The sequence below is a fragment of the Salvelinus alpinus genome, chromosome 5 (genome assembly GCF_045679555.1).
Source record: "Salvelinus alpinus chromosome 5, SLU_Salpinus.1, whole genome shotgun sequence".
NCBI lineage: Eukaryota > Metazoa > Chordata > Actinopteri > Salmoniformes > Salmonidae > Salvelinus > Salvelinus alpinus.
In genome coordinates this window covers 76,453,070-76,597,248 of record NC_092090.1, presented here as the reverse complement: position 1 = coordinate 76,597,248, position 144,179 = coordinate 76,453,070, and the positions used below count along the sequence as shown (strand labels likewise).

The window sequence follows — 144,179 nt, the reverse complement described above, 5'->3', positions numbered from 1 at the left end:
TCAGGGTTCTGCTCGCCTGAGTTAGAATACCTCATGATAAGCTGTAGACCATAGTACCTACCAAGAGTTTTCGTTTGTATTTTTCGTAACTGTCTATTTAACAAAAGATGCTGGCACTAAGACCACACTCAACGAGCTTGCGTATAGTTCCATACGCAAACAAGAAAATGCTCATCCAAGAGGTGACGGTCTTGGAGGCCAGTGATTTTAATGCAGGAAAACTGAAATGTATTTTACCTAATTTCTACCATTATGTCACCTGTGCAACTAGAGGGGGGAAAAAACTCTAGATCACCTTTACTCCACACGAGAGACGCATACAATAGTTCTCCCTTACCCTCCATTTGGCAAATCTGACCATAACTATCCATAACTTAATCCGATGGCATTGAGGAGTACCACATCAGTCACAGGCTTCATTAATAAGTGCATCAACGATGTCATCCCCACAGTGATTGTACGTGCATCTCCCAACCAGAAACCATAGATTACAGGCAACATCCGCACTGAGCTAAAGGCTAGAGCTGCCGCTTTCAAGGAGCGGGACACAAATCTGGAAATTTATAAGAAATCCTGCTTAAAGTGTCAATACAGGACTAAAATCGAATTCTACTACACTGGCTCTGATGCTCATCAGATGTGGCAGGGCTTGCAAACTATCACAGATTACAAAGGGAAACCTGCCCAGACAAGCTAAATGTCCTCTATGCTTGCCTCGAGGCAAGGAACACTGAACCATGCATGAGAGCACCAGCTGTTCCGGGCGACTGTATGATTACGCTGATGAACCGATGCGAGTAAGACCCTTAAACAGGTTAACATTCACAAGACCGCATGGTCAGATGGATTACTAGGACGCATACTCAGATTGTGCTGACCAGCTAGTAATTGTCTTCCCTGGCATTTTCAAGCTCTAACTGACCCAGTCTGCAATACCTACATGTTTCAAGCAGACCACAATACTCCCTGTGCCCAAGAACACCAAGGTAACCTGTCTTAATGACTACTGCCACGTAGCACTCACATCTGTACTCATGAAATGCTTTCATGGCTCACATCAACACCATTAACCCAGAAACCCTGGACCCACTACAATTTGCATCCCATCCCAACAGATCTACAGATGACGCAATCTATATTGCACTCCACACTGACATTTCCCACCTGGACACAAGGAACACCAATATGAGAATGCTGTTCAAATCAAATCAAATCAAATCAAATTTTATTAGTCACATACACATGGTTAGCAGATGTTAATGCGAGTGTAGCGAAATGCTTGTGCTTCTAGTTCCGACAATGCAGTAATAACCAACAAGTAATCTAACCTAACAATTCCACAACTACTACCTTACACACACACAAGTGTAAAGGGATAAAGAATATGTACATAAAGATATATGAATGAGTGGTGGTACAGAACGGCATGGCAGATGCAGTAGATGGTATAGAGTACGGTATATACATATGAGATGAGTACTGTAGGGTATGTAAACATAAAGTGGCATAGTTTAAAGTGGCTAGTGGTACATGTATTACATAAAGATGGCAAGATGCAGTAGATGATATAGAGTACAGTATATACATATGAGATGGGTAATGTAGGGTATGTAAACATTATATTAAGTGGCATTGTTTAAAGTGGCTAGTGGTACATTTTTACATAATTTCCATCAATTCCCATTTTTAAAGTGGCTGGAGTTGAGTCAGTATGTTGGCAGCGGCCGCTAAATGTTAGTGGTGGCTGTTTAACAGTCTGATGGCCTTGAGATAGAAGCTGTTTTTCAGTCTCTCGGTCCCTGCTTTGATGCACCTGTACTGACCTCGCCTTCTGGATGATAGCGGGGTGAACAGGCAGTGGCTTGGGTGGTTGTTGTCCTTGATGATCTTTATGGCCTTCCTGTGACATCGGGTGGTGTAGGTGTCCTGGAGGGCAGGTAGTTTGCCCCTGGTGATGCGTTCTGCAGACCTCACTACCCTCTGGAGAGCCTTACGGTTGTGGGCGGAGCAGTTGCCGTACCAGGCGGTGATACAGCCCGACAGGATGCTCTCGATTGTGCATCTGTAGAAGTTTGTGAGTGCTTTTGGTGACAAGCCGAATTTCTTCAGCCTCCTGAGGTTGAAGAGGCGCTGCTGCGCCTTCTTCACAACGCTGTCTGTGTGGGTGGACCAATTCTGTTTGTCCGTGATGTGTACACCGAGGAACTTAAAACTTTCCACCTTCTCCACTACTGACCCGTCGATGTGGATAGGGGGGTGCTCCCTCTGCTGTTTCCTGAAGTCCACAATCATCTCCTTTGTTTTGTTGACGTTGAGTGTGAGGTTATTTTCCTGACACCACACTCCGAGGGCCCTCACCTCCTCCCTGTAGGCCGTCTCGTCGTTGTTGGTAATCAAGCCTACCACTGTAGTGTCATCCGCAAACTTGATGATTGAGTTGGAGGCGTGCATGGCCACGCAGTCGTGGGTGAACAGGGAGTACAGGAGAGGGCTCAGAACGCACCCTTGTGGGGCCCCAGTGTTGAGGATCAGCGGGGTGGAGATGTTGTTACCTACCCTCACCACCTGGGGGCGGCTCGTCAGGAAGTCCAGGACCCAGTTGCACAGGGCGGGGTCGAGACCCAGGGTCTCGAGCTTGATGACGAGTTTGGAGGGTACTATGGTGTTAAATGCTGAGCTGTAATCGATGAACAGCATTCTCACATGGGTATTCCTCTTGTCCAGATGGGTTAGGGCAGTGTGTAGTGTGGTTGTGATTGCGTCGTCTGTGGACCTATTGGGTCGGTAAGCAAATTGGAGTGGGTCTAGGGTGTCCGGTAGGGTGGAGGTGATATGGTCCTTGACTAGTCTCTCAAAGCACTTCATGATGACGGAAGTGAGTGCTACGGGGCGGTAGTCGTTTAGCTCAGTTACCTTAGCTTTCTTGGGAACAGGAACAATGGTGGCCCTCTTGAAGCATGTGGGAACAGCAGACTGGGATAAGGATTGATTGAATATGTCCGTAAACACACCAGCCAGCTGGTCTGCGCATGCTCTGAGGACGCGGCTGGGAATGCCGTCTGGGCCTGCAGCCTTGCGAGGGTTAACACGTTTAAATGTTTTACTCACCTCGGCTGCAGTGAAGGAGAGCCCGCAGGTTTTGGTAGGGGGCCGTGTCCTCAAAGCGGGCAAAAAAGTTGTTTAGCCTGTCTGGGAGCAAGACATCCTGGTCCGCGACGGGGCTGGTTTTCTTTTTGTAATCCGTGATTGACTGTAGACCCTGCCACATACCTCTTGTGTCTGAGCTGTTGAATTGCGACTCGATTTTGTCTCTGTACTGGGACTTAGCCTGTTTGATTGCCTTGCGGAGAGAATAGCTACACTGTTTGTATTCGGTCATGCTTCCGGTCACCTTGCCCTGGTTAAAAGCAGTGGTTCGCGCTTTCAGTTTCACGCGAATGCTGCCGTCAATCCACGGTTTCTGGTTTGGGAATGTTTTAATCGTTGCTGTGGGTACGACATCGTCAATGCACTTCCTAATGAACTCGCTCACCGAATCAGCATATTCGTCAATATTGTTGTTGGACGCGATGCGGAACATATTCCAATCCGCGTGATCGAAGCAGTCTTAAAGCGTGGATTCAGATTGGTCGGACCAGCGTTGAACAGACCTGAGCGCGGGAGCTTGTTGTTTGAGTTTCTGTTTGTAGGCTGGAATCAACAAAATGGAGTCGTGGTCAGCTTTTCCGAAAGGGGGGCGGGGGAGGGCCTTATATGCGTCGCGGAAATTAGTATAACAATGATCTAGGGTTTTCCCAGCCCTGGTAGCACAATCGATATGCTGATAGAATTTAGGGAGTTTTGTTTTTAGATTAGCCTTGTTAAAATCCCCAGCTACGATGAATGCAGCCTCAGGGTGTGTGGTTTCCAGTTTACAAAGAGTCAGATAAAGTTCGTTCAGGGCCATCGATGTGTCTGCTTGGGGGGGAATATATACGGCTGTGATTATGATTGAAGAGAATTCCCTTGGTAGATAATGCGGTCGACATTTGATTGTGAGGAGTTCTAGATCAGGTGAACAGAATGACTTGAGTTCCTGTGTGTTGTTATGATGATCACACCACTTCTCGTTAATCATAAGGCATACCCCCCCGCCCCTCTTCTTACCGGAAAGATGTTTGTTTCTGTCGGCGCGATGCATGAAGAAACCAGCTGGCTGCACCGACTCCGTTAGCGTCCCTTGAGTTAGCCATGTTTCCGTGAAGCAGAGCACGTTGCAATCCCTGATGTCTCTCTGGAATGCTACCCGTGCTCGGATTTCATCAACCTTATTGTCAAGAGACTGGACATTGGCGAGTAGTATGCTAGGGAGTGGAGCGCGATGTGCCCGTCTCCGAAGCCTGACCACGAGACCGCCTCGTTTGCCCCTTTTTCGGCGTCGCACAGGGTCGCCGGCTGGGATCAGATCCATTGTATTGGGTGGAAGGCAAAACACTGGATCCGTTTCGGGAAAGTCATATTCCTGGTAGGAACGATGATGAGTTGACGTTAATCGTATATTCAGTAGTTCCTCCCGACTGTATGTAATGAAACCTAAGATTACCTGGGGTACCGATGTAAGAAATTGACTACAGCTCAGCATTCACCACCATAGAACCCTTCAAGTGCACCACCTAGCTAAGAAACCTGGGACTGAACACCCCCAGGTGGTGCGGATAGGCAACAATGCATCCGCCACGCTGACCCTCAACACGGGGGTCCCTCAGGAGTTCAGGCTCAATCCCCTCCTGTACTCCCTGTTCAACCAAGACTGCGTGGCCGCGCAAGACTCCAACACCATCATGAAGTTTACAGACGGCACGGTGGTGGTAGGCCTGATTAACAACAACAATGAGACAGCCTATAGGGAGGAGGTCAAAGACCTGGTAGTCTGGTGCCAGGACAACAACCTCTCCCTCAACGTCGGCAAGACAATACGAGCTTATCGTGGACTACAGGAAACAGAGGGCCGAACAGGCTCCCATTAATTAACACCGACAGGGCTGTAGTTGAGTGGGTCATGATCTTCAAGTTCCTCAGTGCCCACATCACTAAGGACCTATCAATAAACACAATTGTGACAAGGGCACGACAACGCCTCTTCCCTTTCTGGAGGCTGAAAAAATTTGGCATGGGCCCTCAGATCCTCAAAACGTTCTACAGCTGCACCATTCAGAGCATCTTGACTGGCTGCATCACCGCTTGGTATGGCAACTGCTCTGCATCCGACCACAAGGCACTACATAGGGTAGTGCGTACGGCCCAGTAGATCACTGGGGTCGAACACCCTGCCATCCAGGACCTCTATACCAGGCGGCGTCAGAGGAAGGCCCAAAGAATTGTCAAAGTTTCCAGCCACGGAAGTCATTGACTGTTCTCTCTGCTACCGCACGGCAAGTGGTAATGGAGTGCCAAGTCTCTGACCAAAAGGCTCCTGAACAGCTTCGACCCCCAAGCCATAAGACTGCTGAACAGTTAATCAAATGGCTACCTGGACTATTTACATTGACCCCCTTTATTTTTTATTTCATTATCATAATTTCTTTTCACTGACTCTCTTGCGATTGCTCTATGCACACTCACTTGACTCTACCCACACACACACATACTACACTAGCTCAAACACACACACACACACACACACACACACACATGCATATTGACACCACTCACACATAGACACACTTTCACACTTCAGATGTTGCTGCTGTTTATTATATATCCTGATTACCTAGTCACTTTTACCCCTACCTACATGTACATACTGTATTACATCAACTACCTCATTCCCCTGCACATTGACTTGGTACTGGTACTGCTTGTATATAGCCTCGTTATTGTTTTTATTGTGTTGCGATTTCCTTTTTTATTTAGCAAATATTTGTCTTACTTTTAACTCTGCATCGTTGGGAAAGGGCTCGTAAGTAAATATTTCACTGTAAAGTCTATACCTGTTGTATTTCGCACATAAGACCAATACATTTAGATTTGATTACAATTATCACAACACAGGTTGTAAATTGCTTTTTTTCCTGGCTTGGTTTCCCATTGATTTTACTCATGCACCGCTTCTGATCCATTCCATATAATATTTATTCCTTTTTGGCTGAATGTAGTAGGCCTGCAATTATGTAAATTAGGCTAAGAAAGCCATGGACAAAAAAATGAATTAATGGAACAAATAAAACAAGGCTTGGTTTCAGTCACACAGCAGCCTGTGTCTTGCGCTACAATGCTGATCCTGCCTCACTATTTCTTTCTCTCCCTCACTTCTCTGCCCCTATGTTTTGGAATATATTTATTCTGTACAGGCTGCCTTGTTTTCACTCTGTCATGTAGTATTGTGGAGTAACTACAATGGCATTGATGCAGCCTCAGTTTTCTCCTATCACAGCCATTAAACTCTGTAACTGTTTTAAAATCACCATTGGCCTCATGGTGAAATCCCTAAGTGGTTTGATTCCTCTCCGAAAACTCCGTTCGGAAAGACGCCTGTATCTTTGTAGTGACTAGGTGTATTCATATTAATAAGTCACATTTATTTGTAAAGCCCTTTTTACATAAACAGATGTCACAAAGTGCTTATACAGACCCCAGCCTAATATCCCAAAGAGCATGCAATGCAGATGTAGAAGCACGGTGGCTAGGAAAACTCCCTAGAAAGGAAAGAACCTAGGAAGAAACCTAGAAAGGAACCAAGCTCTGAGGGGTTGCCAGTCCTCTTCTGGCTGTCCTCGGTGGAGAGTACATGGCCATTAAGGCCAGATATTCTTCAAGATGTTCAAACATTCATAGATGACCAGCAGGGTCAAATAATAATCACAGTGGTTATAGAGAGGGTGCAACAGGTCAGCACCTCAGGAGTAAATGTCAGTTGGTTTTTCATAGCAGAGCATTCAGAGGTCGAGACAGCAGGATCCGTAGAGAGAGAGAGAGATATATAGAGAGAAAGAAACAGTAGGTGAACAGCTCAGGGTTACATAGCCGCAAGCAGAACAGCAGAAACTGGATCGGCAGCACTATCAGGTGGACTGGGGACGGGGACAGCCAAGAGTCATCAGGCCAGGTAGTTCTGAGGCATAGTCCTAGGGCTCAGGTCCTCCGGGAGGGGAAAGAGAGAGAGCAAGAGATATGGGAGAATTAGAGAGAGCATACTTAAGATCACACAGGACACCAGATAAGACAGGATATTTACACCAGATAGGACAGACTGACCCTAGTGCCCTGGCACATAGACTATTGCAGCATGGATACTGGAGACTGAGACAGGGAGGGCCCCGTCCGACAATACCCCCGGACAGGGCCAATCAGGCAGGATATAACCCCACCCACTTTGCCAAAGCATAGCTCCCTCACCACCAACAGATCACATCCACAATGAAATTAATAACTTCACCATGCTCAAAGGGATATTCAATGTCTGCTTTATTTTTACCCATCTACCCATAGGTGCAGTTCTTTACGAAGCATTGGAAAACCTCCCTGGTCTCTGTGGTTGTAGTGGAAATTCACTGCTTGACTGAGGGTCCTTACAGAATATTGTTTGTGTGGGGTACAGAATTGGGGTAGTCATTCAAAAATCATAATAACCACTGTTATTGCACAAAGAGTCCATGCAACTTATTATGTGACTTGTTTTGCAAATACTCGTGAATTTATTTAGGCTTGCCATGACAAAGGGGTTGAATACTTATTGACTCTAGACATTTCAGCGTTTCATTTTTTATTAATTTGTAAAAATGACTAAAACATTGTTCCACTTTGACATTATGAGGTATTGTATGTAGGTCAAAATAAGGCTGTAACACAATAAAATGTGAAAAAGTAACTAACTGGGAAGATGTTCTCTGGCTCTTAAATATGTAGAGCTATTCAAAGTCTTGTTGGGCATACTTGTGATGGATGTGCGAGTGGAGGTGATGGTGTGTGTTTGTGCGTGCGTGTGTGGGATGGAGGGGTGCCCACAGAGACCCTCAGCCAGTAAGTTATTACTCTGAGCTGACAGACATCTAGATTGTCAGAGTGCTCTCTAGAGCTGACAACCAGGCTAGGACCTGTACAGACAGAAAATAAAGAAATCCTCCTATTGCTAGACATTCTGAAAGCCTCTGTATGGAGGCAAGAGATACAATAAATAGTGTCTAATATCAGCATGCCATAGCTGAAAAGTGGAAGGCTTTCCACCAACATGACTTATTTTGCCATATCAACTATCACAGTTCACCACAACCAACACAAGGACAAGCAAACAAAGTCAGGTCAATAACCACCATGTCACGGCCGTCGAATGAAGAGGACCAAAGCACAGCGTGGTCAGCGTACATATTCCTTTTATTAGGATGACGCAATCTAAACAATACAAAAACAACCGTGAAGCTTAAGGCTATGTGTCACAAACAAAGTTAACTTCCCACACTGAAAGGAGGAAAAAGGGCTACCTAAGTATGGTTCCCAATCAGAGACAACGATAGACAGCTGTCCCTGATTTGAGAACCATACCCGGCCAAAACATAGAAATAAAAACATAGAATGCCCACCCCAAATCACACCCTGACCAAATCAAATAGAGACATAAGGCTCTCTAAGGTCAGGGCGTGACACACCAAATACTTATTTTGCAAGGGAACTCATATTAGAACTACTGTTAAAAGGTCAGCCCTTTGTTAGCAGTTTCTGCAACCCTGAAATAAACTCAGCAAAAAAAGAAAAGTCCCTTTTTCAGGACCATGTCTTTCAAAGATAATTCGTAAAAATGCAAATAACTTCACAGATCTTCATTGTAAAGGGTTTAAGAGAGGCGCAGACTCTGTCTCGACCTTTAAGTCTTTACTGAACTCGTCTAATTCAGTAGGTCCTATTATTGACCTTCACCTTCGCCCATGGATATGAAGCTGAACAGCAAGTCACTGGAGAGACGAACCGCCATTGCTGTCTCTACCTGTGCTCTTACTAGTGCTCTTCCATGGGTGCATCACTTGAGTGGGTTGAGTCACTGACATGAACTTCCTGTCTGGTTTTGCGGTCCCTCGGGCTTGTGCAGTGGAGGAGATCTTCGTGGGCTATACTCAGTGTCATGACGTTGGTGAGGTTTATGACCCCCATAAATACCTTTCCTCTCTCTACTCTACAGATGTGACTCTTGGAAAGCCCTTTGTTAACATAGAGAGAGTCTGTTAACTTCAAAAGGGTGGTGAACAGAACCATATTTCGGTAATCCAACCAATTGAAATATGCGTTGGTACTTAAAGAATATGATGTCAGATCAGTTGTCATCTGAGACATTATTACTGATGATAGGATGACATAAACTGTATATTGGAAAGTCTACACTTTCTAGTTATCAGATTCATATGGAATTGTTGTGCAATTTAAATGTTTAAATATGAAACTGTTTGTGAAAAGATTAAATGTAATTTTAGCTTCTAAATGAGAGAATTGTTTCCATAAGGTAAATTCTGGTCACTCTGTGGCGCCGCCCAAGTGAACAGACATTGGTTGTAAACTATGAAACACGCCCTTCTCTCCCCACTACATAAGCCCCTGTTAACGAAATTAACATTGGTGTTCCCGAGGACGTGAGGACGACGGTCCATACGTTAAAAGGGCTAATATCAAACTACAGGACTAAGCCAACTTCAGCGTGAGCTTAAAGTATGCAACTTGGTATGAACTTTGAACTCTTATTCACTAAAGAGTGAAGATCTCTGTTGGGCAAAACGGCCTTCCATCTACGACCAACCTATTGAAGCACCGCTCAGAGTAAATATTTCTTGCATTTTCCTTTTCCAAATGAGCGGTTATTTAGAATGCATAAGATTCTGTATTTACGATAGCATAGCTTTACACGGTCCGATCAGAGACCAAATTCCTTTCTTCCTGCGCTTTCATTCAAAACCCAACCCCCTTTCTTTGTGTAACCAGCCGTCATATCTGTTCCGTCCACTAGGGACGTTTTCTTTTATGACAAAGTTAGTAATCAATGTATGACCCATCCTTTGTATGTGTAATTCTGTGTGATTGTTTAGGTATTTAGTAAATAAATAATTACACCAAAATTTGTTATCACGTTTTGACCTTAGTTCTTTTGTATTCTCTTTGTTTTTAGTATGGTCAGGGCGTGAGTTGGGTGGGTTATCTATGTTTTGTGTTTCTATGTTGGGTTTTTCATTTGGCCTGATATGGTTCTCAATCAGAGGCAGGTGTTAGTCAATGTCTCTGATTGGGAACCATATTTAGGTAGCCTGTTTTCTGTGGTGTTTTGTGGGTGGTTGTCTTCCGTGTCAGTGTTTGTTCACGTTACGGGACTGTTTCGGTTTTCTTATCTATTCACTTTGTTATTTTTGTATTGTTGTCGTGTTCAGTATTATTAAAGAATATGGACACTTACCACGCTGCGCATTAGTCCGACATTTCTTACTCCTCGTCAGATGAGGAGGACGAATTCCGTTACATTTGTATTGCTGATTCAACTTGTTAGCCAGGGTTCGTGAAGATAACCAAGAATTCTACGACTTCAGATGAGACTGAATAAGGTGACGATTAAGAATTGACCGCTATTGATGTAAAAGATTACCAGGTCTTTAAGAGTTTATTCGGAAGATAACAGCTCTATAAACATTCTTTCGTGGTGCCCCGACTTTCTAGTTAATTACATTTACATGATTAGTTCAATCAGGTAATATGAATTACAGAGATTATTTTATAGTATAGCATGTCATATCACTTAATCCGGCATAGCAAAGACACGACATCAGCCTTGTCTCAGGATAGTAAGTTGGTGGTCTATTGATATCCCTCTAGTGGTGTGGAGGCTGTGCTTTGGCAAAGTGGGTGGGGTTATATCCTGCCTGGTTGGCCCTGGGCCAACAGTCCCCAGTCCCCAGTCCCCCCCTCCCCCGTCTAATTCTCCAGTATCTGGAATAGGGTCAGTGTGTTATATCTGGTGTAATTCTCCTGTCTTATCTGGTGTCCTGTGTGAATTTAAGTATGCTCCCTCTAATTCTCTCTCTCCCTCCCCTCCCGGAGGACCTGAGCCCTAGGACCATGCCTCAGGACTACCTGGCCTGTTGACTCCTGGCTGTCCCCAGTCCACCTGGTTGTGCTGCTGCTCCAGTTTCAACTGTTCTGCCTACGGGTACGGAACTCAGACCTGTTCACCGGACGTGCTACATTGTCCTGGACCTGCTGTTTTTGACTCTCTCTCTTTACTGCACCTGCTGTCTAGACCTCTGAATGCTCAGCTATGAAAACTGACATTTACTCCTAAGGTGCTGACATGCTGCACCCTGAAAAACCACTGTGATTATTATTTGACCTTGCTGGTCATCTATGAATGTTTGAACATCTTGAAGAACAATCTGGCCTTAATTTAATGGCCATGTACTCTTATAATCTCCATCCGGCACAGCCACCCCCCAGAGCCTGGTTCCTCTCTCGGGAGTTTTTTCTAGCCACCGTGCTTCTACATCTGCATTGCTTGCTGTTTGGGGTTTTAAGCTGGGTTTCTGTATAGCGCTTTGTGACATCTCCTGATGTAAAAAGGGCTTTATAAAGACATTTGATTGATTTACAGCAGTAGATATATATAGGATAATCCTTGACTAGAACACAGTATATACATATAGCATAAAGTGGGTAAAACAGTATGTAAAGATTATTAAAGTGACCAGTGTTTGATGACTATGCACACAGGGTAGCAGTCTCTAAGGTGCAGGATAGAGTACCAGCTGGTAGCTGGTGTCAAGACTTCCGCCGAAGTCGGTCCCTCTCCTTGTTCGGGCGGCGGTCGACGTCACCGGCCTTCTAGCCATCGCCGATCCACTTTTCATTTTCCATTTGTTTTGTCTTTGTCTTACACACCTGGTTTCAATTCCCTAATTACTTGTTCATTATTTAACCCTCTGTTCCCCCATGTTTGTTTGTGAGTAATTGTTTATATGTAATACGGTCCGTTATGTGGGCTCGCTGTATTGTATTTGTCTATTTTGAGTAAATTACGTTTATTTACTCATATCTGCTGTCCTGCGCCTGACTCCGCTACACACAGACCTCATTACAGCTGGCTAGTAGCAGTGACTAAGTTCAGAACAGGGTACTGGGCGGAGGCCGGCTGGTTGTGACTATTTAACAGTCTGATGGCCTGGAGATTGCTGTTTTTCATTCTCTCGGTCCCAGCTTTGAGGCACGTGTAATACTGTCTCCGCCTTCTAAAACCGTAAACAGTCCGTGGCTCGGGTGGCTGAGGTCCTTGATGATCTTCTTGGCCTTCCTGTGACACCGGGTGCTGTAGATGTCCTGGTGGGCATGCAGTGGGGCATTAATCATATCATATTTTGCACAATGCTCTTAGCAGAGAGGAGAAGAGGGGTTGTAGCCTATAATCTGTGACCAACATTTGCAATCTATTCCATTCTATAATTAAGATTAACAGTATGTCTGCGAGCAGGCAAAATATGATGGATGGAGATCCTTCTAGTGGTTTCCCTCTATTGTGACTCTGATTAGATCACCCATGATAGATTCTGAGCCACAAAAAAAGAAGGGAAAAAATCCTGGATTTCCTCAAGTCATAAATTGCCCTCTGTCAGGGAAATGTAAATCAATGTAGCGAGCTCAGATTGATGGGGCATTTTCTGGCTGAGCACACTTTTATTTCAGGCTCTGGAAAACACATCCAATGCCACAGTTAAATAAGCAAGAGACCCAGAAGTACAGCATTAAAAAATTGATGTGTTAAATATATGTTAAAGATACAACCATATAGATATTATCTTAATGGCTTTCTTTGTGATTCTTGATTTACAGTGAGTGTGCAAATTCATGGGTTCCAAGAATCCACATCCACAGTGATTATGTTCAGTTGATGGAGCCCATGTCCCAAACTACCTGGGGGTGAGATTGTAACATTATCCATTTCCTGCATGAAGTTCATTGTGATGCAAGAGCAGCCCTTGGAAAACAAACTGCGCCTTGGTAGAAAGGCAGAACAGTGATGTGCCTGCTGCAGGGACATGGCAGCTACAGTCTCTCCATCCATAAATCCCCTTGACTCCACAGGGCACAGTCACACCTGTGTATTAGCCTGAAAGAGAGACAGCTGAATGAAATCTGTGCCGTCTTGAAAAGACAGTGGGTGAACTGGGACAGGGTGAAGCACTGTAGACCTTTATCATCAACAGCCTGTTTGTTATGTTTCCTGTCTTTATGAGTGTGAGGGGTGCTGGGGATGGTGGGCTTATACAATATGTGCTATGGTACATGGAGCCCTTCTATCTGCCACTAGTGACTAGAACCATGGTTTAAACATTCTGCAACTATTAGTATCATCTGGGATATTTAAGAGAAAACAATGAAGTTACTGTACTACATTTGACCATTAGAAGCACTTTAGCTTCCAACATTTTTGGGGGGATAGAGTAAAAAAAACAGACCTTTTGTTATTAGTAAAACTATAATTTTTTAACAGTTTACAATGGTATTTAAAATCAAATTGTATTTGCCACATGCTTCGTAAACAACAGGCGTAGACTAGCAGTGAAATCCTTTTCCAACAATGCAGAGTTAAAGATAAAATATTAAAATAAAATAGTGACACAAGGAATAAATAGACAGTGAATAACAATAACGAGTAAAGAATAGCATGGCTATATACAGGGAGTACCAGGGGTAAGATGTAATTGAGGTAGTTATATACACATAGGTAGGGGAAAAGTGACTAGGTAACAGGATATACACTGAGTGTACAAAACATTAGGAACACTTTCCATGACAGACTGGCCAGGTGAATCCAGGTGAAAGCTATGATCCCTTATTGATGTCACTTGTTAAATCCACCTCAATCAGTGTAGATTAAGGGGAGGAGACAGGTTAAAGAAGGATTTTTAAGCCTTGAGACATTTGAGACATGGATAGTGTATGTGTACCATTCAGAGGGTGAATGGGCAAGAGAAAATATTTAAGTGCCTTTGAACAGGGTATGGTAGTAGGTACCAGGCGTACCAGTTTGAGTGTGTCAAGAACTACAACGCTGCTAGGTTTTTAACGCTCATCAGTTTCTTGTGTGTATCAAGAATGGTCCACCACCCAGAGGACATCCAGCCAATTTGACACGACTATGCATTGGAGTCAACATGGGCCAGCATCACTGTGGAATGCTTGAGACACCTTGCTCCAACTAATTGAAGCTGTTCTGAGGTCAAAATGGGGTGCAATTCAATATTAGGAAGGTGTTCCTCATGTTTTGCAAATGTTTTTCAAATTCAGTGTATAATAAACAGTAGCAGCAGCGTATAGCGTGAGTGTGTGTGTGGCTTCACTATGCATGTGTGTGCATGTATGTGTATGTGGACATACGTAGTGTAGTGTGTATGTGGACATACGTAGTGTGTGTGTGTTGGGGTGTCACTGTAAGTATGTGTAAGTGTGTGGGTAGAGTCCTGTGTGTGTGAGCATAGAGTCAGTGCAAGAGTTAGTGCAGTCTTGTTTAGCAGTCTTATGGCTTGGGGGTAGTACGGTAACTGTTCTGGGTCCTGTTGGCTCCAGACTTGGTGCACTGGTACCGCTTGCCGTGCAATAGCAGAGACAACAGTCTATGGCTTGGGTGGCTGGAGTCTTTGACAATTTTTGGGGCCTTCCTCCAATGGTGGAAAAAGTACCCAATTGTCATACCTGAGCAAAAGTAAAGATACCTTAATAGAAAATGACTCAAGTAAAAGTGACTCAAGTCAACCAGTAAAATACTACTTGAGTAAAAGTTTTAAAGTATTTGGTTTTAAATATACTTAAGTATCAAAGGTAAATGTAATTTTTTAAATACACTTAAGTATCAAAATAAAGTATAATTCATTTCACATTCCTTATATTACGCAAACCAGACAGCATGATCTTCTTGTTTTTTAAATTTAAGGATAGCCAAGGGCACACTCCAACACTCCTACATAATTTACAAACAAAGAATTTGTGTTTAGTGAGTCCACCAGATCAGAGGCAGTAGGGATGACCAGGTATGTTCTCTTGATAAGTGTGTGAATTGGACAATGTTCCTGTCCTGCTAAGTATTCGAAATGTAACAAGTACTTTTGGGTGTCAGGGAACATGTATGGAGTAAAAAGTACATTATTTTCTTTAGAAATGTAGTGAAGTAAAAGTTGTCAAATATAAATTGTAAAGTAGAGATACCACAAAAATCTACTTAAGTAAAAATACTTTAAAGCACTACTTAAGTACTTTCCACCACTGACTTCCTCTGACATCGCCTGGTTTAAACAGTACCTGTCAAAAGTTTGGATACACCTACTCATTCAAGGGTTTTTCTTCATTTTTACCATTTTCTACATTGTAGAATAACAGTGAAGACATCAAAATCATGTAGTAACCAAAAAAGTGTTAAACAAATCAAAATGTTTTTTATATTTTAGATTCTTCAAAGTAGCCACCCTTTGCCTTGATGACAGCTTTGCACACTCTTGGCATTCTCTCATCCAGCTTCATGAGGAATGCTTTTCCAACAGTCTTAAAGCAGTTCCCACATACGCCGAGCACTTGTTAAATCATCCCAAACCATCTCAATTGGGTTGAGGTCGGGTGACAGTGGAGGCCAGGTCATCTGATGCAGCACTCCATCACTCTCCTTCTTGGTCAAATAGCCCTTACACAGCCTGGAGGTCTGTTGGGTCATTGTCCGGTTGAAAAACAAATGATAGTCCCACTAAGTGCAAACCAGATGAGATGGCGTATCACTGCGGAATGCTGTGGTAGCCATGCTGGTTAAGTGTTATAGAATTCTAAATAAATCACTGACAGTGTCACCAGCAAAGCACCCCCACACCATCGCACCTCATCCTCTATGCTTCACAGTGGGAACCACACAAATGCGGAGATCATCCATTCACCTACTCTGCGTCTCACAAAGACACAGCCGTTGAAATAAAACATTTCAAATTTGGACTCATCAGACCAAAGGACATATTTCCACCGGTCTAATGTCCATTGCTCATGTTTCTTGGCCCAAGCAAGTCTTCATCTTATTGGTGTCCTTTAGTAGTGGTTTCTTTGCAGCAATTACAACATGAAGGCCTGATTCATGCAGTCTCACCTGAATAGTTGATGTTGATGTGTCTTTTACTTGAACCTTCTGAAGCATTTATTTGGGCTGCAATCTGAGGTGCATATAAATCTAGTTAACTTATCCTCTGCATCAGAGGTGTGTCTTCCTTCCCTGTGGCGGTCCTCATGAGAGCCAGTTTCATCATTGCGCTTAATGGTTTTTCAACTGCCCTTGAAGAAACTTTAAAAGTTCTTGAAATGTTCTGCATTGACTGACCTTCCTGTCTTAATGTAATGATGGACTGTCGGTTCTCTTTGCTTATTTGAGCTGATATTGCCATAATATGGACCTAGGTCTGTTACCAAATTGAGCTATCTTCTGTATAACACAACACAACTGATCAGCTCAAACGCATTAAGAAGGAAAGAAATTGCACAAATTAACTGTTAACAAGGCACACAAAATAGTTTAAAAAAAGAAACTCTTGAATGAGTAGGTATGTTCAAACTTTTGACTGGAAATGTAGGTCCTGGATGGCAGGAAGCTCGGGCCCAGTTATGTTCAGGGCCGTACTCACCACCCTCTGTAGAGCCTTGCGGTCGGGTGCCTTGCAGTTGCCGTACCAAGCGGTAATGTAGCCAATCAAGATGCTCTCAATGGTGCAGCTGTATAACCTTTTGAGGATCTGAGGGCCCATGCCAAACCTCCTGAGGGGAAAAAGGCGCTGTCGTACCCTATTCACAACTGTGTAGGTGTGTGTGGATCATGTTAATTCTATAGTGATGTGGACACCGAGAAACTTGAAGCTCTCAAGCTGCTCCGCTACAGCCCCATTGATATGGATGGGGTTATGCTCACCCCTCCGTTTCCTGTAGTCCACGATCAGCTCCTTTGTCTTTCTGACATTGAGGTAGAGGTTGTTGTCCTGGCAACACACTGCCAGGTGTCTGACCTCCTCCCAATAGGCTGACTCATCTTCACAGTGATCAATCCTACCACCGTCGTGTCGTCAGCAAACTTGATGATGGTGTTTGAGTCGTGCGCAGCCACACAGTCGTAGGTGACAAGGAGTACAGCAGGGGACTAAGCACACACCCCTGAGGGCCACCCATGTTGATGGCGGATGTGGCGGATGTGTTGTTGGCGGATGTGTTGTTGCCTACTTTCACCCCTTGGGGGCGGCCTGTCAGGAAGTCCAGGATCCAGTTGTTCAGTCCCAGAGTCCTGAGCTTGGTGATGAACTTGGATGGGACTATGGTGTTGAATGCTGAGCTGTAGTCAATGAACAGCATTCTTACATAGGTATTAATTTTGTCCAGGTGGGTGAGGGCAGTGTGGAGTACAATACAGATTGCATCATCTGTGGATCAGTTGGCGCAGTATCCAAATTGGAGTGGGTCCAGTGTGTCTGGGATGATGGTGTTGATGTGAGCCATGACCAGCCTTTCACAGAATTTCATGGCTATGGATATGAGTATTTGTGTAAGGGGACTGGTACTACACTAGGCACTCTGGCCTGAAACTATTATGTGTTTTATAATTAATGGACATGTAGGGGGCGATACATTTTACGTAAGGAAAATCAAGTCAGAAATTTCAAAGTGGAAATTAAACTTCAGAAGGCTTTTTAAACCTTAAATACACTTCAATATTTACATTTCCTACATTGTAAGAAAGTTCTCCTGCAACAGGGGGAACAAATTAAAATCTTACGTCTGTTATTGGGATAATGAGATATCATTGCAGACATGTTTATTTTGATAACATCTCTTTATAATCACATTAACAGAACCCATCAGAATATGTACGATTTACATACTGTACCCTGTTATGACCCGTGCTTAATTTGTACATCGGGAGGTGCCGGAACAAAAAGTGAGCTGCAGAGGGGGGTGACCTACTGTAGGGAGCTTCGAGGTACCGGAACGCAGGAGAAAAAAAAACGTAAAAATAAAGCATTACATGCATATCATTGCATTTGCGTAGTGGCATACATGTGGAACATTTGTAGTAGCTTAGGGTGAGGGAAAAATGTGGCCTTTTAAAAACACATTTCATGCAATTCTGCATCATTTTACATGACTAGAGACTTTGGCTGAATATTTTTTAACACCGCACAATTGATCGAAATGACAGTCTACTTTGACACTGACAAACTGAGAATCTGAGATCAATAATAATGACCTTGTCTTGAATCTATCAGTAGCCTAGGACTAGGTGTGTGGAGACACATATTATTATAGGCTACAATATGAGGAGGAAATTATAGTCCTAAAAATGCTTTCCAGTTTCACTCTGACCCAATTATGTGGAGCTCACTTGCTGTGTTAAGAGTCAATGTGCAGCAGGTGGGATGGAGTCAGGCGCAGGACACAGAGAATGATTAATAACGGACTTTACTCAACAAAACAACAAAATATTCCACGCAGGGAAAATATACCAGCTCACAAATATAAGCGACCACTTAACACAGAACAAACACGAACAAAACCATGGGGGAAACCAGAGGGTAAAATAAAGAACATAATTATGGGAATGGAAACCAGGTGTGTACAATGAAGACAAAACAAATGGAAAATCAAAAGTGGATCGGTGGCGGCTAGAAAACCGGTGACGTCGACCACCGAACGCCGCCCGAACAAGGAGAGGGACCAACTTCGGCGGAAGTCGTGACATGCTGGTGATGGCTGATGTGTTGTTCTTGCCAAAAAGCCTATATTTCTCTCTTGTTTACATAGTAAAACAATATTTTTGAAGTTGATCAAATATTTTGGTAGCCTACAGCAGACAGATTAGAGTCCTCCCTTTTAGCAGGAGCCATTTGCTTTCCAACCTGTGTTTTCTCGAGTTTGTATTTGAAACATTGGTTAATGCCTATTTTGTATGCATGCTGTTCACTGACAAATTTTCCTCATGTTCCCGACTGTAGGCTATGCCTTGTTATTAGGCTACACACAATCCAGTTATTTTTTAAAAGAAGCTATTGATCCTATGTGTCTAAATTTTAGGCCTTGTCGGCTATTCTGAATTATTTCATTTCTTTCTGAACAGACAGCACTAATTCTATGACTTTGGCAAATTAATTCAAATTCATCAGGGGTGTTGCAGCTCCTCCAGAACCCTTTGAGCGGCTATGATTCTGTAAGGAAAAAAAATATGAAGTGCAATGCTGGAGAGACGAGAGTTGTAGGCTCATAGAAAGTTAATCTCATTCTGTTTCTGTAAGAGATACAGGCGTGCTTCTCACATGGCCACGACAATTAACGAAGAGGGATCTCTAATGAACTTTGACCGCTTATAGTATAATTTTTACATTGCAAAAAGTGACAATTTTTCATGCCACGAGAAGTACTAGATCTGGCCAAATAGGTTCTGGAGCGAAACAGTCCAAAATGGAGAGGTGCCGGATCTTGTTTTGGCAGGATCCGGCTCAAATTAAGCATTAGTAATGACCAGGTGTTGGTGGGCTACACTGGTATTTTCCTCCTGTAAACTATTGTGTGTTGGGTGTAAAGGGAAGAGGATAATGTGGGTATATGAAACAGCTAATTTGTTTCACCCATTGCTTCTGTTTTCCAGTTCACTCTGGCATCACCGTCCTCTCTGTCTCTCTCTCTCTCTCTTGCTCCATTTCTCTCTCTCTCCATTTCTCTCTCTCTCCATTTCTCTCTCTCTCTCTCTGGCTTTTCTCTTTACATCTTATACAATAATTCACTGTTTTAATATTTTTCTTGGCAATGAATGTGTTGTATTGCCTAGCAACCTCTTTTGCACTACAGATGTCATATCTCTCTATAGCACAACCCAAATGTATCTCGTTTTTAAAATACTAATCCTCTCTTAAATGCATGCATACACCACCATTATAAAATGTAAAATGTTGATAGTAGTATCCAGGCTCACAGACCCGACTGACTAAAACAATAGACCTACTTGTGGACGACAGTGCTGTGAGGTCTGAGAAGAAGCTCATGAAATAATATAAACTATTAATGACAGGTGGATAGGGCCTACTCCTCCAACTCCCTGTTTGATAAACCCATTCAACACCTGCCTCTAACTAGTAGCTAGACAAGTTTCACTGGGAAATCTGCTACCTAGCAGGGTATAAAGCAGAAAATAATCTGTCCAACAAGTGATCCGGCATTATTTAGAGTTTCATTTCCCAGGTTCAGCTCACTGCCAAATTGGATCAAGTTCAATTCTGGTGAATTGGCTTGTGAAAACAAATGGAAGGAATATTTTTCACATTGTAAAACACATACGGAGTCTATTTATCATCATGACAAGGACGCACCTCTGTTCACATGAGTGCCAAGCAAACCACATGCAGGGCTAAGCAACAACACAATACATGCTTAGCAAAAGAGCTGTTTAACATCATTTATTTGTATTTTCAACACTAAACCTGGCATTAATGAAGATGGATTCAGAAAGCATTTAAATAGCAGCATTAAGTTTGCATTAAGCTGCCTCTTCATGTGTCAGCTTTGAGAGTAAAAATAGCAGCAAAGAAGGCTCTGTACACAGCCTGTAATTTTACATCTGATTGTTTACCACGGGATGTTACATTGAGAGCCATGTATTTTGAAAATGATTGCTCTCTTCCCACAATCACTGATAACTTTCATTGAAGCATCATGAGTATTGACTTTAATTGTCTTTCAAGAGCCTAGTATCGATCACAGAGAATATGTGCCTCCTTTTCCAAGGATTCACTTCTTATGGAACTGTCCTCACTCAGCCCATAACATTTGCAGATTCAAGGCAAATCTAAGGTTCTTATTGGATTTAGAGATGAACATTTAATCTCATAAATTCAGACGTCCACAGGGAAATTGTTTATAATTATTCGATTTTTTTTTTAAAGAAAGTATTTTCAATTAGCATTTTTTTGCTTCAAGTCTTTAGAGTGCTTACTGTGGGGATATGTCCATGCCTAAATCCACATTGAGCCCAGACAGTGATTATAATTTCTATTCAGTAGATTTTTGTATATAATGCTGGCAGTTGTGCATCTGCTCTTACTACTTGCAGCGAAATCCCTTTTCATGAGAACTCATAAGGGGTGCTGACTCAAGACGGGTATGTTTTGAAGATGTTTATATACAGCACCAGTCGAACGTTTGGACACACCTACTCATTCAAGGGTTTTTCTTTATTTTTACTATTTTCTACATTGTAGAATAATAGTGAAGACATCAAAACTATTAAATAACACATATGGAGTAACCAAAAATGTGTTAGAAAAATGTGCCTTGATGACAGCTTTGTACACTCTTGGCATTCTCTCAACCAGCTTCATGAGGAATGCTTTTCCAACAGTCTTAAAGGAGTCCCCACATATGCTAAGCACTTGTTGGCTGCTTTTCCTTCACTCTGCGGTCCAACTCATCCCAAAACCATCTCAATTGTGTTGAGGTCGGGTGACTGTGGAGGCCATGTCATCTGATGCAGTACTCCATCACTCTCCTTCTTGGTCAAATATCCCTTACACAGCCTGGAGCTGTGTTTTGGGTCATTGTCCTGTTGAAAAACTAATTATAGTCCCAGTAAGCGCAACCAAGATGGGATGGCGTATCACTGCAGAATGCTGTGGTAGCCATGCTGGTTAAATGTGCCTTGAATTCTAAATAAATCACAAACAGTGTCACCACAAAAGCACCATCACACCTCCTTCTCCATGCTTTACACTGGGAACCACACAAATGCAGAGATCATCCGTTCACCTACTCTGCATCTCACAAAGACACAGCAGTTGAAACCAAAAATCTAAAATATGGACTCATCAGGCCAAAGGACAAATTTCCACCAGTCTAATGTCCATTGCTCGTGTTTATTGGCCTAAGCAAGTCTCTTTTTATTATTGGTGTCCTTTAGTAGTGGTTTCTTTGCAGCAATTAGACCATGTTGGCATGATTCACGCAATCTCCTCTGAACAGTTGATGTTGAGATGCGTCTGTTACGTGAACTCTGTGAAGCATTACGTTTGGGCTGCAATTTCTGAGGCTGGTAACTCTAATAAACTCCTGCTCTGCATCAGAGGTATCTCTGGGTTTTCCTTTCCTGTGGCAGTCCTCATGAGAGCCAGTTTCTTCATAGCGCTTGATTGTTTTTGCGACTGTACTTGAAGAAACTTTCAAAGTTCTTGAAATGTTCCGCATTGACTGACCTCTGTCATCATGAAGTGCTTTGAGACTACAGTAGTCAAGGATCATATCACCTCTACCTTACCTGCCACCCTAGACCCACTCCAATTTTCTTACCGCCCCAATAGATCCACAGACGATGCAATCACTCCGCACACTGCGCTATCCCATCTGGACAAGAGGAATACCTATGTAAGAATGCTGTTTATTGACTATAGCTCAGCATTCAACACCATAGTACCCTCCAAGCTCATCGTGAAGCTTGAGGCCTTTGGTCTGAACCCCGCCCTGTGCAACAGGGTCCTGGACTTCCTGACGTGCCACCCCCAGGTGGTGAAGGTAGGAAACAACACCTCCACTTCGCTGATCTTCAACACTGGGGCACCACAAGGGTGCGTGTTCAGCCCCCTCCTGTACTCCCTGTTCACCCATGAATGCGTGGGCCAGGCACACCTCCAACTCAATCATCAAATTTGCAGATGACACAACAGTTGTAGGCCTGATTACCAACAACGACGAGACAGTCTACATGGAGGTGGTGAGAGCCCTGGGAGTGTGGTTCCAGGAAAATAACCTCTCAACCAACATGAACAAAACAAAGGAGCTGATCGTGGACTTCAGGAAACAGCAGAGGGAGCACCCCCCTATCAAAAATTGACGGGACTGGAGTGGAGAAGTTGGAAAGCTTAGAGTTCCTCAGCGTACACATCACTGATGGTGGTGAAGACAGCGCCTCTTCAAACTCCAGAGGCTGAAGAAATTTGGCTTGGCACCTAAAACCCTCACAAACTTTTACAGATGCACAATTGAGAGCATCCTGTCGAGCTGCATCACCGCTTGGTATGGCAACTGCACCGCCCACAACCGCAGGGCTCTCCAGATGGTGGTGCGGTCTATTAATGGAACACTAGTCACTTTAATAATGTTTAAATAATGTTTATATACTGCTTTACTCATCTCATATATATATATATATATGAAAAGTATTCACCCCCTTCGCGTTTTTCCTATTTTGTTGCATTACAACCTGTAATTTAAATAGATTTTTGTTTGGATTTCCTGTATTGGACATACACAAAATAGTCCAAATTGGTGAAGTGAAATAAAAAAAAAATCTTTTTTTCAAAACAAAAAAAAAAAAAGATGGAAAAGTGGTGCGTGCATATGTATTCACCCCCTTTGCTATGAAGCTCCTAAATAAAATCTGGTGCAGCCAATTACCTTCAGAAGTCACATAATTAGTTAAATAAAGTCCACCTGTGTGCAATCTAAGTGTCACATGATCTGTCACATGATCTCAGTATATATACACCTGTTCTGAAAAGCCCCAAGGTCTGCAACATCACTAAGCAAGGGGCACCACCAAGCAAGCGGCACTATTAAGACCAAGGAGCTCTCCAAATAGGTCAGGGACAAAGTTGTGGAGAAGTACAGATCAGGGTTGGGTTATAAAAAATATCAGAAACTTTGAACATCCCATGGAGCACCATTAAATCCATTATTAAAAAATTGAAAGAACATGGCAACACAACACACCTGCTAAGAGAGGGCCACCCATCAAAACTCACGGGCCAGGCAAGGAGGGTATTAATCAGAGAGGCAACAAAGAGACCAAAGATAACCCTGAAGGAGCTGCAAAGCTCCACAGCAGAGATTGGAGTATCTGTCCATACCACCACCTTAAGCCGTACACTCCACAGAGCTGGGCTTTACGGAAGAGTGTCCAGAAAAGAATAAGCAAACATGTTTGGTGTACACCAAAAAGCATGTGGGAGACTCCCCAAACATATGGAAGAAGGTACTCTGATCAGATGAGACTAAAATTGAGCTTTTTGGCCATCAAGGAAAACAATATGTCTTGCACAAACCCTACACCTCTCATCACCCCGAGAACACCATCCCCACAGTGAAGCATGGTGATGGCAGCATCATGCTGTGAGGATGTTTTTCCATCGGCAGGGACTGGGAAACTGGTCAGAATTGAAGGAATGATGGATGGCACTAAATACAGGGAAATTCTTGAGGGAAACCTGTTTCAGTCTTCCAGAAATTAGAGACTGGGATGGAGGTTCACCTTCCAGCAGGACAATGACCCTAAGCATACTGCTAAAGCAACATTTGAGTGGTTTAAGGGGAAACATTTAAATGTCTTGGAATGGCCTAGTCAAAGCCCAGACCTCAATCCAATTGAGAATCTGTGGTATGACTTAAAGATTGCTGTACACCAGCGGAACCCACCCAACTTGAAGGAGCTGGAGCAGTTTTGCCTTGTAGAATGGGCAAAAATCCCAGTGGCTAGATGTGCCAAACTTATAGAGACATATCCCAAGAGACTTGCAGCTGTAATTGCTGCAAAAGGTGGCTCTACAAAGTATTGACTTTGGGAGGGTGAATAGTTATGCATGCGCAAGTTCTGTTTTTTTGTCTTATTTCTTGTTTGTTTCACAATAAAAAAATATATTGTATCTTCAAAGTGGTAGGCATGTTGTGTAAATCAAATGATACAAACCCCCCAAAAATCAATTTTAATTCCAGGTTGTAAGGCAACAAAATAGGAAAAATGCCAAGGGGGGTGAATACTTCCACAAGCCACTGTATTACCTTCATTTAACTAGGCAATTCAGTTAAGAAAAAATTCTTAATTTACAATGACGGCACACCATGACCAAACCCTACCCTAACCCGAACGACGCTGGGCCAATTGTGAGCCACCCTATTGCACTCCTGATCACCACCGGTTGTGATACAGCCCGGGATCGAACCAGAATCTATGGTGGCGCCTCTAGCACTGAGATGCAGTGCCTTAGACCACTCGGGAGCCCAAAATTAAATACTGTATTTTAGTCAATGCCATAACATTTTTGATCTAATATTTATAAATTCCTTAATTCCGTTCTTTTACTTTTAGATTTGTGTGTATTGTTGTGAATTGTTAGATACTACTGCACTGTTGGAGCAGTGCAGATACTGCTCCAACTGCACTGTTGGAGCTAGGAACACAAGGATTTCGCTACACCCACAATAACATCTGCTAAATATGTGTATGTGACCAATACAATTTGATTTGATTTGTACTCCGTTCATCTTTCCCTCGATCCTGACTAGTCTCCCAGTCCCTGCTGCTGAAAAACATCCCCACAGCATGATGTTGCAACTACCATGCTTCATCATAGGGATGGTGCCAGGTTTCCTCCAGATGTGACGCTTGGCATTCATCAGACCAGAGAATCTTGTTTCTTATGGTCTGAGAGTCCTTTAGGTGCCTTTTGGCAAACTCCAAGCGGGCTGTCATGTGCATTTTACTGAGGAGTGACTTCCGTCTGGCGAATCTACCATTAAGGCCTAATTGGTGGAGTGCTGCAAAGATGGTTGTCCTTCTGGAAGGTCCTCCCATCTCCACAGAGGAACTTTGGAGCTCTGTCAGAGTGACCATCAGGTTCTTGGTCATCTCCCTGACCAAGGCCAATCTCCCCTGATTGCCCAGTTTGGCCAGGCAGCCGAGTCTAGGAAGAGTCTTGGTGGTTCCAAACTTCTTCCATTTAAGAATGATGGAGGCCACTGTGTTCTTGGGGACCATCAATGCTGCAGAAATGTTTTGGTACCCTTCCCCAGATCTGTGCCTCAACACAATCCTGCCTCGGAGCTCTACGGACAATTCCTTCCACCTCATGACTTGGTTATTGCTCTGACATGTACAGTATTGTCAACTGTTGGACCTTATATAGACAGGTGTGTATCTTTCCAAATCATGTCCAATCAATTGAATTTATCACAGATGGACTCCAATCAAGTTGTTGTAGAAACATCTTAATGATGATCAATGGAACCAGGATGACCCTGAGCTCAATTTCAGGTCTCATAGCAAAGGGTCTGAATAGTTATGTAAAAAAGGTGTTTCTGTTTTATCATTTTAATAAATTTGCTAAAATTTCTAAACCTGTTTTTGCTTGTCATTTTGAGGTATTGTGTGTAGATTGACAATATATTTTTTTGTTTTAATCAATGTTTAAAGGCTGTAGTGTAACAAAATATAGAAAAAGGGAAGGGGTCTGCATACTTTATGCACTGTATATGGAAGTGTTCTCTTTTGAGAAAGACTGCAACTCCATGTTTCCTCAGCCTTCAGCAAGGTCAATGAGGCGGGATCTGCGCTAACACATACTTTACATAGGCATTATACGCCACTCCTGACAAATGCATTTCATCAGTCAGCTTTACTAATTTCACATAGATCATGCTACAGTTCATTTACAGTACAAATCTCAAATTATGAAATAGTGTGGCTTTTTGGGGGCAGTTCTATGACCTGACAACATGTCCTGTTTATATTCCCTTATTTTATCGTCCATACTGCCCATGAGTGTGTGGTGAGGCAACTCTGAGGACGTGAGGCTGTAATTCAGAATAAGAGCTCTGTCGTGAGCTTGCCTTGAGCTGCTACTCTTTTAATGGTGCAGGAAAAAAAACTAATTTAGAACCTCCAGTCTTGCTGAGCACACAATCTAACTTAGAGTTGCCTAAGGAGGATGCTTGTCGTCAACAGAGGTACAAAAAAAACTAATTTAGGTACAAAATAACTCATTTAGAACCTCCAGTCTTGCTGAGCACACAATCTAACTTACAATTGCCTAAGGAGGATGCTTGTCGTCAACAGAGGAACAATATCCAATACCTGCTAAAAAAGTGTTTGATTAAACAATCTCTTCCCCCCCCTAAGTTTGAATCCTTCAATTTTATTTTGCATTTCTTTTTTTAACCTTCATTTCACTAGGTGTAGTAACTTGACAAGGAATGCCCACACACATTTCTATATTACTTTCCTTCCTTTTTTTCAACCTAAGAAATAAAAAGTGTACAGCCATGTACAAACAGTACCATTACAGAAAAACGATACAGTCCACTCAACATGTGATAGAGTTGCCTTGTACAGATCCGACTCTGGGTGATGACCTCATCAAAGGGGAAAGGTCACAGTCAATGAGAATGCCAATAATAACCATGCACACATGAATAGCAATCATACTATACTGCAGGTAAGTACAATACATATTCAATGTGTTAGGTTCTTATTTTTCAGAGTAAATAACCCACGGACAGAGGGTTAGAGAAGCTTTAACCAAGTGTATTCTTCCCAAAGGTTCTGTACAGCTGAAAACAGACAGCTAAAGATTTCGGACTTCACAGTTTATATGCATCCTACTTAAGACACTCCCCTTTCTCTCCAATCCTTACATTTTATGGCTCTACAGGAAGCTAATAAAGAGTAACAGGATTCCAAACATTTATTACTTTCTTAAAAGAATCTGTCCTCACCTCATGACCTCAACCCCTCTTTCATCTAATACACAGATGTCCATCTGTCTTCCCTGTATCAACACATCGCTCTCCTCTCCTCCATCAAACACATTCCAAAGCCTTCTTCTTTCTTCTGATAACCATGAACTTCTAACATAACTCAGTCTCTTTCATTTCCTATCATTCATTTAATATCTCAATGTTCAAAGTTTAGCACATTCCAACAAAAGTAATTATTTAAATAGTGTCCACACTATGACACTTCTCCCCCTTCATTTCAATCCCCCCTGTAAGGAAAGAACACAAGGTTGACCAGTCAACCACATCAGTGTTTTCTTTTCTCATCTTCACAACACTTGAGAACTTCTGCTATTGTTACTGTAAATGTAAACAAAAACAAAAAATATGACAATCCTTATTTCTATTCAACTAGGTCTGCTGCTCCAAACAAACACTAACACCACAAGACTCTCAGTCTCAACTACAGAGCTAGTCTTTCAGGAGGCTTGTGACTAGACTGTAATCTGCGCAGTACTCCTCGTGTGCCACAAGACACAGGTAAGGCGTGTCCCAGTGGAGCTGGGTCTGAGGGCACAGGAGCGGGTTGGGTGTTTGTGAGAGAAAGTCCATAACCCTTTGCAGGAACCACTGAATGCCCCTGTTCCTCAGACACTGTTTCCTGTGGGGTTTCAACTTGTATACTAACCACCCGCAGCTGTTCCGTCTGAAAACATGCTATTTTCTTTGTCATAGCGCAGGCGAATGTGGTCCTGGTGTCTGCGCATGACTCGACCATCAGTCAGTTTGACCATCAAGGAGACTGGGCCACTCTGACTCAGAATGATACCTGGCAACCAGTGCTGGCTGCTTGTGAAGTTGCGGATGTAGACGGTGTCATTGGGTTTAACTGCCTCTCCCTCACGTGGTGGTCATGTCTCTCTTATTGTTTCTCCTGCTTCCGTTCCACTCGTGCTTTGATGTCCGGACGCAGTAGATCCATGTGAGCTTTAGGCTTTCTGCCCATCAACATCTCAGCTGGAGCCTGTCCTGTTGTTGTTTGTGGCGTGTTGCGAAACTGGAAAAAGAACCGAGAGAGCTTATTTGTGATGGTTCCCCCAGTCATCCTTTTGAGCCCCTCATTCATTGTCTGCACAGCCCGCTCCGCTAAACCATTTGAGGCCAGATGAAACGGCGCGCTGCGGACATTGCGAATCACGTTTCTCCGCATGAATTCTTGGAACAAGTCACAGGTAAAGGTAGTTGCATTGTCGGACACAAGAGTCAGGCAGACCATGGGTTGCAAACCTGCCGAAGCTTTTTGATGGTTGTGGTCGCTGTGATGTTGCTCATGATGTGAGCCTCCAGCCACTTGGAGTGCACATCCACCATGACAAGGAACATGTGGCCCACGAAAGGGCCAGCAAAGTCTATGTGCAGCCTGACCCATGGGCGGTCAGGCCACTCCCACAGATGTAGTGGTGCGGGTGGGGCCATCTTCTGGTTGATCTGGCACTCAGAACATGATTCCACTTTGTTTTCTACGTCCTGATCCATGTTAGGCCACCATATGTAAGATCTGGCTAAACTGTTCATCTGGGAGGCACCCAGGTGAGCCTCATGGTCCTCATCCATGACTTGTGAACGGCCAGGGGACGGAACAACCACTCTGGACCCCTAGCGTATGCAGCCATCCTGCACACTCAGCTCAGTTTTGCACTTTGCATAAGGTCTCAGTCCATCATCTTCTATGACAGAAGGCCAACCCTGCATGAGGAATCTTTTCACTTGGGCCAGGATAGATCCTGTCCACTGTTTGATCTGTTTGGCATTCACAGGTGAGTTTAACAATCTCTCCATTAGGAAAATTGTCTTGGGAGGCACCTCAGTTGTGGCGGGGATCTCTGGTAGCGGGAGACGGCTGAGCGCGTCTGAATTTGCATTGTCCTTCCTCGCTCTGTACACAATAGTTTACTGGTAAGCTGACGGTGTGAGGGACCAGCGCTGTATCCTTGCTGAAGCCATGGGAGGAATGCATCTTCATTCACTAAAAAGGCTCATCAGTGGTTTGTGGTCAGTGCATATGGTGAAATGACGACCGTAGAAGTACTGATGAAAGCGTTTCACAGCAAAGACTATGGCCAGACCTTCCTTGTCCAACTGTGAATAAGCACTCTCAGCACTCGTCAGCATGCGTGATGCGAATCCAATGGGTTTCTCTGACCCGTCCTCCATCTGATGAGAGAGTACTACCCCGACGCAATAGGGCAAGGCGTCACATGACAGAATGATCTCTTTATATTGGTAAAAATGAAGCAGCAGTTGTGCTGATTGTAGTAGTGCTTTCACTTCCTTGAAAGCTTTCTTTTGTGCTGGCCCCCACTTCCATTTACAGTCTTTGTGGAGCAGCTGATAAAGTGGAGCCATCCCTGTTGACAGCTCAGGGAGGAACTTACCATAGTATTTCACCATGCCCAGGAACGACCTGAGCTCAGACATGTTCTTGGGGTTTGGAGCATCCTTGATTGCCCTGACTTTGTACTCCACAGAACACAGACCCTGCACTGTGATCTTGTGACCTAGGTATGTCACACTCTGTGCTTGGAATGTGCACTTGCTACGCTTCAGGGGCAGCCCTGCCTCAGAGAATCTCTTTAACATCTGGTACACATGGTGGCGGTGCTCCTCCTCCGTCTCCCCTGTAACCAGGATGTCGTAAAAGTACACTGCTACATGAGGCTGGACTGGATGCCACTCCGAAAACCAAGCGGTTGTACCTGAACAATACTTTGTGCGTGTTGACTGGGACATACTCTTTTGAGTCTTCGTCCAAGAGGAGCTGTTGCTAGACGTTCTCAAAGCTTGACATGAGTCACGTCTTGCCTCCTGCTAGCGTCGCGAACAGGTCCTGCGCGTCCAGCTTAGAGGCCCTGTTGATGGTGAGTTTGTAGTCCCCGCATGTACGCACAGTTCTGTCACTTTTCATAATGGGAACGATTGGAGCTGTCCAGCGGGAGATCTGAATGGGAGTAATGATGTTTGTTACTTGCAGCCGCTCCAACTCATCCTCCACTTTCTTTTTCATGGCGTAAGGCACTGTCCTGGGTTTGAAAAAGCGAGGCTCGGCCTGAGGATCCACAAACAGCTTAACTGCAGTGCCCTGCAGTGTGCCCAGTTCATCTTTGAAAATCTCAGGGTACTTTTGAATGGCATCCTCAGTCACTCGTGTGTGATTTATCTCACCCCAGTTCAGTTGTATTTTGGTGAGCCAATCATGCCCTAGTAAACTAGGCCCATTCCTTCTCACCACCAGGAGCCATGTTGTATGCAATGTCCACCTCTAGAGCACCCAGCAATGGTATGCTCTCCCTGGTGTACGTACGCAGTCTGATCCCTGCCGGTGTGAAGGCGGAAGCCTGTTTTGAGCCTCACATTTGTTTGTAGGTCTCCTCACTGATAACAGAGTCAGAATCCCCGTGTCCACCTCCATCCTCAACTGTTTTCCATCTACCTCCACTGTAGCATAGATAGGCTCTGCGCGGGGCTCACTCACATTAAACATGTTGTAGGAACAATGCTCTTCCTCCTACTCTGTGCTCTCTAGGTAATGTGCTGCTGACAGTGGCTTCTTTGCTGTGAATTTTCCCTGTCCAGTCTGCCCACCCTCTGGCTTGCTCCTAGGACCCCTCCATTTTTTAGCTAAGTGTCCCTTTTTGTTGCAATTGTTACAGACCGTATCCGCAGTTGTTTGCGTAATGTTCCCCCACATCTGAAACATTCCACTGCTTTTCCACTGCCGCCTCTTTTGTCACCTGATGCACTGTACCACTTCCACTGTTGTAATTTTGAATATTTTTAGCATTACTAGCGACCATCTCCATCTCTTGAGAATTTTCCAATGCTCTCTTGAAAATCAGTGTGGCTTTCCCCAGCAAACGGCGCTGTATGCCGTCCTCATTAATGCCACAGACTAATCTGTCATGGAGCATGTCCTCTAACATAGCCCAAAACTCACAATGTTTTGAGAGTTCACGTAATTCAGCAACAGACTGACCTGTTTTCCCGAAAATGGCAGTTAAACTTGAACCTCTAGACAATCACTGAAGGCTTTGGATTGTGGCAAGTCTGAACGAGAGCAACTAGATCCACAAAAGGAATTTCTCCCCGTCTCCGTGGTGTAGCCAAATTCCTCATTAGATTTGAGGTTTTAGCTCCACACACACTCAAAAGAATAGAGCCCTGTTTAGCCTCATCTGTAATTCCATTTGCCAAAGAAAAGTGTCCCAACCTTTCCACATATTCTGTCCAGTCCTCGTTCTCTTCCACAAACTCAGCGATTGTCCCAAACATTGCCATTATAACGTCAACTTGTTCTTGGTCCTCATTAGTGATTTTCACTTGCTGCTGATTGTCACTGTCAGCGTTTCCCTTCAGCGGTGGCTGCTCTCAGTTGCTCATTAAGCTAGCTAGCTAACTGACTACCTCCACTGTTTCTTAGCTAGCTAGCGCATCGCCATGTAGATTTATAAGTTTTATAAACTTGACAAGGAATGCCCACAAGCATTTTTATATTACTTTCCTTTATTTTCAACCTAAAAAATAAAAGGTGTACAGCCATGTACAAACGGTACCAATACAGCAAAACGATACAGCCCACGCAACATATGATAGTCGCCTTGTACAGATCCGACTCTGGATGATGACCTCATCACAGGGGAAGGTCACGGTCAATGCCAATAATTACCATGCACACATGAATAGCAATCATACTATACTGCAGGTAAGTACAATACATATTCAATGTAATTATGTATAGTGTTCACACTAACACTAGGCAAGTCAGCTAAGAACAAATTCTTATGTACAATGACGGCCTACCAAAAGGCAAAAGGCCTCCTGTGGGGATGTGGGCTGGGATTTTTTTAAATTAATAAAATATAGGACAAAATGCACATCATGACAAGAGAGACACCACAACACTACATAAAGAGAGGCCGAAGACAACAAAGACATCACCCAAACAGTCAACAAATAGACATGCTCCATCATTAGAAATGAGTCAGTGCCACGGTACACATGATATTTCCACTGTGTGAAAATGGAACAATATGGGGGGAAACAAGGGACAGGCAGTAAAAAATAGAATCAATGATCTTATCTGCTCTTTCATTGTGTTACACATCTTCTCATACTGCTATTTTGCTTTGCTTTGAGATTCCATCATTTACAGTTTTTCATTGAACACTGATTCGGTGTATGATATGAGGAATCACCTCATTCTTAGCCTTTGTAGGGAATAAGATTGAATATATAAAACCATGGGATGATGTAGCTTACCCTTGACCCTGCAAACCAAGGCCAAGGCAGAGGACTGCTTTAGAGAAAAAACACCACCTGCTGAGAGAAGAGAGGAGTTTAAAAATAAACTGGGTGCAGGACAGATGCCATACTGGGTTTGTTCTGTCTGGAATGGCAAAGGTAATCTGAAAGTGTTGGCATAGCTGTCCCAAAACTCCCAAGGGAAATCAGGAGCTTTCACAGCTGCCCTGCCAACCTGCTTGAAGTCTTAACACAACTCCAAGATGACAATACCCAGTACACAGGAACAAAGGGGGCAAAGAAAAACTGAAGACCACTGTACTGAAGCACTACTTCATCTGTTACTGCTACGTCATCTAATCTCTTTATTTCTAAGATGTTAGTTATGTAATTTGCATGATACAAAGGACAAACAAAATAAAGGGGATTAAAAATCACAGATGCCACAACTGTAATTCTAAGAAGCACAAGATAAGTAGGCTACTGCAGAGATATACTGGATGGGAATGTGTGTCTTATAATGTAGGCCATGCAACTAAATGTACCTTCTGTTCTGAGCAAAAAATATTTATTCAAAAATTGTGTAGGATTTTAAGTTGCTTAACAGGAAACATCAACAGAGTGTTGGCCTAGCTTTCAGATTCTATGTAAATTCATGTTGACATGTTCCTAAAATGTTAAACACTTCCACAGGCATTGTACAAATCTGATCATCCGTGCAAGCCTGCACAAAATGTGTCTATGAATGCATCCTTAATATTATGCTTTGAATCACCTGTATTGGAGGTCACTCTTGGTTAGCGCACCATTTAAATGTAAAAACTTTTTGTCCCTTTTTCAAAAGGTTCAAGGCCTATTCTTCACCATCATGAGTGAAGTCAGGCTTCTCAGAGATGCCTCTCACACCACTGGACAATTTTCCTGAAGCAGAAGCAGAAGAAAAGGACGTAAGTCCAAATGATAAAAAGTGCTGTATGGCCTGGCTTACTTTTAATAGCTCTTAGGAGGAAGTAAAAAAAAAAAAAACTTTATCCTTCCAAGAAGATAAAAAAGCAGGGTGAAAAATCTGCCTGGTCTCATAGACTAGACATAGTAAATATAAATCCGGGACACTCAAATTAGTATGATATGTTACATTTGGTATGGTTACATAATACAGAAGGTTACTTAAGGCAAAGAAAAAAATAGGGTGGTTGGTCGGGGTGGATGGTCAGAAGTATAACGCGAACGTCTAGCAACCCAAAGATTGCGACTTCGAATCTCATCATGGACAACTTTAGAAATGTACCTAATTAGCAACTACTTAGCATGTCAGCTAACCCTTCCCCAAGCTCTTTAACCTAGCTCCTAAACTTACCCCTATCCTTAACCCTAACCCGTAGTCTAGCCACCTAGCTAACATTAGGATTTCATAACATATCATACATTTTGCAAATTTGTAACATATTGTATGAATTGCAGTTAGTAAAATATTGTACAAATTGCAATTCATAACATATCATACAAATTGTAATTTGTAACATATCATTCGAAATGGATGATGGACATCCAAAAATGGATACATACCATAAGAAACATAAAATATCATACTAATTGGAGTGTCATGGATTTACGGTTACTAAGTTACGTCTACCCTTGAGTCGAGGTAGGAAAAATAACCAACTTTTCTTGCTATTGCAGCAAACTTTGCACTTCTAAAAATTAGGTCCACAGTCAGAAAATGGAGCAAATTGAAAATGATTAAGTCTCAGAAAGACAAAAACTGTTATTCTTGCATAGTCGAGAACAAAGACAAACCAGGATGTGGCAGCCTTGAAGAAAGTATTTCAGCGGGAATTTAAGACTGAGAGAATCTCATTCTTCTCTCTTGATGATAGCGGTTATGCACTGTCAATGAATATTTCCCTGGGATGGGAATAACTCAGAGGGTGAAGAATAATTGGGAAATAAATGTTCTATGTATGCTACCCTGAGCATGCCACCGGATTGAGCTCAATCAGTGTATTTGATTGCTTTATAAAGTCAATAAATCCTCTTCAATACACTTTGCTTTTCATTATCTGAGTTTGAGTATGATGTGGAAAGGAGTCTCCTTCCTCACCATGCACACGAAAATCTCACAATTTACAAAAGCAAACGATACTGTTTAAAGATGTGACAATTAGGTAAATGGTGTTGCATCAGTTAATAATGACTTTACTTTGTTTAAATTATTCATACATTTTTCAGATCAGTGATGCTTTGATGCAGAACATAAAAATAAAAAAAGTTATCATTCAGCACTGTATTACTTGTGGTCAAGATTATCCCAAAACAGCACACTCTCAGACATGATAAGCAGTATAATTTCATGGTATGAAAATAAAAATGTAATCTCAGAAAATAAATGGTAAAAGTAATTTTAATGTTCACAGTAATTTCTTCTTCAATGAGCATAAAAAACATTTGGTCAGAAAATCTATTGAAATATCATTTTATCGTGTGACGACAGTTCAAGCTGATATTTTATATGGTTTAACAGAAATCAGGATAACATTTTCTTCAAACAGCAAGCCAATATTGCAAGTCCCCGACTTAACAAAATGTCAGTCACATTCTCATACCCAGCCTGCGAACCCAAATCAGGACATGTTCTAGTTCATCTGAACCTCAGATAAGGCTCCTCCTCTTCATGGGCAAATGGCCGTGTTCATGAAGCAGCCGAGACACTTTATTTGATAACTATTCATAGTATTGAACAAGTTCATTGGGTTTTTGTTATTACATGTGTCCTTGAAGTGGAGTATGAGTATGAACCACATCCAAAAGAGGCTCCTTGATGAAAACTGTAACAGTCACAGTAGACATTGGGGAAAAGGGATACAAAGATCTAATGCGTCACAGCTGGGGAGAGCAGACCGGCATCAATATTAGATAGTCTGGGTTAAGCTGTTACAACAGTTATCTCCACTATGAGTGAGTTCACTGCTGATCTCTAGGTGAATGTCATGATCTGAGGTCACATAGTCAATTAATGGTCACATTAAAATGCTTCCCTTTCAGTAACTACACATGGTATGTGAGAGACAATCCTACAATTAGATTGACGATTGGCATGACATAAATATAAAATAAATTGTCATTACATTAATCATGAAAATCCAATGATGATCATGATGAACAAATCCATATCAACACAATAACAAATATGTATTTCTGACAAGATATGTCAGCTGTAGGCTACACTTGACATGAAAACAATTAGTCTATTACTCATCAACGTTTTACTTTTCATCTGGGAAACAAACAAAAAAACAACAAAAAAATGCATTATAGTAAAATGAACATAAATAATACAAATATCCATTAATGTACCTCTGGAAAAGAAATGTAATCTGTACACTTGACATGAAAACGGTGTGCCCATCACTTACCAAGTTTTCCCTTGTTGTTGTGGGTAATTTTATTTGAGTGGCTCACTTCTTGAAATGAAATAGCTACGGGGACTGGAAAATCTGTAAGGCCTCTGACTGGCAGCATTATTAGAAAAAGCAGCATAAAACCTTTCAGCTCTGTTAGTCTTTAATTTGTTCTGCTATTCCATTGCTCACCCTACTGTTTCCCCAGATCTATTATTGCATTTTGTAGATAATTACTTACCTAAAACAGCGAAGGTGCCGAAACTGTGAGCAGTCAATAAGTTCAATAAGAGTAATGAATCATGTAATTTTTTATATTTCTCCCCATGATGCTGGAAACCATTTTAGAAGCAGAAGGAATGTGATAATGTAACTGGACTATATTCAATTACAATGGACATCAAAGGGTCAGCTATCTTGTAATATACTGTAACAGTACACTGCAATTTCCATTAATGAATATTTTCATTTTCATTAGTCAAGGTATATTCTGCGTTAGATAAATGTATTCTCTCCATTAATAACAGATTCTCCAGTCAGAATGTTCTTCCTCAGTGCAGATTTGTATCTGTTTCACTCATTATCTGCTGCGGTATACAGTACTGTAACAACACCATGCTCAGTAGCCTAGATGGAGAGGGGAGCGCTGGTATGGTCTCCCCATCTGCACAGGTCACAAGTCACAGTTGGAGGGAATGGGGATCCGTGCGTATGAGCAAGGTGGTGGGCGCAGAGGGGAGACCAGCTGTATGACCTGTACTGCAGCCCGGTGGCCTCAGACAGCCCTGTGCCTGGGAGGGGGGCTCAAAGCCCATGTTGAGGTGCAGCACCCCTTGGGCCTGGCAGTAATCCACTACGGGCTGCTCATACCTGTTCAACGTCAGGGCACTCAACTGCTGTGGTACCTGAGAAAACAAAGGAAAAGTAGAGGGGGACGGAGAGAGAGTAAGATAAAAAAGAGCGGTTTAAACATTGTTCCTCTCAACTAGAGGATTTCTTTTTACGTTAGGGTGCAAAGTGAAATAGGCTGAAGTTTTACAGATAAATTGCATGCAAAAATCTGGTCTCAATTTATTTGGATAGTCTGGATAGTACATCTGTGGCAAGGGTAAGGGTTAAGGTTAGGGTTAGTAGATAGTTTGTTGATGAAATGTTAGTCTAGAGTTTTGAGGGATGTTAGTCTGTATTTGAGGGACAGGAATGGTTTTGCGCCAACATGTGTGAGAGGAACAGTATGCAGTGTGTGTCAGTTGTATCTCTTAGTGATTGAATTAGGGATGTTGAAATGAAAATCTGGCTTTATAAATCTGATCTTTGCATGCAATAGTTGTGGTATAATGCATGAAATACATTTAGATCACTGAGCTCATTTGTGCAAGGTAATAACTGAATTATCTCAATCTAAACACCAAAATGACATATGTATGTGCCACATTGCACGCAGGACCAAAAACTTGCATCAATAGTAAGAGAGTACCCACTCAGCTTAACTCAATTATACGCAAGATTAAAGCCTTAAGCAAGAGTGCATACATACTTGGTTTTACTCTTTTAAATGGAATCTTGACTCCATTAAGCAGAGGGCTCTTGTTACATTACAAGCGCTTGCTGATTCAAAGGCCTCTCTCTATGTACTACAGTGCTTTGAACTATGTACAATTACACAACGGGTGGGTCTAATCCTGAATGCTGATTGGTTAAAACCGCACTCCAGCCGGTGTCTATTCCACAAACTACCACCGGCTAAATCTATAACGTTAAAATGCCTATTTACTCTGTTCCATCTGACTGCGCAATCCACTGTCTCATCAGCCCAGCCAGGCAATTTATAAACTTGATCCACTATAAAAAGCATCTAGACATTACCTCACATATCTTTTAGACTAACATTTAGTCTGGACAGACAGACAGACAGGCAGGCAGTGTTTCTCAGTCAGTCGAAATCATGAATCAGCTGGTATCATTTTTACAGATACATAAAGAAATGTCAATTGAAAAAAGGTCAAATGAAATAAAGTGCAGCTAGTTTTCAGTCTTTCCAGCTTCAATTTGAATGGATTGTGTTAGCTGTGTTGTTTGCTAGCTCCTCTGAACAACAATGTCCTGACGAAAGAGCACATTTTCTACACCAGGCGAAATCGCGCATCATTAGCTCATTGTTATGGATGTATCCAAATAAATGTCAATAGAAAAAAGTTTAAACAAACAAAATGCAGCTACTGTTGTTATTTTGGCTGCACTGTTTGACGTGACTGTCAGTTAGCCGTAGTTGGCTAGCTAGCAAGCAAGGAATAAGAACGTTGCCAGCCAGTATGGCAATAGAACATTTAGAACGAATGACTGGGTCGCTCACGTCCATAGATACAGAACAAAAAGACTGAACAACTGGGTTGCGTCTCTGGCAACCAAACCGATAGAACGAACGACCAGCCGGCTTGGGTAGCAACCCTAGATGTGTCGGGACTATATCTTGTCGAAGGATGAAATAGTATGAATTAATGAATGAATTAAATAAAAAATGTCATGAAAATATGTCAATCATTATTGGAATATGTTGCTAACCCTTTGTATAAAAGTGATAATGCCCTCGAAGCCAGTGTATGGAGGATATATTGGCACGGTTTGCCGGGCCTCGACTTTGTCTCGTGCCTAACAACACCTGTGCCAATATATTCTCCAAACACTAGCTTCTCGGGCATTATCACTTCATTAAAACAGATCAAATGGTATTAATGTGCCATTAAATATTGAAACTAATATCACAATATTTAACTGATTCTGTTAGTAGTACATACACACACATGCACACGCACGCATGCACACACACATAGACACACACACTCAAATCAAACTTTAGTTGTCACATGCGCCGAACACAAGTGTAGACCTTACCGTGAAATGCTTACTTACAAGCTCTTAACCAACAGTGCAGTTCAAGAAGAGTTAAGAAAATATTTACCAAATAAACTAAAGTAAAAAATAATACAAAGTAACACAATAACATAACAATAATGAGGCTATATACAGGGGGTACTGTTACCGAGTCTGCGGGGGTACAGGTTAGAGGTAATTTGTACATGTAGGTAGGGGTGAAGTGACTATTCACAGATAATAAACAGCAAATAGCTGCAGTGTACAAAAAAAATGGAGGGGGGGGGGGGGGGGGTCAATGTAATAGTCCGGTGGCCATTTGATTACACACTGTAAGCACTAACAGGAACTAAACAAAATATGTTAATCATTCGAAGCAACTATTGTACACTGCTTTTTTTTCTTCATTTTTTTTTTTTTACTTCGGAGGTGGTCAGCCTTCCTTTTTAAAGACGCAATCCAGTAGAACTGAGCAGTCTCACAAGGGCCCCAGAACTGAATGAATCACATTATTATAGCATTGATTATCTCTTCCCCAGCTAAGCTCTCAAAACCATTTCTTTAAAAATCATACACAATTGTAAATCTGGATGTCTGAGTACTGAATATAAATACAATATCATTTTTCATTGGATTACAATGGGATTTTTTCTATGAACTGATGGTGAAGGCTTGAGATATCTGTACTCAGAATTAGGTTATGTTGATTAAGCCGCACCTTCAACTAGAAATAAAAGGCCTAAGATATAAAGATATACAGTTGAAGTCGGAAGTTTACATACACTTAGGTTGGAGTCATTAAAACTCATTTTCAACCACTCCACAAATTTCTTGTTAACAAACTATAGTTTTGGCAAGTCGGTTAGGACATCTACTTTGTGCATGACACAAGTAATTTTTCCAACAATTGTTTACAGACAGATTATTTAATTTATAATTCACTGTAGCACAATTGCAAAAATCGCTGAAGTTGGAGACTTTTAATTCCCTCACCAACTTTAAACATCAGCTATCTGAGCAGCTAACCGATCGCTGCAGCTGTACATAGTCCATCTGTAAACAGCCCACCCAATCTACCTACCTCCTCCCCATACTGTTTTATTTTATTTACTTTTCTGCTCTTTTGCACACCAGTATCTCTACTTGCACATCATCATCTGCTCATTTATCACTCCAGTGTTAATCTGCTAAATTGTAATTATCCGCTCCTATGGCCTATTTATTGCCTACCTCCTCATGCCTTTTGCACACACTGTATATAGACTTTCTTTTTTTTCTACTGTGTCATTGACTTGTTTATTGTGTTATTGGCTTGTTTATTGTTTACTCCATGTGTAACTCTGTGTTGTTGTCTGTGTCATACTGCTTTGCTTTATCTTGGCCAGGTCGCAGTTGTAAGTGAGAACTTGTTCTCAACTAGCCTACCTGGTTAAATAAAGGTGAAATTAAAAATAAAAAAATCCAGTGGGTCAGAGGTTGACATACCCTAAGTTGACTGTGCCTTTGAAGAGCTTGGAAAATTCCAGAAAATGATATCATGGCCTTAGAAGCTTCTGATAGGCTAATTGACATAATTTGAGTCAATTGGAGGTGTACCTGTGGATGTATTTCAAGGCCTACCTTCAAACTGAGGGCCTCTTTGCTTGACATTATGGGAAAATCAAAAGAAATCAGCCAAGACCTCAGAAAAAAAATTGTAGACCTCCACAAGTCTGGTTCATCCTTGGGAGCAATTTCCAAACGCCTGAAGGTACCACGTTCATCTTTACAAACAATAGTACGCAAGTATAAACACCATGGGACCACGCAGCCGTCATAACGCTCAGGAAGGAGATGCATTCTGTCTCCTAGAGATAAACATACTTTGGTGTGAAAAGTGCAAATCAATGCCAGAACAACAGCAAAGGACATTGTGAAGATGCTGGAGGAAACGGGTACAAAAGTATCGATATGCACAGTAAAACGAATCCTGTATTGACATAACCTGAAAGGCCGCTCAGCAAGGAAGAAGCCACTGCTCCAAAATTGCCATAAAAAAGCCAGACTACGGTTTGCAACTGCACATTGGGACAAAGATTGTACTTTTTGGAGAAATGTCCTCATCTGATGAAACAAAAATAGAACTGTTTGGCCATAATGACCATCGTTATGTTTGGAGGAAAAAGGGGGAGGCTTGCAAGCCAAAGAACACCATCCCAACCGTGAAGCATGGGGGTGGCAGGATCATGTTGTGGGGGTGCTTTGCTGCAGGAGGGACTGGTACACTTCATAAAATAGATGGCATCATGTGGAAGAAAAATTATGTGGATATATTGAAGCAACATCTCAAGACATCAGTCAGGAAGTTAAAGCTTGGTCGCAAATGGGTCTTCCAAATGGACAATGACCCCAAGCATACTTCCAAAGTTGTGGAAAAATGGCTTAAGGACAACAAAGTCAAGGTATTGGAGTAACCATCCCAAAGCCCTGACCTCAAACCTATAGAAAATTTGTGGGCAGAACTGATAAAGCGTGTGCGAGCAAGGAGGCCAACAAACCTGACTCAGTTACACCAGCTCTGTCAGCAGGAATGGGCCAAAATTCACCCAACTTATTGTGGGAAGCTTGTGGAAGGATACCCGAAACGTTTGACCCAAGTTAAACAATTTAAAGGCAATGCCACCAAATACTAACTGAGTGTATGTAAACTTCTGACCCACTGGGAATGTGATGAAAGAAATAAAAACTGAAATAAATAATTCTCTCTACTATTATTCTGACATTTCACATTCTTAAAATAAAGTGGTGATCCTAACTGACCTAAGACAGGGAATTTTACTAGGATTAAATGTCAGGAATTTTGAAAAACTGAGTTCAAATGTATTTGGCTATGGTGTATGTAAACTTCCGACTTCAACTGTGTACTTTACAATGTTGCTGTGGGTGTCAGGACATTTATTTATAATTTCATAGCCTCCTAAATAATGTGTTTACTTTGTTTCCAGTTTTCAAGTTCCTGAACCTAGCTTGATCTTTGGGGAACATAATATTCAGAATACCCAGAATGATAATGTGTTCAGTAGGGGTCTGTATCTATGGCTTCACACAAATTGTCAGCAGAATGACTAGTTTTAGGACAAAGTTTCCTAATTAGTGAAATTGGAAGAGGCAAATGTCTATGTGAAAACCTTTAAATTAGCTTATGGACCTATTGTATTGAGCAAATTGCCCCTTTTCTCTGTTAACAACAACACTAAACAAGGTGAGGGCCATAGCTTAAAACAGCTCTTTGATGGTCTCCTGTTATTTTCTAGTTTCTAATACGATTGTATTCTGGCAACTCAGCAACTTGGTTTTCCCAACAGGACTGTGAACTTTTTAAGAGTGTTGAAAGACGTGCATCTGACCAATGTTTGTGCTCCTTTGTGAGAATAGATACATTACTTCATACTGTAACAGTTTGGAGGCAACTACCAGGGAGGTCTAGTGAACATACTTTGCTAACAGTTTGGCGACAAGGGCTTAAACTTGTTGCGATTGACCTAACTGATCAGAAGTCCTACATGTGTTCTGTGTCAAACTCAGTTTACAACCATAATCTGCACTCTAATCTCTATGCAGTAATGGTAAAGAACATTTTTAAACAGCATTTAGCTAAATGGGATTTAAGTTAAACCACATGACTCCTGTCCTCAAACACAACAACATCGGGACCTCTGCTCTAGGATCTATTCGAGCAATAACCAAGACAACACTGACCAGACAGTCTTTTTTTATTTTACTTTGTAATAGAGTGAGTGATATGATGTTGTCTTATGAAAACATCATCCAGTGTACTCCGTTTGAATATCCCCTTCCCTGCACCCCTTTCTGAAATAGCATTAAATCCAGTTCTGAGTGACGAATATTTAACAAATAAAAGGCTTTTTGGCTTCCTGGTTTGATTGTCCATCCAGGTTTAATCAGGAATATTGTGAATAGCTGGCTATTATGGTGGGGGCTTTTAAAGGCATGACTCATAGGGCTAGCGTAGCCTGGGCAACAGCCAACACCGTGCATTAAAGGCTGAATGTTGCAGACAGAGAAGTTTGCTTCAGGCCTCCTTGACATCTTCCCTCAACAGAACGTGGTCTTCTCCTATTCACATTTGCACACGGCAAAAACATAAATACTGCAAAAACATAAATAGGCCTACTCACTCTGGAAAACTCTAAATAGAACACCCTCGAAAATTCTCTCTATCTCTATTAATAGCTTTGAATATCACAGCCTGCCTCTCCTTTTTTATATATCAATTAAAAAATTATTTGAGTGGGGTACCGCACATTTGTCTCCTTACACTGGCCAATAGGCTACTCTAATCCTTTAGTACACTGAATACTATATTCACTGGGCTTATCAAGATCTGTCCTATGTGATCATTACAAACCATATCAAATAACTAAATCCAAGCACTGGGGCGGCAGGTAGCCTAGAGGTTAGAGTGTTGGGCCAGAAAGGTTGCTGGATTAAATCCCTGAGCTGACTAAGGGAAAAATATGTTGTTCTCCCCCTGAACGAGGCAGTTAAACCACTGTTCCCTGGTAAGTCGTCATTGTAAATTAGAATTTGTTCTTAACTGACTTGCCTAGTTAAATAAATAAAAACTACAAGTTGCATATTGTAGGCTATAGCAAGATTTGTTCACCAAAACTCAAACATTTTGCAGATAATCTGGAAGAAGAAAAGTTTGAAGATGTATTAGTTCGTGGCCCATATCCACAAAGTATCTTGGAGTAGGAGTACTGATCTAGGATCAGGTCCTCACCTGTCCATATAATCTTATCCATTATGATCTAAAAGGCTCAACTGATCTTAGATCAGCACTCCTACTCTGGGATCCTTTGAGGATTCGGACCTGGGATTTATTCACAATTCAAAGTAATAACAGTTGATCCTTATATAAGAAGGAAATCATATTTCTGTAGCTCCATCTTATATGGACTTATACAAAAACCTGTCACTCATTCCCCCTTTCCCTAGTTGAAATGACAGATGTTAGAAGACTGAGGATACCTAGAAGTGCTGAGGATACCAAAGAGAACAGGCTATAAACACTTATGTCCCTGCGCACCGCAATTAATTCCATTTTCCAAGCTATTAGGTTTGGATTGCTTATCAAAGCATTCACTCAAGTCATTCCTTCTTTGCGCTGCTCGGAATTGGGGTCAGGCTGCAAAATAATGATTTCCCATTAGGAGACAGACAGCTGCAGCGTGCCAGCGTGGCACAGCCTCAATCTCAGCCAGCCATGGGTAGCATGAGCCCACATTGGCATATTAACAACATCCTCAGGCTGGGCTTCTCCCTATCAGCTGGATAATTCACTCAGTGGTCTATGTGGCCTGAACACTGCAGAGAGCATGGCCAGGCTGCTATTATCATCTCTGGCCATTACATGGGCACTTAATGGCATACTAATGACCCAAGGGCCTTTTCTCTACTGCTTGCTTTCCATAGATAGAGAGTATAATGAAATTAAGGTGGTCTAATTAGAAAGATGATAAAGCTTGACTCGGCGTAGGACAAGAACGACCACAGAGGTTGGAACTTCACTAATTATCCCAGAATATCATGGTTCTGCTAACAATTCAGATTATAGTTGATAAGATGATAATCAGTAGAGCTGCATCCTATGAATCGAACTCAAATGATCTGCACTAATACATGCATTGACAACAATGCATGGTTTATGTTCAAGTCTAACATACACACAACCCATCTCAAGTAAGGATTATCAATTCACTACTTCAAAATTATTAGTAAACATTCTATTATACATAAATATCCATAACTAAACACTATAATTGCTTTTGTCTGCCATCTTTTCAGTAGTTAAACTGCTTTGCAATAAGGAAAATTAGAAGCAGAGACAAATCAGTACAGCAACTTTTACATTGCAATTTTTGGACTTGAAATTCACCATGTAATTACTTTTTTTTTTAAAGCGTTTTACGGTTGTCAAAAAAGCCATAATCCTTCAGATGTAGGGATTTATCTTCCCCTAATGCTGCTCATCCCATTTTCAGCTCATCAATGTTGGCAATGCATGCTCAGATGATCTGGAGCTGACCATAGATGCTATTTACTGGTTCATTATGGGAATTTTTCTGATGTCGGAAGCCAGACATGCCAAGAGAGATAAACATGTTGATTTAATCCATGTATGTTGTATGTCAGAAGCTTGCATAGGTACATAAAAACGCACAAATTATGCACACACCAACCACGACCCCCTGAACATATGCACGCACTCACAAATACACACACACTCTCAATACATATACTGTCGTTTTATCAATTGGTAATTACAATAGCCTTAATCCTCAAAACCCTGATAAAAAATGTATTAAGCAAGTCATGGCAGCTATCATTGATATTGTAAAAGGGTCCCAGTGAAATCATTCCAAATGGGGTTCTGTGGGAATGAACGATCCCTAACGCTGCTCATCCCATTTGCAGCTCATCAATGTTGAAGCTGACGATGGCTGGATGAATGTCTTTTCTACATTATGTATACTTTTCTGATGTCTGTCATCAATATACTGTATAGTAGGGGAGAGCGAGGTATGTTGTCACACTTTTCACGCTGTCTAACATTTACTGGGCACAATACATCACAATGGTATAAATGTCATACCAAATGAAAGAAGGAAGTCTTGGGCACATATTTTGCATTCATTACATCTTCATATCTTATTTCAGTACGGAGTTGTAGACCGTTAAATAGAGAGTGTGTACTTGTGACAATTTTCCCCATCAGCGGGTGTAACGGCTGTCGTCGGTGGAAGAAGGTGAGGACCAAGGTGCAGCGTGGTAAGTGTTCATGATATTTAATAATAATCAAAACAGAACACTGAATAACAAAACAACAAAGAAACAACCGAAACAGTTCTGTCTGGTGCAGACACACAAAGACTGAAAATAACCACCCACAAAACCCAACAGAAAACAGGCTACCTAAATATGGTTCCCAATCAAGGACAACGATTGACAGCTGCCTCTGATTGAGAACCATATCAGGCCAAACACAGAAATAGAAAATCATAGAAAAACTAACATAGACAACCCACCCAACTCACGCCCTGACCATACTAAAACAAAAGACAAAACAAAGGAACTAAGGTCAGACGTGACAGCGGGTAAATTGTCACACTACATCGGGTAAGTTGTCACATAGGATTATCAACAAATAAGAACACAACTAATTAATGGTGAATATTGATTTTAATTTCAAATTCAAAACCAAATTCAACTTCATTAAAGAACTCAAAATAAAAACAATCATGCCTAGAGAATCTGGCAAATCATGCCTTTCTGTCACAGTTCCAAACGTGGTGAGTGAAGGAGTCAGGCGCAGAGAGCAGGGTAGTCAGAAAAGACGTGGATTTAATATTCCAAAAATCTCATTGAGACGGTCATGCCACACAAAACAAGGGCGCGTAAAGTCCCAGTCCAAAACAAACAGGACTAATCCGAAATGGAACAGACACCACAGGAATGAACAAACACCACCAACAGAAAAACAAGCCCGCACAAAAGTCGGCGGGCCAACTGTGTTTAAATAGCCCATAATAAACCTAAACACAAAACAGGTGCAACAAATCAGACAAAACTAAATGAAACAGAAAAGGGGATCGGTGGCAGCTAGTAGGCCGGAGACGACGACCGCCGAGCGCCGCCCGAACGGGAAGAGGCACCATCTTCGGCGGGATTCGTGACACTTTCAATCAAAACAATAATGATGGCAGAGCACACATGAATTAAGTGTCACGACCACTTTACTTTGAACTTTGAAATGGAACGTTCTCTGGCGTGCACATATATCCACGGTAATTGTTGGAATCGGAATGGAATGTAATGCTGCAGATAACTTGCTTAAATGTTTAAAGTCTTAACAAAACAGACGTGGTGTTTAAACACACTAATGCACTAATGCACAGTTTTGTAACAGCCTATACGACGTACATCCATATCTGGACTAATCAGACTCATCTACAGAGTCACAGTTCTGGCACACATAAATTGCCTGGTCTGAGGTGCAAGCATCATGGGCCCATTTGTTGCATCTCAAACACTTCACCCAAGTCTCCTTTGGAAGGCTGTTTGAAAATGGCTCCACACAGACGACGCAGAAGCATTCCTCTTCATCTGATGAATACTCTTATATGATTTTTCTTTTTTTAGCTGCCTTCTTGTTCTTTGCAGATCCAGACTTTGACTCCTCCAGGGCAGGGTTGGTGCTGGGGCCTGGTAGGGTTTGGTTCTGAATGGGGCGATCTGTAACGTAGGATGGCACAAACTCGGTTTCCAGAAATACATCCATGTTGTAAGGTTGTACCCCAGCCACCCTAAAGCCAGCCTGAATGTGCAAGGGGGTTGCAGCCAGAGGATAGGTGATTGCCACAATCCCAGGAATGTCATAAATTGACATTGTCTTCCCAGGATTATTCCTCATCCAGGCCAACACGCGGTGTTGATGTGCCTCTTTAGCAGCCCGTAGACAGACCTGTCTAAGGGTTGAAGCCGATAAGAGCAATGGGGTGGGAATGACAGCATAATTATGCCATTTTCTTGGAGTGACCCTCCTTGTTTGAATCCACGTCTGCCCACCACTTTGTCAGGTTTATGTACAGTGGTCACCCCAGTTTCATCTACATTCCATATGTCTCCTGGTCCAAACTGATATCTCTGTAGCACTTCTGCTACATTGTCGAAGAAAGCATTAACATTTTCTCTGTTGAAGCTACTTGCCCTGGCAAGGCTAGTTGCCTCTGGCTTTCTCAGCGACAGCGTTGGGTGCCGCTTTAAGAAGCCTATAAACCACTCCGAGCTGGCCTTCAGCTGGTGTGCCACAGCAAACTGGTAGGCAAGTCTTCTGACCTCACTTGGTTGACAGACCAAAATAAATGTCAGCTGACCTAGTAATATACTGAACAAGCTTCATCTACAAATCAGGTGAAAAAAACGGCCGTGGCTTTGTATAGCTAACCACTGTTGTTGGCATGGCTGTCTGACTTTCAACTTCTTCTCTGGTAATCTTTTGACAATACTGGGTCAGAGTACGGTAATTTATGTCAAAATCCTTTGCTGTACTCCTGATTGATTTGTTCTGCAACTTCACCTGCCTCACTGCCTTTAACATTATGCCAGGTGGTGTTCTGCCATTCTCTATCTTTCTTTTATAATTTCTAACCATCTTTCTTTCCTTCCTTCCTTTCTTCTTTCCTTCAAAAACACATTTGCTTTTTGCAATTGCATATTCATTACAGGCTTATTACACCCACCTCCCTGTCTACTATCCTTGTTGCCACTGTATGAAGTAGTGTGTGTATATACTGTCTCATACAGTAGGCATGTAGTGTTTTAGTACACACACACACACACACACACACACACACACACACACACACACACACACACACACACACACACACACACACACACACACACACACACACACACACACACACACACACACACACACACACACACACACACACACACACACACACCAAAGCCTGTCTTGTGTAGTCCAGGGATATGTCTACTGCTCTAAACTATACGTATATATATAATAATACATTTACAGTAACATTTAATACTATTATCAGAGCTGATTACACAATATCACAATGTTGTTTGAGCATGTTCTATGTGTCTATGTATATTGGGGCAAGTTGTCACGTGAAGACTTGCCCCAAAGTCATTGAGACAACTTGCCCCAGACTGACATGTGTGCTAATATTGGCTAAATCTCAAGGTTAACTCAACATAGGACTGCAGCTAAAGTATCAAAAGACACGTTATTGTCTCCACTACTCAATGCAAAAATTATAATTTTGAACGTTCATATCTAACAAAGTTTTATTACATAAAATGTAAAGTGCAATTTTTTTACTTTTGAAGGGGAAAAATAAGAAACACCTCAGATTAGAGTGACCTTGACCACATGAACAGGAAGTTGACCATAGAACATGTAGTCACACAAAGTAGCTATTTGATTTTTGAGATCGCACCTCTAGTGTTGGAGGTATGAACAGTTTGACAACTTACCCATGTGACAACATACGTCGTTCTCCCCTACGTATTAAGATTTGAAGCCAAATCCTATATACTGTACAGTATGAATTAAAGAGCAGCTGTAACGGCTTTCATATTCGTCCTCCTCCTCGGACGAGGAGAGGCGAGACGGATCGGACCAATACGCAGAGTGGTTAGTGTTCATAATGATTTAATATAACGAAAACTGAACACTGAATTACAAAACAAATAAACGAAGTGCAGAAAACCTATACAGTACCGTGTGGTGAAAACACAAACACGGAAACAAACACCCACAAAACACACGTGAAACCCAGGCTGCCTAAGTATGATTCTCAATCAGGGACAACGATTGACAGCTGCCTCTGATTGAGAATCATACCAGGCCGAACACAAAAATCCCAACATAGAAAATCAACCATAGACAAACCCACCCAACTCACGCCCTGACCAACTAAAATAAATACAAGACAAAGGAAAACAGGTCAGGAACGTGACAGCAGCTGAACCAAAAAAAGCTATTTCTCTGGTTGAAAATGGCATGTGTTGAATCGATATTAGTAAGAAACATTGATTCTAGTGTCAAAATTGACTACAAAGAGTAAATATCATAATTTTAGTCATTTTTATAATTTTTTTATTTTTATTTCACCTTTATTTAACCAGGTAGGCTAGTTGAGAACAAGTTCACATTTACAACTGCGACCTGGCCAAGATAAAGCAAAGCAGTGCGACACAAACAACAACACAGAGTTACACATGGAATAAACAAACATACAGTCAATAATACAATAGAGAAAGTCTATATACAGTGTGTGCAAATGAGATAGGATAAGGGGGGTGAGGCAAGAAATAGGCCATAGTGGCAAAAATATTACAGTAAGGCAAATTAAACACTGGGGTGATAGATGTGCAGAAGATGAGTGTGCAAGTAGCGGTACTGGGGTGCAAAGGAGCAAAATAAATCAAATAAATAACAATATGGTGATGAGGTAGTTGGATGGGCTATTTACAGATTGGCTATGTACAGGTGCAGTGATCTGTGAGCTGCTCTGACAGCTGGTGCTTAAAGCTAGTGAGGGAGATATGAGTATCCAGCTTCAGTGATTTTTGCAATTCGTTCCAGTCATTGAACTGGAAGCAGAGAACTGGAAGGAAAGGCGGCCGAAGGAGGAATTGGCTTTGGGGGTGACCAGTGAAATATACCTGCTGGAGCGCGTGCTGCGGGTGGGTGCTGCTATGGTGACCAGTGAGCTGAGATAAGGTGGGGCTTTACCTAGCAACGACTTGTAGATGACCTGGAGCCAGTGGGTTTGGCGAAGGATATGGATATGAAGCAAGGGCCAGCCAAGGAGAGCATACAGGTCGCTGTGGTGGGTAGTATATGGGGCTTTGGTGACAAAACGGATGGCACTGTGATAGACTGCATCCAGTTTGCTGAGTAGAGTGTTGGGGGCTATTGTGTAAATGACATCGCCGAAGTCAAGGATCAGTAGGATAGTCAGTTTTATGAGGGTATGTTTGGCAGCATGAGTGAAGGAGGCTTTGTTGCGTAGGCCGATTCTAGATTTAATTTTGGATTGGAGATGTTTAATGTGAATCTGCAAGGAGAGTTTACAATCTAACCAGACACCTAGGTATTTGTAGTTGTCCACATATTCTAAGTCAGAACCGTCCAGAGTAGTAATGCTGGACAGTTGGGTAGGTGTGGGCAGCGATCGGTTGAAGAGCATGCATTTAGTTTTGCTTGCATTTAAGAGCAGTTGGAGGCCACGGAAGGAGAGTTGTATGGCATTGAAGCTCGTTTGGAGGTTTGTTAACACAGTGTCCAAAGAAGGGCCAGAAGTATACAGAATGGTGTCGTCTGCGTAGAGGTGGATCAGAGAATCACCAGCAGCGAGAACGACATTATTGATGTATACAAAGAAAAGAGTCGGCCTGAGAATTGTACCCTCTGCCACCCCCATAGAGACTGCCAGAGGTCCGGAAAACAGGCCCTCCGATTTGACACACTGAACTCTGTCAGAGAAGTAGTTGTTGAACCAGGTGAGGCAGTCATTTGAGAAACCAAGGCTGTTGAGTCTGCCGATAAGAATATGGTGATTGACAGAGTCGAAAGCCTTGGCCAGGTCGATGAATACAGCTGCACAGTATTGTCTCTTATTGATGGTGGTTATGATATCGTTTAGGACCTTGAGCATGGCTGAGGTGCACCCGTGACCAGCTCGGAAACCAGATTGCATAGCGGAAAAGGTACAGTGGGATTCGAAATGGTCGGTGATCTGTTTGTTAACTTGGCTTTCGAAGACCTTAGAAAGGCAGGGTAGGATAGATATAGGTCTGTAGCAGTTTGGGTCTAGAGTGTCTACCCCTTTGAAGAGGGGGATGACCGCGGCAGCTTTCCAATCATTGGGGATCTCAGACGATACGAAAGAGAGGTTGAACAAGCTAGTAATAGGGGTTGCAACAATTTTGGCGGATAATTTTGGGAAGAGAGGGTCCAGATTGTCTAGCCCAGCTGATTTGTAGGGGTCCAGATTTTGCAGCTCTTTCAGAACATCAGCTATCTGGATTTGGGTGAAGGACAAATGGTGGAGGCTTGGGCAAGTTGCAGTGAGGGGTGCAGGGCTGTTGACCGGGGTCGGGGTAGCCAGGTGGAAAGCATGGCCAGCCATAGAAAAATGCTTATTGAAATTCTCAATTATCGCGGATTTATCGGTGGTGACAGTGTTTCCTAGCCTCAGCGCAGTGGGCAGCTGGGAGGAGGTGCTCTTATTCTACATGGACTTTACAGTGTCCCAGAACTTTTTGGAGTTAGTGTTACAGGATGCACATTTCTGTTTGAAAAAGCTAGCCTTTGCTTTCCTAACTGCTTGTGTATATTGGTTCCTAACTTCCTGAAAAGTTGCATAACGCGGGGGCTATTTGATGCTAATGCAGTACGCCACAGGATGTTTTTGTGCTGGTCAAGGGCAGTCAAGTCTGGAGTGAACCAAGTGCTATATCTGTTCCTGGTTCTACATTTTTTGAAACGGGCATGCTTATTTAAGATGGTGCGGTAAGCACTTTTAAAGAACAACCAGGCGTCCTCTACTGACGGAATGAGGTCAATATCCTTCCAGGATACCCGGGCCAGGTCGATTAGAAAGGCCTGCTTGCTGAAATGTTTTAGGGAGCGCTTGACAGTGATGAGGGGTGGTCGCTTGACCGCAGACCCATTACAGACTCAGGCAATGAGGCAGTGATCACTGAGATCTTGGTTGAAGACAGCAGAGTTGTATTTGGAGGGCAGGTTGGTTAGGATGATATCTATGAGGGTGCCCATGTTTACGGATTTGGGGTTGTACCTGGTGGGTTCATTGATAATTTGTGTGAGATTGAGAGCATCAAGCTTAGATTGTAGGATGGCCTGGGTGTTAAGCATGTCCCAGTTTAGGTCACCTAGCAGCACAAGCTCTGAATATAGATGGGGGGCAATCAATTCGCCTATGGTGTCGAGGGCACAGCTGGGGGCAGAAGGTGGTCTATAGCAAGCAGCAATGGTAAGATACTTTTTTCTGGAATTGTTTGGGCACAGACCTGAATAGTAAGACAGAACTCTGAGTAGATTGCAACTCTGCCCCCTTTGGCAGTTCTATCTTGCCGGAAAATGTTATAGTTAGGGATGGAAATTTCAGGGTTTTTGGTGGTCTAAGCCAGGATTCAGACATGGCTAGGACATCCAGGTTGGCAGAGTGTGCTAGGGCAGTGAATAAAACAAACTTAGGGAGGAGGCTTCTAATGTTAACATGAAACCAAGGCTTTTATGGTTACAGAAGTCATTAAATGGGAGCGCCTGGGGAATGGGAGTGGAGCTAGGCACTGCAGGGCCTGGATTAACCTCCACATCTCCAGAGAAACAGAGGAGGATAAGGGTAGTAGGATAAGGGTACGGCTAAAGGCTAAAAGAACTGGATGTCTAGTACGTTCAGAACAGAGAGTAAAAGGAGCAGATTTCTGGGCACGGTGGAATTGATTCAAGGCATAATATACAGACAAGAGTATGGTAGGATGTGAATACAGTGGGGGTAAACCTGTGCATAGAGTGACGATGAAAGAGATATTGTCTCTAGAAATATCATTTAAACCAGGTGATGTCACCGCATGTGTGGGAGGTGGAACTAAAGTACTAAGGCGTATTGAGCAGCGCTAGAGGCTCTACAGTGAAATAAGGCAATAATAAGGCAATAATTACGAACCAAATCAGCAAGGGACAAGGCATATTGACGTTAGGGAGAGGCATGCGTAGCCGAGTGACCATAGGAGTCCAGTAAGTGGCTTCAGGCAGCTAGCGGGCCGGGGCTAGCAATCCAGCAGAAGGGCCTTTGAGGGACGTCGCGACGGAAGAAAGTCTGTTGTGGTCCCCTCGTGCAGTTACGTCAGCAGACGGATCAGCGGGGCTCTGTGTGGTAAACCAAGCCAGTTGGCAAAATAGGTATAGTGGCCAAAGAATTTGTCCGATGGGCTCTTAAGCTAACAGTCCGATGTGCTCTAGACAGCTGGCGGGCCGCGGCTAGCAGGCTAGCGGATGGGCATTCAGGTGACGTCGCGACGGAGGAGCCAGTTGAGAGACCCCCTCGGGCAAATCACATTGGTAGTCCAGTCGTGATGGGTCTGTGGGGGTACAGGCCAGACAAAACAAATGGAAAATGAAAAGTGGAACGGCGATGGCTAGAAGGCAGGTGACGTCGACCGCCAAACGCTGCCCGAACAAGGAGAAGGACCGACTTCGGCGGAAGTCGTGACAGAAGTCGTGACAGGCTCCAGCCGTGCGTCGACCATGACCTCAGGGACGACCCGGGAGACGAGGCGCAGGGCGATCCGGATGGAGACGGTGGAAATCCCGCAGCAACGAAGGGTCCAAAACGTCCTCCAAGGCTGACCGAGATCCCCAGACGTTCCATGAATGCCCTCCAGACCCTTGACGTGAACTGGGGATGTTGATCAGACACTATATCCTCAGGCACCCCATAGTGCCGAAAGACGTGTGTAAACAGGGCCTCCGCAGTCTGTAGGGCCGTAGGGAGACCGGGCAAAGGAAGGAGACGGCAGGACTTAGAGAACCGATCCACAACGACCAGGATCGTGGTGTTGCCCTGTGAGGGTGGAAGATCCGTGAGGAATTCCACCGATAGGTGTGACCACGGCCGTTGTGGAAGGGGTAAGGGCTGTAACTTCCCTCTGGGCAGGTACCTAGGGGCACACCGAGCAGGAGGAAACATAAACCCGCACGTCCTTGGCAAAGGTGGACCACCAGTGCTTCCCATTAAGACACCGCACCGTCCGACCGATGCCAGGATGACCAGAGGAGGGAGGACGTGTGGGCCCAATAGATCAAACGTTCGCGGACAGCAGACAGAATGTATAGACGCCCAGCTGGACACTGGGGGAAGTGCGCTCTGTACGTAACGCCCGCTCGATGTCCGCGTCCAGCTCCAACACCACCGGTGCCACCAGGCAAGAGGCCGGAAGTATGGGAGTGTGATCCATGGACCGCTCCTCTGTGTCATACATCCGGGACAGTGCGTCTGCCTTAGCGTTCTGGGAACCTGGTCTGTAGGACAGGGTGAAAACAAAATGGGTAAAGAACATGGCCCACCTTGCCTGGCGAGGTATCAGTCTCCTCGCCGCCCGGATGTACTCCAGATTGTGGTGGTCAGTCCAGATGAGAAAAGGGTGTTTAGCCCCCTCAAGCCAATGTCTCCACGCCTTCAGAGCCTTGACCACAGCCAACAGCTCCCGGTCCCCCACATCATAGTTTCGCTCCGCCGGGCTGAGCTTCTTCGAAAAGAAAGCACAGGGGCGGAGCTTTGGTGGCGTACCCGATCGCTGAGAGAGCACGGCTCCTATCCCAGCCTCGGACGCGTCCACCTCCACTATGAACGCCAAAGAGGGATCCGGATGAGCCGGCACGGGAGCCGAGGTAAACAGAGCCTTCAGGTGACCAAAAGCCCTGTCCGTCTCAGCCGACCACTGCAGTCGCACCGGTCCTCCTTTCAGCAGTGAGTTAATGGGAGCCGCTACCTGACCAAAACCCAGGATAAACCTCAGGTAGTAGTTGGAAAACCCTAGAAACCGCTGCACTTCCTTTACCGTGGTCGGAGTTGGCCAATTACGCACGGCGGAAATGCGGTCACTCTCCATCTCCACCCCTGAAGTGGAAATGCGGTACCCTAGGAAGGAGACGGACTGTTGGAAGAACAAACATTTCTCAGCCTTGACGTACAGGTCATGCTCCAACAGTCGACCAAGCACCCTGCGCACCAGGGACACGTGCTCGGCGCGTGTAGCGTAGTATATCAGAATGTCATCGATATACACCACTACACCCTGCCCGTGCAGGTCCCGGAAAATCTCGTCAACAAAGGCCTGGAAGACTGATGGAGCATTCATCACCCCGTACGGCATGACGAGGTACTCATAGTGCCCTGAGGTGGTACTGAATGCCGTCTTCCATTCGTACCCCTCCCGTATACGCACCAGGTTGTAAGTGCTCCTGAGAACCAGTTTTGTGAAGAAGCGCGCCCCGTGCATTGACTATCCACTGGCAATGAGAGGCAGCGGGTAGCTGTACCTCACAGTGATTTGGTTAATACCTCGATAGTCAATGCACGGGCGCAGACCTCCATCCTTCTTCTTCACAAAAAAGAAACTCGAGGAGGCAGGTGAAGTGGAGAGCCAAATGTAACCCTGCCCCAGGGATTCGGAGACATATGTCTCCATAGCCGCCGTCTCCTCCTGTGACAGGGGATACACGTGACTCCTGGGAAGTGCTGCGTCTATCAGGAGATTTATCGCACAATCCCCCCCGTCGATGGGGTGGTAATTGAGTCGCCTTCTTCTTAAAGAAGGCAAGAGCCAAATCGGCATATTCAGAGGGGATGCACACGGTGGAGACCTGGTCTGGACTTTCCACTGTAGTAGCACCGATGGAAACCCCTAAGCACCTCCCCGAGCACTTTTGTGACCACCCCTTGAGAGCCCTCTGTTGCCACGAAATAGTGGGTAGGCCCAGCACCTCCTTTGCCAACCAGGGTAGGCCCAGCACCACGGGAAACGCAGGAGAATCAATAAGGAAAATACTAATTCTCTCCTTGTGACCCTCCTGCGTAACCATGCCCAGTGGAGCGGTGGCCTCCCTATTTAGCCCTGACCCTAATGGTCGACTATCTAGGGCATGCACAGGGAAGGGCATTTCCACAGGAACAATGAGGATCCCTAAACTATGGGCAAATGCTCTCTCAATAAAATTCCCAGCTGCGCCTGAATCTACGAGTGCCTTATGCTAGGAATGCGGGGAAAACTCAGGAAGATTTATAAACAAAAACATGTGCGCAACAGGGGGCTCTGAGTGAGCTTGGTGCCGACTCACCTGGGGTGACACGAGAGTGCCCTGCCTGCTGCCTCGACTCCCAGAGGAACCTCCCAGCACCGACCAGCAGTGTGCCCTCTGCGGCCACAGATGGTACAGGGAATGGCCCCTCCTCCGGTCGCCCTAAGCGCAGCACCTCCCAGCTCCATGGGCGTCGGTTCTGGGGGATGGAACTGACAGACCCTGATTTGGACGTCCGCGGGTAGCCAGCAGGTTATCCAGCCGGATGGACAGGTCCACCAGCTGGTCCAACGTGAGAGTGGTGTCCCTGCAGGCCAACTCCTGATGGACGTCCTCGCGCAGACTGCACTGGTAGTGATCGATCAGGGCCCTGTTGTTCCATCCCGCGCTGGCGGCCAGGGTTCGGAAGTCCAAGGCGAACTCCTGTGCATTCCTCGTCCCCTGCCTCAAGTGGAACAGATGTTCACGCGGTGAACTCCGCGTAATGGTCCAACACCGCTTCTCCTTCGCCCCATACGGCGTTGGCCCACTCCAGGGCTTTCCCTGAGAGACAGGAGACGAGGGCGGAAACGCTCTCACGTCCCGAAGGAGCCGGGTGAACGGTCGCCAGGTAGAGTTCCAGCTGGAGTAGGAACCCCTGGCATCCGGCAGCCGTCCCATCATATTCCCTCGGGAGCGCGAGCCGAATTCCACTGGGACCGGGTGAAGGAGGGGTGAACTGTGGTTCCTGTTGTAGTGGTGCCGGTGGAGACGCTGGCAGAACTCCTCCTCTCTCCCATCGGTCCATCGTTTGCAGCACGCGATCCATGGCGGTGCCGAGATGTTGCAACATGGTTGCATGCTGCTGGACGCGCTCCTCGACCGCTAAAGGGGGGCCGTCTGCTCCTGCTGACTCCATTCGTGGTGGTGCGTGTTTCTGTAATAGGTCTGGGTGTAGCTGGTGCAGAGGAGTCAGGCGCAGGACAACAGAGATGAGTAATACACGTAAATTTACTCAAGACTTTCAAATACAAATAGATAATACCGAGCCCACAATACGGACCGTAATTACAACAAACAAACACGCACAAAAACCATGGGAAAAACAGAGGGTTAAATAATGAACATGTAATTGGGGAATTGAAACCAGGTGTGTAAAACAAAGACAAAACAAATGGAAAATGAAAAGTGGATCGGCGATGGCTAGAAGGCCGGTGACGTCGACCGCCGAACGCCGCCCGAACAAGGAGAGGGACCGACTTCGGCGGAAGTCGTGACAGATTCGCTATGAAACACTACAAGATAGACACACACTTCGATAATAGATAGTCAGAAAGTTGTAAAAACAAAACAAAAATGTACAATAGTTTGACAGCTTGCTGATGAAGTTGTAGACATGTTCTCAGAAATCAGTCCCGAGTGCAGCAGGAGCTGACTCGATACTGTCTGCAGTGCACTACTAGTTTTCATGACTAAGACTTCCTCGGCAAAATCGGCAAAATTAGTTACAGATTTGTTGATTTATCTTAGAATAATTCACACTATTTTGAGGGCGAAATGTTGCTACCGTGTCTCAAGAGGGACAATCAACAACTGCCAAGGTACGAGATAGCGATCATAATAAGTCCACATTGAACCACACCCCCAAGACGCAATTCTCGTTTTTCTAATGAACAACAGAAATACACATGCAGAATCAGTGAGTTCAGCCCCTCTTTAAAATTTGAAGCCAGATGCTATAGGCTAAGTGTATTGAATTAATCCAAATATATATATGGCATGTTTTCTCTATATATATATATATCTCTCTCTCGCTCTCTCGCACATGCTACTAGAAGTCCAATGCAAGTTTTTTTTTTTTGCAAAAAATATTAAAATATTTTTATTCCTCAAAACCCTGATAAATATGTTATTAAGCAGGTTGTGTTGGCAATTGTTATGGTGCAACAATAATTCAGAAGGGTGTCAATGAGTATTCTGGGAATTACATTTAGGAAGGATTGCAACTGGAAGGAAGATTGCCACTGATTAATATAGTGGGGAATGGGAACTAAAAACCAATACAAACTAGGGCAATATATCAAGTAGACTAAGCTTTCAACAGGTGCATTTCACACCTTCCTAATCACCTTCAGATGTAGAATCTACATTAGAGACAGTTTGTTATAGCAGGAAAATAATCCCGCAGCAACAGGAAATGTGAATTATTATGTGGATTATAATTAATGGACATTAGGGGGGAAATCAAGCTTGAAATTTCAGAGTGGAAATTAAAAACTTCCGAAGTCTTTTTAACTTCAAATACACAACAAATGTTTAATGTCTCCTGCAACAGGGTGATCAAATTAAGATCCTACATCTGTATGCATTATTAAAACTTACAACAAATATACAATTAAGAAAGCTGGTAGATCCCTGTGGACAACAATTTCAGGTACTATTTAGCCTATACAGTATAGCCTGTATAAAGCTATTTTCCATTAAACAAACATGATGCACAATGTGTTGTAGGATTAAGCTGTGGACAGTGATGATAACAGAATATATATTCAGTAGTACTGTGAAGTGAATGCCCATAGAAGCGTTCTTACAAATTTACAAGCCTTGTTGCAATTCCAACAAGCGTTGACAAAATGAATTAAATTTCCACTCAAAGAATGTTTAATGTCCAAACATAGAACAGAGACCTTGTACAGCACCCTACATGCTATTCCTGCCCTACCCTCTCACTGTCTGAAATTGAGAACTAACAGAGTACAAGAGAAATCACAGTGTGCCATAAAAAAATTATGCAAGGACATGCTGTTAATTTCTTCTTGGCTTATTGCTGTAACAGCATGAGCCAACCTGTCTTTAGTTAAGTGTTTGTTTTCATATTACAAAATGTTGAAACACATAAGCTAAATCCTTTGACATTATTATTCATGTTCTTAATTGTATTCATATGCTGAATAGACAGTGATATTTTAGTACATTATACCAAAGAAACACACAATGACATGATACAAAAGATTTGATATAAGTTCAAAGAGACAGTAATATTACAGCACATGGTTAGAGAACACTTTCGTTTTTCATTCTCCAGAAATTGTACTCCTCCCTCTCTCACTAAGAAATAGAGCAGGTTTCAATACCTAGGAAACAAGGGGTGGAGGTCTGTAGTGTACGTATGGAGAGAGACCCACTGCATACACATGAATGTGCAAGGGACAGACCATTTAATTCCCTAATGTATTCATTTGGTTTATCAGGCTGGCTGTCTCTGGATGGGATATCAAGCTAATGTTGCAAAACAGAGATACTTTAGTAAGTGCAAAATGATAAGAAAATAACCAGTAGAAACATTAACTTCTAAGGAAAATAATAATGCAATCACCCCAGTTCTGACTGAAAGGGCACTGGTTGTGGTTGACTAGTATCTGTACAGTACTTGTTCAAAGAAACAAGGCAATATCTCTCATATGATAAAACCTTCTCCAACACAGTATACAGATATCACCCAGATCTCCAGTTCCTCACTGATAAAAGACGTGCTGTTTAAACAGCACAGTCAAGCATCCTCTGGATAAACCTTAAAGGCTCTATGGTTGGTCAGCAGGCAAGGTTTATGAACTTGTATAAACACATGGGTCAGAATATCTTGGGAAAATCCATGAACATCAATGTGTTCCGAAACAAAGGAAAGGCTGCTGATTGAAAATAGAGAAAGGTGAACAGATAAGATTGACTACAAATATAACAGTTCTTCCCTGCAGGCCAGACAAGCTGAATGTTGAGAGCTAGAAAATTGTGTGTAATGTGTAATTGAATGGTGGTACTGGAGATGTTCTATTTTGTCTCAATCATCACTTTAATTTAATTGGAATACACGGCTGGCCGCAGTTACCACATGTCTAATCAAAATGTATTCAAAAACAGTGGTGTCCACACACGCCTTCTTTGGAAAAGAATTCCTTAAACAGAGTCCCCAGCTCTTAACATATCGCTACACTACCAGTGCTCTCACAGTGTGACACACTCAGACAATTCCTCAGCCTAGTAACAGATATTATTTACAGAGTATAGGGGTACTGTACGCAAACTAAACTTTTATGCTCTGATTAATATAGGATAAGGCATGCACTCCCAAAAAAAAATCTACTACCAACTAATTATCATATTGTAGATACTGCGTGGAACCGATCTTGTTTCCATTTTCTTGCAAAGTGATTCTACATTATTTAATCATTGCAAACTTGTTTAACAGATTAAATAAAACTAACTATTTCAGGGGCTTCCCGAGTGGCGCAGTGGTCTAAGGCACTGCATCGCAGTGCTAGCTGTGCCACTAGAGATCCAGGTTCGAGTCCAGGCTATGTCGCAGCCGGCCGCAATCGGGAGACCCATGGGGTGGCGCACAATTGGCCCAGTGACGTCTGGGTTGTTCTTGTCCCATTACACTCTAGTGACTCCTGTGGTGGGCCGGGTGCAATGCACACTGACACAGTTGCCAGGTGCACAGTTAGTTTCCTGCCCTAGCACTACACAGCTGATTGAAATCCAACTCATAATCAAGCTTTAATTATTTGAGCAAGCTGTGTAGTGCTAGGGCAAAAATCTAAATGTGCACCCAGGGAGGTCCCCAGGACCAATTTTAAGAAACCCTGCTCTAGTCGACTAGAGTCGAGTAGAGTACATTCTCTAGCCAGCGTGTCACTATGTTGAAGGACTAGAGTTCTCGTAGAGTACAACTGTTTGTTCTCTACACAACTGTAGAGAACAAATAATACAATATTTTGGGAGAGTTGGGAGAAAAGTTTGTGATAAAAAAATCTCTCTTTCATCTACATGTGTTTGGTCTAAGCCCCAGCATGTTGTGATGCCATTGTCAGCTCCCCCACACCAGCAGGCCTTTCACTATGCTTCAGTTTCCATGGTGATAACAGTACAGGACTAGTCTAACTCTGAGGCTATAGACAATTATATTGTTGTGTGACAGGGGATGATAGTAAAACGGGTTTCTAACATATTCGTAGATTCTCCTCAGGTTTAAAACTCAGATGAACTGACCTTCACCTAAAAGATTCAGAAAGGATTATGGTTCTTTGGGAAATTGCAATCATTTGCTGTGTAAAACATACTGCTGATTCACATTGTAGGATCTTTTCTGTTATCTCATACATAATAAAATTTGCAGCAGACTACGTAAAAGTGAATCACTCAGTAAGATCAGATTTAGCTGATCCTGAGGCGACTTTTTTGTGCAAGTGTCTTATAGAAGGAGCAGGAGGCTTACCAGCTGTGTAAGTGATATAAGATGGGCCCTGAACTTGAGCACACTCTCTCAATATTGATGTGGTTGGAAATGTGAGCCGACAGGAGATGAGGCAGCCAGATGTTGGCCTTATATGAACTTACCACAGAAGACTGAGAAGAATGGTCTGACACTTTGAAATGAGTTACCAGCCATACTACTGTGGAAACTCAATTGAAACAGTATAAGGACAACACCTAAATAATTGGCTACAAACCCGTAATAAGGTTTTGAAGTTTGCATCTGCTTGAAGAACTGTGGTTTCAGTGTAACTTCAAACACCTGACAAATCAGTATTCTGGCACACAGTGAGGGGTTCAAAACACTTTATTTTTAGAGTGTAGAATAAGCTACGCTAGATGAAAACACAGCCAGAAGGTTGTCAACAGGTAGATCATCACACGGTTCAGTGTTGGTGTACTGCTGAGAACAGAGATCTCATATCATTGAATAAATCCCCATGGGCCTGCCATTATACAAACCTCCTGTGAAGGTGTGGCCTTTCATCTTCATCTCTTTGCATTTTTCTACTCCACTAACAACTCTGAACCACCACTACAGTTTGACATGTAACCAGATGATTAAAATGAATTAACCTTGCCCATGTGACTAGCCCCCGAGTAACGCTGTATGTCAGTGATCGACATGTCATTTCTGTGGAGAATTATCCCTTGTTCTTCAGGCTAGGGTAGAGTTGATAGGATCACCCCAGAGGTTCTACAGGCACTGAGTTGACAAAGCCAACCGCTCCAGAGTGCTTGTCACACTGTAAATAAAGTCTACTAAATGTGCAGAAAGTGTTGATTTGACAAATCATGTTAAGTTAACTTCAACTCAACAAAAGCTGTAAACTTAAAACATCAAGTTCAGTTAGCAAAGAACAATTTGCTCAGTCAACTTTCAAATCAGAACTAATAAGTTAAATAAACTTTACTTCCAAAATTAAGTTAAATCAGATAAGACCTGTGTGTTAATTTAACTTTCAAGTCAGAACCAAGAAGTCAAATCAACAACACCAGACGAAAAATGGCAAGTTATAATAACGACAAGTCATTAACAAGTCTTAACAAGTCTCAATTTTTCAAGTTGAATCAGCTATCAACTATGTGTTCACTCAACTTTCAAATTAGATCCAATAAGTAAAATGAACTAAATGTTTTGACTTTAAATGTCAAGTTAGGATATCTACAAATCTTTAATTTTTTTTGAATTTTTACCCCCTTTTCGTGGTATCCAATTGTTAGTAGTTACTATCTTGTCTCATCGCTACAACTCCCGTACGGGCTCCGGATTAGGGTTAGGGTTAGGGTTAGGGTACTTGTTAGGGTTAGGGTACTTGTTAGGGTTAGGGTTACTTGTTCAAAGAAACAAGGCAATATCTCTCATATGATAAAACCTTCTCCAACACAGTATACAGATATCACCCAGATCTCCAGTTCCTCACTGATAAAAGACGTGCTGTTTAAACAGCACAGTCAAGCATCCTCTGGATAAACCTTAAAGGCTCTATGGTTGGTCAGCAGGCAAGGTTTATGAACTTGTATAAACACATGAGTCAGAATATCTTGGGAAAATCCATGAACATCAATGTGTTCCGAAACAAAGGAAAGGCTGCTGATTGAAAATAGAGAAAGGTGAACAGATAAGATTGACTACAAATATAACAGTTCTTCCCTGCAGGCCAGACAAGCTGAATGTTGAGAGCTAGAAAATTGTGTGTAATGTGTAATTGAATGGTGGTACTGGAGATGTTCTATTTTGTCTCAATCATCACTTTAATTTAATTGGAATACACGGCTGGTCGCAGTTACCACATGTCTAATCAAAATGTATTCAAAAACAGTGGTGTCCACACACGCCTTCTTTGGAAAATAATTCCAAATGAACTAAATGTTTTGACTTTAAATGTCAAGTTAGGATATCTACAAATCTTTTATTTTTTTGAATTTTTACCCCCTTTTCGTGGTATCCAATTGTTAGTAGTTACTATCTTGTCTCATCGCTACAACTCCCGTACGGGCTCCGGAGAGACGAAGGTCAAAAGCCATGCGTCCTCCGAAACACAACCCAACCAAGCCGCACTGCTTCTTTACACAGCGCGCATCCAACCCGGAAGCCAGCCGCACCAATGTGTCGGAGGAAACACTGTGCACCTGGCGACCTGTGCCTAGCGCGCACTGTGCCCAGCCTGCCACAGGAGTCACTAGTGCGCGATGAGACAAGGATATCCCTACCGGCCAAACCCTCCCTAACGACGCTAGGCCAATTATGCGTCGCCCCACGGACCTCCCGGTCACGTCCGGCTGCGACAGAGCCTGTGCGCGAACCCTGTGCGCGAACTCTGGTGGCACAGCTAGCACTGCGATGCAGTGCCCTAGACCACTGCACCACCCGGGAGGTCCCGGATATCTACAAATCTTGACATGAACTTTACTTCCAAAATTAAGTTAAATCAGATAAGACCTGTGTGTTAATTTAACTTTCAAGTCAGAACCAAGAAGTCAAATCAACAACACCAAGTTAACCTTTGTGTTTACTAAACATTTCAAGTTATGATAACTACAATTAATAACACTGTCTTAACTTACAAAATCTATTTGAATTCGCTAAGAACAATTTGTTCATTCAACTTTCAAATCAGAACTAATAAGTCAAATAAACTAAAACAAGATCCCAGTTGTGTTGACAAAAAAATGACATGTTATATTAACTACAAGTCATTACATTGTCTTAACTTGTTGAATCAGCTATGAACTGTCTTCCCTCAACTTTCAAATTAGATCCAATAAGTCAAATGAACTAAATGAAGTCAACAGTTGTCTTGACTTTAAATGTCAAGTCAGGATAACTACAAATCTGTACATTAACTTAACTTACAAAACTAAGTTAAATCGGCTAAGACCTGTGTTCATTTAACTTTCAAGTCAGAACAAAGAAGTCAAATCAGTGGTCTGTGCAACTGCCTTCGGTGCACATGTACTGTTGTGTGGGTTTAAGTCTGGGTTTGAACGTTTTAATTATTGCCCTAATAGTGTACCTATCGTTGCTTAATAGTGGAAACCATTTTTCTTTTTTAAATTTTTGAGTGTTTTTGCCTTTCCACATTGTGATTGATGAAAAATGCATATTCCATGTGTGTTACCTGTGAGGATCTGTGTTTATTGCGCTATAACTGAATACTATATCACATGTGATTGAATATTAGCAACTGTTGGCCTGGGTGCCTGTGTGTGTGCTGGAAGTAACATTTTGCCCCAGATAGTGTGCTGAGAAGCTGTGGTTAACCTTGAGCGGGAACAGTATGCTTTCTATGCAAGTGCAAATAGCTCAAACAATGTTACAGAACTGTCTGACCTCAGTCTCTAGGGTGTGGGAGCGTAATCTACACAGCAACAGCACCGGACATCTGAAGCGCTGTGAGGCTGGGACCAGTCTGGGCGCCAACGCCAATGATAGGCCAGTAAGTCTAAACCAAACTGAGTCTCTACTCTGACAGGCCGGCTCGGAAGCAGGAACTACTTCTGTCAGAGTATTAAAGAAGATACCGTTAGGGTGTTGGCCAGTTCTCTGCTTTACCCTGCGTGGTGATACAGTGAACCCGTATATACGAAAATTGCATTTACCATTTATCACTTATGTTAAATAAAAATACTTAAATTAAATTCGGTGACTTTAAATCCCATTTTATCCTGATACCAGATTCGATTGACGCAACCCTTGACAGGATAACTACAAATCTGTACATTAACTTAACTTACAAAACTAAGTTAAATCGGCTAAGACCTGTGTTCATTTAACTTTCAAGTCAGAACAAAGAAGTCAAATCAGTGGTCTGTGCAACTGCCTTCGGTGCACATGTACTGTTGTGTGGGTTTGAGTCTGGGTTTGAACGTTTTAATTATTGCCCTAATAGTGTACCTATCGTTGTTTAATAGTGGAAACCTGTCACGTTCTGACCCTAGTTATTGTGTTAATTGTTTGTTTTAGTGGGTCAGGACGTGAGTTGTGTGGGCATTCTATGTTATGTGTTTCTATGTTGGGTTCATGTTAACTAGCCTGATATGGTTCTCAATCAGGGACAGGTGTTTTACGTTTCCTCTGATTGAGAACCATATTTAGGTAGGCTGTTCACACTGTTTGTTTGTGGGTGATTGTCGCTGTGTCTGTGTTTATTGCACCACACGGTACTGTCTCGTCTCGTTCGTTCATTCGTTTTTCCTGTTCGTGCGTTCTTCGTTTCTTGTAGTTCTCATGTTCAGGTCTATTTAGTTAGTTTTGTTATTTTGTCATTTCTAAAGTGTGCTTTGTCATCGTTATTCTTTTCTCAATTAAATTTCATTATGTCTACATACCTCGCTGCGTGTTGGTCCGATCCATGCTCCTCCTCGTCTGAGGAGGAGAACGACTTCGACAACCGTTACAGAATCACCCACCAACAAGGGATCAAGCAGCGGGGAAAAGGGCAGCGACAGCAGCAGCAGAAATCCCAGGACTCCTGGACATGGGAGGAGATTTTGAACGGAGAAGGACCCTGGGCACAGGCTGGGGAGTATCGCCGCCCCAAAGCTGAGCTGGAGGAAGCGAAAGCTGAGCGGCGGCAATATGAGGAGGCAGCACGGCAGCGCGACAGGTACGAGAGGCAACCCCAGAATTTTTTTTTTGGGGGGGGGGGGCTAGAGAGGAGTGTGGCTAAGCCAGGTAGCAGACCTGAGCGCACTCCTCGTGCTTATTATAAGCAATGCGTTACTGGTCAGGCACCGTGTTATGCGGTTAAGCGCACGGTGTCGCCAGTGCGTGCCCATAGCCCGGTGCGCTATAGGGCAGCCCCCCGAAAGTGTCATGCGAGTGTGGGCATCCAGCCGGGGCGTATTGTGCCTGCTCAGCGTGTCTGGTCTCCGGTACGCAGTTTCGGTCCAGGGTATCCTGCGCCGGCTCTGCGTGCTGTGTCTCCGGGGCGCTGGGAGGGTGCAGTGCGTCCTATGCCTACACTCCGCTCGTACCGGGCAAATGTGGGAGTGGAGCCTAAGGGAGAGGTGCGCGTAGTAGGCACTAGATCTCCAGTGCTCCCCCACAGCCCGGTCCTTCAGGTGCCTCTTCTTAACATCAAGCCTCCTGTTGGTCTCTCCAGCCTGGTGGGTCCTGTGGCAGCCCCACGCACCAGGCTGTCTCTCCGTCTCCTCCCTACAGGTGTGCCCGTCTGCCCAGAGCCACCTGCACTGTCAGTCTGCCCAGAACTGCCTGCCTGCCCAGCGCTGTCCGTCCAGCCAGAGCCGTCCAGCCAGGACCAGCCAGAGCCGTCCAGCCAGGACCAGCCAGAGCCGTCCAGCCAGGACCAGCCAGAGCCGTCCAGCCAGGACCAGCCAGAGCCGTCAGCCAGCCATGACCAGCCAGAGCCGTCAGCCAGCCATGACCAGCCAGAGCCGTCAGCCAGCCATGACCAGCCAGAGCCGTCAGCCAGCCATGACCAGCCAGAGCCGTCAGCCAGCCATGACCAGCCAGAGCCGTCAGCCAGCCATGACCAGCCAGAGCCGTCAGCCAGCCATGACCAGCCAGAGCCGTCAGCCAGCCATGACCAGCCAGAGCCGTCAGCCAGCCGGGATCCGCCAGAGCCGTCAGCCAGCCGGGATCCGCCAGAGCCGTCAGCCAGCCGGGATCCGCCAGAGCCGTCAGCCAGCCGGGATCCGCCAGAGCCGTCAGCCAGCCGGGATCCGCCAGAGCCGTCAGCCAGCCGGGATCCGCCAGAGCCGTCAGCCAGCCGGGATCCGCCAGAGCCAGCCGGCCAGGATCCGCCAGAGCCAGCCAGCCAGGATCCGCCAGAGCCAGCCAGTCCGGAGCGGTCCCTCAGTCCGGGGCTGCCCCTCAGTCCAGCGGGACCCATGTCTAGGGTCCCCAGTCCAAGGTCGGTGGCGAGGGTCGCCACCTTGAGGAGGCCACAGAAGCGGACAAAGTCAAGGGTGAAGTGGGGTCCACGTCCAGCGCCAGAGCCACCGCCGCGGACAGATGCCCACCCAGACCCTCCGCTATAGGTTTAGGTGGTGCGGTCGCAGTCCGCACCTTGGGGGGGGGGGGGGGGGTACTGTCACGTTCTGACCCTAGTTATTGTGTTAATTGTTTGTTTTAGTGGGTCAGGACGTGAGTTGGGTGGGCATTCTATGTTATGTGTTTCTATGTTGGGTTCATGTTAACTAGCCTGATATGGTTCTCAATCAGGGACAGGTGTTTTCCGTTTCCTCTGATTGAGAACCATATTTAGGTAGGCTGTTCACACTGTTTGTTTGTGGGTGATTGTCGCTGTGTCTGTGTTTATTGCACCACACGGTACTGTCTCGTCTCGTTCGTTCATTCGTTTTTCCTGTTCGTGTGTTCTTCGTTTCTTGTAGTTCTCATGTTCAGGTCTATTTAGTTCGTTTTGTTATTTTGTAATTTCTAAAGTGTGCTTTGTCATCGTTATTCTTTTCTCAATTAAATTTCATTATGTCTACATACCTCGCTGCGTGTTGGTCCGATCCATGCTCCTCCTCGTCTGAGGAGGAGAACGACTTCGACAACCGTTACAAAACCATTTTTCTTTTTTAAATTGTTTTTGCCTTTCCACATTGTGATTGATGAAAAATGCATATTCCATGTGTGTTACCTTATCTTTATACCCCAGTTAAAGGGAGCCATGGAATGCCACAATACAGTTCATTTTTTCATAAGTAAGAATCCCTATGGGGTGTCAACAATTGTCACAATTGTCATTTTGTTGATCGTTTGTTTTAAATGGAATTTGATTGGTGCAACTTTGCTGGAGTGACTTCACCCATATTCCTTGCAGCCAAAAATAATATTTTTTTGTCTCTGAGGGCAAAGGTCACATGCAATATCTATTTTTCTCATTTCTGACACCAATGCAGCACATGTTAAAGAATATGGAGCCACATAGCATGAACTGTGTCAATTGTATGGGCTATGGGTTCATATTGTGTTAGCTGAGGGTTACAGGTTTTTACTGCATGAAAGTCTACACGTGTAACTAAGGCCAAGCTGCTTGCTTAGCAAGTAGGCCTATTGCTTATTCCTGTATGACTAACTGTAAGTCGCTCTGGATAAGAGTGTCTGCTAACTGAGTAAACTTTAAGAGAATGATTTACATGTATTAGTGATCCTAATATTGGGCCGAAGCTTTCATGGCTAGCCATCTAACAATTCGTGTTTGGTGAGGCCAATGTAGTGAAATTAATATGTGTAATGTTACAATTGGTTATAAAACAGATTAACTACAAAAAAAACACTCGGAATGAGATCACCTATCCCATTGTGTGATGTTTGTGTAGAGTTTGCTCCTTGTTTGCGCATCGATAGGGGATATAGATCAAACTTAATTTGGTTTAGCACTTGCTCCATGTAATTCTAGTAATCAATTAATTCTTAAACAAAGTGTATAATGTTTAGAATCTAACACATTTTTTATTCACTTAAGCCTTGTTGTACTAGCACAATTTATTTTAGAACTTGGTGGTAATTTATAGGCGGCGGCGCATTTCAGGAAGTGGTTTGATCAAGACCGTGCTTCAGCAACTCCGCTACTGCATTCAACAGCTTTCCAAGCAGGAGTGAGTAACTTGGCAAAAGGTGAGTAACGTTATCTCCTTTAAAACAATACAACCACTAGCATGTTATTTACCTACATGTTAACCTATACGGTATAAATATTTATTGGGTAAGTTAACAAGTGCCCTTTATAAAAATAATTATAACTTTTCAGCACAAGAATAGCAAGGACATTAGCCACTATGTTACATACTAGCTAGCTGGTTAGCACCGCACACACTCCATGTTAAAATTGTTATTTGGTTAAATTAAGAAAGGAAAACAGATTTGGCTACGTTTGGCAAATAGTCTTTTACTATATCAGTTTAAATCGGATTACTTGTGCAATTCTGCTACGTGTACTGTAGTATAATTGTAGCTAAGCTTGCTGTTATCATGCTGTTAAATAGTACCGCTCTAGCTATCAGCATACATGGCGCCAACTTGCAGACATGCTGACTGACTTGTCATTTGTTTGATAACCTGTATAACAGTAGCTAGCTACAAAAGCCAACTGTTGCTACTGTAGCTATGCTTGTAGTTATAATTACTATTAGATTGGGTGGTAATGAGCTGTTATCAGTTTATTTTACTATTGTGGTTTTATTCAGTGACTTGCTAGCCAAACATCAGATATAGGCATGTGTAGCTAAGTAAATTCTCCATGAAATGTTATGTCATTTATCTAGTATGCTGTTAGTTAGCATCGCACTATCTAGCATGGTGTTAACTAGCATAGTGTTAGTTAGGACCGTGAGGACACGTGGCGGAATTTGCACATGTGCTGGTTAGTTAAAGTGCGTTTAGTTAGCATGGCGCTAGATAGCACATGTTTAGTTGGAATTGCACATGTGCTGATAAAAGCTGCTTGTTGGCTAGCTTGGAAATAGTTTGATAACCTGCATAATAGTACAAAGGAAAGATGTTAGCTAGCAAGGCTTCTAATTAGTATTGGGTTTTAAACCCTTCTTTTTTCCAAAATATATTATTTATAAACATAAGAATATTCTAATGATTAATTGGCCTAATCTTGCAAGTATTAATGTTAGTATATATTTTGTTATTTTAAAATTGTTAGTTTGGGTGTAATGAGATGTTATGTTAAACAAACCATGCTATAGAAATGTATTTTGCAGTTAGTAAACAGGATTACCTAGACAGCACTTATATCTTGAATTCCTAATCAATTTCAGAATAATTTGTTTATAATTAACATATTAACTAAAGTGAATAAAAAACATTTATGCAAACATCCTTTTTTAGATTCTTGGATCTCCAAAGGCATTATTCCTTAAATTGATGAAGTGCAACTGTAAGTACTGCAGATTTGACACATCAAATCAACGCATCCTTATTAGACATTACAAATTGAAGCATGGACATTATGCATGAACATGTCCATTACCATGTATCCATCAAGACTGTCCGTGCACCTTTCAAACAGAAATAGCACTCAAGAAGCATTTGACTCAACACCGAAGAAATGTTCATGAAACAGTTACTGCTTGTATAAAATGTGACCTCTAATTTTTCTGAGCCCTGTAACGTTAAGCAGTACTTTTCTCATTTGAGAACTCGTTTCAATAATAAGGAAAGAGTCCGATGCCATTTTCAAGATTGCAGCTTTAAATCTGTTGTGCACACCTCTTTCAAGTCACACAGAAGTAGGAAACACTGTTTCAGTACGCCAGAACATTGTCGACCTTAAAACAAATCACACTGCACATGTTTGTGCAAGTATTGAGGATACAGATACTAAGGACATATCCGATCTTGACGTTTCCATATCAAACTGCGAGAATGGAGGTGATGAAGATTTAGAGGAGTCACTGAAACACAAACTAGCATCATTGTTTCTTCGAATGCAAACTATTTTGCATGTCTTCAAGGCAGCAACCCAGGAAATAGTTGAGGAACTTCGTAGTATTGTCTCAGCTTCCAGCGAACTTACCAAAAAGGCAATTCAAACCGTATTAGTACAGAATAACTGTACTTTAGAGCACTCTCTCATTACAGCCATAACAGTTCAGACTACAAATCCTTTGGCCACCCTATCAAAGGCTGGTCTTAGTACCAACTACAGGAGAAAATATTTTTACAATACTAATTTTACCGTAATTGAGCCAGTGGAGTATGTTCTTGATGAAGCTCTAAAGAGAACCTATACATAAGTCCCAGTTTTGAAGCTTTTAACAGAGCTCTTGAATCGGAATGATGTCCTAGACAAAATCCTACAGACAGAGGAAGTTGAAACAAGAAGGCAAAATGGTCTGTTTGAAACATACAGAGATGGACAATATTATAAAGATAACCAATTACTATCTTCAGAAGAACTAAGCATTGCTCTTGGATTATACATAGACGATTTTGAAGTGTGCAACCCATTGGGTACGTCTAGGAAAAATCATAAAGTGTGTGCCATATACTGGGTAATCACAAATTTACCTGTAAGATTTAGGTCATCTTTGCAATCTATCTAGGAAAAAGCATAGGGTGTGTGCCATATACTGGGTCATCGCAAATTTACCTGTAAGATTTAGGTCATTTTTGCAATCCATCTATCTTGCTATTTTGTGTAAGAGCAATGATGTGAAAACATATGGTTATGATACAATTTTAAAACCACTACTAAAAGACATTGAAGTTCTTGAACAACAAGGGCTATTCGTGCAAAAATTGGGAGTAAGTGTTAAAGGGACTGTGCTGTATGTGTCGGCAGATAATTTAGGTGCCCACTCCCTCTCTGGCTTTCAGGAAAGCTTTACAATTGACAAGTTCTGTAGGTTTTGCTTAGCAAGTCGGGTAGAGATACAAACTCGGGAAGTGAGAGAGGGACTCTTTCCACATCGAACAGTTGAGTCACATAAGAAAACCGTTTTCGAACCTCAGATAAATGAAGATTTGCACACATTGAATGGAGTGAAGTGTTACTGTGTACTCAACAGACTTGCACATTTTACCACCATTAAAGGAATTCCTCCTGATTTCCTCCACAACCTTTTTGAAGGCATTGTAACAGTTGAAATAAGTTTGTGCCTAAGGAGATTGATATCGAAACATTATTTTAGTTTGGAGGACTTAAAACCAACAAACCAAAGGTAATTATAAAGTATTTTCAGTTAAAGGGGTCAATCGGAGGCAATGGTCATGAGAACTGGACTTGAGATTACTGCTCCTAAAAATTGGTGACAAGATTCCTGAAAATGAGAAATATTGGGAAATATTATTAGACTTGAAGGATATTGCTGATATTCTGGCTTCAACCCACTTTACTACTGAAACCTTGTTACCTCGAGTCAAAAATATCTGACCATAGGAACGTGTTGAAAGAGGAATTCTCAGACTACAAACTTTGTCCCAAACACCATTTTCTTGAGCGGGGCTCCGTGTCGGCAGCAAAGGGTACAGGCCAATTGGAAAAAGTGGTAATTGAAGCCAAGGGATTGCTTGATGGATCCTAGTTCGAGGCTAGCTCCAGGCTAACTGGTGCTTGCTTCGGGACAGAGACGTTAGACAGGAGTAGCCACTCGGATAGCAGCTAGCTAGCTGCGATGATCCGAGTAAAGGTTCAGAGCTTGCGGTAGGAATCCGGAGACGTGGTAGAGAAAAGCAGTCCGATATGCTCTGGGTAGATATCAAACTGTGCAGGCTGGCAGGAGTTGACCGGGCTGAGGCTGGCAGTCCGAGTTAACGGTGATGACCGCTAGCAGTGGCTAACTGAAGACTAGCTAGTAGCTAGTTAGCTGGCTAGCCTCTGAAGGGGGTTCCGGTTCAAAAGTGTAAAAATAGCATATCCATAACACATTGGGTGAGGCAGGTTGCAGGAGAGTATTTTCAGTCCGTAGATGGAAAATGAGATTTAAAAATAATAAAAATATAAACGAAGAAAAACGATATATACAAGGGACGGGACAAGACAGTCAAAACAGACATCCCACTGCTACGCCATCTTGGATTTGTTTTGTTTTTAAGATAGCTTCATACGGTCCACCACTAACTATTGGTTATTACTATTGGCCTTTTTTAACATTTGAATAATCCTCAGCATGCTTTGCAATTGCTAATATTTACAAATACATTTCTATTTAGTTCATTTAGCAGATGCTCTTATCACACCATAGTGCTTCTTCTGATAGCAATACAGGGTGAAAGGGGGCCACAAAATTGTGGACAGATGTCATTTTTTATAGAAAAGTATTTTGTATTTTGAAAATACAAATTATAGCTCTCGAAGGTATCTTGTTACAAAATACATTAGAGTGTAGTTCAGTCCATTGTAATAAAAAATTGCTAAATACTCAGGAGTAATTTAAATACATATTTAAATGTATTTATTTATTTATTCAGAAATAGTGCCCATCTCTGCTCCTGACCAGACATGGTCTGGTTATCAATAATCTATAGGAGTTATAAGGGAAGGATGAGAATAGCTATCTTGTGAACAAGTCATTTCCTATTGTATGTATAATTTAGCTGTGAAATAGGAAGGGATGGAGAGGAATTCACAGCCACCAATAAATCAGATGACAAAGGGGGGGCTTTATGGCTTTATGGCTAGGAGAGATATAGAGAAGAGGAGCACCTGGTAATCATCTTCATAAAGCTCCCTTTGAAAGTGCTGATTCAGGAGCTGTGTATTCTGATGTGGCAGTACTGGTGAGGCTCAGGATGCTGACAGGAGTTTGGGTGAAATACTAGCCTACATCTGTTCTTTCAGCCATGCAGGATTGAGGGCACTAAATGTAATTGATTATAAGGTTTAATGGATCCATTTTGCCACAGTTTGATTATCCAACAGGGCTCTCTTCAGAAATAAATAACACAAGCAGATTAGGGTTTAACCATTAATCTCCTCAGATGGGCCACTCCTCTATCACTCCCACACACACTGAAGTCCCCGTCACAAACGGCATGTGTGGTTTTAACGTCATTATCCTAGCCTATATAGACAAATAAATATCCTCCCATTATACTGTCATTTCAAAAAGGTTAGGAATGCCTCTCCATGACATCCTTATTGGTTGTTACTGTTGTGTCCATGCTGTAGCAATGGCCACAATGGCTCTATTGAAGAGATTGCTACCAATGAATCCATTTCAACATATCATATCTAAGCGAAAAATCCTTCCAAAGCAACCTCCCCCAAGCAGTAGTCAGCCACTTAATTATTTTTTATTGCTCCATGACAACTGACGTCAGACAATCTGAGACATCTCCTACTGTACATATAATACATATTACACCTAATATACCACCCCCTGTGCAGTCCTTTCAATTGATGCATAGAAGGGCTTTGACCGTCTTGAATGGTCCTATCTCTGGTATACTACGGGAGGCATAGCCGTGGGATGTAGTTTGGGGGTGCTACTTCCCACAGCTAATATGGAATGTATGGGATTTGGCTAAATGTTTATGACTATGTTAAAAACACTGTCTAGTAACCCCTCTTTTATTTTATTTTTTTATTTCACCTTTATTTAACCAGGTAGGCTAGTTGAGAACAAGTTCTCATTTACAACTGCGACCTGGCCAAGATAAAGCATAGCAGTGTGAACAGACAACAACACAGAGTTACACATGGAGTAAACAATAAACAAGTCAATAACACAGTAGGGGGAAAAAACAAAATGAGTCTATGTACATTGTGTGCAAAAGGCATGAGGTAGGCAATAAATAGGCCATAGGAGTGAATAATTACAATTTAGCAGATTAACACTGGAGTGATGAATCATCAGATGATCATGAGCAGGTAGAGATACTGGTGTGCAAATCAGCAGAAAAATAAATAAATAAAAACAGTAAGGGGATGAGGTAGGTAAATTGGGTGGGTTGTTTACAGATGGACTATGTACAGCTGCAGTGATCGGTTAGCTGCTCAGATAGCAGATGTTTAAAGTTGGTGAGGGAAATAAAAGTCTCCACCTTCAGCGATTTTTGCAATTCGTTCCAGTCACAGGCAGCAGAGAACTGGAAGGACAGGCGGCCAAATGAGGTGTTGGCTTTTGGGATGATCAGTGAGATATACCTGCTGGAGTGCGTGCTACGGGTGGGTGTTGAAATCGTGACCAGTGAACTGAGATAAGGCGGAGCTTTACCTAGCATGGACTTATAGATGACCTGGAGCCAATGACCTGGAGCCATCTGCGATGGTCTTGATGGGTCACCAATGCTCCTCACAGTTCGCCATCAAATGGGGAACTCGCCAAGGCTGTCCAGCGTCCAGCCTCCTATTTGCCCTATCACTGGAGACTTTAGCTAAAAAAAAGCATGTCAATCCCAAGGTATAGGGCAAATATCAGTTAAGGACACGGGCCACCAAATCTCATTATATGCATATGGCATATTATTGTACCTTGACAATGTACCACAATCCCTCCCTAATGTATTAAGTATATTCAGACAATTCAGCAGTATATCAAGTGTTAAGATCAACTTCACTAAATCATGTCTGCTCCCACTTAACAAAGCAATGTTAAATCTCAATATAGAATTGAAGATGCCAATTGTGACCCAATTTAAATATCTGGGCATTGACATTTTTCCCTCTCTAAATAAAATTGTTTTGGAGAACTACAAAATGTCACAACTGCAATTATAGCAGATCTCGCCAGATGGTTTAAACGAACATTAACTTCATGAGGTCGAATTTTGATAGTCAAAATGAATGTCTTGCCTTGTCTTGCCAATTTCTTTGTTAGCATGCTTCCTTTGTCCTCGCCATTAGAGTACTGGGAAAAGATCCCAAGTTTAGTCTTGAATTTTATATGGAAAGGGAAACGTCACAGAATTAAAATGACTACACTCCAGCAACCCAAAGGTTTTGGGGGTTTAGGTTTACCCAACTTCAAGTTCTATGCTTTGTCTCTAGTGCTCTGCCCACATAACAAATGGTTTGATCAAGATAAATGTCTTCCTTGGTTGGAAACAGGAAAATATAGTGTCACCATTTACATTGAAAGATGTACTATTCTCTGCCTTAACTCCTATATTTTGCCGTACTCAGTTTGGACCAATCGTTGCCCACTCAATACAGACCTGGCAACAAATTTAAAAACTGGGTAATTGGGAAGTGCAATGGCATACCCAAACACCAATATTTAGGAATAACTCCCTACCTTTGGGAGCGAAACATACTTTTTTTTTAAACAATGGTCTGAACAAGAAATTAAACTTTTGGACATAATGAATGATGAAGGTTTATTAACCTTTCATGACCTAAAAAATATGTATAATTTAACTCGTTCGTCATTTCGATTTTTTTTGTTGCAGTTAAGAGCCGCTATGCGCACTTATAGAGTCAACCACTCCCATTCCATCCACTCACTGAGATGTTAGCCAGTCAAAACAGAAGTGGAGGTTTTGTATCCAATCTATATTAAAAAAAACTGCTAGAAGCCCTCCGTAAACCAATAGGAATAGTTATGGTATGGAATCGAGATATTAAAGACTACAAAAAAAAACAGATTGTAAAAGACTCTAAAACAATATCCCAATGTCCTCCCAGAATTTGAATCATCAACTAATACACTACAAATTAATTCACAGATGTTATTTGACTCCGGAAACACTGCCAATTTGCTTCTATTCCAAATTGTCTGTTGTGTTCTCAATTCCCTATCTCCCCAATATATTATTGTTGAAGTATGACTCTTCACTGACTCTCATAGTACCACAGAAACGAGCATGGTTGTCTGGACTGACTGCGGCAAAAATAATGTTAGTGACCAGATGGAAGCCTCCACATAAACTCAGCATAACTCAAGGGGTACAAAACTTCCTTGACATTCTTTCACTAGAGCTCTCCATAGCTCTTTTGAACAGCGCCAAGGAAACAATATTAGATACATTCAGTAGAGGAATCGAAAAGGTCAAAAGCTTATTATTAGTTCATGTAATGTAATCACGTTTGAACGTATCAATTGTATTTTTTATATCTGTAGCGAATATCGATGTATGCAGGCTGATTCTATTCATGTGTGCCTTGGTCCCACAAACAATTATACAAACATAAGATGAGTTGCCCATGACGTTTTGTTTCATGCATAGATATGTCCACAACATGAGCCAGTGGGGGGAGAGAGGGAGGGAGGTGGGAATAGGAATGGGTCACACCTACTGAGAACGGGGGAAGGAGAGAGGAGATGGGACAGACAGGACAAATAATGTATTTTGTTTTTTATCTACTGTTTTTTGTTTCTTTATATATGTACTATTTGAATATTATTGCCTGTCTGATCTGAACCCCTCACAAAAAATACAAAATAAATAAAAGTTGGCCACAAAAAAAAAAAAAGGGATGGAGAGGGCGTCACAGCCATCTACAAATCAGATGACAAAGGGGGGGCTTTATGGCGAGGAGAGTTACAGAGAAGAGGAGCACCTGGTAATCATCTTTATAAAGATCCCTTTGAAAGTGCTGATTCAGGAGCTGTGTATTCTGGTGTGGCAGTACTGGTGAGGCTCAGGACGCTGACAGGAGTTTGGGTGAAATACTAGCCTACATCTGTTCTTTCAGCCATGCAGGATTGAGGGCACTAAATGTAATTGATTACAAGGGGTAATGGATCCATTTTGCCACAGTTTGATTATCCAACAGGGCTCTCTTCAGAAATAAATAACACAAGCAGATTAGGGTTTAACCATTAATCTCCTCAGATGGGCCACTCCTCTATCACTCCCACACACACTGAAGTCCCCGTCACAGACGGCATGTGTGGTTTTAATGTCATTATCCTAGCCTATATAGACAAATAAATATCCTCCCATTATACTGTCATTTCAAAAAGGTTAGGAATGCCTCTCCATGACATCCTTATTGGTTGTTACTGTTGTGTCCATGCTGTAGCAATGGCCACAATGGCTCTATTGAAGAGATTGCTACCAATGAATCCATTTCAACATATAAAGCGAAAAATTCTTCCAGTTAATGCCAAACCTGAGACTTCCCCCTCCTCCTCGTCCAGATTCAGACAGAAATGACATTAGTATTCTGAAGCGGCCTCCCCCTAGCAGTAGCTGGTGCCAGCCACTTAATTTGTCATTTATTGCTCCATGACAACTGAAGTAACTGAACCTCTACCCAATGGAACATCTCTGCCAGCCTGGTGGCCTTTTTCCTCATTGTGGCCGAGGCAGTGTTGAGAGGACCTTGGTGGAAATAAGGGCACAAATACAATTTTGTGGGGAAATGAGTTGGTTAGTAGGACCCCTGGCCACTAAGCCTTCTGAGCTGTTTATTGTATGCACTCCCATGAAGGCTGGCTGAGCTTAGGGGGAGATAGGAGAAGGGGGAGGAAAGAAAGAGGAGAGAAGAGGAGAAGGGGGAGGAAAGAAAGAGGAGAGAAGAGAAGAAAGCGGAGGGAAGAAGAGAGGGTGGTTTTTCCTCACTAAAAACTACATCAGACCCCCGTTGAGGACAGATGTACAAATGCTATACGAGCATTCATGTTGTCAAAATAACCAAGCCAATGCAATACAAGTAAATTCAAGCGAATGAAATTTTCCAAAACAACAAAAAAACACATTGCAGATTTGTATTCAGATGCTGATTCATTGCAGTCTTGTTTGAGAGGCATCAGTGACATGGGGGTCCAAATATCAGTGCAAGTGCTTTTGAAGTGTGTAAAAAAATATGGAAAACAAATGTAGCCTTCTATGTCAGGCTCGCACAAACACAATCCAATGTCAAAAAGCACCGTGTTTTCTCAGATTTCAGCCTGTTTGAACTCCCTCTGCTTGTCTGACACATAATATTTGTGAGCCCCAGTGTAGGACATGAACTCAGCATCTCTCCAGAGCCAGCTACAGGCCCCTGTTTGTAGAGCTGCTCTCTGGGTCCTGTCTGCTGATTCACAAGGCATGACCTTCAGAGGGACTGAGCCACAGCGCAATGTCTGTGTCACCAGCAAATGATTAATGAGAGGCAGAGATAGGAAGGTGAGAGGGAGAGAGCGAGATAGAGAAAGAGCGGGAGGAAGGTGAGAAAGAGAGAGAGAGGGATAGGAGAGAGAGGGGGGGGAAAGTGAGAGAGAGAGAGCTATAACTCAGTTGGTCTAAAACCAGGCAGGTTGTCAGTGCCCTTAAATCTTGACACTACCTCACCAATATTTACCTCCCCATCTTTCCTCCATACTATGTACTGCAAGCTTCAGATTTAGACCCTCAGATTTCTGTAATGGCTGTATAATGGGTGCTAGCTGTATTCAGTGATGCATACACATAATTCTGTAATAAAACAGGCCTACAACTAGTCTGTGAGAAATGGGGTTTTATCAACATATGTTTGAGGTGCTTTAATTCAGCTATAGTCAACCTGACGTCTCCAACTACAGTTTGTTTTGATCAAAAGAGTTGAGAACAAGGTTGCCATGAGCAGTGTGAGTGTGATGAAATCAATTGAACCTTTGAGGGCGGTATACCCAAAAAGTCAAAAGTCCCTCCATCAATCAGCCTCATGGTATCTGACAGCTTTTTGAGCAGCATATTGTTTCTAACTTCTCCCAAAGCAATTGTGTATAAGCTTCAAGGCTACCCCCTGTCTCATGAGCCATTACCCATCTTCATCTCACCTCAGACACTGCTAATTTGGCATGTCTAGACAACCTTGACATCAATCACTGGATAACGACCAATTAACCTTTTAGCCTGGGCTCTCACAGGGCTCCATTACATATCTGGGTTGGCAGCTCTGCCAATTTGCTACAATACACTTCAATCAAATAGTTTCTAAGAATATCAAAACAATGCCCACTCAACATATGTTCAAGGATTGGCCTTCAATTGTGAATTAAACCAGACTCAATGTTAAGATGACACAATAAAGACTTTTCCATATGCAGAGCCTTGATTCAATACACAACCATACATATAATGTGTCAAATTCAGTTAATTCTCTAAGCATGCACACACACACACACCAGTTTGTGTCTTGCTCATCATATTCTTGGTCGTTAGTACACAGATGGTCACATTGTGTTCTATAACGCCTGTTTATTTGGGTACACATGCATTTATTTAAACAACTTAACTTCTTCTGTCACTCATGTAAACACTGGATAGTACCATTCTCTTGCTAAGCATGCCCTCCAGCATACTCTCTGGACGTTGGGCTTCAATCACTACAGAAAGAGATTGACTGAGATCGAGAAGAATTGCCATACACGGGAGGATTCAATAATGTCAAACATGCATGGGGAGGGAGATTGATACACATTCCTGATCTCCAATTGATGAAATGCTTCTGTTCTCCGGTCAAAGGATAATCTCACCCACTGATTTATCTGTGATGAGAATGTTTTACAGAACATTGATCTCTCTCCCTTTCCTCCCAATCCACTTCCATCCGCTCACTCTCTCTGTCACACAAAATGTAATGTAACAACAAAACAAAATGGAGCACATGACAACTACATGGATGCAGCGCAGAACAGCAATAACCTCACATTTAAAATGTCAGCACCACTGAAGATGTCAGCACCACTGATATGGACAAAACCGTATCAAACTAAATCATAATGGATCTGATTATGATTCTTCCATAGAAAAAGAGTTGGAAATATCATGTTTTCCATTGCCAAAAGTTCCATCTATTGATATTCTATAGGCTACAAGAAGCTGAAGCAGAGATGATAAATGAGGTAAGAATGGTATAAAACCATGGGAACCTGTAAACAATTATCAGTCAAATATATTTCCATTCAGAAAATGGAGGGAAAATTTATCAGTATAAAGGACTGGGTCATGGCATCTCCATTCTGATTAAAAGATTAATCTGAATAGTGGTATCATGAACTAGCCATTGAGTGCTGTTGAGGAATATTAGGAGGATGCTGTCCACCTGTTTAACCAAGGAGATTACTCTATGTCTGATTCAGCCATACTCATACTCTAATCTAAATTCTATAAATCAAATCAACCTATACAGAAACTCTTTCCTTGATTTCAAAGAAAGGGAGTGATACTTGAAACATAAACAGACCAGGGGAGCCATAGAGGAAGGAGAGATTCTGTGCTTTACTATATCATTACATCTCCCTCTCTACTGAATGACTCACAGACATACAGCCTGGTCTCATAGACTAGATGTAACATAGTAAATATGGGCCACTCAAATTAGTATGATATGTTACGTTTGATATGGTTACATACACAGAAGGTTACTTAAGCCAAAAATGGAAGGAGGGTGGTTGGTCGGGGTGGATAAGTAGCCGTATAACACAACCCAAAGGTTGTGTGTTTGAACCTCATCACGGACAATTTTAGCTAATTAACAACTTACTACTTTTTAGCTACTTTAATTAGCATGTTAGCTAACCCTTCCCCTCAACCTAACCTTAACTCTTTTAGCTAACCCTTCCTCTAACCCTAACCCTAACCTTAACCCTTTAACCTATCCCTTAGCCCTAACCTTAACCATAAACCCTAGCCTAGCTAATGTTAGCCAGCTATTCAGATTTGAAACATTTTGTACATTTTGCAAATTTGTAACATTGTGTACGTTTTTCAAATTGGTAACATATCATACGAAATGGATCATGGACATCCACAAATGAATATATACCATACGAAACGTAACATATCATACTAAATGGTGTGTCTCGGATTTACAGTACCAGTCAAAAGTTTGGACACACCTACTCATTGAAGGGTTTTTCTTTATTTTTACTATTTTCTACATTCTAGAATAATAGTTAAGACATCAACACAATGAAACAACACATGGAATCATGTAGTAACCAAAAAAGTCAATATTTTATATTTGAGATTCTTCAAAGTAGCCACCCTTTGCCTTGATGACAGCTTTGCACACTCTTGGCATCTATATTTTGATTTGTTTAACACTTTTTAGGTTACTACATGATTCCATATGTGTTACTTCCTATTTGTGATGTCTACACATTGTAGAAAATAGTACAAAATAAACACCCTTGAATGAGTAGATGTGGCTAAACTTTTGACTGGTACTGTACATACAGAATAATACAAAATTCTCTGAGACCAGGTTGTAACATGAGAGCACAGCTTGAAAACACAAACTAACAGCTTTTACATTACAAAGCAAGAGGGAGGACAAAATGAGATTGTAGAGACAAGAAAGTAGGGCTATTGGGGCGTGAAATGTTTCCACCTGAAACTGGAATGTGACCATAAATGTAATTCAAATGTTAATTGTCTCATATTCAGAGGACATGTTTAAGCTTGCTCTGCATTCTGATGTTTGGCATAAAAGAGAACTACAGAAATCCTATTACATTTCCAACTGCTCTGGCTGCCCATTGAGGAGGAGAGGACAAGGGATAATAGAGATGAGGAAAACCTCTGCTCTATTCATCTGCAAGGCTATTAGTTATTCTGCCAACAGAAACCAGATTAAGTATTCCATTTAGTGCTCTCATATACCACATTAGACAAATCCAAGCCAGGACAGCCCGAATTTTTTTGGGGGGGATCTCAGATTGTTCTGGAAATTGTCACATAGATACTTCATTGGGAGGACTGACCAGGTAAAAGCTATGATCCCTTTTTTGTGTCACCTGTTAAATCCACTTCAATCAGTGTAAATGAAGGGGAGGAGACAGGTTAAAGAAGGATTTTTAAGCCTTGAGACATGGATTGTGTATGTGTGCCATTCAGAGTGTGAATGGGAAAGACAAAAAATGGAAGTGCCTTTGAACGGGGTATGTTAGTAGGTGCCAGGCACACCGGTTTGAAAATATTTTTTCCAAGCAACATGTCTAGAAATGAACAAAATCAAAAGGAGTACATTGAGATAATATAATATCTTAAAGCACACTGTAAGGAGTATAATGACACCAAGATGTTGTCTGTATCATGTGCGGTTCACGGATCATAGGATTTTACAGGATGCAAGGGTACTTTTGAAATATTAATATAAATATTTTTGATGTTGAATAAATTAATGTAACATTTTGTGAGCATAAATATACCAAGATGTTGTTTGTATCAGGTACGGTTCACAGACAATAGGGTCTTACAGGAGGCATGTATAGTCTAAAAAGGGCCTAAAATGACAACTTTCATCTTGCTTGGTTACCCAAACTTTTTTTGTATAACACCCCTTGTGCCCATAGTCACCACAAATGACTTCAATGATGGCAGTCTCAGACTAAAGTATGCAGCGAACGATAGAGCAGCAGAAGGATTTTAATCTGAGTCGTCAGGCTAACTTATTTTTTTATTTTATTTAACCATAATTTAACTAGGCAAGCCAGTTAAGAACAGATTCTTAACGTTCATCATGATTTTCTAAAAACAAATTGTGACACAAATGTAAAAAGCATGTCAAACATCCTCCCTCCCTATTATTAAGTTTCTATGTGAGAACTGCCATGACAATTTCAGATACCCAAAATATTTCTGGGCTGTCCTGGTTTGGAATCGCCCCATTCTCATATAAGAGCAAGATAGACAGACTGCCTCAATTCTTCTCATCTCAGCTTTCTCCTGCAGACTGTGGTTGAGAAATGTTCTGCAGAGGACGTCCTCCTGACTAGAAACTGTTCTGCACCTGTGCAATTAATAATGGATGACATTACTGAGAACATGCATCTAAAATACATTTGTGCTTTCGCCTTCGGTATGTTATGTGGGATTTGAGATACTTGAGGAGGAAATGAAGAAAAACATACTGTAACGAGGCAAAGCACTGGTATGTGGTGCTAAAATATTATAGGAAATAGAAACTACCTTCTATAATATTGGTGCAATTCATGAGCAACCTTTCTCCACTCCAATGTGTATGGGCTTTTTGGCTACCAAAGGGAACACTGAGTCAGAGAGAAAGGTGCAGACTTAAGTGGCCCTACTATATCTCCCTAAACAAAGCATGCCCTGTTAATCATTATCTACCATTCTGCCAAAAGCCAACAAGCAGCAATACAGGGAAAGACAGATACATGGCATCAGGGAAAGAGAGGGCACACGCAAAAGTGCCTAATTAAGCATGTGCAAATCAATAAGAATTTTAGTGCGACTTCCTCCCTCAACTCCTTAGCATCTGTCTGTGGTCCTGAGAAATGGTCATGTAAAAATAAGCTATGCAGCATGAATTTCCATCTTCAGTAGTCAAAATATGAATGCCATTGCTTTACTTTTGATAAGTATTATTTCAATGTATGGTATACTGTAATTCTGCAGTTGTAAGGTAAAATGTGCGAAATAGACTGGCTTAATCTGATTAGATGCCTTGTAATTAAGGGGGCCAGAGGGCCATAATATCAGTTCACATTATTATTATGCTGAATTTGTAAAGCTTAAAACAGTATGAGATCTACTGGGGCACCCTATGTCAGAATTTTTTTTATCTGGTTGCGCAATTACGCAACGTCCCCTCTCTTTCCAATAATTATTTTGTCTGGGAAACAAATCAATGAACTGATGACCATAAATCCGCTTAATCTTTATCAAATGAGGCTTTGAGAGACATCAGAGGAAACACAGGTGGTTGGCTAAAATAGTGGTGATATGTTAAAGGGTAAAAGTAGTAAAGGGAAAACCTTCTTTCAACTTTCCTTCTCCTCACTACTCTACCTATCCCTTCTACCTCTACCTCAGTGGTTTCCAACCTTTTTCAAAACTGAATTTTGCTCTGCCCGGAGTACCCCTGAAGAACCCCTCATGTGCATTTTACCAGTAGGCCTATGGTCTCATGAGTCTTCTCAAGTACCCCCTGTAGTACCCCTGGTTGGGAAACACTGCTTTACAGTATACATTCCTTTGTTACTCAGTTCTAAACCACTCAGTGTAGCTCGCTACACAGCCTCTCACTCAGTCTCAGATCTCCAATGCATACTTCCAATTTTCTGTTTATAAAATCAAGGTCTTTCTTACTGTAAGAAAACAGCCTGATTGCAGGCTTACAACATCAAGGGCATCTGCTTACTGTGGTACTACATTGTCAACAAAAACCTGCCTGGTTTTGCACCTCTTTGGCTAGAACCAGAAACATCTAATGAAAGAGGCATAGAGAGAGAGAGAGAGGCCATGTTTGAGATAATACTGTAGATCGAACTTATCTCAATAGAAATAGAGTGTTTTCTACTGAGGATCTCCTGTACTTGATAATTCAATATCTTTACTGAGCTTTAATGTCATGTAATATACCAGCCATTACACCGAGAGGTGATAAAGGTATAGCCTCTGTCAATTTATCACAATCAAGATAGTAAGTAAGAGAGTGAGAGAGTTCAAATAAGACAATAGTGACATTTTACCACATACTGTATAAAGCCATCAGCAAGGTATGCTGTTGTAGCGAATATACACGATAGGCAAAGACTCACTGCACAGTGACTTGATATGGTACGTAAAAATAAATAAAAAAATCTATTTTGCCTACAGTAAGATATATATTCAAACAGGAGTGCAGGAAAGCTCAAGCTTCACTCTCTCTTAATCAATTCATGCTACTTATTTTTTGACTGAAAGAGGCATACTGTACTTTACAACATGACCTGGGTTTACAAATGGATCTGAACTAGCCTGGCATGTTATGACTCAAGTCACGATGCATTGACTCATATTTCCTATCCAACAAACAAACAGCAAAAGGATCATGTAAAATATATTTTTATCCCCAAAATCACTGAGAAATTTACCTCTGGTGCCCCGCAGTGGAAATGGATCATACCTCACATTCTCTGGAGCCTGAGATTGTGTATGTGTAGGGTCCAGTCCCATTAACCAGCACATCCATAGTTGCAGAGTTTGCAGGTTTGTAGTCCACATAATACTCTTGCAGAGGTGAGCTGAGAGTGCTTTCTGTTTCCCGCACATTTTTTCGCCGCTTTTTGACCATGGAGCGCTGCTGGAGCTGCTTAATGCTGTTGGGGTAGCGCTTCCAGGACACATAAATAACCAGGAGAATTATAGCCACCGACAGGAAAAGTGCCACACAGCCAGCAATAATTTTATGGAGAGACACATACTCAAAGTCCTGCTCTGGGGTGGTAGGGGAGACCCCTGAAGGAGACGGAATGGTCGTAGCACTGCGAGTCAACTCCTCCTCAACCCTGAGCAACGTGGGAAGGGGCAGGAGCTCAGGCTGAGATGGGATGTTGAGGGAGGCTGTGGTTGAGACAAAAGGGGTGGTGGGAGTGACCTTACAGATACTAAATGTCTCTACTGCATCGATCACTTTCTCTCCCTGGGCCTCCTTAGGCCCAGCACAAATCATAGTGGTCTCCTTGTTCCCCTTGAAGTTCCTCAACCATGCCACTAAGGGGCAGATGGTAGGGCTACAGTACCACACATTACCAGCGAGGCTGATGGTGGTGAGGGAGATCCAGCTATCCACTGTCTCCTGGGACATGTTGCTAAGCTTATTGGAGTCCAGGTTCAGGGTCTGTAGGTTGGGGAGACATTGGTACGTACTGGCATCCACAACTTGCAGTTCATTTCCAGAAAGATCCAGTTTTTGCAAGGACGTCCACGTCCAGGTTAGACCCTGGTTTATTGACTTAATTCGGTTCCATTGCAAATAGAGTGCCCGCAGGTTGGTGAGGCGGGGAAAGTGAGAAAAGTTGATCTTTGAGAATTGATTGTGTTCCAAATGAAGCTCGATCAACTTGAGCAGTCCAGCAAAAGCATTTCGAGTCAGGCTTCGCAATCGATTGTAACCAAGATCGAGGAACTCCAAATTGCGCAAATCCTGAAAAACACGCATTGGGACCGTTTTCAGGGAGTTGGACCGCAAGTGGAGACTAAGCAACTTCCGCATGCCCTGAAATTGACTGGGCTGGAGGGCCTGCAGCTTGTTGTAAGAAAGGTCAAGATTGCGTAAGTTAGGGACAGTATGGAAAGTGTTGTTTTGTAGCTGTGTGATCTTGTTAGAGCTGAGAATCAACTCCTTGAGCCTCCGTACCCCATGGAAGGCTTGGCTGTCCACTGTATTAATGTAGTTGTGGTCGAGATAAAGCCAAACAAGCTGACTGAGGCCTGAGAACTGACTAGCTCTGAGATTCACTAAACTGTTGTAACGCAGAGAGAGGCCCTGGCATCCCACAGACACATTGTTTGGCACATCCCGGAAGGCATTGGACTCACAGTATACTATTTTCCCATCACATCTACAGCTTTGAGGACAGGCTCGCTCACGAACACTGATTGGAGACGCTAGCAGCCAGCCCTGCACCAACAATGGGATCATGAGCCATCTACGTCGCATCAGGGATCCTGCAGACACGGGGAAAAAAGATAAGGACACTCAAAAGGTGTATATGTTTGTCAGTATCTGTTAAAATGATCATGCTGAGAATAAACATGTTGACACTATGAATGAAGTGGGAGGGAAAATATTATCTACTTTTCTGCACTATTTTCTTAAACAAGCTTTATCAACTTGTTTTAGGGGACCAGCAGGCTATAGTCCTTCCCGCTTCTAGAACCGCTTACATTCAAACTAGCACTTGAGATGAGAATAAATCGGTTTCATCCCAGGGACCAGTGCCTATCCACGGTCAGAGGTTGAGAAACACTGATCTGAATGAAAGCACCGTACCTAGGGGTTGTTTAGGGGAATAGTGGAGAGTGGTTGTGGTACTGTGTGGTAAAACATCTAACTTACACTGAACAAAAATATAAATGCAACATGTACAGTGTTGGTCTCATGTTTCATGAGCTGAAATAAAAGATCCCAGAAATATTCCATACTCACAAAAAGCTTATTTCTCTCAAATCTTCTCAACAAATTTGTTAACATCCCTGTTAGTGAGCGTTTCTCCTTTGGCAAGATAATCCATCCACCTGACAGGTGTGGCATATCAAGAAGCTTTAATTAAACAGCATGATCATTACACAGGTGCACCTTGCGCTGGGGGCAGTTGAAGGCAACTCTAAAAATAATGCCACAGATCTCTCAAGTTTTGAGGGAGTGTTCAATTGGCATGCTGACTGCAGGAATGTCCACCAGAGCTGTTGTCAAAGAATTTAATGTTAACGTCTCTACCATAAGCTGCTTCCAACCTGCTTCAGAGAATTTTGCAGTACGTCCAACCGGCCTCACAACCGCAGACCACGTGTATGGTGTCAAGTGGGTGAGCGGTTTGCTGATGTCAACGTTGTGAACAGAGTGCCCCATGGTGACGGTGGGGTTATGGTATGGGCAGGAATAAACTAGGGACAGAGAACACAATTGCATTTATCGATGGCAATTTGAATGTACAGAGATACCGTGACAAGATCCTGAGGCCCATTGTCGTGCCATTCATCCGCCACATCACCTCATGTTTCAGCATGATGATGCACAACCCCATGTCGTAAGGATCTGTACACAATTCCTGGAAGCTGAAAATGTCCCAATTCTTCCATGGCCTGCATACTTTCCAGACATGTCACCCATTGAGCAAGTTTGGGATGCTCTGGATAGACGGGTACGACAGCATGTTCCAGATCCCGCCAATATCTGACAACTTCACACAGCCATTGAAGAGGAGTGGGACAACATTCCACAGGCCAGAATCAACAGCCTGATCAACTCGATGCGAAGGATGTGTCGCGCTTCATGAGGCAAATGGTCACACCAGATACTGACTGGTTTTCTGATCCACGCCCCTACCTATTTAAAAAGGTATCTGTGACCAACAGATGCATATCTGTGTTTCCAGTCATGTGAAATCCATAAATTAGGGCCTAATGAATTTATTTAAATTGACTGATTTCCTTATATGAACTGTAACTCAGTAAAATCTTTGAAATTGCTGCATGTTGAGTTTTATTTTTGTTCAGTATAAATACAAAAGCTGCATGCTGCAAGTGTTCAGCTGCTGGTGTGCTTTTATAGATTAATTAGCAATCACATCCATCAATGTTGTATTCCTGTGGTTGATATTGAGAGTAATGTGAGGTAATATTGAAGGTTAGTAGTTCAAGAGGTATAGCAGCTATAAAGGAATCATGCGCTTGAATTTTTTTGGAATGAACTACTATTAAAAGAATGGCCAAGCAGTAATATTTGTAAATTAAAAGAGAATTGATGGGGATTTGTAATTTGAGAAAATATATTAGTGACCCATGCATGTGAGCTCAAGCCACAAGAAGTCTATGTGGCATAAAAGCTGTTATAAAAGTGGTTAACTTCCATCTCACATGTCATAATACTTTCATTGCAGTAATTGGACATTTAGTGGAGTACTATATCATGGGGCAAGAGAGGTATCTGGAAAACAATTGGCCAGCCCAGTTGTGGGACTGTGAACAATGTATGCATAAATGCAAATAGAGACTGAGACAGAAAAAGACTAAAGAGTCAGTGGTAGGCTCGGCTATGTTTCTGGTTGGCAATTATACAGAAAAATCCATAAGAATCAGCCCATGATTCCCTTGCCCTGTTCATTTCTCTGTCTCTATGTAACACATTGCCCTGGGAATTTTTTTCCCCCACAACGTTCCCTTAAGAGTCTAATTTGGTCATGAACTAACGTTTTCATAGAAATGTTCCTGTGATGTGCAAGGAATGTTTCCAAGAGACCATTCCCTTAATGTCAAATATAACTTACCCAGAACGTGGTTACCACGTTCTCATAACATAAGATATTCATGTTCTAGACAAGTTTCATGGGAACGTTGCAAAAACATTTTGTGTCCAGTTTTCTGAGGGTTAGGAGACTATTCCATCAATATCCCACTAAACATATACAGAACACGGTTGCCATGTTCTCAGAACATAAGACATGAATGTTCTAGACAAGTTTCATGGGAATGTTGCAAAAATGTGTCCAAAAAAGATCATTATACATCATGTCATGTTACCAAGCTCATCAAGGCCCTGATTGGTGAACCACTCATAGTTCTTTGTCTCTTGGCAAGGTTAGGGATACTCACACACAATGCTTTTAAGATACAGTTTTTTCAATTTACATATTTGACACACATGACAACATTGTGCGTGTTCAATTCATCCGAAATTATTATTCAACATGTCCTCACCTGGAATTTGAACTCACAACCTCTTGGTTCACATTACTTTGATCTTCCTGAATCCTGCTATACCACCATGTCTGTGTAAGGTACTGTATAAATTAATCTGATTATTCTCACTTCGATGAATTTATTTACTTATTTCAGCTATTTAAGAGCTTTCTATATAGTTGTCTGATGTCGGTGGGGCATGTTAACCTGTTTTAATGATACTCATGAATCACTATGATCGATAAAATATTTTCTTGAGTGTAATTTTAACAGAGCTGAGATTGACTCAGCACATTCACCCTATTGCTTACACCTATCAAGTTGTTTCAGATATACACAAGTGCCTATGGGAGGAGGGGTTAGGCCAGCGGTTCCCAAACTAGGGGTCGCGATCCCATGTGGGGTTACCTGATATTAAAATGGGATTGCGGGAGCATTTCCAAAATCCTGGTTAAAAATCTTTACTTTTTAAAAATAATATCGTCTTTGTCTCTCAAAATCATTGTAATGTGGTTAACCATAAAAATTTAAATTATTCAAATCGGGATGCTTTTCCTTCACTCTGCGGTCCAACTCATCCCAAACCATCTCAATTAGGTTGAGGTCGGGTGATTGTGGAGGCCAGGGCGGCAGTTAGCCTAGTGGTTAGAGCGTTGGGCCAGTAACCGAATCCCTGAGCTGACAAGGTAAAAATCTGTCGTTCTGCCCCTGAACAAGGCAGTTAACCCACTGTTCATAGGCTGTCATTGTAAATAACAATTTGTTCTTAACTGACTTGCCTAGTAAGTTAAAACTCAAACAGAGAATGCCCTTAGATTGTGGGAAAAGGCTGCACTTCAATCATTTGGTGAATGACTAAGCTATGAAACCACGCACTATTACAGAGACTTTGATATTATCAGCTGCAATTGATATGATGAAAGCAATGTATGGGGAGGTAGAGGCACAGGAACTCACATCAAAACCTTTGTCAGATAACCCTGTGAAACTAAGAATTGATGCTATAGCTAGTAATCAAAAGGAAAACGACTCAAAAACTCTATCACGGAACGGCTGGCAGTCCTCTGCACTCTAGTTATGTCTCCCTCTGCCATATGGACGCATTGTATGTTACACCCACTTAGCTATAATGGATACACCGAGAGCAACTGGTGGAAAAAGAGCTGAGTGCAAAACTCTGAGATATTCAGAACGTAATTTTGATTGTAAACTACATTGCACACGCCTGTTCGCAAAACTATGTGGAGATATGGGATCAGATGTTCTATTTTCACACCGAGATGAAATATTGGAAATTGGAAATTGTTGGAAATATTTTTTGAATTGAGAGAGGAACTGTTGTCATCTGCAATGGATGTAAAAAACAGCCTTTGTAGACTTTCTGTGTAATAAAAAGAAATGTGTCTCCTTGCCTAGGTAACAGACATATTTGGGAAACTCAACAAACTGAACCAAAGCATGCAGGGGAAATACCAACAAATTCAACAGATGAGTGACCGATTCAGCTAAATCCACCTGACTGTGATCCTGGCTCAGTTGACATGCCGGTAAGTGAAATCGAACAGCTGATCGAGCTGTCATGTGACCGAATGCTGCAGACAACCCATTCACGGGTCACTACGGAAGAGCTTTGGTTCCTGACTCAGAGAATACTGTGCCGTCTCCCTCCAAGCATTAAAACTTATGGTATGCTCATTCAGTGCTCTCGTCTGCATAAAAAAAAAATAAAGATCCAGGTTGAATATCGACCACGCCTCCTGACTTTGAGAAGCTCCGACGCAACATGCATCAAGCACACCCATCTCATTAGTGGTGGTAAGATAAGATAAATATGTCAGACTAATTTGCAATTGACTGTCATAGCCCCACATTAAACGTATATGATGGTGAGTTGAGAATACAATCAGAAATACTGTTTTGCAATTGACTGCGATAGCCCCAATTAAAAAAGTAAACATTGGCTGTTAATAACATGGTTGGGGTCGCGAGAATTTTCAGATATCAAAATATCGTTTGCGAACCTCTGCATTAGGGATTCCTCTGGACAGGGCCTAACTATACTGGCCCAATAAGCACATGCACTAGAGATATCCCTTATTGGGAGAGTGGTTAGGGAGCTCGTCATTGGTGCTGATAGCCTGGGTTTGAGATCCGGTAGGGGAATCATCTTAATGTCACATTCTTAGCAATTTATATTAATGTCATTATTTGGCAACAGTTACAACACACTTATCTGATCTATTTCAAATGAGTGTCTCATTGAAAGATTGGAATCTGTAGGATTACCCATTGAGCATGAATTATGACCACATTTCCACTACCTTTCATGAATTATCAATATTTATTAATTCTATATAGCTGAGCATCTCTCCATTGTCTTCTTGACATCCACACCACATACCATCTATATCATGCATTTACAAGTTCAAGAATGGATGTTCAACTGCAGATTGCCCCCTTTAACATATTGTGATGTCTGTGATTTGTCCCAAGTGATTCTGTTGCAATTTACACATTAAAACCTGGAGCTGGAACTCTGTGTTGTGTATTGTTTTGGTATAACTGGCATCATCATTGCTTAAATGGCAAATGTGAGAAAGTATAAGACATGCTACTGTAAATGTGCACATTTCTGATATTCTGAGAATATGGCAACCATGTTCTGGGCATGTTTCTATCAGAAGCAACACTACCACCTGGGCCATGTTTTGGCAACAAATTAGGAATGTTACAGATAGAAATGCACAGAAGCGGTGCTTGAGAAAACTCACCAGGGAAGCCAGAAAAAAAGGCATATTACAACCTTTGTGTTATGATAATCGCACTGTTTGCTCTATAACCTGTTAGTTCATATTCCTTGACACTGTGGTATACTGTATAGGCCTAAGGCCGAGACAATAAGACACAGTGGCTGTCCGGTGAAGTGCATAAAATATATTGCATTGAACAAACAGTTACATGACCTACAGCATGGTCAAGCAAGGTAATGTTTCCAACATTTTCGGACAACTAAACAACTATTTATTTAAAACCACGGAGAGTTACCGCAAGTTGCAAAGAAAACAGGAGCTGCCTCCTATTCCAGCACCATTTCAACTTCAACATTTCAACATCATCTAATCACCTCTGCTTAGTGTAATACAGCGACAACTAAAAGATACCAAAAACGATTTAGTGTCCAATCAACGTAAGATAAATATGATGTTGGCTGTCCATGGTACTGATTTCTGTTGTGTGTGTGCCTGCATGCGCGTGTGTGTAGAAAAAACATGTTGACTCCCCCTACTTGTAGAGAAACCCTACTTGTAGAGAAACGATGCCATCCTCCTCTTTCATTTTGCCTAAATGGTTTTATATTTTGTATTACTATTATTATTATTTTTCGGGCCTTTCGATGTAAAAAAAAAAAAAGTACCTTGTTTGAACATTCTACACACATTTATATACTGTACATGTTTTTTTTACAGTAGTTACATAGCAAGAATAAAGTAATTTGATTTTTTGATATACATTACATCTGGATAGATGTAATACAATATACATCATGTTTTCAGCCATAACTATTATTGAACATGAGCTTTTAAACCCACACCTCAGCTACTCTCAGTCCATCCCACCTATCTCCATAAACCGCCTGTTTATGATTTCCATGTGCCATATTTTTCAACTGTTCTGTGATGTTTCACATAAATTCTGAACTGGTCTAATTACATAGTATCAACAGATTGTAGGTTAAAGATATATATTTTTACTAAAAGTACTATTTTATTGTTGATTGATTGACTATGGCTCACAACAGTGCTATTTGTAGGGTTCATTTTAGATAAATGTGGTGATTTTTTCAGCCATTCCTGAACCTGTGACCGGAAACAAGCTATAGTACACAATTTAAATTTGTTGTTGTCCTAGGCTATCTGGCTAAAATGCTTGCTTGCTAGCCTAACTTCCTTTCGTGGGCAATGATACGCCAGGCCATCTAATTAACATTAGCATACTACATCTAGCTACATGTCAAACTTCCATCCTCTTAGGCCAGGGGCACAATGTGTGAATTTATGGTTGGATCAGAATCGTCGTTATAATCATTGCTCAGACTAAATCCCTATCTCCATCCATGGCTGATTTAGGAAAGGGACAATTTTACCACCACGAGATGCAACAATTCAAATTTTTGTTCTGTCAATGACGTTTGGCTTTTGATGTGATTGGTCTGAAGCCAAATACAAACTGGCTTTCCTTGACACTTTTTTTGGTGCACCAGGACCATTCATAGCTGAGCTCACCCAGTTTAGCTCAACGCTGATTGGCTATTATTATTTTTATTTTTTATCAAGGGAGGCCAAATGGTCGCTGGCTTCCCTTGCAGTCAATTATACTGGCGGCAATAATGGCATTCTCTTTTTGACCAGACAGCATCAGGTAGATACGCTACACATACTGAGACAGAGGGGCGCCTGTTCATTCACTCAAATGCTTTCTCTGGTCAGATACATTCAGCCACCTGTGAATTGAAGGACATTTATGAAACACAGAGAGACAAAATAATAAATTATTTTGTTCATTTTTTTCTTGGTACATTTTTGGGGGAAGCCTGGCTTCCCTTGGCATCCATGAATACAAGACACTGGAAATGCAATGAGGAGAGCTGATGTGATTCCTAATGAGAGACACATGTTAGTTCTACATAGTATATGTGGTGTGGATTTCAAAAAGAAGATAGCTGAGCATCTCAAAGAGAACTATCTAGAATTCTACCGATTCCCATCTTTCAATGAGAAACTAATTTGAATTAGATCAGATACGTGTGTTGTAACTGTTGCCAAATAATAACATTATTAACATATATTGCTAAGAATGTCAGTGTAGGGTGACTCCCCTAGCAGGTCTTGAACCCAGGCCACCAGCACCAATGACAAGCACCCTAACAACTGTCTCAATAAGGGATATCTCTAGGGTATGTGCTTATTGGGCCAGTATAGTTAGGCCCTAGCCAGAATAAACCATAACCCCTCCTCCCTAAGCACTTGTGTAGATGTGAAACAACTTGATATGTGTAAATAATAGGATTAAGTACATCTCAGCTCTGTTAAAAGTACACTCACGAAAACTTGTATTGATCATAGTGATTGAGGAGTATCATTAAAACAGCTTAATATTCCCCACCAACATTAGATACCAATACAGAAAGTGCTTAAATTGTTGAAATAAGTCAATCAAATCAATGATGAGAGTATAGTCAAATGAACTGATAAATGACATAGACATAGTGGCGTAGCAGGAAGATCTGAATGCTGTAAACCAAGAGATTGTGAGTTCAAATCCCAGGTGACAACATGTCGAATAATATTTGCTCTATAAATGATCATGCACAATGTAATTGTGTGTCAAATATCTAAGTTGAAAACACTATGTTAAAACCACTGTGTGTGAGTATCCCTAACCTTGCCAACAGACAAAAAGAGCTATGAATGGATTAGTGATTCACCAAACATGGCCTTGGCAACAGTAACAATGCATGATATGTATGGGGGGGGGTCATTTATTTTGGACCATTAGGCGACATCCTAACTGATACACATGTTCTTGCAATGTTCCTATGAAACGTGTCAAGAACATTAAAATTGTACATTCTGAGAACATGACAACCATGTTTGGTGGGACATTGATAGACTATTCTCCCAACCCTCAGAAAACTGGACATGAATGTTCTTCCAACTTCCCATGAAATGTGTCTAGAAAATGTATATCTTATATTCTGGGAACATGGCAACCATGTTCTGTGTATGTTTGGTTTGTGAAATGTTCTACATTTAATACCAAAACATGCAACAACAAAAAAATGGCAGGTTATTGCTAACATAGATAGAATGTTTCTCTAACTAACAGGAACACTGGACACTCATACATTAAGGGAACCAACAAAAACAATCTCAGAATGTTTTTGCTAACATAGATAGAATGTTCCCTTAACTAACAGCAAATCTGGACCCTCATACATTAGGGGAACGTTATGGGTAACATTACAAAAACGATATATCTTCCTAGATTTGTTAGCTGGGGCATTATGCTCAGGAGAACAGTGTCAAAACATCATCCAATGAAGGCAGACACTGATAAAACCAAAAACATAGCAAACCTGTTGATCAAAGTGAAAACGATTTATCTAGGCTATTATATATAAAATATGTATTATGTTTAGTGACCATAGTCTGTCCTCGCTCTGGTTACCATCTCGAGACAAGGAATAAAGTTATCAAAGCTGTAACTTAATAGCAAGACATTTGAGATACAAGATCGTTTCTAACCTGCTGTCTGCCTGGTAGGCTAATTTCATAAAGGCTGCTACCCTAGCCTACCCTGAGGCACATTCGCATTGGCATGCGGCAGATTGATAATGGTGTTCCGTTCAATGTGTGAGGGTCTGCATGGCATTATGCCTCTAGGGATTTTCTCTATGTTGTGAAGAAATTATAAGCCTATCAATATATTCCAGTAGCATAGGAAATACATAACATATGGGTTTTGAAACAATCATGTCATCAATGACGTGATTCCTTCGCCTTTGAGCTGTTGTCTTGTCTAACATGAGCACAATGTATATGGGCAAATGGAACACATTCTTTCATGGTGTCTTCAACATACCCATGTCTGCGTGCTGTCGGCTTCTTTCCACAGGTTAGAGCCTTCTGATGCTCGACTCCAAAGCCCGCATGTCACGCGCAGTCCTCATTTGTTTGGACAAATAACCAACACCGCACAACTAGCCAGTGTAACGAAGTCAATGCAGCCAATATGCTCCGCAGCCAAACGCACTGCACTGTGCACACCTGCCGCTGTGCTCAAAAGTCTTGTAAGTATGGAGTAGCCTTATTTAGCGCTCGTATCCTTATATCAGTTGCATACCACGACTCCAATTACACAAGCAAAGCAAAGCGTTGTACTCTAACAGATTATGATGTAAAAGCCCATACACAACATATTCCCCCATGGAAAAATACACTTTGAAAATAAGTTTAGGCCTATGTGTGGGTTGACTCAAGAAACGCCAAATTAATAGCCTATCAAGTAACAAAATACGCTGATATTCCCGAGCAGCAACCGTGTAATCCAGTCAGCAAGCGCCAGTTAAAGCCTATGTTGGTGGGATTTAGCCAAGCAGATCACTGGCAAAGGTTTTCGCTCCATAGTCCAGTCGCAACTGGTCCTGATGAGAGAAATACATACAATTATACAGTTCTGTCGAATGCCAGTGCGCTCAGCCTCGCCAGACAAGGCTATTAAGGATGCCCTCTCCTGGCCATAACCCGTGCCAGCAGTTGCCATCAAATGGATGGATGAATATACACAAAATTAATAGACAATTTTTTTATGTCTGAACAATGAACTGTAGGCTACTACACAATAAAATAACGTTGCTGATTATTTGTTGATTTCAACAAGCATATTAGGTTGCAGGCCTAAACTTAAAGCCAAGGCTAAAAGCATCTAGCCAATATATCAAGAAATAAAGGCATCAGGTGTAGGCTACACTAGTAATTTCAGTATCATTTTTCTTCATATGCAATATGTAATGCAGTTTATTCCGTGCCATTTATCATTTAAACCATGCAGGAAATAAAAGGCTTAGAGGCACAGTAAAGATACACTACATGACCAAAATTATGCGGACACCTTCTTGTTGAACATCTCATTCCAAAATCAATGGCATTAATATGGAGTTGGTCCTCCCTTTGCTGCGATAACAGCCTCCACTCTTCTGGGAAGGCTTTCCACTAGATGCTGGAACATTGCTGTGGGGCCTTGCTTCCATTCAGCCACAAGAGCATTAGTGAGGTCGGGCACTGATGTTGGGCGATTAGGCCTGGCTCGCAGTCGGTGTTCCAATTCATCCCAAAGGTGTTCGATGGGGTTGAGGTCAGGGCTCTGTGCAGGCCAGTCAAGTTCTTCCACACCGATCTCGACAAACCATTTCTGTATGGGTCTCGCGTTGTGCAAGGGGCATTGTCATGATGAAACAGAAAAGGGCCTTCCCTAAGCTGTGGCCACAAAGTTGGAAGCACAGAATCATCTAGAATGTCATTGTATGCTGTAGCGTTAAGATTTCCCTTCACTGGAACTAAGGGGCCTAGCCCGAACCATGAAAAACAGCTCCAGACCATTACTCCTCCTCCACCAAGCTTTACAGTTGGCACTATGCATTTGTGCAGGTAGCTTTCTCCTGGCAGCCGCCAAACCCAGATTCGTCTGTCAGACTGCCAGATGGTGAAGCGTGATTGATCACTCCAGAGACCACGTTTCCACTGCTCCAGAGACCAACGTCGGAGAGAGCGTTACACTACTCCAGCCGACGCTTGTCATTGCGCATGGTGATCTTAGGCTTGTGTGCGGCTGCTCGGCCATGGAAACCCATTTCATGAAGCTCCCAACGAACAGTTGTTGTGCTGACATTGCTTTCAGAGGCAGTTTGGAACACGTTAGTGAGTGTTGCAACTGAGATGATTTTTACGTGCTTCAGTACTCAGCGGTCCCGTTCTGTGAGCTTGTATGGCCTACCACTTTGTGACTGAGCCATTGTTGCTCCTAGACGTTTCCACTTCACAATAACAGCACTTACAGTTGACCGAGGCAGCTCTAGCTGAGATTGCATGGCTGTGTGATCGATTTTATACGCCTGTCAGCAAGTGTGGCTGAAATAGCCAAATCTACCAATTTGAAGGGGGTCCACATACGTTTGGCCACTACTCAGCCATTGTTGCACTTTGCACTTACTCACTTAAATGTGTCATAATAAACAAAAGCTGCCTCGCATGACCTCTTAATGGGACTTTGACTCGAGCTCACAGTCATTTCTGGTGTGGCCCTTTTAATGACCACACTAACTACAAAAATGGACACTTTAGCTCACATTACTAATACACTGCAGTTGGCATGTGATATGACAACAAAGCAGGTGACACCAATCAAGCCAATTCAGCCAGTAGGCAGGCAGCACAGCCCAAGGGATAACATTGTGATGCCCTCATGCGTTTTATGAATGCAGAAAGTATAGACTGATGACCAAAGATAGTTGTTACATTGGAGGAATAACCAGGAATGGAGTTCCATCACAATACAATGTCCAAAATCCACATTTTATACCTGCATGTAACCACATTCGGAACATTAAATACTTACTTACGTAATAAACATCTTAGGGACAAATAACCAACACATTTTAGTTCATTTAGTTTATTTTGGTAATCAGGGTTTTAAAAAGTCTCTGGGAATGGAGCCCAGAGCAAATGGAATATTTATACCCTGACAATTGGAAATTAAAACACTGCAAGTAGTCATGCTACCAGTGTGAGTTGGCGCTAAGAATAGAGCAAGCATAAAATCTTTCCAATAGCCACTGACATGAAAACATGCTTTAAAGGAACAATATCAAGACCTATTGTAGGAGTAAATGTGAATAAACATATTCAGACTTCAACAGAGTAGACAGAAGAATAGAAAAGAAAATGTAGTGTGATGTTCCTCCTACAAAACATTTTAAACATCTTCAACAATGAATCCATGAGAGAAACTGGACTGCCTGTCATGCACTGTCCCTGGCCTGTGCATGTTTGAATGTTGTTGTTGCAATTCAACTGAACATTTAACTGTCCTTGAGAAAGAATGTCATTTTTACTTCCTTTCCCATCTCGGTAAGATTTCTGTCAGCAATTTAGAGCACTGCATTTTATTTGTAAAATATTTGTAATCTCTAAAAACAAATTGCCTGGGATTTTTATTTAGGAGATTCAGATATTTTCCAACCTAATCTTTATCAGCAAAGTATTACAGTAAGCTGCTGTTGTGTATGTATTATCCCATGTCAAGCCACATACACTCAAAGTTTTAATTACCTCCCTAAAAAAATCTTACATGACCCATTTTCTACTCAAGGATATTTATGTGGGCATATGCTTTTGCTGTTAAGAGGATTCAAGGCATGCAGAATGATCAAAGTCATATTTTAGTAATATTAGTATTTCCCAAAACAAGTGTTATTTCTAAGTGTGCATGTTACCTCTTAGTTTTTAAGCACTGGCAAGAATACATTTCTAAATCTGACAAATATAAGGAGACAAACTTTTTGGGGCATCTATTTGTGTGCATCAGTATTAAATGTTGTCTTGATTCAACATTCAACATTCAACAATTCAACAATTCCTGACTATTTTGTGGATGTGTTCCTCAGTCTCACACAGCAAATGAGTTAGCAAGTTCTTTAGGTTATCTATAAGGCTATCTTTGAGAGAGAAGAACTTTGAGTGACATACCTAATCAAATACATTTGGTCACCATACAATTCCACCTGTTAGTTTCTGTGTCAATGATAGTCCACAAATGTAATGATGAATTTCATTTTCCCTCAGTCACAAGTTCACAACATGCACTTCCAAAGGCAGCGAGGGCTTTTTGTTTTCTAAAGCAACCAGCACTGCCTCCAAATTGCCTCCCATGAAACTTTAATGACTGTCTGTGACTGAGCCCTGAATAATTGAACAAGGGAAAGACCTGTCCTGGATGATTCCCACTGTAACACATTATGGAAATATACAAATAATACTATTAGGTGAAACAAGCCACCTCAGCAATTAGGTGGGCTGCAGGAGAGGTTCAAACTCTGACACTTTTGCTTACTTCAATTGTAATGAGGGCTACTCCGACGACTTGTGCTTGAGGAATGTCTGGTTCAGTATTGAGACTGTAATGACCTTTTAAGAAGGTCTCCCTTTATTCTCAAACTTCTTCACAAGGACTTTGTTCTTTTTCTGACCAATTGTGTTCCAACTTCTTCTTGTATTGCCTACATAAGAAAAAAACTAGAAAACTAGCAAACCTATTTGCCATCAATATTGTGATATCCTTGGTATCTTTTGATACTTTTGTTCCAAGTCTTAATAATACTATTAATGAGTTAGGTGTACAAGAGAAGCTTGGGAAAAGTGTATTTTGTTGATAATCTGAGTGCAGACTTCAGCTCTTCCATTTCCAGATATGACAGTTACTGTATGTTGATATTTGTGAAGTAATGAAAACCACTACTCCTCTCCGACTAGAGGTTTGAGAGATACAGTATGTAATCTTGGTAAATAAAATATTTCAGCCTCGATGGCATCACAATGTTTAATGAAAATAGCTTTTGGAACACATGTGTACTGAATAATCTTGCCTGAACCTGTTAACTCTCAAAGGTAATGCAGAGACTTCAACTCAGAAGTCTACCAGTCTTGTGGTACTTTCAAACCCAATCAGTCATGTCTTTTTAGCTGGTGCAGTCATTACGTTACAGAAAACTACTGCATGATAAGTATGCAGGGCTCAGTCACTGGAACCTGTGTCTTGGAGTACAAATTAAGTCATGCATTTTGTGTATCTTTAGATCTGTGTTCTTTAGGCAGTCAGAAAACATCACTTAATTCCCTTCCATTTGGGAACCTGTGATCAAATGACCTTTGATGTGCTACAGAACTCTAAAGGTTATTTACCATGGTGCCAGTCCTCCTTCTGAAGGCTCAGTACCCTTCTTACAGTAATCCCAACAGAGAGAACAGGAAGAATGCGGTTACTGCACCCTCTTAAATGAAATGTGAAGCCATGCAGAGGAAGCGACCAAGAGAATGTAGCCGTGGGGCAGCTACTGAGACCCAAGTCTAAATGGACCGAGTCAGGCCTCCTGTTTACCTGCACAACATACAGGCAAATACAGTTATTTAGAATAATTCTGAGTTTAATATATAGCTTTAATATATAGCTTATATAGCCATATAGCTTAATTACCCTAGTGATGCTCCATCTTCAAAAATGTAATTGATATCCCTTTAGACAAATCCAAACTCTGTGGAATTAGAAAGCACTTCCAATGAGGAGTCATGAAAGTGAATGGACAATATCCTCAATTAAAAACTGCAATCTACGGTTAAAAATGTAAAAGCATTATAGTCTGAAAATTATTAATGGGAGAAACTGAACATCAAGACCACTTTGCATAGACATCAAGTTTAAAATCCTCCATCATTGTCAAATAAAACATTCTCAAACAAAATGGTGTAAGCATGCCATCTGCTGTCAGAACATCTGAAAGTGCTATTACACAGAGAGCAGGTAAAGTTGAGTCTTATTAAAAAAAAAAAAAAAAACTGCTCTTTATTTTAAAATATAAGGCAATCAAATTGATCACAATGTTAATTTTAACTGACGACAAATACAATATGAAAACAAACTTTAAATATTGAAAATAGATAAACAATGAATGATTAGTGCAATTTAGGTAAATCATTTACTGCTGTTTGCATAAATCAGCTTGCTTTGGTGACAGGCCACCATTCCTCCTTTTTATCCACAGTTGCATCTGAAAAGAGGAAAAATAGAAGACCAAATGAGCCAAAACAAAAAAATACCTAAGCAAACAAACCACCATGCAAAACCAAAGCAAGCCTGGTATTTTTGTCACCGCCACCAAATTTCTTTTGTAATATGCATAGACATAAGTGGTATCCATGAGTTTACAGATTCCCATGAACTGGGTAAGTAGAAAAAGTGCTTAATTGCCGAAATCTCGCACTATCTCTTTAAGATCAGCGTCAAGTTACAACAAAGTACCAGTCAAAAGTTGACAACTACTCATTCAAGGGTTTTTCTTTAATTTTACTATTTTCTACATTGTAGAATAATAGTGAAGACATCAAAACTATGAAATAACACATATGGAAACATGTAGTTACCAACAACAACAAAAAAGTGTTAAATCAAAATACATTTTATATTCTTCAAATTAGCCACCCTTTGCCAAGAGTGTGCAAAGCTGTCATCAAGGCATTCCCTCAACCAGCTTCATGAGGTAGTCACCTGGAATGCATTTCAATTAACAGGTGTGCCTTGTTAAAAGTACATTTGTGGATTTTCTTTCCTTCTTAATGCGTTTGAGCCAATCAGTTGTGTTGTGACAAGGTAGGGGTGGTATACAGTAGACAGCCCTATTTGGTAAAAGTCCATATTATGGCAAGAACAGCTCAAATAAGCAAAGAGAAATGACAGTCCATCATTAATTTAAGACATGAAGGTCAGTCAATCTGGAAAATTTCAACTTTGAAAGATTCTTCAAGTGCAGTCGCACAAACCATCAAGCGCTATGATGAAACTGACTCAAGAGGACCACCACAGGAAAGGAAGACCCAGAGTTACCTCTGCTGCAGAGAATAAGTTCACTAGAGAGTTACTAGACTCAGAAATTGCAGCCCAAATACATGCTTCAGAGTTCCTGTAACAGACACACCTCAACAACTGTTCAGAGGAGACTGCGTGAATCAGGCCTTCATTGTCGAATTGTTGCAAAGAAACCCCTACTAAAGGACACCAATAATAAGAAGAGACTTGCTTGGGCCAAGAAACACAAGCAATGGACATTAGACCGGTGGAAATCTGTCCTTTGGTGTGATGAGTCCAAATGTGAGATTTTTGGCCTGCATGTGGTGTAATGGTGTGGTGTGCTTTGCTGGTGACACTGTCAGTGATTCAACCAGCATTCCAAGTGAAGCTGGTTGAGAGAATGCCAAGAGTGTGCAAAGCGGTCATCAAGGCAAAGGGTGGCTACTTTGAAGAATCTCAAATCTAAAATATATATATATTTTGTACATTTTTGGGGGGGTTACTTCATTATTCCATATGTGTTATTTCATAGTTTATGTCTTCACTATTATTCTACAATGTAGAAAATAGTAAAAATAAAGAAAAACCCTTTAATCAGTATGTGTCCAAACGTTTGACTGGTACTGTATATTTGAAGCAAACAGAGCGAGCCACGAGCGCATAGCCACCAATTGCTTCTCATCTCCCAACAGTGCGGTGGCACGCATCATTACATTTTTATGCATTTTGGAGTTAAATATCTTTCTTTAAAGTCACCAGAAGTCGTTCCAAATGTTTTAAATATCCCGGGGGGCTTGAGCCCAGACCAGTGCAGTGAAGAGACCCACCCCCGATACCTTTGCTTAACAAAAATTCTAGAGGAAACACTGGGTATAGGTTGCAATTCCAAAGATGGAGGAAGTGTTAGAGAGAAATCAGTGATTAAGTGTTATCCAGCTGTTTTTACCAACCCCTATGATACAGTACCTTACTCAATTAAACCAGTACGTGACAAGTGACATTAACTGCCAGAAGAGAAGGTTTTTGTGCTCCAATTAATAATAACACCACCATTTTATCCCAAACACAGGGGATAACATTACACCAATTACCCACTTCTGCACTTCCAGCAGCCTCCATATCTGATGTTATGGGAATACACACCATCTCTGGTAAAATGTAATTTCATTAAGGCAAACTGCTGATTGGTGACCGGATACAAACTTTAAATATAAGGTAAACTCAGGTAAATTTGACTGTAATTACCTTGAACGGTTCCAAGGTTGGAGTTATCAAAAAACTGCTTGGGACAGTTAATCGACATTCAGAGCCTGGACGGACATCAAAGAACTTTCTCTTGGGCGAGTCGAGGAACTTCTTGGGAGAATAAATAAACTTTTTGGGATAGTCTATGAACTTCTTGGGAGAGTGAAGGAACTTCATGGGAGAGTTGAGGTCCTCAGAAGTCATGGGAAGGCGTCGTTTTGTATGAGTACATGCAGATGGAGGCGTTTCTACCACGTCCCTCCTCTCCTTCAGCGTAACTGCTCTAGCATTCCACTTGGCAATATCTCCTTGCTGAGTGGAAACATGGCTGTGAAAACAGAGAGAAATGGCAGAATGTCAGTGATACAATATCTCAAGAAACTTCGAAACATTACAGTAATCTTACAGATTCATCTTTACCTTACCAATTCAGAAATTCTCTTTTGTAGCCGTTTCACTTCCTCAAGTTTGTTCTTTTCAAGGAGAATTTTGCTTTGGACCGTATGTCCTCTGGTGGTTGTCAGTCTGGCATGCAGATCCTCTCCCCCCATGACTGCAATAACAAACATCTCAATTAGGGCTCATAACTATTCACTTGTTGTTTTGTGGACATTTCAAATTCTATTCTTAATATTGTCTGTGGCAGACTTACATAACTGTTCTCCCTCCTGCTGTGATCTTCTCAGAGTTTTCTTCAGCGTTCTCAGAGCGTCCTCCTTGTGGTTCAGGAGCGTGGCCATCCTCAGTAACCTTGGGGAAACAAATGCAGAACGTCATAAACATGCATCTTCTCCAATGACGACTCAGGGAGAGATACTTTAAACAAGCCCTGCTCAAATTCAGCAGTGGTACAAACCTGATGGAACCAAAGGAAGAATACACATTTAAAATGACATTGAAGCTCATGATTAAAACAAATGAAGCCTTACTCTTCTTGGTGTTTAGAGCACAATGCAGTCATCTCATCTTCATTTTCACAACTTTAGCATTCAGCTTTTCAAGCTCAAGAGCACTAGGTGATGCTCTTTTACAAGTGGTTTTGGCTAAAATGGCTTTAAATGGTTCCTTTGCATTGCCCTCAGATGAAGCAGTTGAAAGAAGAATTGCAAGGCTTCAAAGAAGGACAGTCTGTTGTTTCCTTCTGCTGTGTCTGAAGTTGCTGTGGTATTTGCCCCCATTCCAGATGCTCAGTGATGCAAATGCGACCATGTCCATATTGACAGAGCAGTTCAATAACCTGGAGCAGAGCACGAAGTGTTTTACCACCAGGGATGCAGAGGGAATTTGCTCCAGACTCGAGGCTTCCACTCAGCAGCTCCAGGTGGGCTAGCACTGAATTTTCTGTTTCAAAATCTATACAAATGCATCATTCGATGACATCATAATAAAAGCAATTTTATCCCTTTGCAGGCGTCCTTTGTGAGGCTCCAGTTTGTTATCAATGGTAGACCATTGTCAATGATAGACCACTTGGTCTAGGGCACTGCATCGCAGTGCTAGCTGTGCCACTGTCGCAGCCGGCCGCGACCGGGAGGTCCATGGGGTGATGCACAATTGGCCTAGCGTCGTCCGGGTTTGGGAGGGTTTGGCCGGTAGGGATATCCTTGTCTCATCGCGCACTAGCGACTCCTGTGGCGGGCCGGGCGCAGTGCACGCTAACCAGGTCGCCAGGTGCACGGTGTTTCCTCCGACACATTGGTGCAGCTGGCTTCCGGGTTGGATGCGAGCTGTGTTAAGAAGCAGTGCGGCTTGGTTGGGTTGTGTTTCGGAGGACGCATGGCTTTCGACCTTCGTCTCTCCCGAGCCCGTACGGGAGTTGTAGCGATGAGACAAGATAGTAACCACTAACAATTGGATACTATGAAATTGGGGAGAAAATGGGGTAAAATTCAACAACAAAAAATATATTATAATATATATATTTTTGCTCCTGCCTAAACATTTTGTAGTCTCACCTCAAGCTCTTGAGATTTGCATCCAGATGCCTCCACAGCCTTCTTTAAGGAGGACATTCAGTAGTTCTTTCTGTAGTTAAACAAAAGGTTACAAGCACAAACCATCTTAATGACTTATAGTAAGTCCCTATGACATTCATGGACTTGCAATTGTCTTATGCCATACATAGTACATTCCAATTTGCTTAACTACTACATTGAAATAGATTGGTTATACAACTTTGACATATCTACGCAATCTTTGCAGCAGTCTATTACCTCATATTCTATTTTGCTCTCCTCTTCCAGAGAATTGAACTCATCCATCTCTTTCTTCTCCTCCATCTCCTGAAGAAGTGCAGCCTTTTCTTTCTTCAAGTTTTCAGTCCATCCCATTAGAATGTTGAGCTCCTGCTTGAGATAATCACGCTCAGCAGCAACCATTTCCTGTTGACAGACCACATGGTGAGGTGAGAATTCAATACAAAAATAACAGAAAAACAAATTATAGCTAGATACCTTCTCAGACACCAACGTCTCACAGAGTTGAATTGTCTCCTCAAATCCCCTTTTCATCTGTAAAGAATGACAGTTGGACCATTTTTGCATTTAAATGAAATGATTTCTGACATTCTGCATGATAAACCAGTGAGAAGGCATTGGTGATAGCCAACCTGCTCCTGTGAGTCAGTGGAAATTTGAGACTTTTCCTCTAGCATCTTCTGCAGTTCAGCAACCCTCCTCTCAAAAGTCACCACCTTCACCAGGGCCTCCTGCGCATCAGCAGGCATTTGTGACTTTTCTTCTAGCCGCTTCTCTAGTTCAGCAATCCTGCTCTCAAAAACCGCCCCTTTCTCCATGGCCTCCTGGTTCTGCTGAACTTCGTTTTCCAGCTGTGCATCAGTGGGCATTTGCAACTTCTCTAGCTGCATCTCCAGTTCGGCAACCCTCCTCTCAAAAGTCTCCACTTTCTCCATGGCCTCCTGCTTCTGCCGAGCCTCATTTTCCAGCTGGATCTCCAGACGGGACACCTTCTCAGACAATTTGTTCAACTGGTTTGGAGATAAAAATTCAGAACAGAAGAGAATGCAGGAACATGAGTATGAAGGACAACAAGAAGGTAATGCGGCGTTACGATAAGATGGCAATAGTTCATGTTCACCTTTCTGATAAACTACGCAGTCACACTGCTCTGGTTCATCTCCATGTCAAAGGTATAATCTAACACATCGCCATCTGTGAATACACAAACAGAAAAAAAGCTATTGAACATGATTTATGCGCCAGTATGGGAAAATATAGCATACCGTATAGCAGAATAAAAGCTACCACTGACATTGATATTTAGTTTATTTTTCCTATGGTTATTACCCTCATTCTGCTCTGTCAAGACAGACATATCAGTGTTTCTCTTTTTCAGAAAAGGCTCAGCAAAGCTTAGGTCAGACTCTCCAGCATGGTGGAAGGCTGGTGATGGCAGTTTTCCACCCCACGTAACCCTCCGTTTCGGCATCTTTACCAATATAAAGACATGGTTAAACAAAGTAAAAAATAACCAAAAAGTACAACTGTTAAGGAATTAAGCATCAGATACATATCTGTAAGGCACTAAAAGTTAACATTTTTGATGGAAACAAAGTCTGAGGAGGTGACTAGAAGTTTGGTTAAATTCTTAATCCTGTCCTCTTGTTCTCTTTGGAGCTGATCCTTCTCTTGCAAAATCTGGGACAGAGTCTCCTTCTCTGTCGCGGTTGTTTGAGTGACTGAGGAGACGTAAGGCAGGGCACAAAAATAAAGGTTGAAATTGCAGTTGTAAAAAGGGTCAATTCTTCGAAAGGAAAGCCGGCAACATTTCTAAGGAACCCCAATAGCCAGTACAGCTAGACTTGCCTCATGAAGTCGGCGCTTGAGGTCCACAATTTCATTTCTGTATCTTCTAAGAAGGGCTCCGTCATCAGAAACCTCTGTGACATGCGGGTCATTCTTCATGTTCTTTGCTGAACTAGCAAACTACATTGTAGAGATGGGCAGATACTTTATTTAAAAATGAATGTTACATTTGTCTGATATTAATCATTTAAAATAAGGATGGACAAATATTTCACCCACTTGAAGAGTGCTAATTGTTTCTTCCAGAGTAACTGGGGTGATTGTGCAGATGATGACAGTTTTTGCATTTCCACCCAAGGAATTTTGGAGGATACGGTTGAGTTTACTGTCCCTGTAGTTAGTAAAACCCCTGAATGTATGGATAAAAATCACATTAATGAACATTAAACAAATTGCATAAGTTACACAAATGCTGTGGAAAATGGTGAGAAACCAAACACCTACTTCTGGGTTTCATCAGACAGTTTCTTGATCACTTGAGCGAGGGTGAAAAGGCTGCGATTTATATTACATCCTTCTTTGAAACGTGTACCTACAATATCAGATGTCAAAAATCCCAAAATGCAACTGAACTCAACCACCAAAGGAAGGTTGTTCAGATATTTCACACTGTTGTTACATTAGCACAAATATCAACCCACGTACCTTCAGCGCCTGTTTGACTTGCTCTCTCAGCCCCGGCTGAGAGAGTAGAATTTGTCAACCAAATTCTACATGAAAATGAGACTGGTAAGAAAATACAAAATGGAGGACACATCTGAGTTCACCAAACTTCCTTCACTGTGGCAGCTTACCAAATGGAACACAATAATGGCGCTGTCTGAATTTTCACCAGATGCAGGGTCACCCCTGTCACGACTCTCCAAGATCTGAGAAAAAACACCAGCATTATCTCCAGCACACAGATAACCAGATATGCATTGTCTATTGTGATGTATAATAAAGTGTCTTACCATGCGGAAAATTGTGTGTGAACAACTGCGTCGCTGGTTCCTTTTTGTCTTTCCATAATGGCGATTCTCTAGGGCGTACATTTAACATTGAATAGTGTCAGTATGTTAAAGTCAATACATGGATTATATTTAATCTAACACGATGGTTTAAATAAGGAATAAGAGCATTTTACTTTCTCCTTTTCTAACCCACGCAAGGACTTGCTCAGTAGATGTCACCAGTTCCTCAGTAAGGTAAGCTACATAGACATTTCACCATTTAAAAACACCAGTCATGTCTTGGTTATTGTAGTCCAACAGTTCTATTGTCTTACAATATTTCCATCAAACTTACATTGTTCCCCTCTCAGGTTTCTAGAGGCTTCCTTATCCAACTGTCACAGAGCAAATCTGTCACAGTTTTATTGTAGATCTCCAAGTATGACACCCTCAGAAGGTACTCCTTTTTTGGACAATGAAGAAAAAATGAAAATCAAACGACTTACAACACATCTTACACATGCATATGACTGTTTATTTTCTATCTACAACTACTCACGTTTTTTATAGTCTGGAAGACATCCTCCATGGCAAAGGGTATAACTCCTGGAGTAAGAGAACTCCCCATCATAGTGAATGTCTTCCCAGATGCAGTTTGTCCATAAGCAAATATTGTTCCTGAGAAAATGTTAGCCATTTAATATAGTTATGTCAATAAAGAAGTCAAAGCCATAAAGATGTCAAATACAATTACTGTTTAAATAGTGTTACTTAGTGTTCAAAATATATTTATATGGTCAACATACTATAATCTTTACTGAACAAAAATATAAACTCAACAATTTCAAAGATTTTACTTAATTACAGTTCATATAAAGAAATCAGTCAATTGAAAAATTCATTAGGCCCAAATCTATGGATTTCACATGACTAGGAATACAGATATATCTGTTGGTCACAAATACCTTTAAAAAAAAGTTTTTTAAAAGTAGGGGTGTGAATCAGAGCACCAGTCAGTATCTGGTGTGACCACCATTGCCTTATGCAGCACGACACAGCCACTTCACAGAGTTGATCAGGCTGTTGATTGTGGAATGTTGTCCCACTCCTCTTCAATGGCTGTGTGAAGTTTCTGGATATTGGCAGGAACTGGAACACGCTGTCGTACATGTCAATCCAGAGCATCCCAAACATGCTCAATGGGTGACATGTCTGGTGAGTACGCAGGCCATGGAAGAACTGGGACATTTCAGCTTCTATGAATTGTGTACAGATCCTTGTGACATGGGGCCGTGCATTATCATGCTGAAACATGAGGTGATGGTGGCGAATGAATTGCACAACAATGGACCTCAGGATCTCTTAACGGTATCTCTGTGCACTCAAATTGCCATTGATAAAATGTAATTGTGTTAGTTGTCCGTAGCTTATGTCTGCCCATACCATAACACCACAGCCACCATGGTGCACTCTGTTCAAAATGTTGATGTCAGCAAACCGCTCACCCACGCGACACCATACACGTGGTCTGCGTTTGTGAAGCCGGTTGGAAATACTGCCAAATTCTCTAAAACTACATTGGAGGCGGCATAAGGTAGAGAAATTAACATTCAATTATCTGGCAACAGCTCTGGTGGACATTCCTGCAGTCAACATGCCAATTTTTGACATCTGTGGCATTGTGTTGTGTGACAAAACGGCACTTTTTAGAGTGGCATTTTATTGTCTCCAGCACAAGGTGCATCTGTGTAATGAATACGCTGTTTAATTTGCTTCTTGATATGCCACAACAGTCAGGTGGATTGATTATCTTGGCAAAAGAGAAATGCTCACTAACAGGGATTTAAACAAATTTGTGCTCGAAATTTTTGTGCGTATGTATAATTTTGGGGATGTTTTATTTTAACATGTGACCAAAACTTTACAGGTTGTGTTTATATTTTTGTTCAGTGTACATGAGGCTAGAATGAAATGTGATGTTCCTCTGGTCTTCTCTGTCTGAATGTGTCCCTCTCCTACACAGGTGGCAGTCCATGTCTCCTCTGCGTCAGTTCAGGATGCTCCCAGAGGAAGTCATCAAGAAGATTGAAAATAAGAACTTCCCCTTTGAGCGCCTCTATGACCTTAACCACAATGAGATTGGTGAGTCTGCTCTGCATTGCACCCCAAATACCCCACCTCGATCTGGACCCACTAACACTACACACTCATTGATTCATCCCCGGTTGTTGAAGTTGTCACTGCCTCTAGCAACTTACCCCAAAAATTAGTTGGCAACACTGTTCACAATCCCTTACCATTATAACCTTGAACAGTGGAGACAAGAGGCTTTGTAAGTTCCTGGTACAGCTGTAGAGTTGTTTCTTCAGCACTAAATACACGGTCTGTAAGGAAACAAATCATACAAATAAGTGATTCACGTTATTGCCTGCATGTCCGGCCAACATTCATACTCGCCTTTAGGAAAACTCACCGAAACTGAAGTTCTTGGTAAAATTTCCATCGTCAACCTGATGAATTGTCTGCTTATCAGCTTTCCAATACAACTTGACCGGCTCGGTGCTTTCTGCAGCAGTTTCCTCCCTACGATAGATGAACAACATTAGAGAGATCCACCACAGATAAAGCTACTGTAGGTAGTTAGCAAGCCAATGTCTCAACTTGATCAGTTTACAGTTATTATACAATCATGTAGTTGGTACAAATCAGATCTGTTGGCTTGCTAGATTAATTAGTTACCTACTAACTTACTGTAACTAGAACTAAGTCAGCGCAAACTATTTTTATTTTTTTATTTCACCTTTATTTAACCAGGTAGGCTAGTTGAGAACAAGTTCTCATTTGCAACTGTGACCTGGCCAAGACAAAGCATAGCAATTCGACACATACAACAACACAGTTACACATGGAATAAACAAAACATACAGTCAATAATACAGTAGAACAAAGAAAACAAAAAGTCTATATACAGTGAGTGCAAATGAGGTAAGATAAGGGAGTTAAGGCAATAAATAGGCCATGGTAGCGAAGTAATTACAATATAGCAATTAAACACTGGAATGGTAGATGTGCAGAAGATGAATGTGCAAGTAGAGATACTGGGGTGCAAAGGAGCAAGATAAATAAATAAATACAGTATGGGGATGAGGTAGGTAGATAGATGGGCTGTTTACAGATGGGCTATGTACAGGTGCAGTGATCTGTGAGCTGCTCTGACAGCTGGTGCTTAAAGCTAGTGAGGGAGATATGAGTCTCCAGCTTCAGAGATTTCTGCAGTTCGTTCCAGTCATTGGCAGCAGAGAACTGGAAGGAAAGACGACCAAAGGAGGAATTGGCTTTGGGGGTGACCAGTGAGATATACCTGCTGGAGCGCGTGCTACGAGTGGGTGCTGCTATGGTGACCAGTGAGCTGAGATATGGCGGGGCTTTACCTGGCAGAGACTTGTAGATAACCTGTAGCCAGTGGGTTTGGCGACGAGTATGAAGCGAGGGCCAACCAACGAGAGCGTACAGGTCGCAATGGTGGGTAGTGTATGGGGCTTTGGTGACAAAACGGATGGCACTGTGATAGACTGCATCCAGTTTGTTGAGTAGAGTGTTGGAGGCTATTTTATAGATGACATCACCGAAGTCGAGGATCGGTAGGATGGTCAGTTTTACGAGGGTATGTTTGGCAGCATGAGTGAAGGATGCTTTGTTGCAATATAGGAAGCCGATTCTAGATACAATTTTGGATTGGAGATGCTTAATGTGAGTCTGGAAGGAGAGTTTACAATCTAACCAGACACCTAGGTATTTATAGTTGTCCATGTATTCTAAGTCAGAGCCGTCCAGAGTAGTGATGCTGGACGAGCGAGCAGGTGCGGGCTGTGATCGGTTGAATAGCATGCATTTAGTTTTTACTTGCGTTTAAGAGCAGTTGGAGGACACGGAAGGAGAGTTGTATGGCATTAAAGCTCGTCTGGAGGTTAGTTAACACAGTGTCCAAAGAAGGGCCAGAAGTATACAGAATGGTGTCGTCTGCGTAGAGGTGTATCAGAGAATCACCAGCAGTGAGAGCAACATCATTGATGTATACAGAGAAGAGAGTCGGCCCAAGGATTGAACCCTGTGGCACCCCCATAGAGACTGCCAGAGGTCCGGACAACATGCCCTCCGATTTGACACACTGAACTCTATCAGAGAAGTAGTTGGTAAACCAGGCTGTCGAGTCTGCCAATAAGAATGTGGTGATTGACAGAGTCGAAAGCCTTGGCCAGGTCGATGAATACGACTGCGCAGTATTGTCTCTTATCGATGGCGGTTATGATGTCGTTTAGGACCTTGAGCGTGGCTGAGGTGCACCCATGACCAGCTCTGAAACCAGATTGCATAGCGGAGAAGGTACGGTGGGATTCGAAATGGTCGGTGATCTGTTTGTTAACCTGGTTTCAAAGAAAGACAGGGTAGGATATATATAGGTCTGTAGCAGTTTGGGTCTAGAGTGTCACCCCCTTTGAAGAGGGGGATGACCGCGGCAGCGTTCCAATCTTTGGGAATCTCAGACGATACGAAAGAGAGGTTGAACAGGCTAGTAATAGGGGTTGCAACAATTTCGGCAGATAATTTTAGAAAAAGAGGGTCCAGATTGTCTAGCCCGGCTGATTTGGAGGGGTCCAGATTTTGCAGCTCTTTCAGAACATCAGCTATCTGGATTTGGGTGAAGGAGAAATGGTGGGGGCTTTGGCGGGTTGCTGTGGAGGGTGCCGGGAAGTTGACCGGGGTAGGGGTAGCCAGGTGGAAAGCATGGCCAGCCGTAGAGAAATGCTTATTGAAATTCTCAATTATTGTGGATTTATCGGTGGTGACAGTGTTTCCTAGCCTTAGAGCAGTGGGCAGCTGGGAGGAGGTGCTCTTATTCTCCATGGACTTCACAGTGTCCCAGAACCTTTTTGAGTTAGTACTACAGGATGCACATTTCTGTTTGAAAAAGCTAGCCTTAGCTTTCCTAACTGCCTGTGTATATTTGTTCCTAACTTCCCTGAAAAGTTGCATATCACGGGGGCTATTCGATGCTAATGCAGAACGCCACAGGATGTTTTTGTGCTGGTCAAGGGCAGACAGGTCTGGAGTGAACCAAGGGCTATATCTATTCCTAGTTCTAAATTCTTTGAATGGGGCATGCTTATTTAAGGAAGGCAGGAAGGCACTTTTAAATAATAGCCAGGCATCATCTACTGACGGGATGAGGTCAATGTCATTCCAGGATACCCCGGCCAGGTCGATTAGAAAGGCCTGCTCGCTGAAGTGTTTTAGGGAGCATTTGACAGTAATGAGGGGTGGTCGTTTGGTCGCAGACCCATTACGGATGCAGGCAAATGAGGCAGTGATCGCTGAGATCTTGATTGAAAACAGCAGAGGTGTATTTGGAGGGCGAGTTAGTTAGGATGACATCTATGAGGGTGCCCGTGTTTACGGATTTGGAGTTGTACCTGGTAGGTTCATTGATAATTTGTGTGAGATTGAGGGCATCAAGCTTAGATTGTAGGATGGCCGGGGTGTTAAGCATGTCCCAGTTTAGGTCACCTAGTAGCACAAGCTCAGAAGATAGATGCAAGATAGATGCAAGCAACCTAGTCCCCATCAGTGATGTCCCAGGAATTTGTACTAAACTGCAACGGAAATTGGAGGGCAATGGAATTCAGCACCTCTTTCCAGGTTAGCAGGCATGAAGGAGTAGAAGTTAAATCTGTTTTGCTATCATAATATGGGGAGGAAAGTACTCAAATTCTATTGTGTCCACTGTGCAGTACATGCAGAGGTCATCCCAGCCATTTTAGAGAATGTCTCAAGGTCTATTGATTGGAAGAGGGGGCTACAAACCCAGTGTCACACCTTGGCCTTAGTTATCTTTGTTTTCTTTATTATTTTAGTTAGGTCAAGGTGTGACATGGGGGATGTATGTGTTTTGTATTGTCTAGGGGGTTTTGTATGTTTACGGGGCAGTGTTCAGTCTAGGTGTATGTATGTCTATGGTTGCCTAGATTGGTTGTCAATTAGAGACAGCTGTCTATCGTTGTCTCTGATTGGGAACCATATTTAGGCAGCCATATTCATTAGGTAGTTCATGGGTGATTGTCTATGTCTTTACGTTAGTTGCTTGTGTCTGCACTTTCGTTTTATAGCTTCACGGTCGTTTGTTGTTTTGTATAGTTTGTCAGTGTTCGTTTCGTTTTCGTCTTCGTTTATTAAATATGTATTGTTATCACGCTGCGCCTTGGTCCTCCTCTCTTTAATGTTACGACGATTGTGACAGAATCACCCAACCAACAAAGGACCAAGCAGCGTGATACAAGGCAGCAGCAGCGATCACAGGACTATTGGAATTGGGAGGAAATTCTGGATGGCGGAGGACCCTGGGCACAACCTGGAGAATATCGCCGCCCTCGTGAAGAGCTGGAGGCAGCTAAAGCCGAGAGGCGGTGTTATGAGGAGGCAGCACGGAAGCGCGGCTGGAAGCCAGAGAGGCAGTCCCACAAATGTATTGGGGGGAGGCTCTCGGGGAGTGTGGCAAAGGCCGGTAGGAAACCTGCGCCAACTCCCCGTGCTTACCGTGGAGAGCGAGAGTACGGGCAGACACCGTGTTATGCGGAAGAGCGCACGGTGTCTCCTGTACGTGTACATCGCCCGGTGCGGTACATCCCAGCTCCTCATATAGGCCGGGCTAGAGTGGGCATCGAGCCAGGTGCCATGAAGCCGGCTCAACGCATCTGGTCTCCAGTGCGTCTCCTCGGGCCGGTGTACATGGCACCAGCCTTACGCATGGTGTCCCCGGTTCGCCAGCACAGCCCAGTGCAGGTTATTCCACCTCCCCGCACTGGCCTGGCTATGGGGAGCATTCAACCAGGTAAGGTTGGGCAGGCTCGGTGCTCAAGAGCTCCAGTACGCCTTCACGGTCCGGTCTTTTCCGGTGCCACCTCCTCGCCCCAGCCCATTACCACCAGTGCCAACACCACGCACCAGGCTTCCAGTGTGTCTCCAGAGCCCTGTTCCTCCTCCACGCACTCGCCCTGTGGTGCGTGTCTCCAGCCCGGTACCACCAGTTCCGGCACCACGCACCAAGCGTCCTGTGCGTCTCCAGAGCCCTGTACGTCCTGTTGCTGCTCCCCGCACTAGCCTTGAGGTGCGTGTCCTTAGCCCGGTACCACCAGTTCCGGCACCACGCACCAGGCCTAATGTGCGCCTCAGCAGGCCAGAATCTGCTGTCTGCCCAGCACCACCTGCGCTGCCCGTCTGCCCAGCGCCACCTGCGCTGCCCGTCTGCCCAGCGCCGCCTGCGCTACCCGTCTGCCCAGCGTCGCCTGCGCTGCCCGTCTGCCCAGCGCCGTCAGAGCTGCCCGTCTGTCCGGAGCCGTCAGAGCTGCCCGTCTGTCCTGAGCCGTCAAAGCCGCCCGTCTGTCCTGAGCCGCTAGAGCCGTCCGTCAGTCAGGAGCCGCTGGAGCCGTCCGTCAGTCAGGAGCCGTCAGAGCCGCCCGCCAGTCAGGAGCCGCCAGAGCCGCCCGCCAGTCAGGAGCCGCCAGAGCCGCCCGCCAGTCAGGAGCCGCCAGAGCCGCCCGCCAGTCAGGAGCCGCCAGAGCCGCCCGCCAGTCAGGAGCCGCCCGCCAGTCCGGAGCCGCCCGCCAGTCTGGAGCCGCCCCTCAGTCCGGAGCCGCCCCTCAGTCCGGAGCCGCCCCTCAGTCCGGAGCCGCCCCTCAGTCCGGAGCTGCCCCTCCGTCCAGTGGTGCCCTCTAGGATGGTCTTCAGTCCGGGACTCGCTGTAAGGGTCCCCGCTCTAGAGGCACCACCAAAGCGGGTATTGACTATGGTGGAGTGGGGTCCACGTCCCGCACCCGAGCCGCCGCCGTGAGAAGGCCCACCCGGACCCTCCCCTTCTGTGTCAGGTTTTGTGGCCGGAGTCCGCACCTTTGGGGGGGGGGGGGTACTGTCACACCTTGGCCTTAGTTATCTTTGTTTTCTTTATTATTTTAGTTAGGTCAGGGTGTGACATGGGGGATGTATGTGTTTTGTATTGTCTAGGGGGTTTTGTATGTTTATGGGGCAGTGTTCAGTCTAGGTGTATGTATGTCTATGGTTGCCTAGATTGGTTCTCAATTAGAGACAGCTGTCTATCGTTGTCTCTGATTGGGAACCATATTTAGGCAGCCATATTCATTAGGTAGTTCGTGGGTGATTGTCTATGTCTTTACGTTAGTTGCTTGTGTCTGCACTTTCGTTTTATAGCTTCACGGTCGTTTGTTGTTTTGTATAGTTTGTCAATGTTCGTTTCGTTTTCGTCTTCGTTTATTAAATATGTATTGTTATCACGCTGCGCCTTGGTCCTCCTCTCTTCAATAATACGACGATCGTGACACCCAGAAACATTTTTGTGTCTGCACCAACGGGGAGTGGCAATACTGGCATTCGTTATACCTGTTATTCAGGTATGAATTAAACCATCAGCCATACATTTTTTTATGGAAGGTGTGTTTTCTTTCATTAGATCGAATGTAGTCAGTTTGATGTTCTCATGTCGTTTTAGGCACTGATGGAGCGAGTTGTATGTGACATCCGGGTTTTGACAGTGTTGCCCACCAAAGAGCTTGCACAGCAGGTAACTAGGGTCAAACCTTCAATATCCATGATGGAGATAACTTGTGATTATTTTTGGTTAGCTCACATCCACTGAAAAACGTTGAATGTTTTTCCCCAAACAGGTTTGCAAAGTATTCAGTTCATATGCGGAGGGCACCAGCTTGAAAGTGGTCATACTCGCTGGTGAAAAAAGTTTTTTTCCACAGAGCAGGCATCGCTCTCTGAAACCCAGTCAAGACACATCAAGGTCTTTCTTCCTTGGTAGATATTCAATTATTCTATTTGTTTAAGCTTAGAGTTTCCTTTCACTCAAAATAGTCCTTTGTGCATAAATGACACCATGATTTTAAAGAGAAAATCAGTCTGAAAGAGATACATTTTGCTCTTTGTACAGAGGTGGAACAAACCACAGTTTGGCAGACATTGTTGTCGCAACCCCTGGGAGACTGGTTGATCACATCAATAAGATTGATGGTTTCAGTTTGGAACACCTCCGCTTCCTTGTGGGTCACTAATACAAGTACAGTGTCCATTTTATTTGCATGGATGTTATGACTAACAGTATTTAAATAAACTATTCATAATTCATGATGGTCTCAATATAAATCCTTCTCTCAGATCATTGATGAGGCAGATCAGATGATTGACAGCATGCACCAGTCTTGGCTCAGTCAGGTGACCAAGGCAGTTTACAGATCCAAGAGGGGTTCTGAAGCAGTCTCGATCTTCAAGAGGACAGAGCCTGCACTTATCACTGCAGCGAGGTAAGACCTCACTTCTCAGGATTCTTTCAGACAGTACTGGAAATTCAGGACTGGCAACTATGTGGTTTGTTTGTTAGAGAATACAAACTGTACTACACCTATGGATTGTGTGCTTTCACACATTATTCTCGGATATATGCATTTCGGTGATTTAAACATTTCTGTTTTTTATTTGTGGCAGCTTGTCACCAGCCTCAGATGCCTCTAACGGAAGCTCCTGTTCTCAGCCACACTGACTCAGAATCCAGAGAAGTTGTAGCAGCTAGGCCTGCATCATCCCAGACTCTTCAGCTCGGTCCATAGTCAGTCAACGACCCCACCCTGAGTCTCAAGAGAGGTTCAACTTCCCCCAGGGCCTGACAGTACTTTCCCAAAAAAATAATCGCAAGAGATTTTTTATTTCTCCTATATCCTAGAGCAATGTGTCACTGTGGTCTCTTTTTGGGGGGAGTACTATGTGCCCTGAACTCTGAGTAAGAAGCCCCTCCTCATTCTCCATTTCATACTGTGCCTGAAGTTTAGTCCCATTCTGTGCTTCACCAATTCCAGAGAAGCCGCTCACAGGTTGGTGAATCTTCCATGGCCTTCTCCTTAATGCATTATTTGATGATGTCCACAGCCATATGATTTGCTCTCTGTTCTCTCTAACAGACTGTGTCTGCTAGTGCAGCTTTTTGGTGGAGTGCAGGCACCTGAGTTCTCCTCACGACTCCCAATGACAGGAAGAGAACCCTCAAGGAGTTTGAACAGGGAAAGATCCAACTGTGAGTATGAGTGTCTGTTTGAGGATAATTGAACGTTCTATTTTCTTTGCCAAATATATAATATATACACTGCTCAAAAAAATAAAGGGAACACTAAAATAACACATCCTATCTGAATGAATGAAATATTCTTATTAAATACTTTTTTCTTTACATAGTTGAATGTGCTGACAACAAAATCACACAAAAATTATCAATGGAAATCAAATTTATCAACCCATGGAGGTCTGGATTTGGAGTCACACTCAAAATTAAAGTGGAAAACTACACTACAGGCTGATCCAACTTTGATGTAATGTCCTTAAAACAAGTCAAAATGAGGCTCAGTAGTGTGTGTGGCCTCCACGTGCCTGTATGACCTCCCTACAACGCCTGGGCATGCTCCTGATGAGGTGGCGGATGGTCTCCTGAGGGATCTCCTCCCAGACCTGGACTAAAGCATCCGCCAACTCCTGGACAGTCTGTGGTGCAACGTGGTGTTGGTGGATGGAGCGAGACATGATGTCCCAGATGTGCTCAATTGGATTCAGGTCTGGGGAACGGGCGGGCCAGTCCATAGCATCAATGCCTTCCTCTTGCAGGAACTGCTGACACACTCCAGCCACATGAGGTCTAGCATTGTCTTGCATTAGGAGGAACCCAGGGCCAACCGCACCAGAATATGGTCTCACAAGGGGTCTGGGGATCTCATCTCGGTACCTAATGGCAGTCAGGCTACCTCTGGCGAGCACATGGAGGGCTGTGCGGCCCCCCAAAGAAATGCCACCCCACACCATGACTGACCCACCGCCAAACCGGTCATGCTGGAGGATGTTGCAGGCAGCAGAACGTTCTCCACGGCGTCTCCAGACTCTGTCACGTCTGTCACATGTGCTCAGTGTGAACCTGCTTTCATCTGTGAAGAGCACAGGGCGCCAGTGGCGAATTTGCCAATCTTGGTGTTCTCTGGCAAATGCCAAACGTCCTGCACGGTGTTGGGCTGTAAGCACAACCCCAACCTGTGGACGTCGGGCCCTCATACCACCCTCATGGAGTCTGTTTCTGACCGTTTGAGCAGACACATGCACATTTGTGGCCTGCTGGAGGTCATTTTGCAGGGCTCTGGCAGTGCTCCTCCTGCTCCTCCTTGCACAAAGGCGGAGGTAGCGGTCCTGCTGCTGGGTTGTTGCCCTCCTACGGCCTCCTCCACGTCTCCTGATGTACTGGCCTGTCTCCTGGTAGCGCCTCCATGCTCTGGACACTACGCTGACAGACACAGCAAACCTTCTTGCCACAGCTCGCATTGATGTGCCATCCTGGAAGAGCTGCACTACCTGAGCCACTTGTGTGGGTTGTAGACTCCATCTCATGCTACCACTAGAGTGAAAGCACCGCCAGCATTCAAAAGTGACCAAAACATCAGCCAGGAAGCATAGGAACTGAGAAGTGGTCTGTGGTCACCACCTGCAGAACCACTCCTTTATTGGGGGTGTCTTGCTAATTGCCTATAATTTCCACCTGTTGTCTATTCCATTTGCACAACAGCATGTGCAATTTATTGTCAATCAGTGTTGCTTCCTAAGTGGACAGTTTGATTTCACAGAAGTGTGATTGACTTGGAGTTACATTGTGTTGTTTAAGTGTTCCCTTTATTTTTTTGAGCAGTGTATATTTGTTCTGTTCAAGTTTGATCAGCACTGATGCTGCTGCCAGAGGCATTGTCATCAACGGGGTGAAATGTGTTGTGAACTACGATGCACCACAGTTCTTCAGGACGTACATTCACAGGTAAGCTAGCTTGATCGTTACACCTGTAACTGCATTCGCTAAATTGTATTTGTTGTTGTAGCTTGTATATGCAATGAATGTTATTAGATGTTCTGCCTTCCTGTGACAGTATTTGTGTTGGAAAAGGGTTGGAAGGACTGCAAGAGCTGGAAAAGCTCTTACAAAAAAAACATAGTACACAAAGAGAAATGGAGATTATGTGGATGTGTGGCCAAGGCTGAAATGAGATCACTGCAGAAAGTAATATTCTGTAAAACAGCTTTGCTCCTGCGTTAAAACAACACATTTCACTGCACCTATCTGGTGTATGTGACAATAAAACATATTGGATTATATAATACACTGAAAAAACATAAACGCAACATGTAAAGGGTTGGTCCAATGTTTCATGAGCTGAAATAAAAGATCCCAGAAATGTTCCATACTCACAAAAAGCTTCTTTCTCTACAATCTTGTGCACAATTTTGTTAACATCCCTGTCATGTGAAATCCATAGATTAGGGCCTAATGAATGTATTTCAATTGACTGATTTCCTTTTATGAACTGTAACTCAATAAAATCTTTGAAATTGTTGCATGTTGCGTTTATATATAGTTTTCTTCAGTGTAAATGCTTTAGTTAAAGATCTACAGTCCCTGTATGCTAATTCTGGGTGATGTTGGTGGTTGCTATTCTACAGGAGAATAACTTCAGATGGTGAAGGATGCAGGCACCCCTGGGATCCACAAACAGATAGTCAAGCCTGGGAGCATGAAAAGCATGGAACCCCACTATCAACAGACGCTACTGGAGCTGGGGAATATCATAAAGGTACTGTAATTGACCCAGATAACTGAAATACACTGTAAAACTCAAACAGAAAAGGACAACTGTTGATCTTGTCCGTTACTGGTTGCTCTAGTATCATCGTCATCATTATGTCACAAGTTGTCATGACTTAACAGTAAATCTGTTTTATTTTTCTCCCCAGGGTGAAAAGGCCAAGAAGCATATGTAACAGTGACTTACGTCAATATACTGTAAGATTGTTTCTTCTCTCATGACAGACAAAACCAGAGGTCAGTGCACACACAAGATTTGTATTGTTTTTTCCTCAAATAAATATGGGACATGTCAATGAATCTTTGTTCTTATCACGTTTCAGGAGAAGACCCAGATGCAGACAGTGTCGAAGTAACAAAAGTTTATTACTAGAACAGGGGGCAGGCAAAACAACAGGTCAAGAGCAGGCAGAGGTCAGTAATCCAGATCAGAGTCCATAAGGTACAGAATGGCACACAGTCTCGGGGTCACAGCAGGCAGAGGTCAATAATCCATGGTGGTGTGACAAGATACAGAACGGCTAGCAGAATGGTCAAAACAGGAACTATATAAAGACAGGAGCAAGGGGAAAACCGCTGGTACCGTAGGCTTGACGAACTGGCAACAGACAGAACACTGTCTGCTGGGGATAATGGGGAAGATGGGCGACACCTGGAGGGGGTGGAGACAAGCACAAAGACGGGTGTGACAGTTTTTGATGAAATTATCAATTAAAAACACTGCTGAGCATTGGTGGCAGAGTTCACATGACCCACTGTGTGAACAACGACCCATTACAAAATTATAGTGCCATCATGTCCGTCCTGACGTGTGGTGGCTAGAGATTTAAAAACTCAAATCCAATCTTATGTCTGATAAGAAATCGCAGAAGGCCAAAATGTCCTTTTATCCTGTCAGTATAAACGGCACTGATTTCCCAAATGCATTGAGATATTAGGAGAGATTGTTCTCTCTGTTATTGCTGACCTGCACATGTTCTAGACACGCTTCATGGTTACGTTGCAAGAACATTCATGTTTTCAGTTTTCTGAGGGTTAGGAGAAAATTCCATCAACATCCCACCAAACATACACAAAACATGGTTGACATGTTCTCACAATAAAATATATCAATGTTCTAAACACATTTCATGGTAACGTTGCAAGAACGAATGTGTCCAGTTTTCTGTGTGTTAGAATAGTCCAACTTCACACTAAACATACACAGAACATGGTTGTCATGTTCTCAGAACGTAAGATATTGTTCTAGACATGTTTCATGGGAACGTTGCAGGAACATATGTGTATCAGTTGTCAGGATGTCGCGTGATGGTCCCAAAGAAACAGTCTCCCAAAAAATGGTTTCATAACACATCATGCCTTGTTACTGTTGCCGAGCCAATCAAGGCCTTAATTGGTGAACCACTGATCCAGTCACAGCTCTTTGTCTGCTGGCAAGGTTAGGGATGCACACTGATTTTAACATAGTGTTTTCAACTTACATACATACTTCGTTCTTCCCGCTACGCCACCATGTCCGTCTCTGGTATTGGTTAATCTGACTATTCTCATCATTGATTTGATTAACTTATTTCAGCAATTTAAGGGCTTTCAGTATAGTTGTCTAATGTTGGTGGGGAATGTTAAACTGTTTTAATGATACTATTATCAATAAAAGTGTTTATTGAGTGTACTTTTAACAGAGCTGAGATTTACTTCGAAGTGTGTTTACCCTATTGCTTACCCCTATCAAGTTGTTTCAGATCTATACAAGTGCCTAGGGAGATGGGCATAGGGTTTATTCTGGACAGGGCCTAACTGCACTGGCCCAATAAGCATGTCCCAGAGATATCCCTTATTGGGACAGTGGTTAAGGTGTTTGTTATTGGAGTATCATTAAAACAGGTTAACATGCACCACCAACAATAGACAACTAATAGTCAGATTAACCAATACCTGAGACGGACATGGTGGTATAGCAGATTGGTGTACAGTGAACCAAGAGCTTGTGAGTTAAAATCCCAGGTGAGTACTGTTGAACAATAATTACTGTATAAATGAACATGCACAGTGTAATCTTGTGTGTCAAATAAATTGAAAGCACTATGTGTGAGTATCCCTTACCTTGCCAACTGACAAAGTGCTGTCAGTGGTTCACCAATCAGGGCCTTGATTGGCACAGTAAAAGGGGGACACTTCTTTGGGACTATCAGGCTACAGCCTGACAACTGATACACAGAAATGTTCTTGTAATGTTCCCATGAAACATGTATAGAACAATATCTTATGTTATGACAACCATGTTCTGTGTATGTTTGGTGGGACATTGGTGGAATATTCTCCTAACCCTCAGAGAACTGGACACATGAAACTTCTTGCAACTTCCCATGAAACATGTCCAGAACATTAATATTGTGTAGTCTTTTATTGTGATGCTATTTATATATACTGTGGGAAGTAGGCCTACTATACAACAGCGATATTAGTCTTTCGATGTTTCACCCATGTTAGCTGGCAGATTGTGGAGACTACATTTCTTTCTCCTGAATTTCTCGTGAATAAGGTATCTTTTGTAATTAGATATAGATCTTTCATAGTCGGAGTATGTTGAAGTACGTTGATATTTCAACATTCAATAAATAATGCACAGTATGGATTTATTTCATTAACTCGAATGTTACCGATTCTTTTACAGTGGAATTCTCTCTGTCTCTGTGTGTGTGTGTGTTAGCAAGTGTGCGTTCATGTGTGCGTAGAGCGCGAGAGAGAGCAAGGTGTTGCAGTTGCACTTGGTTGTGCAATCAGACACGCTCAAACGGAATTGTTTATTGCGCATAGACAGTAATTCGCTTTTTTCTGCGTCCAGGAGAAGACACTATACCAGTCCAATAGACTATTTGGGGAGGAGTGCATTATGCCTCGTCTCATTGATCCTCCGCGGATATATTGAACGGTTGGGAAGATTACTTACGCTATTTGTTGTCTTTTATTCTGATTTAAAATATGCCGTACTTATCATCAGTGATACACATTTGTGAGCATCTCTCTTGAAACTCGTGAGGCAATTCAGGCAATAATTTGAGTTTTCTAGTGGAAGAGCAGGCGTGTTTCAAATGAAAGGAGTTAAATTAATTATTTGGACAGTTCCCTGGTGCTGAAAGGATTGCCGCTATTTTACTAACGCCATGAGTAAGTGACCACCAATGAAACGAAATGAAATGACAAATCTATCTATTTCATTAAAGTTACATGGCGCTTTGAAGTTTTGTTACATGACATTTGTTGATGCTTGCTTTTCCTATTCAATGTACAACCAGAAAATGTATTATATAGGGTTTTTTAATCCAGATGTAAAAAAAGACAAATTGATTGGTCACTGATAAATATGTCTTTCCTTTTTTATATTTGGTACATTACATAGAAATTAGCCATGTTCCATTTGTGTTAGATTTAAAGTGAAAACAATGTAATTATTTTGAGCTGATACGATGCGAAATGTGAAAGTTCTTCAGAGTCCGTAATCTACTGCTGTGCATTTCTGGCTTAGAAAGAAACACCCATCACCCATACTTTACCGGATTGTCACTTCACAGAATGCCACTGCAAAAAAAAAATCGGTCTGAAAATCAATCCACTTTGTCATGGACATTGCACAGTGACAGGGCACCATATTGAAATGGGGGGTATGTGCTTTGATAGCCCCATGCACTCAATCTCTTCTCTTCTACAGGTTCCCTAGTTTGGGACAGGAGGCTGTCATATTTTTTTCTCCTGATGTCTTTTCTTCTGCTGCTCAGCAAGGGGGAGAGAATGTGCCCAGCAAGTTGTCGCTGCGAAGTGAAGATTGTTTATTGCGAGTCTGGCATTTTTCAAGACATCCCAGAAAACATCTCTACTGGATGCCAGGGTCTGTCCCTGCGCTTCAACCGCTTAGTGACTCTGCTGCCTTACCAATTCGCTCATCTCAACCAGCTCATCTGGCTCTACCTGGACCACAATTCCATCACCGCCATAGATAGCTTAGCCTTCCAGGGCGTGCGTAGGCTCAAAGAACTGATTCTTAGCTCCAACAAGATCACACTTTTACACAATAAGGCTTTCAATGCTGTACCAAACCTGCGCAATCTTGATTTTTCCTACAACCAGCTACAGTCTCTGCAGCCAGGTCATTTCTATGGTCTGCGTAAGCTCCAAAACCTTCACCTACGGTCCAATGGTCTCAACAGTATACCTGTACGGACTTTTCTGGAGTGTCGCAGCCTGGAGTTCCTGGACCTGGGTTACAATCACCTACGCACCCTATTCCGCACCACCTTCTTGGGGTTGTTCAAGTTGAAAGAGCTTCATCTGGAGCATAATCAATTTTCAAGGATTAATTTGTTTCTTTTCCCACGCCTTAGCAATCTACAGGTCCTCTACTTGCAATGGAACCGGATACGAGCCGTCAATCAGGGCCTGCCATGGATCTGGCATACGCTGCAGAAATTAGACCTCTCAGGAAATGACATCCAGATCCTGGACCCAGCTGTTTTCCAGTGTATGCCAAACTTACAAATACTCCATCTTGAATCCAACAAGCTGAGCAACATGTCTCAGGATGTGGTTTCAGCCTGGGTCTCCCTCACCACCATCAGCCTGGTGGGTAATGCCTGGGACTGCAGCCCTACCATCTGCCCCCTGGTGACCTGGCTGAAGAACTTCAGAGGCTCAAAGGACATCAAAATTATATGCAGCAGCCCCAAGTCAGTTCAGGGAGACAGAGTAATGGACATAGTGAGGAACTACACAATCTGTGTGAACATATCAGTTGTAGAGCAAACCACAGCTACGATCATGAGGCAAACCACAGCCTCAGATGTGGACACAAAAAAGCCTACCACACCTCCTCCTTCCACGACCACAACTACCCAAGATATATCTGCATCAACAGTACAAAGACTCACTCCACAACCTGTCTCTCCCATTGTGACAGAAAAAGAAACAAGGGAGTCCATACTCATGACCTCAATCTCTCCAGAATCCTCATCATTTTTCCCAGAACTAGAGGTTGAGCAAATGGCCTTCCATAAAATCATTGCAGGCAGTGTAGCCCTATTTCTCTCTGTGTCATTGATCCTGCTGGTAATTTATGTCTCATGGAAGCGCTACCCCAATAGCATGAGGCAGCTGCAGCAGCACTCAGTCAACCGCAAGCACAGAAAAAAGGCCCGGAAGCAGAAGCTTAACCTTAACTCTCAGTTACAAGAGTATTATTTGACTTATACAAACTCTCAGACCATGGATGCATTGGTAAATGAGACAAGGGCCTACACCTGCACAATCTCAGGATCCAGAGAATGTGAGGTATAATCCGTTAACTCCATCCTAAAAACACACTCTCCAGCTGCTTGGGAGTCAGGTAAATGTTTTCCACAGAGATAAACTGTAAACCTCTCGGAGCAAATGGAGACTGAGTTAAATATCCATCCTCTGTTTGACTCTGTTCTTACTGTTGTTTTAAATTAACGTTATCAATCCTAAAAACGTACTGTACAGCTGCTTGGGAGTCATAGGTCAATGTTTTCCACAGGGATGCACTGTAAACCTCTGAGTCAACGGAGACTGAGTTCAACTTCCATCCTCTGTTTGACTGTTCTTACTGTTGTTTTAAATGAACATTATCACATTAGAACAAAGTGATTGGATATATTAATCCTGTTTGTGAGTATAAACCTAATTTATATCTGCACATTTGTTACGGTTATCTGCTGTTGATTACAAATGACCCTGCTTTTCACTTTTGTTATCCTTGGATGATATTGAGAGCTTATTGTACTTGTATAAATGCAACTGATACATGTTATGTGTAGTCTTTTTTTATATTTAGCTTTTGTTCATTTTATGAAATTATACGATCACCGTGCAATTTAATTGTCATTAAACTTGTGAATGGTAGTTACTAAATAATGGGTGTCAGAAACATAATTACAAGATTATGTTCCTGTTTTTGATCCTCATACTATACCAATGTAGCAAAAAGTCCAACAGCATTAGTAGACTTTCTTTTGCGGCACTTCTCCATGACGTGTAACAAGACAGCTTTCCATTTTATGACAAAATTACATTTCTATGAAAATTGCAATAAATAAATAAAAAATCTACATGATTATCCTGTCTGATACAACACCTGGAACAAATATTTCATGGCTGTGTGGGGTATACCACCCCACTAAGGCTATGAAAAATGCAGCCATGGTGATTTTGATCACATAGCATATAGGCTTCACAGGGCAGATTTCTATCTAGGCTCTACTATGGAAACTTACATTTCCATTTAGATTTTATTTACACTTCACATGACATATTTTTGCCCTCCTTTTAGTTGCTTATTGTTTACAGAGCACTATAGCATAGTCTACTCTATATGGCTCTGAATCTTACTCTGTCTAAATATCTGCTTAATTTTAAGAGGCTTTTAAAAGTATCAGTTCCTTCCTGGATTTTAAAGTATGGGTTCCTTCATTTGCTTCATGATGCAGAATCACTTAATTGCATTCACTTGATCACCATATGCTTTTAACAGGTCTTATGTTTAAGGGAATATTGAAGTACCTCAACATTATTTATTTCCCAACAGGCACACCTATTCTCAAGGATAGATGTTATTTATCAAAAATAATCACTTATATCATACACAGAGGTGATGTTTGACTAAAATAATCCTTATAAGGAAGACGCATACTTCCATGAGGCAGCTTGATATTGTCTAAAAATGGGACAGCACTCTTTCAAAGTAGTACAGGCTAAATAATCAAGGCTAGCTATGGAAGTAGTTTCATCAATTGACTGGCTCATGATTTTTAGACCAATGCACTCAATTTATGTTGTACAGGAAATGGCTGTCTATTTATAGCATGTTTTTGAATCAGCTGAATAAAAACTCATAGGAAAGCAGGTGTGATTTTTGTGAAGATTGGATATGAATAACAGATTGGAGTTCTATCATTTTCACATGACTATCCATCATCCCCTGTATATTTACAGTAGTATGTTACATAGCTATAGAAGTAGGGACATTGACATTATTAGATACTGTCAATATCCAAAACCAAGCGTAAATGGACATAGTGGTTGTCAACTGATGTTGGCATTGTATGACAGTACACATCGTATGACAGTACACATTGTATGACAGCACACTAATATGACTGACCATTCATATTGCAGATACTGTCCTCTGCACTATATAAAGCAGCCGTAAGAGTGAGTAACTTGGCAAAATGCCCCCTTCCCCCATTACCATTGCACTGTATTCTGTGATTGTCCTCTTTTCTCTCCTTCTACTGGCAGACACCTAATTCAGCTCCCTCCATGCTGTGTCTGCTTGTGTTGGTGTGGGAGGGCCGTGTGTTCATGCTGTGTAACAGGCAAGGGAAAGAACAGGGGCGACAGCCACTCAGCAAACAGGTACTGTAAGGGTCAGGGCACTTTTCCTATTAGAAAAATGCCACCCGCCTCCATCTGTTTTCTCTTCTCCTCTCCTCCTCCCTCCCTTTGTCAGCTCCCGCAACGGAAAGGAAAATAAATGTAGGCAAGGAGGCATGTGTGAATGTGTTAAGCCAGGCAGGATTAGGGGAACATGGTGCCAGCATTCAAAACGATTTATATCAGTGAGCTATCCTACATGAACAAAAAGGGGTGGAATTCAGTCGCAGTCTTTCATTTGAGGACAATAATATCCTTCTACTGGTCCTGAACTAGAGACATGTCATTCCTCAGACATGGAGACTCTCCTCCTGTGTGTTGTGTATAGGCTGGTATTAGCAGCTACTGGACTACTTGCTGGTTATTAACCACCAATAGTGTGTATAGATTGTAATATTCATAATGATCACTGTTCTTGAGGCCAATAGAGACAGTTATAAAGATCTAACCACAACTCACTCATACAAAACGGATGTCTATACAGAAAAGTCATATATTGAAATATGGCAGGAGGATGATGTATCCATGGCCATCATGTGACGTAAAGAGAATGTGTACAAACATTGAGAATGGTTGATGTTCATTTGATAGCAAACGGATTTATGTTTCCCATCACTCATTTCACTTTCTAAGTATGGCACATGTTTTAATTTGTCTCCAGTAGAGGAGGTACTGCTGGCAGCAAGATTTATATACCCATGTTATGTATTATGCCTTCAGCTGCATGCTGCAATTATGATACATTCCTGTTTGGAATGCAAATGGTGCCTTCCTATGCGAACAAAAGAGCATTGTTATGAAAATTCTAAAAGTGGTAAATTGATCTCATTCCTTCTGTTAGAGCCGATTTGGACATATTTGTATAAAAGACTGAACATACTGAGCTCCATGTACATTTGTGTAAATATATTAAATATGAATGTATATGATGAAATATTAGGTACATACCTTTATGATTTATATTTACCTGATCGAGAAATATTCATTTGTTGTTAGTTTAACTCAGTTTTTGGCCTACCGTTGCCCTTTCGCAACAAAGATGTAGTCCTGCCAAACAACCGTGACATGACAAAGCAGCGGGCTCTAAATATTATCAGGAAGTTCAAGAAGGACAAAGGTTACGCTGCAGAGTACAAAGGCTTCATGGAAGAGATGATAACAAAAGGTTACGCCGAGAAGGTACCACAAGAACAGCTCCTCAGAGAGAAAGGCAAGGTATGGTACATACCACACCATGGCGTTCACCATAAGCGCAAAGTTGGACTAGTAACAGAAAGGTTGCAAGATCGAATCCCTGAGCTGACAAGGTAAAAATCTGTTCTGCTCCTGAACAAGGCAGTTAACCCACTGTTCCTAGGCTGTCATTGAAAATAATAATTTGTTCTTAACTGACTTGCCTAGTTAAAAAAACAAAAAAAACTTGATGACACTTCACATACCTAACCATTTCCTTGGCACTCTTGTAGAGTGTATCCATTGTTTTCAGTGCCATGAAGTCCTTGAGAAGCAGATTCAATGGATGAGCAGCACCGCCAATGGGTGTGATGTGAGGGTAGGACCCCTCCACTTTAGACCAAGCAGCCTTCATGTTCACAGCATTGTCTGTCACCAGTGCAAATACCTTCTGTGGTCCAAGATCATCGATGACTGCCTTCAGCTCATCTGCAATGTAGAGACTGGTGTGTCTGTTGTCCCTTGTGTCTGTGCTCTTGTAGAATACTGGTTGAGGGGTGGAGATGATGTAGTTAATTATTCCTTGCCAACAAACATTCAACCACCCATCAGAGATGATTGCAATACAGTCTGCTTTCTCTACGATTTGCTTGACCTTCACTTGAACTCTGCATCCAGCAAATTAGTAGAGAAAGCATGTCTGGTTGGAGGGGTGTATGCTGGGCGAAGAACATTCAGAAATCTCTTCCAATACACATTGCCTGTGAGCATCAGAGGTGAACCAGTTGCATACACAGCTTGAGCAAGACATTCATCAGCATTTCTCTGACTAAGTTCCTCCATTGAGTCAAAAACACTTCTGATTCCAGGAGGACCATGAACTGTTGCTATCGATAAGGTGTCTGATTCTGACTTTTGTCAGAGGTTGCTTGTTCTGAGGGAACTTTATGCACTTGGCCAGATGATTCTGCATCTTTGTTGCATTCTTCACATATGATTTGGCACAGTATTTGCAAATGTACACAGCTTTTCTTTCTACATGAGATGCAGTGAAATGTCTCCACACATCAGATAGTCTGTTTAATGGGGGTTTCATACTGTATGGAGCAGCACCATTTCTTATGAACCACTGGGATTTTTCCAGTTGTTTCCACTGATCAAAATAGTGACTCTCATTTCATTGAGACTGCCTCCTTGATTTGAAGACAGACAGCAATATTCAGTCCTACAGCCTCACCTCCTCTCCCCTCCCTTTATTAACTAGTTATTGTAGTGGCTTGTTTATGTTCAAGGGGTGGAGACAGGGTTTCTATCACCAAGTCTGACAGTGTAACATTTAAGTAATTCCTCATTGGATGATGCAGGTGTTAGTACAGTCATTATGAGAGCAGCAAGCATTGAGCAAATTACCACATGAAAGGTTTGAACAATTAGTGTTAGCGAACCATTGCTTTTGCAACATTACCACCCATATTTTTCATTTATTGAAGCACAATATTTTATTTTATTTCATTATGAATTTAATATACACCTACCATTCAGTGAATATAATTCATGGTCTGTATTGCTCTTAGTTGTTGTCAGACATACAGAAAAAATCACATTATATCCTGAGAGCAGCAAAATTATGACTTTATTTATTTGTACCTATAGTGTATAATCATACAATTTGTGAATTTCCATCAAGTCTCTTCCTCTCTTCCTACCATACCTTTGTCTGTACATTATGCCTTGAATATATGCTATCGTGCCCAGAAACCTGCTCCTTTACCTCTCTGTTCCGAACGTGCTAGACAGCCAGTTCTTATAGCCTTTAGCCGTACCCTTATCCTACTTCTCCTTTGTTCCTCTGGTGATGTAGAGGTTAATCCCGGACCTGCAGTGCCTAGCTCCACTCCTACTCCCCAGGTGCTCTCATTTGTTGACTTCTGTAACCATAAAAGCCTTGGTTTCATGCATGTTAACATTAGAAGCCTACTCCCTAAGTTTGCTTTATTCACTGCTTTAGCACATTCTGCCAACCCGGATGTCTTAATGTCTGAATCCTGGATTAGGAAAATCACCAAAACCCCTGAAATTTCCATCCCTAACTATAACATTTTCCGGCAAGATAGAACTGCCAAAGGAGGCGGAGTTGCAATCTACTGCAGAGATAGCCTGCAGAGTTATATCTTACTATCCAGGTCTGTACCAAAACAATTCGAACTTCTACTTCTAAAAATTCCCCTTTCCAGAAACAAGTCTCTCACCGTTGCCGCTTGCTATAGACCACCCTCTGCCCCCAGCTGTGCCCTGGACACCATATGTGAATTGATTGCCGCCCACCTATCTTCTGAGCTCGTGCTGCGAGGTGACCTAAACTGGGACATGCTTAACACCCCGGCCATCCTACAATCTAAGCTTGATGCCCTCAATCTCACACAAAGTTATCAATGAACCTACCAGGTACAACCCCAAATCCGTAAACACGGGCACCCTCATAGATATTATCCTAACTAACTCGCCCTCCAAATACACCTCTGCTGTTTTCAATCAAGATCTCAGCGATCACTGCCTCATTGCCTGCATCCGTAATGGGTCTGCGGTCAAACGACCATCCCTCATCACTGTCAAACGCTCCCTAAAACACTTCAGCGAACAGGCCTTTCTAATCAACCTGGCCGGGGTATCCTGGAATGACATTGACCTCATCCCGTCAGTAGAGGATGTCTGGTTATTCTTTAAAAGTGCCTTCCTCACCATCTTAAATAAGCATGCTCCATTCAGAAAATTTAGAACTAGGAATAGATATAGCCCTTGGTTCACTCCAGACCTGTCTGCCCTTGACCAGCACAAAAACATCCTGTGGCGTTCTGCGTTAGCATCGAATAGCCCCTGTGACATGCAACTTTTCAGGGAAGTTAGGAACCAATATACACAGGCAGTTAGGAAAGCTAAGGCTAGCTTTTTCAAACAGAAAATTGCATCCCGTAGTACAAACTCAAAAAGGTTCTGGGACACTGTAAAGTCCATGGAGAATAAGAGCACCTCCTCCCAGCTGCCCACTGCACTGAGGCTAGGAAACACTGTCACTACCGATAAATCCACAATAATTGAGAATTTAAATAAGCATTTTCCTACAGCTGGCCATGCTTTTCACCTGGCTACCCCTACTCCGGTCAACAGCCCTGCGCTCCCCACAGCAACTCGCCCAAACCTCCCCCACTTCTCCTTCACCCAAATCCAGATAGCTGATGTTCTGAAAGAGCTGCAAAATCTGGACCCCTACAAATCAGCCGGGCTAGACAATCTGGACCCTGTCTTCCTAAAATTATCTGCCGAAATTATTGCAACCCCTATTACTAGCCTGTTCAACCTCTCTTTCGCATCGTCTGAGATTCCCAAAGATTGGAAAGCTGCCGCGGTCATCCCCCTCTTCAAAGGGGGAGACACTCTAGACCCAAACTGCCACAGACCTATATATATTCTACCCTGCCTTTCTAAGGTCTTTGAAAGCCAAGTTAACAAACAGATTACCGACCATCTCGAATTTCAGCGTACCTTCTCCGCTATGCAATCTGGTTACAGAGCTGGTCATGGGTGCACCTCAGCCACGCTCAAGGTCCTAAACGATATCATAACCGCCATCGATAAGAGACATTCCTGTGCAGCCGTATTCATCGACCTGGCTAAGGTTTTCGACTCTGTCAATCACAACATTCTTATTGGCAGACTCAACAGCCTTGGTTTCTCAAATGATTGCCTCGCTTGGTTCACCAACTACTTCTCTGATAGAGTTCAGTATGTCAAATCGAAGGGCCTGTGTCCGGACCTCTGGCAGTCTCTATGGGGGTGCCATAGGGTTCAATTCTCGGGCCGACTCTTCTCTGTATACATCAATGATGTCGCTTTCGCTGCTGGTGATTCTTTGATCCACCTCTACACAGACGACACCATTCTGTATACCTCTGGCCCTTCTTTGGACCCCGTGTTAACTAACCTCCAGATGAGCTTCAATGCCATACAACTCTCCTTCCGTGGCCTACAACTGCTCTTAAATGCAAGTAAAACTAAATGCATGCTCTTCAACCGATCGCTGCCCGCACTTGCCCGCCATCCAGCATCACTACTCTGGACGGTTCTGACTTAGAATATGTGGACAACTACAAATACCTAGGTGTCTGGTTAGACTGTAAACTCTCCTTCCAGACTCACAATAAACATCTCCAATCCAGAATTAAATCTAGAATCGGCTTCCTATTTTGCAGCAAAGTATCCTTCACTCCTGCTGCCAAACATACCCTCGTAAAACTGACCATCCTAACGATCCTCGACTTCGGCGATGTCATTTACAGAATAGCCTCCAACACTCTACTCAACAAATTGGATGCAGTCTATCACAGTGCCATCTGTTTTGTCACCAAAGCCCCATATACTACCCACCACTGCGACCTGTATGTTCTCGTTGGCTGGCCCTTGCTTCATATCCCTCGCCAAACCCACTGGCTCCAGGTCATCTACAAGTCGTTGCTAGGTAAAGCGGGGCCTTATCTCAGCTCACTGGTCACCATAGCAGCACCCACCCATAGCACGCGCTCCAGCAGGTATATCTCACTGGTCACCCCCAAAGCCAATTCTTCCTTTGGCCGCCTCTCCTTCCAGTTCTCTGCTGCCAATGACTGGAACGAACCGCAAAAAACTCTGAAGCTGGAGACTCATATCTCCCTCACTAGCCTTAAGCACCAGCTGTTAGAGCAGCTCACAGATCACTGCACCTGTACATAGCCCATCTGTAAATAGCCCATCCAATCTACCTCATGCCCATACTGTATTTATTTATTTATCTTGCTCCTTTGCACCCCAGTATCTCTACTTGCACATTCATCTTCTGCACACCCTACCATTCCAGTGTTTAATTGCTATATTGTAATTACTTCGCCCACATGGCCTATTTATTGTCTTTCCTCTCTTATCCTACCTCTCTTATCCTACCTCATTTGCACATGCTGTATATAGACTTTTTCTGTATTATTGATTGTATGTTTGTTTATTCCATGTGTAACTCTGTGTTGTTGTATGTGTCGAACTGCTTTGCTTTATCTTGGCCAGGTCGCAGTTGCAAATGAGAACTTGTTCTCAACTAGCATACCTGGTTAAATAAAGGTGAAGTATAATAAATAAAAAGTCTATGCTCATTGTAGCGGCAATAATAATGCCATCATCTGTGACACAGTTTGATAAAATAGCTGAAGATTAAACTTTTATAAAAGAAAATACATCAACTTGTCTACAATATTATGTATTACATCTTAAAATGTCTACATTCATATTGGTTGGACTTTGACAACTCTGTGCAATTACCTTGGTATTTTCCCTGTTTTTATTGTGCTCACTGACTGTAATGATTTGATAATGTGTGCATTCATGTAAAAGTAAAGTTGTCATAGCAAATTGTACACCTAGGTTAAAGAATAATTCTGATGGGCCATTCATTATGCTTTATTCTATGAAATGTCAGAGAGAATCAAATAAAATTGATTTATATAGCCCTTCTCACATCAGCTGATATATGAAAGTGCTGTACAGAAACCCAGCCTAAAACCCCAAACAGCAAGCAATGCAGGTGTAGAAGCACGGTGGCTAGGAAAAACTCCCTAGAAAGGCCAAAACCTAGGAAGAAACCTAGAGAGGACCCAGGTTATGAGGGGTGGCCAGTTCTCTTCTGGCTGTGCCGGGTGGAGATTATAACAGAACATGGCCAAGATGTTCAAATGTTCATAAATGACCAGCATGGTCAAATAATAATAATCACAGTAGTTGTCGAGTGTGCAGCAAGTCAGCACCTCAGGAGTAAATGTCAGTTGGCTTTTCATAGCCGATCATTGAGAGTATCTCTACCACTCCTGCTGTCTCTAGAGAGTTGAAAACAGCAGGTCTGGGACAGGTCGCACGTCCGGTGAACAGGTCAGGGCTCCAAGTCAGGGCAGCACAGTTGAAACTGGAGCAGCAGCACGGCCAGGTGGACTGGGTACAGCAAGAAGTCATCATGCCAGGTAGTCCTGAGGCATGGTCCTAGGGCTCAGGTCCTCCGAGAGAGAGAGAAAGAGAGAATTAGAGAGAGCATTCTTAAATTCACACAGGACACCGGATAAGACCGGAGAAATAATTCAGATATAACAGACTGACCCTAGCCCCCCGACACATAAACTACTGCAGCATAAATACTGGAGGCTGAGACAGGAGGGGTCAGGAGACACTGTGGCCCCATCCGATGATACCCCCGGACAGGGCCAAACAGGCAGGATATAACCCCACCCACTTTGCCAAAGCACAGCCCCTACACCACTAGAGGGATATCTTCAACCACCAACTTACCATCCTGAGACGAGGCCAAGTATAGCCCATTAAGATCTCCGCCACGGCACAACCCAAGGGGGGGAGCCAACCCAGACAGGAAGACCACGTCAGCGACTCAATCCACTCAAGTGACGCACCCCTCCTAGGGACGGCATGAAAGAGCACCAGTAAGCCAGTGACTCAGCCCCTGTAATATGGTTAGAGGCAGAGAATCCCAGTGGAGAGAGGGGAACCGGCCAGGCAGAGACAGCAAGGGCGGTTCGTTGCTCCAGAGCCTTTCCATTCACCTTCACACTCCTGGGCCAGACTACACTCAATCATATGACCTACTGAAGAGATGAGTCTTCATTAAAGACTTAAAGGTTGAGACCGAGTCTGCGTCTCTCACATGGGTAGGCAGACCATTCCATAAAAATGGAGCTCTATAGGAGAAAGCCCTGCCTCCAGCTGTTTGCTTAGAAATTCTAGGGACAATTAGGAGGCATGCGTCTTGTGACCGTAGCGTACGTGTAGGTATGTATGGCAGGACCAAATCGGAAAGATCGGTAGGAGCAAGCCCTTGTAATGCTTTGTAAGTTAGCAGTAAAACCTTGAAATCAGCCCTTGCCTTAACAGGAAGCCAGTGTAGGGAGGCTAGCACTGGAGTAATATGATCAAATTTTGGGGTTCTAGTCAGGATTCTAGCAGCCATATTTAGCACTAACTGAAGTTTACTTAGTGCTTTATCCGGGTAGCTGGAAAGTAGAGCATTGCAGTAGTCTAACCTAGAAGTAACAAAAGCATGGATGAGCTTTTCTGCATCATTTTTGGACAGGACGTTTCTGATTTTTGCAATATTACGTAGATGGAAAAAAGCTGTCCTTGAAACAGTCTTGATATGTTCGCCAAAAGAGATATCAGGGTCCAGAGTAACGCTGAGGTCCTTCACAGTTTTATTTGAGATGACTGTACAACCATCAAGATTAATTGTCAGATTCAACAGAAGATCTCTTTGTTTCTTGGGACCTAGAACAAGCATCTCTGTTTTGTCCGAGTTTAAAAGTAGAAAGTTTGCCGACATCCACTTCCTTATGTCTGAAACACAGGCTTCTAGCGAGGGCAATTTTGTGGCTTCACCATGTTTCATTGAAATGTACAGCTGTGTGTCATCCGCATAGCAGTGAAAGTTTACATTGTTTTCGAATGACATCCCCAACAGGTAAAATATATAGTGAAAACAATAGAGGTCCTAAAACGGAACCTTGAGGAACACCGAAATTTACAGTTGATTTGTCAGAGGACAAACCATTCACAGAGACAAATTGATATCTTTCCGACAGATAAGATCTAAACCAGGCCAGAACTTGTCTGTGTAGACCAATTTGGGTTTCCAATCTCTCCAAAAGAATGTGGTGATCGATGGTATCAAAAGCAGCACTAAGGTCTAGGAGCACGAGGACAGATGCAGAGCCTCGGTCTGACACCATTAAAAGGTAATTTACCACCTTCACAAGTGCAAGCTCAGTGCTATGATGCGGTCACAAACCAGACTGAAGCATTTTGTATACATTGTTTGTCTTCAGGAAGGCAGTGAGTTAGTTGCTGTGCAACAACTTTTTCTAAAATCTTAGAGAGGAATGGAAGATTCGATATAGGCCGATATTTTTTATTTATTTTCTGGGTCAAGGTTTGGCTTTTTCAAGAGAGGCTTTATTACTGCCACTTTTAGTGAGTTTGGTACACATCCGGTGGATAGAGAGCCGTTTATTATGTTCAACATAGGAGGGACAAGCACAGGAATCAGCTCTTTCATTAGTTTAGTTGGAATAGGCTCCAGTATGCAGCTTGAAGGTTTAGAGGCCATGATTATTTTCATCATTGTGTCAAGAGATTTAGTACTAAAACACTTGAGTGAGAAGAAGTGGCTGATGTTATTGTGTTGTAATTTTTAAAGATGTACACTTCGATTTCAATTCTTTATGAACCATGTCTGCAGTGAAATATTCGATTCCCACCTCCCTACAGATGGGATAGAGTACATTTTGATGTAATTTGATGTGTTTTTAAATCTATGTTATTGTGAGGAGTATCTGCCAGCTGTGTTACAAAAGACCCTGGGCTCAATTTGATGGAATTCGTATTGTTGTATTTATCGGTGATGGGCAACTCCAGTCCTTGGGGGCCTGATTGGAGTCACACAACTGACTCCAACAATCAACTAATCATGATCTTCAGTTTAGTATGCAATTTGTTTAATCAGTTGTGTTTGCTAGGGATGGGGGAAAGGTGTGACACTACTCCAACCTCCAAGGACTGGAGTTGCCCATCCCCAATTTAGACTGTAGCACCAACACTTGTCCTCTTTTGTTATACTTTGGAATGAACATGCCTTATGAAATGGACTGTAATGCATGATGCAACATATTTCTATTTGGCTGTCATATACCTGAAAGAAAATCCCTGAGATATGTGGCTTTAGTAGAGTTAAACTCAGCTTAAAGTGAGCTCTATATAATATAGAATTTATACTGTAATATACTTTATTTACATGGATGTACAATTTATTTGAAAAAACTACACTCAACCCCACAATCTTGATTTGTAATTGTTACATTTGAGTTACTTTTAGTTTGCTTTGTTGTGATTGCCATAATGGTAAAAATCTCAAATTAATTCAGTAAATGTTCACACATTTGAAAGCCCTGTCAACCAAGCAAGGACAAAATGATAAATTGATTTTGAACACTGTAATTACTTGATAAAAAATTGCCTTAATTCATATTGTCATACATTTTCACTGTATGTTGTTTTCACACTGAAAGTAATTAAACAGCACATTAGAATACACAGAGAATACAAAAAATAGTTATAAAAGAAAAAAAATTTACATTACTGTAACGTCAGGTGAATGATGGGTGCAGAGTCAGGCGCAGAGAGAGCAAAAGTATTCCAGGGAAAAAACGCTTTAATTCCACAGCATGAAAACAGGAACAGGTACAAACGGGTGGTGCCAAAACACAGGCGTAAAACAACCCACAGTCCACTGTTTAAAATAAAACTGAATAGCGAAAATCCCACAATCAAAGAATCACTCACGACGTCCAACATGGATACACAAAATAAGCCCGCACAAACACTAGCGGGCGAAACTAACCTAAATAGTACACCTCCCAAAACCCCAACAAGAAACAGGTGAAAACAATTAGACAGACATAAACGAAAAGGAAAAAGGGATCGGTAGCAGCTAGTAGACCGGCGACGACGACCGCCGAGTGCCACCCGAACGGGAAGGGGAGTCACCTTCGGTAATATTCGTGACAGTACCCCCCTCCTGACGCGCGGCCCCCGCAGCGCGCCGACGCCGGCCTCGGGGACGACCCCGGGGGCGAGGCGCAGGGCGATCCGGATGGAGGCGATGGAATTCCCTTAGTAGATTTGGATCCAATATATCCCCCACCGGGACCCAGCACCTCTCCTCCGGCCCGTACCCCTCCCAGTCCACGAGGTACTGCAGGCCCCTCACCCGGCGTCTGGAATCCAGTATGGACTTTATCGTGTACGCCGGGGTCCCCTCTATATCCAGAGGGGGCGGAGGGACCTCCGGAACCTCACCTTCCTGCATGGGACCAGCTACCACCGGCCTGAGGAGAGACACATGAAACGAGGGGTTAATACGATAATACGAAGGAAGTAACAATCGATAACACACCTCGTTTATTCTCCTCAGGACTTTAAATGGCCCTACACACTGCGGACCCAGCTTCCGGCAGGGCAGGCGGAGGGGCAGGTTTCGGGTCGAGAGCCAGACCCTGTCCCCCGGTGCAAACACGGGGGCCTCACTGCGGTGACGGTCAGCGCTCTTCTTCTGCCGTCCACTCGCCTGACGCAAAGACTCCTGGACGGCTCTCCAGGTCTCCTTAGAGCGCTGCACCCACTCCTCCACCGCAGGAGCTTCGGTCTGGCTCTGATGCCATGGTGCCAGAACCGGCTGGTACCCCAACACACACTCAAATGGTGACATGTTGGTAGAGGAGTGGCTTAGTGAGTTCTGGGCGATCTCTGCCCAGGGGATGTATCTTGACCACTCCCCTGGCCGGTCCTGGCAATACGACCGCAGAAACCTACCCACCTCCTGGTTCACTCTCTCCACCTGCCCATTACTCTCCGCGTGATACCCCGAGGTCAGGCTGACCGAGACCCCCAGATGTTCCATAAACGCCTTCCATACTCTGGACGTGAACTGGGGACCCCGATCAGAAACGATATCCTCGGGCACCCCGTAGTGCCGGAAGACATGGGTAAATAGTGCCTCCGCAGTCTGCAGGGCCGTAGGGAGACCGGGCAACGGGATAAGCCGGCAGGACTTAGAGAACCGATCCACAACGACCAGGATAGTGGTGTTCCCCTGAGACAAGGGAAGATCAGTAAGAAAATCCACCGATAGATGGGACCACGGCCGTTGTGGAACGGGGAGGGGTTGTAATTTCCCTCGTGGCAAATGTCTAGGAGCCTTACTCTGGGCGCACACCGAACAGGAGGAGACATAGAATCGCACGTCTCTCACCAAGGTAGGCCACCAGTACTTCCCTCTAAGACTTCGCACCGTCCTTGAAATACCCGGGTGACCTGACGAGGGTAGACTATGAGCCCATCGAATCAATTGATCACGAACAGCGAGCGGCACATACCTACGACCCTCCGGGCACTGTGGAGGCGCAGGTTCCGCCCTTAGTGCCCGCTCGATGTCCGTGTCCACCTCCCATACTACCGGTGCTACCAGCTTAGCCGCCGGAATGATGGGAGTAGGATCGATGGACCGGTCATCAGTGTCGTATAGTCGGGACAGCGCGTCAGCCTTAGTATTGAGGGAACCTGGTCGATACGAAATCGTAAAACGAAATCGGGTAAAGTACATGGCCCACCTTGCCTGACGAGGATTCAGTCTCCTAGCTGATCGGATATACTCCAGATTCCGGTGGTCGGTCCAGATGAGAAAAGGGTGCTTGGCCCCCTCAAGCCAGTGTCTCCACACCTTCAGAGCCTTGACCATGGCCAACAACTCCCTATCCCCCACATCATAATTCCGCTCCGCTGGCCCGAGCTTCTTCGAAAAAAAAGCACAGGGGCGGAGCTTCGGTGGCGTACCCGAGCGCTGGGAGAGCACAGCCCCGACCCCAGCCTCGGATGCGTCCACCTCAACTATGAACGCCAAAGAGGGGTCAGGATGCGCCAACACTGGCGCGTCGGTGAACAGCGCCTTCAAACGACAGAAAGCTCTCTCCGCCTCTGCGGACCACTGCAAGCGCACCGGGCCCCCCTTCAGCAGTGAGGTAATAGGGGCCGCCACCTGACCAAAACCCCGTATAAACCTCCGGTAGTAATTGGCAAACCCTAAGAACCGCTGCACCTCCTTTACCGTGGTCGGAGTCGGCCAATTACGCACGGCTTTTACGCGGTCATCCTCCATTACCATCCCCGAGGTGGAAATGCGATAACCCAGGAAGGAAACGGCTCGTTTGGAAAACTCACATTTCTCTGCCTTCACGTACAGGTCATGCTCCAGCAGTCGCCCAAGAACCTTGCGCACCAGAGACACATGCTCGGCGCGTGTAGCGGAGTAGATCAAGATGTCGTCAATATACACCACTACACCCTGTCCGTGCAGGTGTCTGAGAATCTCATCAACGAAGGATTGAAAGATGGCTGGAGCATTCTTCAACCCATACGGCATGACAAGGTACTCATAATGGCCAGATGTAGTACTAAACGCGGTTTTCCACTCATCTCCCTCCCGAATACGCACCAGATTATATGCGCTCCTGAGGTCCAATTTTGTGAAGAATCGCGCCCCGTGAAATGATTCCACCGCCGTAGCGATGAGAGGTAGTGGGTAACTAAAACCCACAGTGATGGAATTTAGACCTCGATAATCAATACACGGACGTAAACCACCCTCCTTTTTCTTCACAAAAAAGAAACTCGAGGAGGCGGGTGACATGGAGGGCCGAATGTACCCCTGTCCCAGAGCCTCCGTGATGTATGTCTCCATAGCCAACGTCTCCTCCTGGGACAACGGATACACGTGACTCCTGGGAAGTGCAGCGTTTACCTGGAGGTTTATCACGCAATCCCCCTGTCGATGGGGTGGTAATTGGGTCGCCTTCTTTTTACTGAAGGCGATAGCCAAATCGGCATACTCAGCAGGAATGCGCACGGTGGAAACCTGGTCTGGACTCTCCACCGTTGTCGCACCGATGGAAACTCCTAAACACCTGCCTGAACACTCATCAGACCACCCCTGGAGAGCTCCCTGTCTCCACGAAATCGTAGGATTGTGAATAGCCAGCCAGGGAATCCCTAACACCACCGGGAAAGCAGGGGAATCAATAAGGAACAGACTAATCCGCTCCTTATGATTACCCTGCGTCATCATATCCAGAGGTATCGTGGCCTCCCTGACCAGCCCTGACCCTAATGGTCGACTATCTAAGGAGTGCACGGGGAAAGGGGGGTCTACCTTAACGAGCGGAATCCTCAACCTCTTAGCGAGTCCGCGATCAATAAAATTCCCCGCTGCGCCTGAATCGACTAGCGCCTTATGCTGGAGAGATGGGAAAAACCTTAGAAAATAGATTAACAAAAACATGTGACCAACAGGAAGCTCTGGGAGAGTGTGGTGCTGACTCACCTGAGGTGACCGAGGAGTGTTCTGCCTGCCCTCTCGAATCCCAGATGGACTCCTCCAGCACCGACCGGAAGTGTGCCCTCTCCGGCCACAATGGGTGCAGGAGGAGCCTCCTCCTCCGGTCTCCCTAGACGCAGCCCCTCCTAGCTCCATAGGAATGGGAGCGGGGGGGGCAGGAGGTGGAACTGACAGGACCCTCTCAGAACGTCCGCGAGCAGCCAGCAGATGGTCTAGCCGGATTGACATGTCGATCAGCTCATCCAAACTGAGCGTAGTGTCCCGACAAGCCAGCTCTCTGCGGACGTCCTCCCTTAGGCCACACCTGTAGTGGTCTATCAGGGCCCTGTCGTTCCACCCTGCTCCA

At 42.8% G+C, this 144,179-nt stretch overlaps 2 protein-coding genes and 1 pseudogene across 3 annotated transcripts; 2 read left to right on the top strand and 1 right to left on the bottom strand.

The window, feature by feature from the left end:
- Positions 1-32,065: 32,065 nt before the first annotated feature.
- LOC139576835 (leucine-rich repeat transmembrane neuronal protein 4) lies at positions 32,066-97,503 on the bottom strand. 2 transcript variants are annotated; one of them, XM_071403355.1, is made up of 3 exons: positions 96,938-97,503; positions 86,019-87,562; positions 32,066-37,126 (listed from the first exon to the last, which is right to left on the bottom strand). In XM_071403355.1, exons 1-3 carry the CDS (start codon positions 96,939-96,941, stop codon positions 36,902-36,904), a joined length of 1,773 nt encoding a protein of 590 aa, XP_071259456.1. In that variant the 5' UTR covers positions 96,942-97,503; the 3' UTR covers positions 32,066-36,901. The 2 variants fall into 2 exon arrangements, with proteins under 2 accessions (XP_071259456.1, XP_071259459.1); XM_071403358.1 differs by having other exon boundaries at positions 37,003-37,126; positions 85,987-87,562.
- Positions 97,504-115,018: 17,515 nt separating this feature from the next.
- LOC139575340 (ATP-dependent RNA helicase DDX51-like) lies at positions 115,019-121,552 on the top strand (annotated as a pseudogene).
- Positions 121,553-124,983: 3,431 nt separating this feature from the next.
- On the top strand, positions 124,984-129,075 carry LOC139576834 (leucine-rich repeat transmembrane neuronal protein 4-like). Its single transcript, XM_071403354.1, has 2 exons — positions 124,984-125,367; positions 125,909-129,075. Exons 1-2 carry the CDS (start codon positions 125,364-125,366, stop codon positions 127,525-127,527), a joined length of 1,623 nt encoding a protein of 540 aa, XP_071259455.1. The 5' UTR covers positions 124,984-125,363; the 3' UTR covers positions 127,528-129,075.
- The last annotated feature ends 15,104 nt before the right edge of the window (positions 129,076-144,179 follow it).

Excerpts from the sequence above, each read along its gene's own strand:
- LOC139576835 (XM_071403355.1), bottom strand. Across the intron at positions 37,127-86,018 it reads CAGGCTCCAGAGAATGTGAG|GTACCACAGCAGTTGAGTGC; the intron begins GTATGATCCATT and ends TTGTTTTCTCAG.